Genomic DNA, 141,997 nt, shown 5'->3' with positions numbered 1-141,997 from the left:
GCAGGCTTAAACTGGGTCTGCAATATTCTGTTTTCCCAGGGAAGGCAGAAAAAAACCTATTCATTCTCAGCAACCACCAAGCAGCAATTCCTTTGCTGAGGTGAGGCTGCCACTGCAGCAAAACTGATGCAGATCTGATATATGCTTTTAATGTAGCTAAATGAGAAGCTAGCAGGGAGAAGTTTGGCAAATGCAGCTTCTCCTGTTCCAATACTGTACTCACAGGAAAAAGCTACAATTAAAAAACTAAAGTACTGTACCAGGACTCAAGCCTAGGATATACAGAAGAGGATAAAATTAGTGCTGTTCCAAACATTTTTCCTGCATTTCTTTCTTTTCTTGTTGTCCACTCTCCATCAATTAATGAGAAAAGAAACTGCATTGTATAATTATCACAGGAAAGAGGAAATGTTGAGAAAATTATCATGGGTCTAGTGCAGGGTTTTTGTTGCCCTTAGCTTCCTTTTGAAGTGGCTGAGGGGTTTCTTCCTTCTGCAAATGTCCTGTGGTTCTGCATCCCACAGCCTCGGTGAGGGACGGCACTTTCTGAAAGGCCAGGGCAGCTGTGGCTGGGCTTTCATGTACGTGCAGAAGTCCTGTCTACTGCTTGCCAGACCATGGTTTGTGGGCATTAAAAAAAAAAGCAAAGGCTTTTATTTTTAAATAAATCAGTGTTGAAATCTCTCTCTTTTTTTAGGTAAAAGGAACAACTTCCATTAAAAACAAAATCAGTTTCCAAGAGTCCTTATAAGTCTTCCTCATAACAGCTGTAATTGCTTTCTTGCTCATACAAAAAAAAAGATGAATATAAAAGAAAAGGGTTAGGGTTTCTTTGATAATTACACCAGTAGCACACATTTTAAAATGTTTTCAGTACATTTAAAAATATTTATTTCCGTGGAATCATTATTTTGTATGTGTAAATTGAAGGTGTTTGTCACATTGAAATCATCAGATCTTCATTTCTGGGCTAAGACTGGGCTGCAAAATTATGAAGAGAAATAAACCCTAACCCTTCAAAACCCAAGATGCAGTTTCCTTGTGCAAATACCCCAAATGGATAATACAAAATTAGGAATGGCTTTGGGGCTTTCACATGCAGAGATATTCTAAGTTTCTGGATTAAATCCCAACAGACTTAGGGTTCCCCAGCTCACCTGAATGAAGGAGTGGCACTTTACTTATTTGGCGTCCACAGATGAGCAAGCAAATTCAGGAGAGACTCAGCCAGCACGGCTGTGGGAGTTGCAGGCCAGGCAACTGGGGGCACCAGGCTGGAGACCCAGGTTGGCTCAAGAGGGCTGGAGGTGGGAAAGCTTTATGTATGCTTTTAAATGCTTTTAGCAGCTTTGTTTGAGGGAATCATCTGCTGATAAAAAGGATTTGCCTTTGGAGGAAAAACTATGGGTTAGGCAATCGCACAAAAACTCAGGCAAACAATGCAAAAATAGAAGCAAAAATAGAAGCAATTGGCATAACCCACAATAAATGGGTTAATTTAGCTGCAATGCTCACTGAAAGCATTTCTGGGGTTGCTGACTTGGCTTAATCCATCCCACCCCCCACTTCGTGCCTTCCAGATGCTCTGGACCAGGCATAGGCAAACTCAGCCCTCCAGATGTTTTGAGACTACAGTTCCCATCATCCCTGACCACTGGTCCTGTTAGCTAGGGTTGATGGGAGTTGTAGTTCCAAAACATCTAGAGGGCCAAGTTTGCCTATGCCTGCTCTGGACTATAACTCCCATCAGCCCCTGCTTTCATGGCTGCATTAGCCAATCTTTTCCATGCTCCTTGCCCTATAATTTAATTTAATTTAATTACAGTATCCACCATAGTTTTAAGGCACTCCTTGCAAACGCCTCATGTGGCCTGAAATGTGTTGGGATTGGTTTAAAATTGTCCATTAGGGCCAAACAAGAGGAGTGTGTGTTTGTATATGTTTTTTAAGGATACAACCCTTTCCTCACTGGCCATTCCTCCTCTGCACTCTACATTCCCAGTCACTGGCAAACCACACCTGGAAAGTGCAAGAGAAGACCTACAGGAGAGAAAGGGTTAGGCACAAGCACCTGCCACATCTCCCCTCCCAGTTGCCACCTCTTCCCTCTCACTTTCAACTGAGGTTCCTAATCTGGCTGCACTCCCAATGCTCTAATTTGGGTGTGGGGAACCTTTGGTCCTCTGGGTGCCAAATGAGACAACTCCCATCATCTCCCTGGCCATTGGCCAGGCTTGCTAAGGCTGATGGGAGCCAGAGTCAAGCAACCTCTGGAGTTGGGATCCAGGATACTGGATGCAGGTCAGTTCAGGGAGAGTCAAGGAGCTGATCCTGCCATTTTCTTCTCTGAGGCAGCAAGCAAGTAAGCAGGTGGGGGGAGGGGGGGACACTGGGGCATCCGCAGATGGCTCCAGTATGGCTGCCTGGCTTCCTGCTGCATTGGGGGATCTGGCAAAAGAGGCGGGAATCTCAGAATGAAGATCTCCACATTTTCTATAGCAATCATTATGAATGCTTTTGTATGGTTTTGCATGTTTGAGCTGGAGCAGAACTTCCTTGCCTTCTCGTTGCTGTCTTTTCCTTGCACATGCAGGCCAGCTGGAGAGAACAGAATGCCACTGGGCATATGAAGAGGATCTTTTGCACCACTTTCCTTAGCCAGCACACACACAAACCGGGACTCGAAGCAAAGCTTCCCATTCAAAATTGGGCAAAATTGCATAGAAAGATGTGTATATTGGGATTAATTCGTGTTAAAATGCTGAATAATTTTCACAAGGACTTTTTAGGAAATGAATTTAAGAATGGGGAAATGAAAAATGGAGAGAAATCAATACTGACATATTCACCAATCCCTACTTTGGACAGATTTGACTCTGGTTCTGCTTCTCCCTGCCTTGCAGCTTTGGGCAGCCCAGGAGCATCTTTCACAGTGAGGTGTTGGCAGCCCAAAGGGCGGAGGGAGGCGGGGGGGGGGGGACATTTTGGTGCTCCGTGGAAGGCGGGATGTGCTGTACATACAGGTCATAGGCAACCTGATCAATAAAGGATGTTACCTGGATGTGCTTTAGGTCCAGTTCTTTCTCTGAGATGCAATGGGAAAGATCTCACCAAGGAAATTGTGGGTGGGACGGAGCAGCTTTTTGACTGAAGTCTCAGTCTCTGCCGGGTTTTTGCTGCCAGCATTTTCATATTGGGGCTGGCCTGAAGCCATGAAAAAAGTGCATCCCCTCCACTCCCCACCACCTGCAGAAGCCGGTTGACCAGGGTGTTAATTCTTACTTCAACACTTTTCTCTGCCCCCCTGTTTCAGGCCTATTACCAGAAAAGCAAAAGGCAAGACCAGCTGGTTAGTTGGTTGGTTCAATTCCCACAGCTGTTTTAAAATCTGTACACCTTTAAGGGTGTACACCCAGAATGTGCACCAAAACAAAGACTCTGTGCTCTGTTTCCCCTACTCTCCCATCCGTCTCCCCCCCCCCCCCGCTGATGTCAAGACGGAGGATGTTTCTGCCAGGTTTTGAGGGGCCAAGGAGGGGAGGAAGAGATTTCAGAAGGCAGTGCACGTTCAGAACCATAATCTTTTTTTTAAAAAAAATAATATTTATTAGAATTTCAAAAACATTACAAAGATACAAAAGCAAAAAAGAATAAAAAGAAAAAATAACAAAATACAGAAAAAAATAAAAACAATTAAAAACATTTCCATCTTTCAATGTCTTGTCTTTCATTTACTTGTTTCCCTGACCTCCTCACACCTCCCTTTTTTGTATTCTAGTTCAATTAACAATTTCAGCAAATCCTTTCCATTTTAGTTTTTATCCTAATATTTTATCTTAATATATTATAACTTTACATTCTCACCTATTCATAACCCAATTTTACCTTATTCTGTAACATTACTGCTAAAAATTTGCGTTACTTTGTTTAACCTTATCTTGCCATAAAACACCTTGAAACTTAAAACTTAATGCTTATTTATACATAACTCTTTATATCATTTCTACTAAAGCCAGACAGTTTCATTCCAACATTTTCCCTAATATTCATTAATTTTACACTACTTCCCCAAATTAAAAATTTTTCTTTATAGACTTTCCAATTTTCATCCAACGTCCCTCTTTCCTGGTCTTGGGTTATGTCAGTCCTTACTGTCCATTCCACAGTCCATCAACCTGGTAGTCTTACGTCTGAGGCTCTTAAATCTCTTCCATGCCCCTTCTGCAAATCTTCTTCTTCTTGTTTATACTCATTGAGGAGTAGGTCTCTGGGTGATTTCAGCCCATAGTTATCTCCATCTCCCCTCATCAAACCAACCCATTCCCCACAGTCCCACTCCCCACAGTCATCAATACAATCCAGAAAGTATTTAACAGGATATTTCAAAGTCCCTCCAAGTTTAAAATCCTCCTCAGCTCCAGACTCCCACCGGTGCATTCCAAATTCAATCTTCCAAAACGATGGCTTATGCTCCTGCAGGGCCTCAGGTCTCTCCATTATTATTGCTTGTGGTACCATCACAACCTCTTCCATTATCATCTGCCCTTGCATTTGCACAGTCGAACCAGTTTCCTGAGTTGGTCTCTGTATAATTTCTGCGTCAATATTCCCTATTTGTTCACATTCCCTGACTACAACAGTCATCAAATCCAACTTCTCATTCATCAAATCCATCTTCTCATGCAGCTGCTCCAGCAAAGCGCTCGTCTTGCAGAAAGCAAGCACCAAAACTTCCTCCAAACACATTTTTGTTCAAGGTCACTGTCTGGTTCCACGATGTTAATCTCACAGCTGTGAAGTCCCAAGTAAACTGCAGAGCAACAATTTAACAAGCTCCCTCTAGAGGAGACAGTTTCTATTTGTAACCATCTTTTTAAGCATCTCCAACAAAAGAAAAGTTACTTTCAATTTTCAAATATTTTGTTTCTTTAAAATGCAAAAGGCAACATTGGAATCAATTTGTTTCTCTTTTTAGCTGTCTGTCAAAATGTTCCATTCACAGTCAATGGACGTCTCAATCAATTTCTGTCTCTGACCCCCGTTCCCAGGTTAGAGACGGTGAAAACTTATTTTTCTTTACTCCCTCTCCTGCAGACTTAAACAGTCCAGTTGGGGATTTTAGTGGTTATAAATGAAGAAAATTTCGACCTTTACAACAATTTTCCAGGCTATTAGCTTGCAAAGGTCTTTGCTTCAGTCTATTTACAAAAAGTGGAAGGCGGACTTCCTGTTTTGAACCTTCCCGCTTCAATACCAAATTAGAATATTTCTTGATCCAATTTTCCGTTTCTACTCACGGGTACTTGTTTAGAGTCCAATTGTCAACAGGAAAAAGTCAGCGCTCTCTGACGATGGCAATGCAGCTTCCCTCCGTGAAAGTAGCAATCAGTTCGCAGCACCGCGCTGCTCACCCCACTTCACTCCGGAGCCCCAAAATGGGGTTCCCCGCGAGTAGGGGAGGCGCTCCTGGTGCTCTGCCGAACCCCACGTTCCCAGGCTTCTTCCACCTGGGATTTCTAGCGGGCCCCCGCCTTCGCTGCGGCGGGAAGACCCAGTTTCCACGGAGCCTGTTCCTCCGATCGGAGGAACTCCGCCATTCGCCGATGGCGCTAACCCGGAAGTCCCCAGAACCATAATCTTGCATCTGGTCAAATTAAACTGCGAGGTGTGCTTTTCTCTGCATAATAACCAGAGACTTCAGGGCTTCTGGGGAATTTGGTATGAAATGAGGCTGGGGCGCTGGTGATGGAGACAACATTCCCTCTGCCTTCTGTGGCAATTAGGGTAGTTATGTATCTTCCTTTATAGTGGCCAGTGCTCTGAGGCTCCTCTTTCTGAAAGCATCCTCTCTTTCAAAGGTTGTCCAGTATAACAACAACAACAACAACAACAACAACAACAACAACAACAACAACACTTACACCCTGCCCATCTGGCTGGGTTTCCCCAGCCACTCTGGACAGCTTCCAATAGGAGATTAAAAATACAGTCCAAGTCTAGCTTAAACATCAAGGACTCTGACCAGGGAGCGGAGGAAGGTGACTTGAAGTTGCCCAGGTACAGGGAGCAGCTAGACAGCAAATGGAGCTGCCTGACCACAGCCTTTTCCACAAGGGCAACATGTAGTACATTGTGATTTAAACGGCAGCAATTATTTCTAAATGTGCATTTCAATAAGAATATGTGATTTTTAATGCAAATCACTGTCCCTTTTCATCCTTTGTTCCGCAGTGCATTTTCATTTTTGATTGGCAATGAAAAAATGGCCCCCCTCTGGGCAGCTCAAATGGCCTTTTTAATGGTCTGGCCATCAGCAATGACGGGACTGCTCTTCTGGAAAGATTTCCAGTCAAAACCATCTGCCTGCGTAGTCTCCACTCACAACAGCGGGGGATGCAGGAGAAATTAATGTCCGTTTGTAAAAATTAATGTTTTTAAATGGGTGTAGCTCCAATAATTTGTCAAAGATCAGTGGGCAATAAATAAATTTCTAGCAAATGGACCCTTCAACCTTTCAACTAGCCTGATATTCCCTCCCCTCCCTTCCCTTTGGTCTACCATGCAGTAGGGTTGTGCATCAGCCACAAAATTCGACATGTTTCTGCAGTTTAGGGAAGCAGTCCAGCCTATTTCAGAGCTGCTCTGTGTCTTTCCAATTTGACTTATTTTTTGGGACTGAATTTGATCTGAATTTTCTTGCCGTTCACTATAAAGGAATGGGCAATCTAAAAATGGTTGTTGTTGGGGTTTTTTCTTGTCACAGAATTGGATGGAATTTGGAGGCATAGCAGCCCCTCCAGAGTAAATTAAGCCAAATCATAAGTAGATGCATTAAGGGGTTTTCATGCACAGCATGAAATTAGGTATTTTTAAAAACAAAAGAAAAGCCTATAGCATCTTTTTTCATTTTCTGCCACAATTGACTGAAATTTGCATGCATGGCCACACCTTCCTAGGGGGATGAATTTGTGCACAATTTGAAACACTTTATTGTTCTCAGCTGAATATGTGGACTGACTCCATGGAGAAGAAATTAACATGAGGCGAGGGGGTGTGACAGTTGTGAAAGACCGTTGACACACAAGTTGTTCCTGCAGCAAAAAGAGTGCTTAAACATGCATGTGTGAATGTCCCCAGTGAGGCTCAACTCTGATGCTGGGCATTTGGAACCATACACAAGGTATAGCACAGGGCTGGACTGAACTTTTTCCAACCAGGAGGGAGAGAGCTCCTGGACTGAAATCCTGGAAGACCACAGCCCCTCCATGTGGACAATGCAGAGCTGGGTTGTCTGATGGCCTGACTCAGTAGAAGGCAGCTCCCTAGGTTTCAGAGCCCCTCGGATCCCCCCAGCCTGAGAAGAGGCCATTTCCTTGCCACTGGTTCTGTGCTCCTGTGGTTTGCCTTGCACCTTGCCAGAGCCACCCAAAGAGTCAGTTCAAAAGTTACTCATTAGGCCGCTTACTAGAATGTATGAGCACACAATCAATCTCAATTTATCTTGGGTCGAGGAGGAAAAGCCCATTGAGCTGTCAGGGCTGCAGGATTGATGCGCTGGCAATAGCAGCGGTGTGTTTGCTCCCACTTCTGCCCTGCCTGCGGAGCCGTGTGTCAGCAGTGTGTGCACAACAGATCACGCGCTTGTGCCCAGATAGCCCTGTGCTAATCCCGGCGGCAGAGGTGGGGCAACAGAGGCATCTGCTGGGGGCACAGCAGCCTGGACACCAGAGACCAGGCAGGACATTTTGACATTGGCCAGCATCACCTTTTAAGTTCTCATGTTCATTTTCTCAGAGGGTTAGGAAGGGTGGAGGTCAGGCTGTAAAGCACATTCAGTGTCTAAATACTGCAGGCAGATACTGAGGGAGATGATCCGAGGCATGCTGCTTTCATCATCATCATCATTTTATTTGTATGCCGCCTTTCCACAGTTAAAACAATGCTCAAGGCAGCTTACAATATGAAAAGATTTACATAGTTACAAACATAGCAAAGTAGTCATAAAAATAAACAAAACACATCAAAAACTACATAACCAAACTGAACAATTACTGCATAGAAATAAAGATACAAAAAATTACAGCAAAAACTCCCCACAAAACTTGCCCCAAATAGCCCTTGGTGGGCAGCAGCAGTAGTTCTTATGAAGCCTGGGCCAGGGGGAGAGAGGCAGGAACAGTCTCCCAGCAGGCCAGACTTTCTCCTGCCATTTCTGGGTATGATATTTATTTATATTTCCCAGCACCACGCATAAACGTGGTCATGTGTGAGTAAAATGCATGTGGCTCCATCCCCCAAAGAATCCCTAAATCTTACCGTGACCCATGGCTGGGAGTGGGGTGGCCAGAGCCAAGGACAGGCAGAACCAGGTGAAGCAGCCACCTCATGATGCAGAAGCCCCCAAGCCGGCCCCCCTGGCTGCCCCACCAACCCCACCACCTCCGGTGCTGCTGAAGAGGCAGCACCAGCATTTCAGGGAGATCTCACGGGAAACCAGCACCAGTGCCAGCGCCACCTCTCTGCCAGCCTCAGAGGCCATGGGGCAGGTGGGGCAGAGGCAGAGGGGGCAGAGCAGGGGGGGCACTTCCCATTTAGCATCAAGACAGGGGCTAGCTAAGCCTGCTGAGGCTGCGGAGGTGGCAACTGAGAAGAATGACCACTGAAATGAATGGATTTGGCTGAGATGGCGAAGTTGATGTGTTTCATCAGAGAAAAATCATGGTTGACATTTATCAATGACTGGAAACCCCTTATGGACTTTACAGAAAATGAACTTGTGATATCTGGGTTTGAAGACTGAAAAAAGGTTGGTTCATGGAAAGCATAAGAGTTGCATGCTTTCCTGCAGCAGGTGTTTTGCAGAAAGTCCATATAGCGGATAGATGGGAAATCGAAAGTCTTTACTTCTTCTCTTTCCTTTTCTCTCTTTTAGTATTTATGGTAAAGAAAAAGAAAAAGCTTGGTACTTGATGTTAACTTTTGTATATGGCTTTTTCTTTGTTTTTTCAACCTGAAATATAAACCTTTCATACAATGGAGAGAGGGAGGGGAGGTGGGGGCTGACTGGGCTGGACAAGTAAGAGGGCAGGCGGGGGGCTGGCTGGGGGCAGAATGAGGTTGGCGGGGCAATGCCCCATTTGCCCTCCTGGACCAGTCTCCCCTGTGCGGAGGTGATAGGGTTGGTCCACCACAAAAGGGGCCAACAGTTCCTCCCTTCAGAGACAATTAAATGGCAGGTGGCTGAAAGCAAACAGAGCTGTGAAGTCGTGACCAGGAAAATCAATGGCAGATAAAATGCATTACAGCGCGATTAGCTAAGGGTGTGGGCATGACGGGCGGGGCAGTGGGGGGCTGGCTGCTCTCCACACCCAGACTCCCAGCTGCACCATTTATAGCCTCGCCCTCCCTTCCTGCAGTCGGAGAGAGGCAGGAATGCTTCTGAACAGCAGTTCCAGAAAGCCTAAGAGAGGAGAGCGTGGCTCTGGGGCTCGGGCTCTGCTTGGGGCTTCTCCCGGGCATCTGGTTGGCCACCGTGAGAACAAGATGCTGGGCACGAGATGAGCCTCTGGCTCACTTTTATTTCGTAAAATCTATACACCGCTAGATGGTTTAAAAAAGGGAAAGCCCCCAAAGTGTCTTACAAGGCGCTGGCCCATGTTTTCCCTTCCTGGCAGGCCATCGCCAGGGAAGCCTCCGGGGGGGCCGGTCTGGGCTTCGGGCGCCCGCTTGCCTGCTCAGTCTTCCCGTTCCTAACCCTCCCTGCCTTTTCCCGGTGAAGCAGAAGAGAGGCTCCCTTGTCTGGTTTTTCAGTCTTGGAAAAAGGAAGGGGCGCGGGAAGGCTGCCCTCCAAGCGAGGCTGGAAACGTGCCCGTTTTGTCGCTGTCCGCTGCTTGTTTTGCTGTTAAATCTAAGGAAGGAAATAATGGAATTGCAGAGTTGGTAGGGACCCGGCGAGCCCCCTGAACTAGCCTTCCTTCTATCCTTCCTTCTTTTCCCTTTTTCTCCCCTCCCCTCTGGGGTGGCTGGTAGATGCTCAGCTGGATTTTAACTTAAGTCAGAGGAGAGGAAGAGGGATGCTTAGCAGGCGGGACTTGTGCCTTTGTCGGCATCCCGCCTGGCCAGCTGTTGGCAGGCTGCTCTTCCTGGGAGCTGCGGTGCGCACGCTGCGCCCACCGCGCCCCGGCAAGCCCGGAGCCCGTCCCAGCGGCCCCTTGCTCGGCCCGGCAGCAGCGCCTTGGTCGGGCTCGGGCCGCCTGGCTGCCGCTGGAATATGCTTTTGACATTTTCTAAGCTGTTTGGCGTAGCTGACAATTTTTAATGTACTAACTGCCTGGTCCAGTGAGCTGATTAATTGGTGCTGGGGAGATCAATACAAAACAGAAAATTAAAACAATTTTAAAGTGATTAAGTAGTTTAACACCTGTCTGCCACCCCGTCAGCGCAGGAAGAAAAATACAGCAGGTGGCCAAAGGGCCTCGAGTGGCTGCGGGGGGCGGGGGGGGGGATGACAAATGGCACCGGGAAGCTTCGGGGGCCCGGAGCACCTCTGCCCAGCGAGAAAGATGGCTGGAGCCCCGCGGACCAGGGGCGCCGCCGCGAGGCGATGGCAGGTGCTGAGCCTCGGGCTCTTCCTGCCAGTCTGCCCTCCTGCCCGCTTCGGCTCCCTCCCGGCTCCGTTCTATCCTGGCAAGGTGTGTCTGTAGACAGTTCTAAAAGTATCAAGCAGAACTTTCCACCACCTTGATCTGGATCCCTTTTTAAGATTAATTAGTCGCTGAAACTAAACGAAATGGAAGGGCCGGCGCCCATCGGGACGGATGAGGCCAAAGACACGGAGGCCGAGAGCCCGGGCAGGCAGAGCGCGCTTTTCTCCTGGCACCCTCCTCGCGGTGGGGGTGCCACCCCCTGGGCGGTTGCAGGAAGGCGGGAGGGTGGGGGTGGGAGGGAGCAGTCTCTGGCATGGCATTCGTGTGTGTGTGCGCCGTGTATGAATCTGTTAAAGGTGTGGTGGGTTTATGTTTACATTTTAAAATGTATTGTAAGTCGCTTGGAGACCTTTGAGTAACAAGCGACTAGAAAAATCTATTTCGTATTAGCAATATTCTGGCCCAAGGCAGCCCAATGAGCTTCATAGCTGCGTGGGCATTGGGGTATTGGGCATTGCGAGGGCTGTGGCACCCTGCTGCAGCCCTCCTCAGCTAGTGACATGCCTCCCTCACCTCCTGGCACCTCTAGTGTTGTGCCCCATGTCTCGCTCTTTTGCCCTGGACTCTCCGTCGGGGAGCAGAAGCTCTCAGTTCAAGACATTACACTCCTGATAAAAGCACAACGAAGAAATATCTGCAAAGAAATTTTGTGCATTTGGGAAACCCGCCTTTTCAGGACCAGGCTCATGATATTCCTGAGTGGTCCAGTCCCTGGTTCTGGCCATTATGCTTTGCTGTGAAAAAGTAGAATAGGACATCAATAACTGACCCAAACATCCATTTTTATATGACATTTCTTGAAAAGCCCTTATGATTGGAAACGCATGAGCAACCCTTGGAAAAATGTCTGGAGACAAGAGTGGGGTAGGAAGCTTAAGAAGTTCAAAGATATACTGCCACTGGGAGTGAAGGTTCCATTTGGCTGTCATGGCAGATGACCAGTGAAAGGCCTGTCCTCCTGGATTTCTCCTGGCCATGGAAGAGACCTTCAGTGTCACACATGGTTACGTGGCTCCCCCTACTTGACTAGAGGAAGCTGAGTGAACTGTGCCAAACAAGTAAATAGGCACAGATTTGCAGGATTTACCGTGTTTTTTGCTCTATAAGACGCACTTTTCCCCTCCTAAAAAGTAAGGGGAAATAACTGTGCGTCTTATGGAGCGAATGCAGACAGGAGGCTCTACTCAGTGCTCCCTTTAAAGAGTCGTGCTGCCCTTCTCCCTCCTCGGGGAAAAGCCCCCACACATGCGCCGCACACTCTTTAAAGGGAGCACGGCTCTTGGGGGAGCCTTAGCCATGCGCAGCCTCTCCCTGGCTGTCCTGGCTTCTGGGATTCAGAATCTTTTTCCTCCTTGTTTTCCTCTTCCAAAAACTATGTGCGTCTTATGGTCTGGTGCGTCTTATAGAGCAAAAAATACGGTATGTAGTTTGCCGAGTTCAACTAGCCTAGTGCAGAATATTGTTTATTTTTGAAATGTCATATCTTGGGAATCCCTCGGCCCAACCTAACCATTTTAAAAGGCCCCTAAAGCAGACATGCGTTTAAAAGTATTGAAAAACCTTTTAACTGGCCCAGGGATAGGGCTAGGCCATTACATGGTGTGTGCGAGAGGGGATGGGGGTTTCACTATCACGCTTTCATTCTTTCCTGTTTTCATTTTTGCTCTGCTGTTACTTATACTGGACTTATGTCCAAGGCTGGGTTTCACACATAAATACAGGAAAGCTTCTCCAGAGGGTAGGACCCAAAGAGACAGGTTCAAATTACAAGAAAAGGGAGAAGAAATATTAAGAATAACTTTCTGGCAGTAAGAGCTGTTTGACAGTGGAATGGACTTCTTGGGAAGGTGGGGGGCTCTCCTTCATTAGAGGCTTTTGAGCAGAGGTTGAATAGTCCTCCATGAGGAATTATTTAGCTGAGATTCCTGCATTGCAGGGGTCTGGCCCTTGTGGGGTCCCTTCCAACTCTACAATTCTATGATTCTATAATGTGGTTTCAACCTGTCTGCTGAAGAGCTCTGTGTGACTGCAAAACTTGCATAATAATACCACTGCACCACAACTTTTTGAAGGCAAGTTTTTTTGGGTTATGCAAAATCCTTTGTTAAGCTTTAGCCTATTCTACCTGCAAAGTAACACAAGGTGAAGCTGAGCTGTGCTGTGCCTCTGCTGGAAAGAGGAGTTCAAGATCACTTTATGGGCTGCAAGAGCTGATGAGCAGATGGCAAAAGGCGGGCGGGGGGAGGAAGGTGGCAGCGGGATGGATGGACCCTCCACTTCAATTCTACATCCGTTTTCTCCCAGACAAACCCCGTCGGATTTTCATAAATCAAAGCACCACACTCTTTAATAAAAATTTATTGACTTACAAGTGATTATTTATCAAAAGGCCATTAATAGCGGATCCTGGAATGATGTGCTATTGGGTGGTGCAGGGAGACTAATAGGAAATCAATGTTTGCAGCAGGGCAGAATGCAGATCAGGGGGCCCCCTGTGCCCCCCCAGCAGCCGAGTGGCAGCTCCTGTCGGCCCCTGCCTCACTTGCCGCCCACGGAGCCCCCTATTTATATTTCATTTACAAATGAAATGATCGATACTTTTAATCTAGAGCTAAATTTATTAACTTTCCCATCAGAGAGAGAGAGATGTATTGACTGAGGGGGAGGGGGACATCCTAGCTGAGATGGATGCTTCCAAAGTTACCTGTGTGGCCTGGTAACCTGGACTCTTCTCCCCAAGACTTGCCTGCTCTCTGTTTGCTCCTCAGAGATCATGAGATGCCAGGGCAAGGGCAGGAAGGCATGCCGAGATACCCAGGCTTCCTTGAGGATTGGTTCTTTGCCAGCTGAGAGGGGATGCCACAGACAGAGCAGCAGGCAGCCTCCCCAATGCTCCCCAAAAGTTAGCCTTTTCCTGGGTGCGCTCAACAACAGGCTCTCTGGCCAAACCTTCCACTGGTTGTTGCAGCCTAGATAACATCCATATTCCTCTAAGTCAGAATGGGGAACGTGTGGCCTTTCAGGTGTTGCTGGACTACATCTCCCACCATCCCCGTCGGCTGGCCATGGTGGCAGAGGATGATGGGAGTCCAACAACATCCGTAGGGCCACAGGCCCCCCTACGGTCTTGTGTCTTAAGACTTGGCTTAGTCAAGAACATAAGAAGAGCCTGTTGGATCAGGCACTGGCCCATCTAGTCCAGCATCCTAAAATCCTAGAATTGTAGAGTTGGAAGGGACACCAAGGATCATCTAGCCCACCCCCTGCAATGTGGGAATCACAGCCTGACTGGTGGCCGCCTAACCTTGGCTTAAGAACCTCCAACCTCTTGAGACTGTCCCACTGTTGAACAGCTCCTACTGTCAGAAAGTTCTTCCTGATGTTTAGTTGGAATCTTCTTTCTTGGTTTGAGTCCTACCCTCCAGAGCAGGAGAAAACAAGCTTGCTCCCTCCTCCATGTGACAGCCCTTGAGATATTTGAAGATGGCTCTCATATCTACTCTCGGTTTCCTCTTTTCTGGGCTAAACATGCCCAGCTCCTTCAACTGTTCCTCATAAGTCTCGGTTTCCAGGCCTTTGATCATCTTGGTTGCCCTCCTCTGCACACGTTCCAGCTTGTCAACATCCTTCTTAATTGTGGTGCCCAGAATTGGACGCAGTTTAACAGGTGTGGTCTGACGAAGGCAGAACAGAGTGGTACTATTACTTCCTTTGATCTGAACACTAGACTTCTGTTGATGCAGCCTAGAATAGCATTAGCTTTTTTTGCTGCTGCATCACACGGTTGACTCATGATCAGCTTGTGGTCCACCAAGACCCCTAGATCCTTTTCACAGGTACTGCTAGTAAGCCAGGTGTCCCCCATCCTATATATGGGCATCTGGTTCTTCCTGCCTAGGTGCAGAATCTTACATTTGTCCCTATTGAAATTCATTTTGTTAGCTTGCACCCAGTTCTCCAATCTGTTAAGATCATTTGGAATCCTGATTCTGTCTTCTGTGGCATTGGCTCCCCCTCCCAGTTTGGTGTCTAAGGTTAGGTTTAGGATTAGGATTAGGGTTGGAGAACTGGGCCCAAATGAATTGCAGGTCTGGACTTCTCTCAGCCACAGACTCTCCCTGCTCACAAAACTGGGTTGCCCCTTCCGGTTCCGCCACCTCTTCCTCCCAGTCTTCTCCATCTGACCTCTCATGTCACCTCATCACCACTCCCCAGGCTCTGAGCCTCCTTTCCTTGGCAGTTCCCCAGCTAGTGCCTTCTGCCTCCAACCAGTCCCTGACAGGTAACTGAAGAGGCAGCCCTTTGCAGACTAAAGATTAAAACTGGGCCTTATGCAAAGTCTATAGCACTCAGAAGTACTAGAGCAGAGAAGCAAACAAAGAAGTCCTTTTGGCAAATACAAGCTGACCAGGTAGGTTGTCAATTGCTGGCTAAACTGGACACAGTGCTGGCTCTGGGCTTATGGGGTGTTTGGGCAAAGTGCCTTCGGTTGGGTCCCTTCTTCCTTGCCTTGTCCCCCTGCTTGCTCGTTTGCCCTCTTTGGCTGCCCAGAGGACAAGCAAAGAGGAGGGTTGCCAGAGGACCTCCTGCTGGAGCATGGGCCTTGGCAGATGCATGAGGCTGCCCACCTGGGGCTGAAGACCGTCAAATATAAGGGGAGTTGTGGGGTGAGGGGAGCTGATCTCTCCCCCTCCTCACTGCTTTGGAATCTGCCTCCCCAGGTGATTTTGTTCCTCTCCTAGCCTGACTCTGATGTCAGATTGAGCCAAGAGGAAAATGCCAGAAGCAACAGAACATGGGGAATCATAGACTTGTGCATGCAGTCCAATCCCCTGAAATGCCAGAGAGGAAGGGTTCAGCTCCTCCCCTGCACAACCTTCTCAGCATTAGAAAGAGCCGCACTTCCCTTTGTCCCTGCTTAATACACAACAGGGCTGATACGCACATCAACAGTGGCTTCCTGATCACGGCTTTGTTTGGCCTCCATTGTGGTGGATTTTGTATGGGAGGAGGTGGCAGACGCAGTGGGATCCGCACCTCTGAGCCACAAGATGAAGATGACTGTGGACTTGCTGCTGTCCAACACCACCCCAATCAAAACCTTTTCCTGTATTAGTTCCCCATTTAATCCAGATTTACTGCTTCCATGGAAAAGCCAGTAAGTAGGAAAAACAACAGCAAAAATAGTAAATGTGGGTTACATGGGGGGCGGGGGAGAAGATGGGATGGCATTTTGAGGAGGATGTCATTTGGACCTCCATGCCTGACAAGCTCCCATTTTGCAATAAGCTGCCATGTGAAAGCTGACCTACATTCTCCTATAGGTGCTTTCGACACAGTGCAGAGCACAAAGGTGAATCTATGAGGGCAGGCTCAATATCACATTCACATACCAGCTTTCAAGTGCAATTTGTTTTCCCCATGAACCAATAAGCAAATATTACCTGGGATTCGCCACTGGCCTTTCAGACGCTATTATGATAGGGCAGCCTTCCCCAGTCTGGTGCTCTCCAGATGTTTTGGACAGCACCAAACCTGGTCAGAGGTGAGCCAAAGGTGAGGAGGCTGTGCTATTGTTGGGGGGCCTCCCCTTTCGCAGTTCCCGTGGCAATGAGGAAACTAGTTCCAAGTTTGTGCCAGGATGCAGACCACAGCCCTCCTTGCTGCTGCTGCATATGATGCTGCCTCCAGCTCTGCTTGCTCCGTCCCCAAAGGGATTTGGTAGCTCTGGAAGGAGGTAGTGAAAGTGTTGGGTGCAGAGGTAGAATATCACACAGCGGTGGCTGATGCCCATGGGGACTGGAAGGGCAGAAGTTAGGGAGGCCAACAGGAGGGCCAGTCAGAACCAAGTAATTCCAGGTTTGTTCCCATCTTTCTCCCTGCTTAGTTCTACAACACTGAGACTGAAGAGGAAGCTGGCAGGGGTTGCCACTTCCTGAACAGGTTGCAAGCGGGGGTGGGGCCGTTCCACTTTTTTTGCTAACAGACCCAAAGCTGCTGGATGAGGGTGGTCACATTCCCTCTGTGCTGTGTGAGAAATGGCTGCTGGCAGGTGCAAAATGCTATGCTAGACCAGTGTTTCCCAACCGGTGTTCCGCGGCACACTAGTGTGCCGCAAGACGTTGCCTGGTGTGCCGTGGGAGGGAGGCGGGCGAGTCCGGCGGCGAGAGGCGGGGCGGCGGCGGCGGCGAGCACACGCGGGGCAGCGAGCGAGCTCCCTCCCAAATCCCATCGCCGCTCGCTTCGGCCGGCCGCCCCGTGCCGCCCCAAGCCTCGCGCGCCCAGCGGGAGCTCCTGCCGGGCGCGCAAGGCTTGCAGACACTCGCCCGAAGCACGGGGAGCCCTCCGGAGGGCTCCCCGTGCTTCGGGCAACAGGCTGCCGCCCCAAGCCTTGCGCGCCTGGCGGGAGCTCCTGCCGGGCGCGCAAGGCTTGCAGACACTCGCCCGAAGCACGGGGCACCCTCCGGAGGGCTCCCCGTGCTTCGGGCAACAGGCTGCCGCCCCAAGCCTTGCGCGCCTGGCGGGAGCTCCTGCCGGGCGCGCAAGGCTTGCAGACACTCGCCGAAGCACGGGGCACCCTCCGGAGGGCTCCGCGTGCTTCGGGCAACAGGCTGCCGCCCCAAGCCTCACGCGCCCAGCGAGAGCTCCTGCCGGGCGCGCAAGGCTTGCAGACACTCGCCCGAAGCACGGGGAGCCCTCCGGAGGGCTCCCTGTGCTTCGGGCAACAGGCTGCCGCCTCAAGCCTTGCGCGCCCAGCGGGAGCTCCTGCCGGGCGCGCAAGGCTTGCAAACACTCGCCCGAAGCACGGGGAGCCCTCCGGAGGGCTCCGCGTGCTTCGGGCAACAGGCTGCCGCCCCAAGCCTCGCGCGCCCAGCGGGAGCTCCTGCCGGGCGCGCAAGCCTTGCAGACACTCGCCCGAAGCACGGGGAGCCCTCCGGAGGGCTCCCTGTGCTTCGGGCAACAGGCTGCCACCCCAAGCCTTGCGCGCCTGGCGGGAGCTCCTGCCGGGCGCGCAAGGCTTGCAGACACTCGCCCGAAGCACGGGGAGCCCTCCGGAGGGCTCCCTGTGCTTCGGGCAACAGGCTGCCGCCCCAAGCCTTGCGCGCCTGGCGGGAGCTCCCGCCGGGCGCGCAAGCCTTGCAGACACTCGCCCGAAGCACGGGGAGCCTTCCGGAGGGCTCCACGTGCTTCGGGCAACAGGCTGCCGCCCCAAGCCTTGCGCGCCTGGCGGGAGCTCCTGCCGGGCGCGCAAGGCTTGCAGACACTCGCCTGAAGCACGGGGAGCCCTCCGGAGGGCTCCCTGTGCTTCGGGCAACAGGCTGCCGCCCCAAGCCTTGCGCGCTGGGCGGGAGCTCCTGCCGGGCGCGCAAGGCTTGCGGACAGCTTCCTGAAGCCTGGAGAGCAAGAGGGGTCAGTGCGCACCGATGCCTCTTGCTCTCCAGGCTTCAGCGAAAGCCTGCATTCGCCCCATAGGACGCACACACATTTCCCCTTTATTTTTGGAGGGGAAAAAGTGCGTCCTATGGGGCGAAAAATACGGTACTTTCTTTGTGTTTATTTGATGCCTATTAAAGAGAGTTACTTTATATATAGTCAATATAGGCACAGAGTTAATTTTTTAAACATTTTCTAATGGTGGTGTGCCTCGAGATTTTTTTCATGAAACAAGTGTGCCTTTGCCCAAAAAAGGTTGGGAAACACTGTGCTAGACCCAACTTTGGTCTGATTCAGGCCCAGATTGTGAGGTTTTGCAAAGAATAGCCCAGGCAGAAGCACCTACAACTGCTGGCTCATGCGAACCCAGGTGCTCTCCTCCTTCCAAAGGGTGTGAGGGGCTGGCCTTATCATTGACATCCACAAACCCCCCACCTTGGCCTCTTGAGTCAAACCACAAAAAGGCAGAGTACACTTTGCTTCCCCAAGCCATGGGACGTGCATATTCATTGGCCGAGAGCAGCAGAGGCACCGAGACAGAAGACACCCCCCCCCCTTAAGTGCTTGTTGCAAGAACAAGATCCTCCTTATCAAATGTGGGCAAAGTTCAGGGTTGAGCAAACACAAGAAGGAATGGGCTTTTCCCCAGGGAGGATCACAGCAGTGTTCTTCTCCCCTGCCCAGGAAATGGTGAGCGCTTGGTGGGGGGCAAGGAGAGACACCTCCTGCCCCACTCTTTAGGGCAACATTCCCACAAGACTCAAGAGATCATGACGGAAACCAGAGCAGTTGCAGTTGCTGGAGGAACAAGAGCAGGCTCTCAACTCAAGGAAGAAGCCAAGACACAGACGGGGGCCCTGCAAAAATGGGGCACAAGTGGGGGCAGGTCCTTTTTAGAAGAGGTAAAACGTGTGCATGGATAACTCACTCTACGTGCCTCGATAACATTTTTGCATGCTCCATGGCGCACAGTGAGAACAGTGCTGGGGGTGAATTCTCCCCCCCCCTCCCCTGCTGGTCTGAGGCAACTGGAGCCTGACTTCAAGGGCACCACAGAAGCAAATGGAATCCCTGAATGGGAGCAAAGAGGAACACCAAACAACTCCCCAAAGAATGAGGTAAGTCTATTCCCTTCCTGATCCGAACACATAGGTTGGGCCCTGCAGATGCCTGCTGTTCAGGCTCAGTACAGAGGCACATAGAATCATAGAACTGTAGTTGGAAGAGACCCCCAAGGGTCATCTAGTCCAACCCCCTGCAATGCAGGAATCTTACCTGAAGCATCCATGACAGATGGCTACCCAACCTCTGCTTAAAACCCTCCAAGGAAGGAGAGTCCACCACCTCCCAAGGAAGACTGTCCCACTGACTCTTTCTTCTTGTTAACCTCTTATTTTGGAAATCCCTCCCCCCCCCCCATCAGGTTGGGCATCATGAGGGAGTGAAAGTTAAGGGGGGCCTGATCAGTCTGAAGTGGGCCAGAGAAGATTGTGGGTTCATGGGTCTCCTGAGCAGGTAGACAACTGCACCTCCCACAAATATTTACAGCAAGACCTTAAAACTCCAACAGTAAAGCTGGGCCAACAACTGACCCCCAAACCCACCTGGCTGCAATTACAGAATGGAGCAGTCAGAGCAGAAGCCTGAGGCTGTTTTTTTCAAAGCCAAGTTTCTCCCCAATACTGAAAGCAGGGGAGAGGAAGGTAGGCTCCCATCTCTTTAGGTCTGGGCCCCTTGTATCTCTGCCCACCCCCCTCGCTGCTTCCTTGGTTTACTCTTTTTACTGATCGGTGGCAAAATATTCCAAATGAACTGACAGTGCCAATACCGCACTCTGAATCCTAAATGCACAGAACTCTGTGTCCTGGTATGCTTTTTACTGGTGACTGGATTCCAGGCCAATGTAGGATTGGTCTTGGGTGCTGCTGAACTTCTGCCAGTGAGCCAAGGAGCCACCCAACAGCACAGCCAAGTGTAGAGGGAGGAGAAAGCGGATGACCCCATCAACTCAGCCCGCTCCTGGAAACGGAGGGCCTTTTCACACATTATGCCGTGGCAAATCTCAAACGTGAGCTCCCAAACCCAGAACTTCTTGTTCAGTTTGTCCATTTCCAGGCCCACAGGCCAAATGCCATTGGTGGATGCCCATAACAAAATCAGTCCACAAGTTCCCCGACTGGAGCTGTTCCTGGCTGTTCTGCTGTGAGCTGCCGGAATAAGCAATGTCTGTGAGTGGGCAGGCCACTCATTGCCCGTAGAGGTTCTGAGCACCAAAGCTTATTCAAGAAGTGGGTTGGATTGGATCATTCTGCTCTCTCGCCAGCTTCAGAGGGTTTTGATGTTTCCATTCTATTTATCTCTGAGAAGGTAGGTGGGTTAGGAATGCAAATGCAAACAAGGATCTGGCTTGGGGAAGGGCCAAAAAGCTTCCATGTGAAGAAGATGAAACACGCCCCCAGCCCCAAAGCACCTGTGTGGCTTCCGAGTGCATTGCTCCCTCATCAGCCTGTGAAGGAGGCCATTATGCGTCACCAGGGGCAGGAGGGAAGGTGGAGAGCAGCCCAGCCCACTGTGAGCAGCAAGCGCTGCTTTCAAAGTAGCAGCCCTAGGAGGCAAAGCACAGGGCAGGGATGGAGCTGGAGGCAAGGAGATGGACTTTGACTTTGTCAGCGCAGCACCTCAGAAGTTTTCTCACATGGCAGAGAAGACTGCTTCTGACTCAGGGCCCTTGACTTCAGTATCTTAAACTTGAGTCTGCATTAGCAGATGTTAAAAACCAACTTTCTTCAGAGGCCAGAATTAGCAGGGGTTGATGTGGGTGAAGCTCAGGCCACGGTTATATGTGGCCTCTCCCTGGAATGGGCAAAGCAGAATTCCCCACCCAGGGTCACACCTTTTCCTGCTATAGTGGTGATATTTTCTGTGTCCCAAACTGGCCATCTCACTGCCCTCTAACAGAGTGCAGCCACTTCTGCACCCAGCCACTTGTGTCCAAGTAGGACACACACACACACACACACACACACACACACACACACGATACCAAAGAGGAAGGGGAAAGGCCTTGTACCTTCCTTAACCTGGCACTTCTTTTAAGGAGGCCCCTTCCCAGTTTTGAGAGCCAAAGCGCTGCACCATCTTTGCGGTTCCATTTGAAAAACAGCAGAGGGATTATTCAGCACAAAGCTCCATCTCTATATATTTTAATTAAAAAATGCAAAGGGACCCTATGCAGTCTCAGTCAGTTCTCTTTTTGGGGGGGGGGAGAGAAAGAGTGAAAAGACAGAATGCAAAGAGGACAGAGCCTTTCCCTGGGGCTGCAAAGGGCAGAGGAAGCTGCTGGGGGCACCTACCACAGGCAGCAGGGGCTCAACAAGTCCAGCTGCTCTTGCAACCACAGCAGCTTCCAGTGCAGGCACACATGCGCACGCACACACTCAGGCATTCTCCAGCACCGTCACACAGATACAAAATGTGGGGCAGCCCATCCAGCCACTCCCATTGTGGGAAAAGTTCTCCACTGTGGCTGTCTAAGCAGCGAGCCAAGCCATTGCAGCTGAAATAAGGCCTCTTGCTGATGAGCCTCTGGGCAGCACCACCTTGGCCTGGAGTGGCAGCTCAGCCAAGAATGTGCTCCAGAAGGCTGGGAGGAGGTGGAGGCTGTCAGTCCTGCAGCAGCCCCTGCTCCACGAAGCTCAGGAGCGGCTTCGGTCTTCATGGTTGCCCACAACCATTTTGCTGTAGAGCTTCTGCTGCTCTTCCTTGAAGGTGTCCTTCACCTTTTCCCTCTTCAGGCCTCCGTCCCTAGAAAAAGAGAGAGAGAGAGGGCAGACGGACAAGAAAAGAAAATTACTCCCCTGTTGGCTAAAAGCACCAGCGTGCAAGAGGGAACGTACAGCCCTGGCAAGCAGGAAGGGAAAAACTGCACCTGCAAATTCTACTCACAGCCGCTGTGTGCAGATTTATCATGTGGCAGTGCTAAGGAGGGAGCCTCAGGCGCATGGGCTTACCCCACCACAGCCAGCGCCTTCAAGGCTGCTTGGCCAGCCCCACTCCCATAATCCATCCACTGTAGAAAAGGCTCAGCAGCGGCTGGCTGCAGAGACGCTGCAGGCTACAGGCAGCTAGCTCTTTGGGTTGCTGGAGGCTCAAGCCACAGCTGAGGCCAGTGTCCATGGTTCTCCCCACCACATTGGTCTTTAAACAGAGAACATCCTACGCAGGTTGCTGCCAAACATGGAAACATTGCTGAAGTCTTTACTCTCCCTATTCTTTTCCAGCTTAAAATCAACCTCCCCACATCTTTTAAAGGTGAAGGAGGCTTCTTCTACTGGCATACAGCTGATTTGGAGCTCTTAAAAATGTAGTAGGAAGAACCATGGAATTCTGCATAGAATCATAGACTTGGAAGGGACCCGGAGGATCATCTATTCCAAACTCCTGCAATACAGGAATCTTAACATGTAGACTGAGCCCAAGGAAGCCAGCCATAGATTTAGCCAGGATAGAGTTCCATCCACATCCCAACATGGCTGTGACATAGAAACTTAGGAAGCTGCCTTATACAAATGCAGACCATTGGCTGATCTAACCCAGGAATGTCTACCCTGACAGAGGCTCTCCAGGGTTTTCAGCAAGGGACAACTCCTGCCCTGCCCACACATGCCTTTGGGGACTGAACTAGGGACGTTCTGCAGGTAAGGAAGATGCTACTCTCACAGCCCTTCCCTGAGTGGGCAGAGCTCAGAGGTAGAGCCATTGCTTTCCAAGCAAAATGTGTCCAGAGCACTGGGCCAGGTGGACCAATGGCATGACCCCCAGCTTCTCCCCATCCTCCCGATCCATCAGCTTCAGGACTCACCACAGGAGATCCACAAGACCCCCTTGCCTAGCAATGGCAGACTTCACCCGATTGGCAAACTGCACAGCATCTTCATCAGGCTAAAAAAGAACAAAGGCTGGTTGGAATTTGCAGAAAGGAGCCTGGTGGGGATGGCTGCCATTTCTCTTATAAGAACCCTACTCCAAGTTCAGGTACCCACCTCTCTGGTCATTGGCGGCAGGTACCAGACACTGCAAACTATAGCCCAGCTGGTCATCATCCTGAGCAGATAAGTCACCATGCCGTATTTGCTGCTGTTAAAAAAGGCGTCTCCAAATTGGGGGTCATACTGAAGGACAAAAGGAGGGGAGGGAGGGGAAGATAGAGAACTCAACACCTCCTGAAAGCAAAAGAGGTTTATGCCACATTCAACACACGGCAAGAAATATGCCTGTAGGAACTGCCTTTCAATAAAGGATTTCCATTTATGATATTTGCATCCATAGAATCATAAAGTTGGAAGGGAACTCAAGAGGCATCTAGTCCAACACTCTGCAACTACAGAATCTCTGACAGATGTCCATCGAACCTCTGTCTAAAAACCTCCAGTGAAGGATGGTCCACCACCTTCTGAGGAAGTCTGTTCCACTGTTGAACAGCTCTTATTGTCAGAAAGTTATTCCTGGTGTTTAGTCGGAATCTCCTTTCTTGTAATTTGAATCCACTGGTTTGGGTCCTACCCTCCGGAGCAGGAGAAAACAAGCTTGCTCCCTCTTCCATGTGATAGTCCTTACAATGTTTGAATATGGCTATCACCTCACCTTTCAGTCTTATTCAAGCTAAACATACCAAACTCCATCAACCCCTCTTCCTCATCAGGCTAGTTTCCAGACCCTTGATCACCCTGGTCGCCCTCCTCGGCACACCTTCCAGCTTGTCAACATCCTTCTTAAACAGCAGTGTCCAGCTCTTCATTCAAGGAGCTCAGATCAGTTTACATGAGATTATCCTGTTCCATCCTCACAACAACCCCATGAGAGACAACATGCCCAGTTTTCACTGTGGGGAAGACCAAGTGTGGGGAACCTGCAGATGTTGCTGAAGACCTAGAACTTCCTTCATTCCTGGCCACTGGCTATGCTTGCTGGGACTGATGAGAGCTTAAAGTTCAAGAAGGGCCAAGGTGTAGAGCAATGCAGCTGAAATGCCTGTCTGTGTGCCATCGTGCAGGGGCCTGCTTTACCCAACTCTCTACATGCTCATGCAAGTTTTGAATGTGCCCCAAACAAATTTCATGGATCTGAAATTTAGTCCAAATAGGCATAGGCTAGTGGGGAATTCTCCTATGAAAGTCCCGATGAATAAATGGGGATCACTCCCAATCATTCCAAGGTGGCTCATCTACAGAACTCCCCAGTGGAACGTGTCCAATGTAAAGCCCAAGAGTAAATACTTTCAATGGCATAACAGGCTGAGAGGTTGTGAAAAGTTGCAGGGCCTGTGTTGCATAGTACAAGATTCTGGAACCTCTTGCCAGAAATTCCCAGGGCTTCTCAACTCCCCAGCATTCCTGGCTCCATACAGACCACAGTGGCATTATCCTCCAGTCCCCAAGGCCTACCTAGCAAGCTTCAGGGTGCTTTGCTCAATGGTAACAGCTCTCACCTTGATAGCAACCGGATAAACAGTGGCACCAATCTCAAAGCTCCCTTTCTTGAACATCATCACGGAAGTGTTGTTGATGCAAGTGCCTGTGAAGAGAAATGGCCGTTCCTGTAGGAACAGGGATCACCAATGGTGGGACAGAGGACTTACCCATGGGGGTAGGGTAGGGTGGGGAAGCCTGTGTATTTGTGAGAATGCGGCATAAATCAAGGGCATAGCTTTCAATGAAGTCTGAGTGGCACATCCAATTTCAAACAGAACGTATTTTCAGTGGTGAACCATACCAAGCCAAGAAGTTGTGGGCCATAGAGATGCAGGGATAGAGTGGCCTTCAGTCTCTACCCACCCAAGTGGCTGCTTTCTGTTAGGTACTTGGAATTCAGGACTGTGAGTCCCTCCAGCCTTTACTTGCCTCTACAGTTTATATGTTTAGTAGGATGCTTTCATCCGTCCTGTGGCTGGGGCACTATGACTATAGGGAGCCCTGGGACTTAACCCTTCTTCCTTAATTCTTGCTTACCTTCAGGGAAAATAAGGATGGGCAATTTATTTTTATCATGAGCATGTTCGGACAGCCTGCAGGTAGAAAGGAGAGAGAGAGAGCATGTGTGTGTATCACTGAGAGATACATGCCTGGCTGATCCAGAAGAAGATTCCTGCAGCCCCAGCAACCACCAAGCAAGCTCCTCAACTTCAAATCAGCCAGGTAGCCAAGTCTGTCACCAGTCAGAGCTGCAACTCCCCAGACCATACGCAGCACAACCCACAAGCCTTGCCTGCTGGGCATATGGAGCAGGGACAGATTGTGCACCCACCTTTTAGCCACCAGGTGGCGATCCTTCACCTCCGAGCGTTCAAACCAGACATGGGGACAAGCCTTGACCATGGCCCTCTGGATTACCCCCATGAGCCCCCCATGGACCTGGCCCACCTGAGGAACAGAAAAGAGGTCATAGGTCAGTCAGGGTGTGGGGGGAGACTTTGGTTCAGCAGCCTACCATTAAGACAGCCATGCCAACATCAAGCAGCTCTACTTGCAGAGGAAGATACCTTTGTCTGTATAAAACTCTCCATCCCGCAGGAATGCCAAGCGTTAAGGAAGGTGAGAATGTGGGACCTGACTGCTACCCACCCATCATGGAATGTGGGAGACACCTGTCCTCCCTTTGTCCAAAAGCACAGGGTCCTCAGGGAGGGCTGCAGAGGAACACAGGCCTCTCTTGGCTAAGAAGCTCAGGAGTGTGCAAATACCTGCAGCAGACCACCCAAGCACCTGACATTCTCCAGAGACCACCAAGGGTGCCAAAGGATTCCCCCATCTGCCTGCAGAGGAGCTCCCAAGGTTGAGGGAAAAGGCAGGAGCAGCGAGGATGCTCAAGGAGAGTTCAAACGGCCTCCACACTCCTATCTTATGACTGTTCCTTTGGGTGGTGGGCACATCGTAGCAGCATGAACAGAACATGCTTCCTCCCCATGGCTGTTGGGAGGGGCACATTGACAGATTGGCTTAAAAACAACCCACCAATGCTGCCTGACAGAATTGGGCAATGGCCATGATTTTTCAAAAACGAATCCAGTATTTTCAATAAATGTTATGTTCAAGAACCTTCTGCTGCTACACAGGGATCCTCCTCCCCCCCCCCCCTCTCTCTCTCTCTCTCTCACACACACACACACACACACACATGCACACGGTTCTCCATTCTCACCATAGCATAGTAACCATCACTGGCCAGAATTATGACATCAATCGGGGATGTGTGGTTAGCCACACAGATTCCTCCATTGCGGGGTCTGTTTTCCCTGAAGTTGGGAAAGAAAAAGAGATTAACCAAAGAAAAAAGAAAAAGAAAAAAGAAAAAGGCTGAAGCACAAGCTCAGCCTGTCCTGGAAAAGCATTCAGCAGGGGGCCTCCTTCCATGTGTCCTTCTTCCCCCAATTTCTATCCTTAAGGAACAAGCAACCTCAATGCCCTGCCAGACAGATAATGGCACAGTTCACACACAGTAGATACAATCAGGTTTTTATGTGTTCTGAACTTAAAAAACAAACAAACCAACAATCCTGAAGTTCTGAGTCAAAGAAACCTCAGATCTATGACCCATACAAATTTTATTAATTTGTGTCCCATGTTTGCACAATGTATTCTACATTGCTAAACATGTCATTCTTGGGGACAGTGGCAGATGACACTGATTATCCAGCTCAAATCTGGGTTTAAACCTGACTTTCAGAACTAAATAGGCCTTGGCAGGGGGTTGGACTCGATGGCCCTTGTGGTCTCTTCCAACTATGATTCTATGATTCTGTGGTTGCCCCTGTATCAGGGGAGTACAGCTCTGTTACTATGACTCAATCTCTCACTGGCTTTTGAGACCACTGACCACGGTATTCCCCTGAGACTGACTCTGTGCAATGGGCACAGGGGTTCTATTCCTCCCCATGAGAGGAGCACTTTAAGAGTGTTCATTCCCTGGCACCTGTGCTAGGGGGTTCCACAGAGCACTATTTTGTAGCCAATGCTATTTAACCTCTATGTGAAACCACTGGGAGCGGTCCTTAGGTGTTTCGGAGCACAGTGCCATTAGCACACGGAGGACATGCAGCCCTAGTTCTCCATAGCATCAGAATCAGGAGAAGCTGTGCAAGCTCTAGGCAAGCGTCTTTAAAAGCAGAGCAGGAGGAACCTGGGAAGTGTTGGGACAGCATCTTTGCTTATGAACACAGCTTATGAATGGTTGAACCATGTATCCAGTACTTAGAGCGGATACTGAGGCCGTGAGCCAGGACACAGAGAGTCATCAGGCACCATTGCTTTTGACTTTCACATTTCTCTTGAAGACTTTCTAATGTCAACAGGCCTATGCAGTTGCTTAAAATGTCCCTTGAACAGCCAGTGATTTTAATAATAGCTTTGTTTTGCTTCTGCGTGTTTCAGTGTTGCTGTACAGATGTTTTGCTGATGCTTTATTTAAGAAGACATAAGGAGGAGCTGTAAAGGCACTGATCGTACCCTCTGACTATTGGGATTCTTGTTCAACCACCTTCCTGGCTTCTCACATTATCAGGCATTCTTTTTGCAGCCATAAGATCTAAAAACTTGTTCTCTCCTCTTTCTGTTTTTTTTAAAATGAAAGCCACAGAAATGCAGCCAACACACAGGCCCCAGTCAACATTCCCCCTTTTCTGGGCATGTGTACTACAACTTCCCTCCCATCCCCTCCATACCGGTGGTGGTAGGTGATGATAGCTGTGAGAGCTCGCACACAGATCCGGTAGCACATCAGATGAATGTGCCTGCTCAGGAACTCTTTGCACCTAAAGGGCAAACACCTGATTAAATTGAAAGTTGTTGTTGTGGCTATTCATTCATTCATTCATTCGTTCATTCTCCACCCTTTTCCCTAATAGGTACTCAGAGTAGCTTGCAGATAAAATAGGAACAGCTAGAAAAAAGAAAATAACAACAACTACTGTATAAACCGTAATAGAATGCTTAATATTAAATATTAAAACTATGTGCATATGTTTATTTTAAAAATCTATTAAAACCACACTATCACAACGGCTATAGCATAGAGTAACCATCTATGTCTAGTGCCCCTGCTTTCCTCAAAATAGCACTTACAAACCTAAAGAAAAGAGGAAGACACACATCTCCAAATGGCCACACACCAGGCAACCTTTAGCACCTCCCTCTGGAAGTAGCTGTCTTTCAAAATCACCAACCAGATAGGACTACATGAAGGAACAGGTGGCAGCATGGCTTTAAAAGAGAAAACCGCAGCCATCCTTTTCTTCTGATTATCCCCTGATGAGGAACAACTCCAAATCCAGTGGGTGCAGACAGAAGGATCCTGCCATTTTCCTGGACTGGTGGCTTTGGTCAATGGACCCACTTTTAAGAAAGGGCTGGAGCCTGCCGTGTGAAGCCTGTGCAACAGCAGCCCTGTGATGGGGGTGCTTCCTCACAAGTTGCTTTTTGCACAAGCTGCACACATCCAAAAAGAGGGAGATCTCAGGGAAGCCCCCTTTGGACTGGTGTGACTCAAGAGGGTTGGGGTGAAAGGCAGAAAGGCTAGCCTTCTGGATATACTGATAAGCTCTGACCTTTTAGTGAGAATGGCATCATCTTAACAGAGTTCTATTTTTCCTTTGCTCTGCCTTTTTTTTTAAGATTCTTGCTCAGTTATTCAAATTTTCTTGAGATGCTGAGGGCAATTCCCCCTTCCCACCACCCAAATAGAGAAGAATACAAAAAAAAAGTCTTGCCCACTTTTGTTCCACATTTAATTGCCCGAGGGCAAAATGGTGATATGAAGGTTGAATCAACAGAGCCTGACCAGAGAGACAAGAGCAGAAACAGGGAGTCCACATTTAAATCCATTAGTTTTCCTCTGATGTTTGCTCCTTAATCCCAGTACCCGAAGCAAGTTAAGAGTATTTCAGCACCTGTTGCCAGGTGGTGATCTTTGTAGGGGTCCACTATTGAGAACTCACCTTCCGTTGGGCAAGTAACCCACCATGGTTGTGCCAGTCACCAAGAGGCTAATGCCAGTGAAAGCCAGAGCTACCCTGCGGGGGGGGGGGGAGAGATGAGAACCCTGAGGATGCAGGACCACCAACTGCACTGGTACCCCAGCCACTAACATAGTTCCACCATGGGGCAGGCACAACATGAAACACCCCCCCCCCAGCTTTCATTCTGGAGCAAGTGGGGAGGTTCTTCCAGATGTTGCTCGGCTACACTCCCATCATCCCTAAGAACTACCCCTGCTGGCAGGAGCAGATGGGCATTGATGTCCAACACTGGCTGGAGGGCCACAGGTTCCCCATCCCTGGACCATAGGGAGCCCCGGTTGCGGTGGGGCCATCACCCAGCTCAGTCTTTCCCAGGAGAGGCCCCAGGCCCTACCTGAGTGGCAGGAGGAAGCAGTAGCGGATCAGGACGCCCAGGCCCCAGAGGACTGTGAGGCGCAGGCTGATGTAGTGGAAATTGTAGTTGGTCCTGCTCAGCAAGTTCCAAGACTGCAGCTCTTCGGCCGAGAAGCGCTTGGTCACCTCATCATCCATGATGGTCTCGATGCCCTTGCGGCAGAAGTAGAAGATGTCTGAGAGTTCAAACTCGGGGGCATCCAGGGCCTTGTTGCTACCACTCCGCCGGATCTCTTTGATCTCCTCCTCCAAGGAAGTGGGCTCCTTTGCAATGATTCCTGCAGCAGACACACAGTGAGGGGAACGAAACCCACCACGCACCCCCTCCTCCCCCAGAGAGACGGCAGCAAGGCCTCTTACCATTCACATAGGGCTTATAAAGTGGGTGCTTCTTCTCTTTGGCCCCACGCTCAATCCTCAGCGTTGCCCACTGCAAGACAACAGAGTGGAAAAAGGAGAATCCTACCAATCACACACAACTGACCTGGAACTCACTCCTGTGAAATGTGGCAAGAGACACTCACACAGATGGCCTTCAAAACAGCTGGACAAGTTCAGGGAAGAGGATGGGTGGACCAACCACCAGAGTGAACACAGCGGAGGCTGGTCCATTAGGGTGAATGGGGAACTGTCCCACCAACTTCAGTCTGCTCTTAGCCACCCCTGGACCAGCCTGCCTACAACCAAGTCAGCTTCCTCCTTCTCCATCACCACTGCCTCCATGTTGCCCTTGTGGAACTCGGCAAAGGAGAAGGATGGGGACAAAAGTAGACTGACTTGGCCCTGGCTCCCCCCTACTAGTTGCCTTCCTGCCTTCTGCCCTACCAATGGGCAACAGTCACATCTCCATTTAGTAGTTCACCTCTGAATACCAGATCTTGGAGATAAACAGGGGTGGCCACTGGCTTCATCACTCGCTTTTTGGATGCTTGGTTGTCTGTTGTTGGATGAGGAACAGGACAATGGGCCCTTCGTCTGCTCCAGGAAGCTCTCTCTTAGGTGTGCAGGAAAGCAACCCCCAGCAGCCTAAGCTGGTAAGACTGCGAGTGGCTGGGATAGGACCTCGGAAAGCCACTATGAATCAGGGTGGGCAACACCAGGCTAGGAGGAGCAGCGACTTAGAGGAGAATGAACAGGACACAAGGCTGCTTTGCCTAGTGGGGTTTGTTGAGTTCCCTGCTCCGACAAGGGCAGACCTGGCCCCTCATAATAAACAAAGGCCTGTCTCACAGGCAAACAGGATGCTTTCACTGGTTGCTGGTTTAATCTGGTTGTGGATGCCTTTCTCTGGCTGCAGTGCCTGGTTTGTATTGCCTGTTTTACTGATGGCAATTGAAATGCTAGTGTTGCTTACTGATGCTTGTAATCTTTCTTTCTTTTTGGTAGCCTGCTTCAGATGCTGTCCTCTCAGAAAAATACAGCCCATGAAATGCTTAAAATAAATAAATATATCCGAATCAAATTCTGGGAAGGATGGGACTGGAAAAACAATCTGTGGATCTGGATCATAACAATAGCAGCCTGTGGAGGCTTCCAGCCCACGAAGCGGGAGGCCTGAAAAATAGGAAAGGGCTGGTCCAGTCAAAGCTTTTCCAAAGCACCGTATTGGCCCGAAAATAAGCCGCACCTGAATATAAGCCGCAGCTTTTAAATTGGAGCGGGGGGGGGGATACCTGAATATGTCGTTCCCTTCCTTGCTGCTCCTGGCTGCATCTGGGTGTGGGTGTGGGTGTGGGTGTGGGTGTGGGTGTGGGGGTGGGGGTGGGGGTGGGTGCTGCACTGTCAGCAGCCTTTCCCCTTCCTCGCTCTCTCCCTTCCCGGTCTTGGGGGAGGGGACGGGGGACTACGCGCAGGGTGGGTGCCACTGTTTGCCCCATGCTCCTGGCTGCATACCATAGGGTCACAAATGTAAGCCGCACTTTAACTTTTCACGGTTAGAATTTGGGGGGAAGTGCAGCTTTATTCAGGTCAATATGGTATTTGTTGAAATAAAAAAGCAAATCCTTGGAAGTTCAGGAAAGGGAAAACCATACCTGCACACACATCCTTTCTCCAGCTGACTTCCAAGTTACATGAGGAACAGCAAGAAGCCAGCTTAACCCAGTCAGGGCCAGAGCTCTGCTTGTTTCCTAATGCCCTTGCCAGCTTTTGCCTACTTGACCTCTGGAACTGACATGATGCACGTCAACGTGGCTCATGCAGGGACACCACATCCTCTTTGGCAGATTGATGCAAAACGGGAAGTCCCGCCCTGCCACTGCTCCTGCCCACTCACCACCCCCTGCCCATACCTGCAAACGCAGCCACATGCGCTGCTGGGCACCACCAATTTCAAACAAGATTGGGCTGGTTTTTGGTGAGATCTTGTTCAAAATGGCTGCAGTCTTGCCTGAAATTGGCGTTGTTGGTGGAAGTGCTTCATCATCACTGACGGAGGCAGTGGGGCACCCCTGGGAGTGCCGCCTGGGGGGCTTCTGCCACCTGAGGCAGTGGCCTCACCCTGCCCAATTGCTGGGCCAGTTCTGGGTTCACACAACCTAGCCAGGCAAAGTTCTCCCTGCCCTGCCACCTCCAGTGCTCCTAATTTTCTGCCCCAACCAGCCACAGAACAAGACACAACCCTGGGCAGCTTTTCAAGTGATTGCCTGAAGCCAGCCCCATTTCCCCCTTATGCCCAGGTCAGCCTCTCCCCTCCAAGGCACCATATACCCGCAACTGGACTCCTGGTTGCCTTCTGTTCCTCCTCCCTGCTGCACTGGTACACAGCTAAGGACTAAAATATTCAGGGCACTAAACTTGCACCACAGGCCCACACTCCTCCTCGATCAACAGGCTTATTCTCCACCAAAGTACAGTGGAGGAAGCACACAACCATCTCTCAGGCTGAGAACACTGCAGCATTTCTTGGTATGGTTCTGAAATGAGGATTCTAAAACTGATTAAGTTATGCTTCTCAGAGTTCAGAAGAGTCTGCCCAAAGCTTCCTCACTGAAATGAAGAGAAAGCTGCAATAGTGACCCACATGCACTGAGCCGGTGTAAGCCCACAATTAAGCAGGGTTAAGCAATTCAGAACAGGGTATGCAATTGGACATGTCTTTGAACCCCTCACTTCTAAACATATGTTTAAAAAGACATTTAAGAGCATCTGTTGTGTGTGCCTGTTACCAACTCGGGTGAAATTGAGCTCAAATGGTGATGATGTGGTCTACTGCAGAACACTTTGATTTGAAATCACTTTAGAAATAGTAAATGTAATGCTGAAACCAGCTGACAGAAGGGCTGGAGAGAGACAAGAAGAGAAGGAGAGAGGAGGGTGCGCTGGAACCCTCAGCATGTTTCCTAGATGGAGTTAAGGGTATGCCTGTGCCAGCCCAGCACTTAAGAGCCTGGCAGAATTAATGATCAGAAAGAGAACTGGAGCACAAAGGCCCACGGTGTGCATTTAGGTTCCAGGAGATGTGGACCTCAGGGAAACAAAAAAAATTATGCAGAGCAGAGGCACTTTCATTGACTGCTCTTCTCTCAATTGCTAAACTCAACATGATATATGATTTGCTTACGCGAGCACAGTTGCTCACACAGCTGCCCATCACAAGCAGACTGGGGTGGGGGGGGTGGTCTGCCTCCCAAACCAATCACAGCCCATATAGAAAGTGATCTGGACGGTGTCAGAGGGGAGCTTGTGCCCACTCCTCCTTAGGGAGACCCTTTTGTGCAAGGTGGTCCACAAAGCCCACTCTTAAAACTCTAGAAAAACTGACGGCAGTGCTAACAGGCTCTTTGACCCTGCCCTCTGATCTGGAAACTCTCTCCCCTTGCCGATGCATGGGGAAACTTTGTAGTTACTTGTTTAGTAGCACTTTGCACCTGCTCAGGGTCATCTTCGTTGACTCCAACGTCATACGTTCCAGGGCTAAGTCTTGGCATTGACAACAGCTGCTAGAGCCAGCCCTAGAGCAAATAAAGCCTTGCCTGAACGTTGATTGCTAAGCCTGCTGCTGTCAAAAAGCTCTGAGTCACCCTGACTGCTGACACATCCCATCCAGTGGAGGGTATTAATTCTTGTTGCCTTCCACTCACAGCAACATCAGGAATTTTGACTCACCTGGAATATCTGCAGCAGGGTTCTCATGTAAAGGCGGCGGATGCCAAAGGAAACTCCAAAAATGGCTGGCACAATGATGAAAACCAAGAGCAGAGTGAAGAGTACGGTCAGGGAAATGCCCAGCAGGTTAACCACCAAGCTATCAAAGGGCAGTAGTAGAAACATGGTGAGCAGCAGGCAAAGCGAGTGTCCTGTGGGATCCTGAGGCAGGCAGAGAGAGGATGCCTGGGCAGTCAGCCAGTTCTTGTGTCAACCAGTGGCAACTTTGTGTGTGCAGAAGGTCCCTGGCATTTCACAGGTGCCATTTCAAAGTTCACACCCTTCCTCCAACAGTTGTGGGGTGGTGAGGAACCCCCAAGATCCAGTCCGGAAACAGGCAACAGAGCAAAGAGAAACGGAAAAGGCTTAAGAGCACGAAGGTCACACCAGGAGTGCCACAGCGAAGTGCACCAAGGGCAAGGAGAGATGTGCTTGGGAGCAGCTCCCAGGAAGCTGTGAGGATGAAGCCCCTCTGAGCTGTCAAGGGCATGAAACGTCTCTTTGCCAGGCTGAGGTGAGCTCCTTTTCTTGCCCAGCATTAGGAGGAAAGCCTGGTGGGCTACAGAGCTAGAGCTCTTGCCACTGAGACACAAGGGCCAGCTCCGAATCTCTCATGGAGTCTGTAGCAAGTGTCATTCCAAGGGCGTCTGGGATCAAGTCACAACTGGCAGGTGCTTCCTCTTCTTTGGAAGATGCTCTGTGAGACTGCAGCATTCACAGGTCTCAAACACTAGGGGAGGAAAGAGAAAGGGTCAGGCACACCATGCCACTGAAATATCAGAACAGGAGAGGGGAACGTAATAAGGGGAGCAGAGTTAACCAGTTCCAGGACAGCAGCGAAGGGGAAGCTCGAGTACCTGGGAAGGATCAACTCATCCTGCCAGTCAGATCTGTGTATTGTTGACAAAGTCCACTAAAGTTACTACAGTGGTACCTCTGCTTGCAAATGGGATCCATTCCAGAGGCCTGTTCGCAACATGAAAAGAGTGCAACCCGCAGCGGCGCATCTGCGCACGTGCGGGTTGTGATCCGCTGCTTCTGCACATGTGTGTGACGTCATTTTGTGGCGAAACCCAGAAGTAACCTTTCTAGTACTTCCGGGTCGCTGCGGGACGTAACCTGAAAGAACATAACATGAAGTGGACATAGCATGAGGTATGACTGTAGTCCACAAACATTGCTCCCAGCTTGTCTGATTTGTGGTCATAAAAAGGAAATGAATAAGACCTAACTATTGGACAACTTCCCTGCCTAGTTGGCTACAGGTGATTCTGACTGGCGGGGGTAACCAAGCAAGAAGCGATTTACAAGCCTAGCGCATTAACATGCAACTATTTTCAAAATGAAAGCAGTAACCTGTGAAGAGGGACAGAATGTGTTCTGAAATTGAACATGTTCTACTTCTTTATTTTCCCATGGGTGTGGGTGTGTGAGTGAGTGAGAGAGAGTATTTCCTTTTTCTAAAATTGAACTGTTTCACAAAATAAGTAAGTAACTTAATGAATGGAGACAACGTTTATTTAAAAAAAGACTGCTGTAGCAATTTATTTGTACATTAATGACACACACAGAGATGTTCTAAATACAGGAGTCCAAAGTGTCTAAAATTGTAAAACCTATCTATAAAGGCAATAAAACAATACTATATCATTTGTAACACTAGAGAGGTCAGCCATCAGCCTTTCCCAAAGAGCCAGGTTTTAATTAGCTGGCAAAATGAATATAATAATAATTATTATTATTATTATTATTATTATTTATACCCCGCCCTCCCCAGCCAAGACCGGGCTCAGGGCGGCTAACAACAAATAATAAAAACAAGTTGATTAAAATACAATTTAAAAGATTAAGATACAACATTAAAACAATTAGGGAGCAATCTCTTCATAGGAGGAGAAAGGAAAAAGAAAGAGGGGGAGGGAATCAAACTGATTCTGAGCCAAAGGCCAAGTGGAACAACTCTGTCTTACAGGCCCTGCAGAAAGAGATCAGATCCCACAGGGCCCTGGTCTCAAGAGACAGAGCATTCCACCACAGGAGCCAGTGTTGAAAAGGCCCTGGCTCTGGTTGAAGCTAATCTAACTTCCTTAGGGCCCGGGACCTCTAGGGTGTTGCTATATATGGACCTTAAGGTCCTCCGTGGGGCATACCAGGAGAGGGGGTCCCGTAGGTACGAGGGTCCTAGGCCATGAAGGGCTTTAAAGGTCAAAAGCAGCACCTTAAATCTGACCCTGTACTCCACCGGGAGCCAGTGTAGCTGGAAAAGCACTGCGTGAATATGCTCCCATGGCAGAGACCCCGTGAGGAGCCTCGCTGCAGCATTCTGCACCCGCTGGAGTTTCAGGGACAGCTTCAAGGGCAGCCCCGCGTAGAGCGAATTACAGTAGTCAAGCCTGGAGGTGACCATCGCATGGATCACTGTGGCCAGGTCAGGGTGGGAAAAGTAAGGGACCAACTGCTTGATGCAGCGAAGGTGGAAAAATGTCGCCTTGGCTGTTGTTGTAATCTGCGCCTCCATGGAATGGGAGGCGTCAAGGATTACACCCAAACTCTTTAACGGAAGGCAATGGCACTAATTGGGCCCCCGCAAGAGAAGGGAGTTGGTCCCTCATCCCCATACCATCCCGACCCAGCCAGATGACCTCTGTCTTTGAAGGATTTAGTTTCAATCGGCTCCCACGAAACCATCCAGCCACAGCTTCCAAACATCTGGTCAGTGTGTCAGGGATCGAGTCGGTGTGGCCATCCATCAGCAGATAGAGCTGAGTGTCATCAGTATATTGGTGACAACCCAGCCCAAAGCTCCAGATAATCTGGGCAAGGGGGCGCATAAAGATGTTAAAAAGCATTGGGGAGAGGATTGAGCCCTGCGGCATTCCACACACCAAGGGGTGGCGCGACGACATCTCCCTCCTTCCCATATAGCATGGGAAGCCCCATGGACTTCATTGGAAAGGGCTTTCCAAAGCATTGGTACCATAACGCAAAAGGATCTGCTTCCCAAACTCACCCCCTGCCTGTACTTCAGTGGTGGCAGATGAGCAGGACTTCAGGAGCTGATCCTTGTCAGGGCAGATGAGCCAATGTCCCTTAAGGTACCTGAGTCCTCAGTCATTTAAGTGGAGTCCTAGCACTTGAACTGGGCCAACAATGTCACAAATTGATCATTTTCAAAGCTGTAATCAAGATTTTTCAGGTTACTGTCCTTCGGGTTAGGATGCAATTAGGAAGGCACAGACCTGCCTCTTGGAATCAGGCAGCCACCTTCGCTGTCTTCCTTTTGGAGCCTGCTGAAGTCATTCATATTTAGACAAGCCTCCCAGGTGTCTAGAAAGCTTGTATGAGTTTTAATTTGTTTAGTCTATTTTACTCTGGCTTTAATTTTCTGTTTGTCTTAAATTATGGTGTAATTTTTTTAGTGATAATTTTATTGTTTTATCTTTCTGTAAACCACTTTGGAGTTTTTTCTATAATCAAAGAGTAAAATTTATGAAATAAATGAATAAATACAGAGGCAGGCAGATAGACAAATACCACATGCATACATATATATAACCCCAACATGCTAAATCAGATGCTAGCTGAATTAGGGCATCATAAAATTTCCAAGTCAGACTCTTCCAGAATACCTGGAATGTATTGTAATGGAAGTAGCATGCATCTGAAAGGCTTGGCCATTCTGAATCTAAGGGAGCACTTGATTGTGTTATACTGCTGAAGCAAAGAGGTAGCAGGGGTCAGCAAACTTTTTCAGCAGGGGGCCGGTCCACTGTCCCTCAGACCTTGTGGGGTGCTGGCCTATATTTTTTGGGGGGGAAATGAACAAATTCCTATGCCCCACAAATAACCCAGAGATGCATTTTAAATAAAAGGACACATGTAAAAACACACTGGTTGCGATTTAGAAGAGACCCAGGAAAGCCTCTTTAACCTCTCTGAAAAAGCAGAGTGTAACAAACACTAATTAAAAACACTATTACTCTAGCCCAGGTATCTGCCCATCAGCACTTGCAACATCAACTAAGCCTAGAGGCATGATGGAGATGCTACAACTCTCTCTCTCTTTATGTGAATCACTGTATTTTAATATTTTGCTTGAAGCCGCCCAGAGTGGCTGGGAAAACCCATCCAGATGGGCAGGGTATAAATAAATAAATAAAGTGGTGCCTCTAGTTATGAACTTAATTCGTTCTGGAGGTCTGTTCTTAACCTGAAACTGTCCTGCTGTATGCGGACGATGCCGCCCTATTAGCTACGTCCCCCATCGGATTAAGGAGGATGCTTCGAGCTCTTCATGAATATGTGACCCAACATGAGCTCCAACTAAATTATGCCAAGACCAAAATAATGGTCTTTGCCGCTCGACCGAAACCTAATTTATGGTCAATTAATGGTATTCCTTTAGAGCAGGTCAGTTGCTTCAAATACCTGGGTCAGGTTGTTAGATCAAACAGATCCTTCTTGGCGCACAGAGAATATATAGCCTCGAACGCATCGAAAGCAGCCTTGGTGATTAGAACCCTGTACTCTAAGAAACAGGCACAAACTGTCAAAGTTGCCTTGCGACTCTTTAAAATGAAAGTCCTCCCTCTTCTACTGGTGGGCATTGCCTTGGGCTCACATAGGGACTTTGAAAAATTGGAATCTATCCAAACCCAATTCCTCAGGGCCATACTCAGGATCCCCCCCTCCGTGGCAGGTGCGATCATGAGATTGGAAACCGGTTGCCAAGTCTTTAGGTATGTGGCCCTGAAAGCGAAGTTATGGCTTTGGCTTAAGCTTTGTTTCATACCGGTGGGTTTGGCCCCCTTGATTCTGAGGGATAACTTTAAATCTCCATGGGAAGGGGAGATAGTGGAGGAAGTGCAGAAGTGCGGGTTGTCCTCCCTTTATATAGAGTCCATGATGTATAGCCACGCAAAGGCGGTGATCGCCCAAAGATTAAGGGATATTGCGAGACAGGAGGACATAGCCCGTGTGAAACCTGGGCTGTTTCTGGGGGAGCAGATGTACCGAGCTGCTCCAGCTCGCTACCTGGCGGATATCCACTACGTGGAATACCGCAGACTATTTACCGCGGCTAGGCTGAATGTTCTTGACTCGGCGGTTCTGAAGGGAAGATATGAAGGAGTCCCATATGACCAGAGATTATGCCATTGTGCGTTGGGTGAGGTAGAATCCACAGAGCACATTTTACTGAGCTGTCCCTTCTACAACGATTTAAGACAGTATCTTATAACCCCATACTTACCCCAGCTTAGTCCCTGACAAAGAGGAAAGCAGACAGCATATCTGCTAAATAAGTCTTCTAGGAAAACAACTTTGTCAGTGGCTAAATTCCTTTTCCTGGCACTCAAGCGTCGGAAACGTACAATTGAATGCCTTGATGTGGGTTATCTGTGAGAGGTTGAGTGCTGTGGCCCTACCTTATTCATGTACCCCTATGATGTTTTAGTTTATAATTCTGTATTGTGTTTTATTTCTGTGTTTTATTTCTGACTATCGGTCGAATAAAGATTGATTGATTGACCTGAAACTGTTCTTAACTAGAGGCATGCTTTCGCTAATGGGACCTCTTGCTGCCGCTGGCACACCATTTCCGTTCTCATCCTGGGGCAAAGTTCTCAACTCGAGGTAACTCTTCCAGGTTAGCGGCGTTTGTAACCTGAAGCGTTTGTAACTTGAGGTACCACTGTATATAAAACCCCTGACCAACTCTCCCATTTGCCCAGGATCCCACCCTGGCGGAAGCTAAGGACACAGAAGATCCCTGTCCCAGTCAGTTTGAACTGACTGAGTGGCTATTTACACCGAATCCAAAGCCCTGCCAAGGCCACAGACTCTTTTTCCAAAATTTGGAAACAGTCAAACAGTACTTTGCTGCTCACTCAGAATTTTACTCACAGAAGCTGAATAGAAGTCACAGAGGGAGGTGGTGAAGAACCGGAGCTTTAGCCCAGGAGACTGTTTATTAAGCAACATCCAAGGGGTGGTTGCTTTTTTTCTGGTGGGGGCGGAGAAACAGAAACAAGAGGCTCCAGAGAGAAACTCACCACTGGCTGCCCTCAACTGGAACAGTGTATGATCTTGCATCACCAATGGAATGGAACTGCAGTCAAGAGCATGTACACCCAGCTGGGGTGTGTAATCTTTGGAAAATGTTCCAAGAGATTCCATGGTTCACGCTGGGAATGACGAAATGGCTTCCTCCATGTGGGAAGCAACATATCAGAGTCAAGAGAAATCACTGCCTGAGGCCATCAGCCTGATTCTAAGTAATTGGCAGTGGTATAAAGCCATTTGTATGTTTCCCAAACTGATTGACTAGAAATGTGCACCTGATACAAATAAGCAGGAAAGCTGACTCAAAATTATTTTGACTGAAATATGTTAATCACAACATCATCAGAACGTTGTGGTCCCCAAGACAGAAAGAATCAAGAGTGGGTAAACTTCCAGAGACATCAAGTTTCACTGTCCCAGAAAATCTGCATAGCAGATTTTCTTTTTAAAAATAATAATAAAAAAATATTATTAACCGGCCAATCAAATCAAATCACATCACATAAATTCCGAATTACAAAGCCGAATTTTAAATTTTGTTGAGGGAACCCATATTTCAAGATCCGAAGGGGGATTCTGATCATCTTCTTGCCACTGCGTTAATGTCCAAATCAGTCCAAATAAAGTTCATAATTCTATCCAGTCTTATCTTGCTGTTTCCACATCACATCATGTTCATATATTTTCTCTTTTTTCTTTATGATCTCTTCTGATAGTCTCCTTAAGCCGAGAAACACCAATAATCCTCCTGTGTGAATTTTTCCGTTCTTCCAATCCTCAAATCGAGATGGTTTCCATATATCATCGCCTTCATAGATAACAGCGCTCTTTCCATCATTTATTACAGAACTGTCGTTCTTAAGTCCCACTGAGGAGTTTCACCCACAATATAAAAACAGCTCTATTTCTCCTCTCAGACTTAAGTCCTCCGACAGAACTTCCCAATATGGCGACGAAATTTTTAACTGCGTCATTCCAAAGCCCTTATACATTCCACGGTCTTCTTAAAACATGCTTTGGTTCGAAAGTTTATCTCCACACAGCCTTAAATCCACAGCTTAAGTCCTTAAAACGACATTTCTGACTTGTAAGGGGGGGATTCTTGTTTAATCACATAAGGGAAAGAAAGGAAAGTTTTTCCCCCCTCCCCCATCAGTCCCTTTGCCATACCGAGTCTTGGCGTATCTTCTCATGATTTATACTTGTTCTTCCAACTCCTCTTGTTTTATCAGAGATCTCTTCTGTTAGCAGTCTTTACTCCCCCTTCTTCCTTGAAATATGTGCATTCGCTTCATCCAAACTGTTTCTTTTGAAGTTCTTGCAGCTAGTGGCGCGGATCAGAGACGACGTCCAGGAGCGCAGAAATCCCACAGGAGGGCATTGTGCCTAGTGCCCCCATCCCCACAAATTCGGGGGTGGTATAGGGCACAGCAGGCAAGGGCAGTCCCCCACCACAATCCTGGGGGGGGGGTAGGGAGGCTATTTACTCCCATCACAGCCTCCAATTTACCTTGTGTGGGTCGGAGAGATGTTATTGTCAGCCATCTTCTGATGCGCCCCTAGTGGTCCCCCGCTGCATAGCAGATTTTCAAGAACAGAACTCTTAGCAGCATTCTGTGCAATTCAAAAACTCTGCCATATACAAACAGGGGAAGGAAGCAAAGCAAGAGCAGACAAGAGCAGGATGTGACAATGATTAAACTCAGACATATTCACTTCCATCACAATTTTGGCTTGCAGAGCTGGAAACATTTTCTCACTGGTAATTGTAGACTTAAACAGCAATGCTTGCTACCTAGGTTCCTGTTGTTGTTTTACATCACTATCTGAAATATGCACTGGTATCAGAATAGGTTCTGTTTCAAGTAATCTTCCTTCCAGATTGCATTGCTCAGGGCTCAATAAAATAATTCCATTTATCATCAAATAACCACAAATACATATCATTGTTGTACTACACAACTGTGGCAGATAAGAGATAGCCTACAAAGTTCTCCCCATCATGCTCATTAAGAGAAGCAAGGGAAGTGGACAATGAAATTGAAACCTCAACGGATCACATTAGCGGTCCCTAATGAGTGAGGCAGCAGTGATATTATATCAATATGCTCACTTTTGTGACAATTAACCTATGGAGTTCAGTACTGTCAAATGGGACGACATGCACTTTATTATTCATTTATTTTAGGTATCTAACATTTTCACAGAGTGGTTTACATAAACATTTCCCCACAATAAGAACCAGCAACTATTTAAATAATAAAACAGAAAAGACAACTGTTTCTTTTGTGTGTGTTTTTTGAATAATATTTATTGAATTTTCCAGTAAAACATACCAATACAAAACAATTACAATAAAGACAAACACAAACAAAAAACAACAAGTATAATTCCAAAAATTATTTTCTCAACCTAATTTCCCCGACAACTGTTTCTTTTGGAGAAGCTGCTGCAACTTCTTCTCGGCTTCCCTGAGAGCAAGATGCTTGAAGAGCCTCTGTGATGGCAGGTGTGGGATGGCTACCACTGGACTGCTCCCAAGCTCTTATTTGCTTATTATGCTCAAAGGGGGACTTCCGGGTTAGCGCCAACGTCTAATGGCGGATTCCCTCCAAGCTCCGGAGGGAATCGGCTCAGTAGGGACCGGGTTCTGCCGTGCCGGCGACACGGGGACCCTTAGAAACCACAGGCACAGAAGCCTGTGGACTTGGTGACTCGGCGGGCACCATTTGCGCCCCCCCGACCTGTGAAGGAGCCTTTTTAAAGGCTTCGGAACGGGGGACGGGGAGCGGCGCGGTGCTGAGAGTCCTCCGCTTTCCCTGCTGAGTGAAGCCGCATGCCATGGACGGAGAACGCTGACTTTTTCCTGAGAACATTCGGACCGAAAAGCAACAACCCGTGAGTAATACAGAAATTGGACTTAAAAAGGAAATTTTTTCTTTGAATTTGGTACGACCGGGGAAGATACAAAAAGGAAGTCCGTCTCCCCGCCTTGTAGGCAACTTAAAGCAAGGATTAAATAACTAAGGTCGAGAGAATACTTTTTATTGCAACTGAACAAAGTTATTAATTTCACGATTGGACAGTATAAGTAATTTTGCTGGAGGATAAGAGTGGATTTTGAGAGCTGCGCAACCCCCCGGGACCCGGGAGTGATCAGCGAGAGAGCCTGTTGGAAAGATACAGAAGACTTTGACAGCTGTCAAACTAGCTGTCAAAGTTGGGGAATACAAAGTAACATTGTGTTTGCTGCCTTTGCCAGTTGGATTTGTTACATTTTGGTTATAAACTGTCGAAAAATAAGCTATTTTGTTTTTGGGACTGGAACTAAAAGGATAGTAAATATCCATAATCCCTCTAGAGGGGGATTTGGGACACTGCAAGAATGGCTGGAAGTGGAAAAATACTCACTGAGTTGAACATCCACGACCTGATTGTGGATGGAGGACTTGACCTGGCATGTGTGACAGAGACCTGGTTGGAGGAAGCAGATGGGCCTGTCCTTGCCGCTGCTTGCCCACCAGGTTTCTCTTACGCACAGCAACCCAGGTCATGTGGGCGGGGAGGGGGGGTTGCAGTGATTTTTAGGAAGTCACTAGCTTGCACCAGGCGTCCTACTGGGAAGATCCAGTTTTCTGAGTGCATGTTCTGGAAGTTGGGCAATAGGGGCAGTACAGGATTCCTTTTGGTGTACCGACCTCCCCGCTGCACCAAGGATTCCCTGTCTGAGCTGCTTCAGGTCGTGGCGGATTTTCTCCTGGAGACACCTAGTTTGGTTGTCCTAGGGGATTTTAACATCCATGCCGACACAACCTTACAAGGGGCTGCTCGGGACTTCGTGGAAAGCATGGCCTCCATGGGGCTGTCCCTGAATAAGTTTGGCCCAACTCATAGTCATGGACATGCCTTAGACCTGGTGTTCACCTCTAGTGACGTGGGTGATCTGACACTAAGTAAAAGTGAAACAAAAGAAGTGCCATGGTCAGATCACTTCCTGGTGCAACTGGACTTCTCCGCGACCCTTCCCCTCTGCAGGGAGGTGGGACCAATTCGGATGGTCCGCCCTCGCCACTTAATGGATCCAAATGGTTTCCAGAGAGTGGTAGGGGATGCCTTATCCCATGTTGATGGCCTTTCAGCTGATTCCCTGGTGGCCCGCTGGAATGCGGAGTTAACCAGGGCTATCGACTGTCTGGCTCCGAAGCGCCCTCTCCGATTGCATGGAGCCCGGACAGCTCCGTGGTTTTCTTCGGAGCTGAGGGCGATGAAACAATCGCTGAGACGGCTAGAGCGTCGGTGGCAAAAAACTCACTCCGAATCTGACCGGACACAGGTTAGAGCTCAACGTCGAGCCTACCAAGTGGCGATAGCGACGGCGAAGAAGACTTTCTTCACCGCCTCTATTGCATCTGCAGAAAATAGTAGCAGGAGACTTTTTCAGGTGGTTCGTAATTTAACGGAACCACCTTTACCACCGGGGCTTTGTAAAGACCCCAAGATCTCCTGCAACGATTTTGCAAAGTTTTTTGCAGATAAAATCACTCATATTCGGAAGGAGCTAGACACCACCGTGGGAGCAGGGCTGGGGCGGGAGAGTGCTAGAGCTCTGTCTGGTCAAGTTGCATGGAATCGATTTCAATCCATTACCCCCGAGGATGTGGACAGGCTGCTTGGACGCGTGAAACCAACCACCTGTCTCCTGGATCCTTGCCCATCCTGGCTAATAAAAGCAAGCCGGGAAGGGCTGGGCGATGGGCTCTGCGGGGTGGTGAATGCTTCCCTCTGTGAGGGAGCATTCCCAGATCCGCTGAAAGAGGCGGTCATCAAACCGCTTCTTAAAAAACCATCTTTAGACCCGGCCAGTATGGCCAACTATCGCCCAGTCTCAAATCTTCCATTCTTGGGCAAGGTGATTGAGCGCGTGGTTGCTGAACAACTCCAGGCACGCCTGGAGGATGCGGACCATTTGGATCCCTTCCAATCGGGATTCAGGCCTCATCATGGGACTGAAACTGCCTTGGTCGCGCTGGTTGATGATCTCCGGCGAGCTAGGGACAAAGGTGAGAGCTGTTTCCTAGTTCTGCTGGATCTCTCAGCGGCCTTTGATACAATCGACCATAACATCCTTCTGGACCGTCTAGAGGGGCTGGGAGCTGGGGGCACTGTTATACAGTGGTTTCGCTCCTTCCTCCTGGGCCGTGTTCAGAAAGTGGTGGTGGGGGATGAGTGTTCAGACCCCTGGGCCCTCACTTGTGGGGTGCCTCAGGGTTCCGTCCTCTCCCCCATGCTTTTTAACATCTATATGAAGCCGCTGGGAGAGATCATCAGGGGGTTTGGACTGGGTGTCCATCAATATGCAGATGATACCCAGCTCTACCTCTCTTTCAAATCAGAACCAGTGAAGGCGGTGAAGGTCCTGTGTGAGTGCCTGGAGGCGGTTGGAGGATGGATGGCGGCTAATGGATTGAGGTTGAATCCTGACAAGACAGAAGTACTGTTTTTGGGGGACAGGGGGCGGGCTGGTGTGGAGGACTCCCTGGTCCTGAATGGGGTAACTGTGCCCCTGAAGGACCAGGTGCGCAGCCTGGGAGTCATTTTGGACTCACAGCTGTCCATGGAGGCGCAGGTCAATTCTGTATCCAGGGCAGCTGTCTACCAACTCCACCTGGTACGCAGGCTGAGACCCTACCTGCCCGCGGACTGTCTCGCCAGAGTGGTGCATGCTCTAGTTATCTCCCGCTTGGACTACTGCAATGCGCTCTACGTGGGGCTACCTTTGAAGGTGACTCGGAAACTACAACTAATCCAGAATGCGGCAGCTAGACTGGTGACTGGGGGCAGCCGCCGAGACCACATAACACCGGTCTTGAAAGACCTACATTGGCTCCCAGTACATTTCCGAGCACAATTCAAAGTGCTGGTGTTGACCTTTAAAGCCCTAAACGGCCTCGGCCCAGTATACCTGAAGGAGCGTCTCCACCCCCATCGTTCTGCCCGGACGCTGAGGTCCAGCGCCGAGGGCCTTCTGGCGGTTCCCTCATTACGAGAAGCAAAGCTACAGGGAACCAGGCAGAGGGCCTTCTCGGTAGTGGCACCCGCCTTGTGGAACGCCCTCCCATCAGATGTCAAAGCGATAAATAACTACCTGACATTCAGAAGACATCTTAAGGCAGCCCTGTTCAGGGAAGTTTTTAATCTGTGATATTTTAGTGTATTTCTGGTTTTTATGGAAGCCGCCCAGAGTGGCTGGGGAAGCCCAGCCAGATGGGCGGGGTACAAATAATAAATTATTATTATTATTATTATATAACAAGACTTTTTATCTTTTGGAAAAGCTTCAAGAACAAAGTAATATTTTGGCTACAGGGGTCATGGGGCTGAATGAAACAGTAAATAACCTTACTGAAAATGGAAAGGACTTGACTCAAGTCTTTGTCTTTGAACCAAAAGCCCCTGTAGCGGAAACAAAAGACTTTGCAGCTGAGCAGGAAAAGAAATCTGACCAATTTGAGAAAGTGGAACAAGTGGAAGAGAAACATGAGGATCTAGAGGGAAAGGAAGGAGGAGTCATAATGTTGCAGAAGGCTAAGGAAGGCCAGAGGCCTGGCAGGAAGGTTATAAAGGAAAATAAGAATTGGATGATCAAGATTTGTCTTGAATTGGAGAATGAAGAATGGAGTGACCTACCTAGATGGAGACCTGAAGATTTATGGATTACAAATTTGATTAAGATGGAAGTTCGAGCGTTTGGGACATTTAAATTCATGAACTCTTTTAAACATGGAGGTCTGGCCGGAAGAAATATGGACTTTTTTGGGATTGTGCTCCTCCGAGATTCGGGGTTTAATATAAAGGACTATCCAAAGAACTGGCAAAGAGGAACTGAGAGAGACTTAAAAGCCTCTGATGTGAGATCGCCAGGCTGATAGCAGATGGACTGATGGACATTGGTTTGGGGATCGAAACCGGGAAAGGGAGGGTGGGGTTTGATGAATCCAAAGGTTGTATAAATATTTTTTCTGATACTTTTTATTTTGTGTTTTTGGTTTGGTATTAATATAAAATTGGGAAATTCGTGGAAGGGAATTTGGGCCGACCTTGGAAAAAGGGTTTAAGTAGAAGGACTGAGGTAAATAATACACAATGTTAGACGTGTATGCCATAAATGCCAACAGTGTCCTTCAGCTCTCTATATTGGACAAACAGGCCAGACCTTACGCCAAAGAATAAACGGACATAAATCGGACATCAGGAATCACAAGACAGAGAAACCAGTAGGAGAACACTTCAATCTCCCAGGACATTCTATACAAGATCTCAAAGTAGCTGTTTTACTACAAAGGAATTTCAGAAATAGACTGGAAAGAGAAGCTGCTGAATTACAACTTATCACCAAACTTAAAACCATGGAGAAACCTGGTCTGAACAAAGACCTTGGATTCTTATCTCATTATACATAACAAAGCCATTTTTCACCTTTTCACCCCTTGCTTTTTCCTGTAAGACCTATTGCAGTCGTTAAGAGTCGTCAACAGGCTCATCACAGCTATCTGCCAATCACCCATTCCCACCACCCTCCTGAGTAATACCCCTCCCCACCTTCTCACTATATAGAAGGGTCTGGAAACTTCTGTTTCAGTGTATCTGAAGAAGTGTGCATGCACACGAAAGCTCATACCAAGAACTGACTTAGTTGGTCTTTAAGGTGCTACTGGAAGGAATTTGTTTTGTTTTGTAAGTATACTTGTTTTGTATGTTTTTTTCTGTCTTTTTGTTTATTTGTTTTGTCTTATTTGAAACTTCAATAAATATTATGTTAAAAAAAATAGAAAAAAAATATTATGCTCAAAGGGATTAGATTAGCCTCCAGAGAGTGAGCAATTATAACCAAATAGAAGGGATAATAAATAACAAGATGAAAGATGAAAAAATATTTTTTAATAATTCCAGTGGCACCTTTAAAGATCAACTAAATATAAGCTTTTAAGGTATGAGCTTTCGTGTGTAAACAGAAGGGGAACCTCTGGCCCTGCAGATGCTGCTGAACTACAACTCCCATCATCCCTGGCCATTGCCCATGCTTGCCGGGGCTAATGGGAATTGTAGTTTAACAACAACTGGAGTGCCCGGCCATACAAACAGGAAAAGGGCATCAGGTGTCTGTCCTGCTTGTGAGCATTCAGAACATCTGTCAGACCACAGTTGTAAACAGATTGGTAGACTAGGGGCACCATAGATCTGATCTAGCAAGACAATTCGTATATACAACAAACTGCCCATCATTTGGAGCAAGAGACATTCAAACAGGAAAACCACTCCCTTATTTTAAGTTTTCCCACCTGTCCATAAGCTTTTTTTCTAATAGGTCCCTTAAGAACACTGTATAACATTTAGATAGTGCTTTTTGCAATGCTCCCCATGGACATGCTAATGCTCTACTGCCAGGGGAACCAGAAGCAGAACCTCAGGAGCCAGAGGGAAATGAAGGACACCTATGGGAGAATATAGTCCTTCAAGTAAAGGTAAAGGGACCCCTGACCGTTTAGGTCCAGTCGGGGACGGCTCTGGAGTTGCAGCACTCATCTCGCTTTACTGGCTGAGGTACAGATTCCAGGTCACATGGCCAGCATGACTAAGCCGCTTCTGGTGAACCAGAGCAGCGCACGGAAATGCCGTTTACCTTCCTGTCAGAGTGGTAACCATTCATCTACTTGCACTGCATGCTTTCGAACTGCTATGTTGGCAGGAGCAGGGTCTGAGCAATGGGATCTCACCCCGCTGCAGGGATTCGAACCGCCAACCTTCTGATCGGCAAACCCTAGGCTCTGTGGTTTAACCCACAGCACCACCCGTGTCCCAGTCCTTCAAGTACCCAGGTCCAAATTAAAAGGGAGGACTCAATGGCACTATTGCCCGGGGGGGGTGGCATACTTGCTTTCTGCCCCTAGTGACCAAGCAATTAAGAATCAAGCTTGTTCTTTCTGCAGAGGCCCATCCTGGATCCTGGTTAAGCTCTGGTGCAAGGCAGCATAGAGAACTGACTTTAAATATACATATTTTATATGTGTCAAAAATCTGCATGGGTTTTTCTTTAGAAAAAAAACCCCTGCAAGAGCTGCCAAGAAAGGAATTGAAAATACGTGAGGCATTTCACTGAAAAACTAGATGGATAAGGCAGCACCTAAAATTTCAGCCCCGCCCCCAACAGCTCTGGGCAGCACTAAGCAGGATGAGCTCCAAAAAAATCTTATATGGCACATATCAACACCTCCTTCACTGCTTATCTGTTCCATTTGGACTCCATATGCCTTTTGTCTTCCTTTTAAAAATAAAATAAATAAAATCCACGTATTACTGTCAAAAACCAAGGTGTTAACCTGGGAAGCTCCCTCTTTCCTCTCTTCCAGCATGATGGTGAGGGCTTGTCCAGAAAACTCCAGAATGAGAAAACTAAGGAGTTATCCTTATGCTATAATCCTTACCCCACTTACCTGGGAGTAAGCCCAATAAGTTCAATAGGACTTACTTCTGAACAGATATGGCAAGGATTGCAGTCTTTAGTTTTCTAACTCTGGGGTTTTGTGGACAAGCCACCAGTCAGATGCAGCAGAATAGACTTCAGCAGAACTATAACCATGAGTGCCAACTTGCCCCTGGGGCCGCGGGTGGCATGCAGCGTGCATGGCCCTGGCACTAACATTTGTGGGTGCCTGGCCCTTTCATGGGGAATTTTGTGGGTGCTCAGGCACCCAGGGGCCCAGGGAGTTGGCACCTATGACTATCACAACATTATCTTCTAAAAAGACCACCTTCAAGGCCGCCTCAATTGAATTCCTTAGAATTTTGGAGTTTATGAGGAGAGGCAGATATGCTTTGGGGAAACTCCATACAGTGGTACCTCAGGTTAAGTACTTAATTTGTCCCGGAGGTCTGTTCTTAACCTGAAATTGTTCTTAACCTGAAGCACCACTTTAGCTAATGGGGCCTCCCGCCGCTGCTGCGCCGCCGCTGCGTGATTTCTGTTCTCAACCTGAAGCAGAGTTCTTAACCCGAGGTACTATTTCTGGGTTAGCGGAGTCTGTAACCTGAAGCGTATGTAACCTGAAGCATATGTAACCCAAGGTACCACTGTATTCTGGGCTACACTTCAGTGGGATTCAGGGAACCTGGTGAACAGCACAGTCCTATGCAGAGGTCCCACAAAGCTCAGTGGATTTATTTCCTTGTAGAGTTTAGGACTGCAGCCTTAAAAGCCTAAAATAATTTCCTTCACCTCTAGCATTCCTTGGAATCCAATTTTGGACATCTGCACCTGCCATTTCCCATGTTGCTTTCTGTGGGCTCTTAATGTTCAGCTACTGCAATGACCTAACTTTAACCAAAGGAAGTCCTTGTTTGAGCAGCTGTCTGATTTATTACATTGCAAAGTCTAGTTTTTATTCTTCTGGTAAAAGCAAAGTCAGATCCTCCTTGTTTCTGTGACCTCCAAGGTACAATCCTGGTATGCAGTCACATTAAATCAAGTAAAAGCCAACTTTCGTTAATATAAACAAACCACAAACAGTAACCAAGACTTGTTCTTGGCTGACCTCTCATGGTTTGCTTAGAGGACAACAAACATCAGGGATATTATGGCAAGGCAGACTATGGCCTGTTCCCCAGCAGCATGGCAGCAGGGGAGGAGCAGAGCAAGAACTTTTCAGCAGAGGCACAAGCACATGGTTCACTTGCATCCATTCAGTTTACTCTTAGCTATGGCTTCAAGTGATATATGAACTGGGTCAGTATGTGAGGCAGGATGCTGGATAGGTCTTTGGGTCTGATCCAGCAAGGCCCGTCTTATGTTCCTGTTTAGAAGAGTCAACTGACTGGTTTGGGACCAAGGGTCAATTTAAGCAAGAGGCTTCCCGACTATCTACTTTAACAGAGACCTTTCCAGCCTAACTGGTTTGCTAATGGACACTCATACATCTGCCATGGAACTTGCATGTATTGCAGGATGTCTGGGGTGCCCTACTTCATGCAGGTGGCTGCCTGAGCCTTGCCAAGAGGCCATGTGAACTGCCAGGGGGCCTATCCATGCACTGCAACTGCCCAAAGCAGCAGATTGGTAGGAATGGAAAGCTATCTTCCAAGGAAGCTTTTCGCTGGTGATAGGACTTCCCTGTGTTTTGATCATGGGCTACTTCTGGACTTTGTCTCACATTGTATCTGTATTTTGCCATGGGACTGTGACCAGACCTTCCATTTTGGATTGCTGCTGTAAGTGGATGTGGAGCCGCTAGGTTTGGTTTCATCCTGACAGTAAGAGCTGTTCGACAGTGGAATTTGCTGCCAAGGAGTGTGGTGGAGTCTCCTTCTTTGGAGGTCTTTAAGCAGAGGCTTGACAACCATGTCAGGAGTGCTCTGATGGTGTTTCCTGCTTGGCAGGGGGTTGGACTCGATGGCCCTTGTGGTCTCTTCCAACTCTATGATTCTATGAAGCAGGAGAGCAACCAATTGCACTGAAAACCTAAGGACACTTATTGGGGAATACTGAACACAGTGGAATGCTACTTCCACATAATTATTCATATGTTTTAGCTGTCAAGTTACTTGTCTGACTCGATATTCCTTTAGGAAAAGCTTACCAAGCCCCCAATGGTCTTCTACCATGACTTACAGACATGTACTTCAGCCTTTCAGGGAAGGGAGGGTTGTTGTTGGTTTTTTTTAAAAAATGCTCTCAACTATGGATTGAAATCTAGGGCCACTGGGATACTATAACCCCTGCCTCCTTGGAAGAACATATTATTATTAATTATTATTATTATTATAATGCAGGGCGTTGTTTAAGATTGGCCCAAGACCTGAAGATGTTGAGAACTTCATAGGGTGGTGTGTCCATTTGCACACATGCAAATGGAGTATCTTCAATAAATCTCCAAACATCATCTTCATTCCCACAGTTTGTAGGTAAAGAACATCTACCATGGTGCACATGCAAATGTAAGTGCGCAAATCATTAAAAAATGTGGATTCCCTGACCATGCTTGCTACCTAGGCCTCATGCAACTTAAAAATGTATCATCATTTTCCTGCAATCAACAAGTTCCTGGCATTTACTTTAACACATTTTTTACATAAGCACACCTATATAATGAGGCTGTCACCTGATTAAACAGTTGTTCAGAAAAAGTATGATTGTTTTATCCAGTTTTTACGTGACGCACACATGTCACAGCAGGCATCACCTTAGAAGAAGCATTATCTGCTAAGTGTGAGAGAATCCTCCTTGCTGCTAGTAGATTTTGGAAATGCTTGTTTCTTTAAAAGCACCACAACCAACCTGCTCCCCAGTGACTTGCAGGCATCTCACACTCTCACAATCCACTTAAATTAAGCCACTGTGAAGCCATAGCTCAGCAACAGAGCATCTGCCTTGAAAGCAGAAGGTCCTGGGTTCAATCCCAGGCATCTCAGGGTAGGGCTGGGAGAGACTCGTGCCTGAAATCCTAGAGAGCTGCTGTCAGTCAGTGAATATTGTCTGAGAATACTGAGCTAGATGGACCAATGGTCGACCCACTGATTTTACTGAGAGGAAAGTATGAGCTACAATTGTCCTCAAAATAAGCCACACTGAACTCAGTGGAGCTTCCTTCTGAGTTGATATGCACAAAATTGTGTTGTAGAGCCACATTCATACACACACTTCCCTGGGAGTAAGTTCACTAAAAATGGTGAGAATTACTTATCAGTAAACAACATATTCATTCCTTAGAAAGACTTGTGTCCTGCCTTTCTGGTCCAAACTTTGAACTGCTAGAAATGGTTAACAAAATATATTTTAAAATGCAACTCTAAAATATAAAAGCTGTGTACAATTAGGCTGCAAATATTTCCCACACTAATTAAGTAGACTCTGAAGCACTTAACTCTGATTGTGGTGTACCTGTAATTATTTGTGTATATTGTAACAAGTACAGCCTGCAACAAAAAGGTGTAACAACAGTGGTGTTTTTCAGTTCCTTGTTTGAGTCAGACATCCCCTATATATAATAATAATAATAATAATAATTTATTATTTATACCCCACCCATCTGGCTGAGTTTCCCCAGCCACTCTGGGCGGCTTCCAATCAAGTGTTAAAAACAATACAAAATTAAATATTAAAAATAAAAAATATATTTAAAAAACTGTTCTCAGTTCCATTCTTCTCCTCGCCTAATTTTCTATTTCCCCCTTCAACTGTCAATCAACATTCCACACCCATTGTGTATGCTCAGTCCTCACTGGCCTGTTTTGGGAATTCATCCCCTATTCCTCAGTATTTCCCCCATTATTATCAGTAGTAGTAGTAGAAGTAGTATTTCTGCAAATCTTGGCCTTTCACCCAAGCCTGCCAATAACGGCATCGCATGTGTGTTTGGCCAAATAAGGACTCACAGCCTGAAAGCAAAAAAGATAGGGAATTACTCTAATACATATTCTAATGTATAATACAGGCCAACACACACAAGTATACAAGCACTCGGTTCAGCACCTGAAATCCTCCTGCCAGCTGAGTTTCCATGGCTGGATGAAAGGAACAAGGCCTTTATGGCACTGACGCTCTGGATTGTCCTCACTAGAGCAACTCGCATGTCTCTACCACATGGACAGCTGATATAATACTGATACATATATATATACACACACACACACACACATACACACACACACACACACACACACACACACTATGCAAAGCCTACGCATGGCTAGCCTTGGGAGAATTTGAAAGACTGCTGCTCAATCCTACACACCTAGCAGTAAGTCATACTGAACTCAAGGAGATTTACATCTGAGTACACACGTATAATGTATAAAAATAAGAAATTATCCAAGCAGTGAATAGAAAGCATATTATGAAGCATAATAAGAACAATTACAAAACATTTTAAGCAATCCTTTATTATACTCCAGCCTGCATTTGGGTGCTTTTAACTGAAGTTTTATCTGCTGAGGCTATCTTATTTTAATAATTTGTGAACTGAACATTGCTCATTGTTTACATGGTTCGATTATATGCTGTGTTTTAAGTGTGCTGTAATTCACCTTGCAAGTGGCTTTCAACCCTGAAAACGGGCTAGAAATCCATTAATTACTGTAATTAGAATCTTTTTTTCCCCTTTAACAAACTAGCACCACCCCCGTACATGGTACTAAATCACCTACACGCACATTGTATTTCATACACAGGGTGACTGACATCAATCATCATGCAAGTCAAGAGCATTTGGCATCAGTTCTGGGAGGGTGTGGAGGGGAAGAGGGAAGGGGCAAGCTGGTAGGCAGTAATTAATAATGTAGCAATTATGATTAACAGCAAGAGAAACTAATGATTAATGTCGTAGGCAGTGGTTTGATTCGATTCCTGTTAATAACCACAGCAGACCAGAGCTACGTTGGCTCATAAGGGGAAACCGTCCCGCAGCCACAGCTGGGCAGCACCAAGGCTCCCGCTTCCCAGGAAGGCAGGCGCAGGAGGCAGGCGTCGAGGGGCCAGGCGCTGCCCTGGAGGCCCCCGGCCCAGGCAGAGGCTGCCCCTGCGGGGAGACAGGCGCCACGAACAGATCGGAGGTGCGGGGGTTGGAGCCGGGTTCAAATCCCGCCCGCTGACCTACCTCGCAGGGCTGTTCTGAGAGACACGCCCGCCCGCCTTCAGCAGAGGAAGAGCGGTGTACACGTGTCAACGTCACGCAAGCCTGGCGCCGTCACGTGTGAACGGCCGCCCCGCTCTTCTCCACGCGCTCGTCCAGCCGCCCCGTCCTAGGCGGCCCGTCAGTCGGCCAGGCCCGACGGAGGCGGCCGGGGAGGGAGCCGGTGGGGGGTCCTCCAGGGAGGGGGCGTGGTCTGGCGGAATGGGCGGGGCACTCACCTGCCTTGGCTCGCTCGCGCTCTGCCCCTCCCCCAACTGGTCCGGCTGAGGTGAAGGCGGCGCCGCCGCCGCCGCCGCCGCCGGAGCCAGGAATCGCGAGCTGGTGCGCCTGCGCGCACAAACCGCCGCTAATACGTCACAGCGTCACCAGCCGGGGAGACTCGCCGGCGCCGATCGCTCCGCCCACCAGGGGCGCCCTCGAGCTCCGCCTTTTCGCGAGGCAGCCAATCGGCGGCAGCTTTTCCAGAAGTGCCGCGAGCGTCCAATGAGAACGGCGCTAGGGTTGAGGGAGAACTGACGGAAAGGGGCGTCTTATTGTGCGCGCGCAGCGCGTCGAATAGTGTTCCTAAGCCAACCCCGCCCCTCCGGAGGACACGTCGTTCTCCCGCCGCGACGCAAAAAGGTGGGCGGGGCGGAGAGACGCAGCGCGAGGTTTGCGCAGGCGTCGCAGCACGCGCCCTCTCAGGCCCGCCTGTGGTTGGAGCGCGACTCCGCTCGGCCCTTGGGGGGGGGGTCAGGGATGGGGGGAGTTGTAGAGGCGGAGGGGACCCTGAGGGTCATCTAGTCCAACCCCCTCACGACCCCGAGATGAAGAGTCTCCTCGCTAAGCTGGGAAGCCAAGTTTGAGAAACATTGGACGTGTTTGCCCATTAAGGAGGACACTGCACTCTTAACGTGCTCAGAGGTGCTGTTGCTCCTTCCCGTAGGGAGCCTCGAAATTAACGCCGAAGCCTTCCAAGTCAAGTGACATCACTGCCTCTGGCAAAAGCTGCATGACATCCCAGAGTCCTTGGGATACTTTCCTCCCAGAACTTGCAACAACTCTGACCATGGGTGATACTGCCTGTGGCTGAGGGGAGCTGGAGTCCAACAAAATTGGAGAGGACATAGTTTCTCTACCCCTGAGTTAAAGGGATACTACATATCAAGCAAACCAAAATGCTTGTTTACAAAGCTATTGTACTACCAACATTACTGTACGCTTGTGAAACATGGACCACTGATAAACGCCATCTCCAGCTCCTCGAAAGATTCCATCAACGGAGTCTATGAAAATTTGATACATCACTTGGGAAGACAAGCGAACTGATACCAGTGTACTGGAATTAGCAAAGATCACCCGTGTTGAAGCGATGATTCTTCAACATCAGCTTCGTTGGACTGGTCATGTTGTGCGGATGCCTAGCGATTGTCTTCCAAAGCAACTACTCTATTCCCAACTTAAAAACGGAAAGTGTAATGCTGGTGGTCAACAAAATATGTTTAAAGACTGTCTCAAGTGAAATCTAGAAAAATGTACTGTAGTATAAACACTGACAACTGGGAAACACTGGCCTGCAAGTGCTGCAGTTGGAGAACAGCCTTGACCAAAGGTGTCATTGGCACTCAAACTCAGGATGCAAGGGAGAAAGGTGCTAAGAGGAAGGCACGCTTAAAAAATCCACACCGTGATCAGTTCCCACCTGGAAACCAATGTCCCCACTGTGGAAGGACGTGTGGATCCAGAATTAGCCTCCACAGTCACTTACGGGCTCATTGTTAAAACCGTGTTTATGGAAGACAATCTTACTCGGCTACGAGTGATCGCCAAAGAAGAAGAAGAAGGAAGACATATCAAGGACAATCTGGGGCGAGGATGAGAGCACTATTAAAGGATTAGAAATGGTGCAAAACCAATTTCTCAAGAGACTGTTTTCCGCACCCAAGGGAACAGCATCCGAACTCTTACACATGGAATGTGGATGGCCAACATTAACTGCAAGAGCTATTTGCACCTGGTTTAATTAGCTGAAAAGACTTGTTATGCGGAATTGGTGAACAGCCGGTAGTGGAAATCTAACACACAATATTATTTGAACTCTTTATTATTTCCCTAAGATAGAGGAGATTATATCTATAAACAAATGCCAACTAAGGGATTGGTGCCACTGGACAGAATCACTACATGATCTGCAAGTGATTAAATTCTCTAAATCATAGAATCATAGAGTTGGAAGAGACCACAAGGGCCATCGAGTCCAACCCCCTGCCAAGCAGGAAACGCTCTCCTTGGTGCCCTCTTCTAAAAACAGTCCATTTTAGAGCCAGTTACCTGTCAAATCTCTGGCCAGCCTCACTTAGATTTGCTTTTGCTTAGCTGCATTTTCAAGTTATGCCCTCCACTGTCCTGGACAGATAATATAACAGGGTACCGTATGAAGATAAGACTCTGAATATGTGGGCATCTGCAGGTGGAAGACATCTTGTACTATTTACTATATTACTATTTACTATACTTGGACCCAGGAGGCAATTTCTCACCTTACAGGAAATTTGTCTTCCCCCCAACAGAGAAGGTCCTATTGCTTCTTGGTGATGCAAATGCTTCAGTGACTCAACAAGTCACCCTTTTTGCTTTGGAGGCCAGAAAAGATCAGAAAGAAGACCCTGGACAATATAGCACTGAACTGTAAGGGAGACGCAGAGATCTAAAGAGAGACCATTATTTGTGGCACGACACCCCTTTTGCTTGTATTTATTTTTTATTCAGATTTGCCATGGCCAATGGCTAGTACAACAACATTTGGACAGGACATATCGAGGACAAAAATGCCTATTGTTTCCCATCCTTGGATGATGTGGCGTGTCAGGTGAGGTAGGAAAAGGCCTGCCCATTGGTCTCTCTAGCAACCTCTTAGGGCATGCAAATAGCAACCCAGGCCAGTACCATAAGCAAGGGACTGGTTTGACTGGTTTAGCAGGTTTCCTCTCATGAAATCTAACCCCACATACACAGGATCTCAGGTTTGGAAGGGACCCACAGGTGCAATCCAGACTGACACCCACAAACCTGTAACAATATGCTACTCTGATTAGCAAAACAAGTTGCTGTTGTTTTATTCAAAAAAACTGAAACATTTTCCACACACAAAAATAAATCTTTATTAATCACAGTTGTATGTGTGTGTCTTTCCTTGAGCCAAGCTGATCAGAATGTTTCTGGTATAGAATTTTTGCATGCTTTTCAGGGCATTACAGTGGTGCCCCGCAAGACGAATGCCTCGCAAGACGGAAAACTCACTAGATGAAAGAGTCTTCCGTTTTGGAGGTGCTTCGCAAAACGAATTTCGTATGGGCTTGCTTCGCAAGACGAAAATGTCTTGCGAGTTCCTGCGGGGTTTTTTTCCTCCCCCCCCCCTTTTTCTAAGCTGCTAAGCCGCTTATCCGATAAGCCGCTAAAAGCCGCTAAACCGTTAATAGCGCTAATCCGCTAAGCCATCAATGGGCTTGCTTCGCAAGATGAAAAAACCGCTAGGCGAAGAGACTCGCGGAACGGATTCTTTTCGTCTTGCGAGGCACCACTGTAGAGTGGAAGAGGATGGGCAGATCTGAGCTACGGCAAACATCCCCCATGCAGGTCCCACTGAAATGAGTGGCAGCTGTGCAAGAGCATGGTCAAGCTTTGACCCAGATCCTGTTCATTTCCATAAGGCTTGCTCTGGGTTGTGATCCACTTGAATTAGTTGGAGGTGTCTGGATTTTCCAGCACCAATATTTGTCTCTGCTCTGGGTGCAAGCAAACCTCGGAGGATCAGGCTGTGACATTTGTGCAGCCTGAGCCTATGTATGTTTCGTTGCAAGTCACGCTGAAGTTAACAGGCATTACTTCCATGGGCACCAGACTGCAGCAGGAATGGGGAACCTGTGGCTCTCCCAATGCTGGACTCCAACCCCCATGAGCTCTAGCCAGAGAGACTAATGCTCACAGAATGATGGGAGCTGGAGTCCAGCAAACTCAGGAAGGTAGTCACAAGGCCATAGAACTGTAGAGTTGGAAGGACCCTGAGGGTCATCTAGCCCAACGCCAATCCTGGGGCTCCAGTGTCGTTCACACAGGCCCATTACATTTCATCCAGTAAAACCCATGCTTAGCAAATCATCACCATGGAGAAACCACAAGCGTAAGAAAATGGGCCCCTTGGTATAATAGTTTAAGGCAGGGCCCAAGCAGGACACTCCACCCCCCCCCCCATTCTGTGGCTGTTGTGCATGCCCAGACTTCGGTGGGATGTTTCTGGGAGGCATTTATTTTTTGCCATCTTAGGCTTCTGCTAACCTTAGGTAAAGGTAAAGGGACCCCTGACCATTAGGTCCAGGCGTGACCGACTCTGGGGTTGCGGTGCTCATCTCACTTTATTGGCCGAGGGAGCCAGCATACAGCTTCCGGGTCATGTGGCCAGCACGGAAACGCCATTTACTGTCCCGCCGGAGCAGTACCTATTTATCTACTTGCACTTTGATGTGCTTTCGAACTGCTAGGTTGGCAGGAGCAGGGACCGAGCAATGGGAGCTCACCCCGTTGCGGGGATTCAAACTGCCAACATTCTGATCGGCAAGTCCTAGGCCTTAGGATGGCCCAAATATACAAATACTCCTCTCTTGTTCTTCAGCAGCCTCATTGTCAGCAATAATCACTACATGAGGTCACAAGTCGAGGGAGACATGATGTCACAGAATCCAAAAGGTAGCCCTGCACATTGGCATCTGTGTGCAGGAAAATGTGCTTTTATTCAGGATTGTATCCAGTGCTGGTCCTACTCAGAGTAGACCCATTGAAGTTAATGAACACTGTTGGACAAATTTGCCCCAGGGATCTTCCCCAGAGGTAGTCAATTGCTCTGTGAGAGGGAGGAGTCTGACACCACAATCAGGCAAAACCACAAGTTGTTTATTCTCGAGACAGCGCTGCACGGACAACTCTCCGCTCATGCTGCAAAGAGGGAGGGCACTGTCCTATTTACATCACAACTACTTTATACCCTAAAGCCTGTCCAAATTTCTCTTCTACAATCTCCTATTGGTTAAGAAATTGAAGTTTACAGACTTCCCGGTCCGCCTATTACATATTTTCTCCTTGATATGTACCCCCCTGTTACATACATCACATGTTCATGTTAATTAGCTATAGCTCCACCAGGGGCGGTTTGACTAATATTCATAGCCCTTTTAATCATGTGCAATGCCTTTCTAACTGTTCTCTTGCATTTTTCCTCATGATTTTGAGTCACCCACAGACTGTCTAGTACAGGGGTCAGCAAACTTTTTCAGCAGGGGACTGGGCCACTGTCCCTCAGACCTTGTGGGGGGCCGGACTATATTTTTTTTGGAGGGGGGGGAATGAACGAATTCTTATGCCCCACAAATAACCCAGAGATGCATTTTAAATAAAAGGACGCATTCTACTCATGTAAAAACATGCTGATTCCCGGACCATCCACGGGCCAGATTTAGAAGGCGATTGGGCCGGATCCAGCCCCCGGGCCTTAGGTTGCCTACCCATGCTCTAATACCTTTTGGCTACTCTCAGCAATTTCTATACTTAATGTATTACATATTATCACGAGTTTCCTCTGTCTTTGCAATGCAAACAGTTACAACAGCAAGGTGAGGCATGGTTGCTTCTGCTAAGCCTTTTCTTATCCATTTATCCCACAGACATGAATAACTTTGTGGGTCTACTCTGAGTAGAACTTAGATACTGACTATAGTGGTCTTAAAAGAAAAAGAAAAAACCTCATTACCTGAGATATGTCATAATGTGCTTCAGTGCTTTTTTTCTGGGGGGACTCAGGGGTACGCATAACGCCCAAACATTTCGTGAATCTTTGTACTTTTGTCCATTTACTGTATTTATTTTTCCTGATTTGAACTATAAAATGGTGATTTTCTTGAGTCAAAATGTTGTTGTTTTTGTTGTTTAGTCATACAGTCCCTGTCCGACTCTTCGTGACCCCCTGGACCAGAGCACGCCAGGCACTCCTGTCTTCCACTGCCTCCCGCAGTTTGGTCAAACTAATGCTAGTAGCTTTGAGTCAAAATGAGAGTAACCCTAAACATTTTTTTAAAGAAAAAAAGCACAAATTGCATACATTCAATGACGCCAAATTAAAAGGTGTCAATTTTTTCTCCTAAATCTGTTTAAACTGTCTTTCTATTTCTTTGGCAGACTTTCTGTTAAAGAATCCACCTCAGCTTGGGCCAGACCTTTTACTCTGTGGTTATTGCCAAGTTAAAATTGTACTATGTATTCATCTGGTACAAAATTCCTTGCATGTAGAAAAATAGCACATCAAGAAGTGGCTTATATTATGTGCGCTCTCTCTCTCTCTCTCTCTCTCTCTCTCTCTCTGATGTACTACTTTACTAATTGCAGGGAGGCCTGATTTGTTTTGTCTTTAAAGAGGGAAAGTTTAAGAAACACATTGAACTGACTCTGCTTAGTCTGCCAGCTCATTCTGCAGCATGTGCAGATGGGACTTTCCTCTGTTGTAGAGCCCCTGCTTCCAAGGCATGAAATGCCTGTATGTTCTTCTAAACTAGGGGCATGGCTCAGTGGTACAGGACCTGCTTTTCATGCAGAAGGTAAGCTCCCAAGTCGATTCACCAGCATCTCTGGCATGGAGGCAGCAGATGCTGCTGTTTGTAGATGCCCACTGCAGTGGTCCCAACTCCACCTGCTGTGGAAAGGACCACGCTTGCTTCCAGGAGCAGCTGCAGAGACAAAATCTCCTCTGCAAGAAAGGCTTTCCTTCTAAACGGCCTCTCTTGGCTTAGGGGAATGCAGATGTCAGTTCTGGTTTGCCACTTTCCCCATCATGTCACCTGCTAATCACAGCGGCAGAGGACACAGGAATGAAAAGGATTTGAGTTCCATGACGCAGGCACAGGAAATCCAGGTTTCTTGAACCAGATTAATGGCCAGCTTAAGATGAAAGAGCTAAGAAGGGCATACAAAATCTGGAAAGAGACTCTGGTCACTGCCAACCTGTTTATTGAGCATTCATCCTGATTTGCTTCCACAAATGTGTGGGGAGGTTGTACAATGTATGCTGTTTAGGGAGCAATCATTCTGATTTGTTTGTGGGGAGATGTCACATCTACACCTTCCAGTGCATGTCCCCAACACTTTTCTTAGCACAAAAATCTTTGGCTGCAGGGAGTGGGTTTGCTGCGCAAGAACTCCAACTCAACTGCAGTTGCACAACCTGAACTTGTTGGTGCGCAAGAGAAGCCCACCCACAAAAGAGCAAGAGTCTGAAACAGCTTCATCATTTTGGAAAGTTCCTTTTGCCAGCATTCACCAACTTGCCTTATGCAGAGAACATGTTTAGCACAGAGCCTGCCTGGATGATCCCAGGTTCTAGTAAAGCGAGAGTGGGGTGGACGACTTCTTTCTAAGCACCATGAATAAATGCCAAATCACAGAGGGATGGCTTATTCAGACTTCCTCTTGTGCTGTGTTTCTAGGCACAGGTCTGTGCTTTAAAGCTCCCTGTCAGAGTGCTTTGTTGTTGTTTTTTGCCCCTGTGCTTTCCCTGTGAAAACCCACTCTTTGCAATTCTATGAAATGACAATCCTTGAGCCACTCTGGGAACTTTTGGGCTGGAAAAGTGGAATATGAAAGATTTAAATCTCTCTCTCTCTCTATGTCCCCCCCTTGCTTGCCTTGTTTCTCAACTAAACAGCCACAAATGTACCCTTTCCTCACAGACAAGTCAGAACCCTGGAATTGTAGAGTTGGAAGGGACCCCGGCAATGCAAGAATCTCAACACATGGCCCCCCATCCAATGCAAAACCATACTGGACCTTGCTTAGCTAGCAGCTTTATTGCTGCACCACTAGGGAGGTCATGATAGTGGCACCATAAGGTAAGGAGAGTAGTTCAGCAGAGGTGACAGGATCATAGCAGGTACAGAGGATTTTGCCTTCTGCCTTGCTCGAGGGCTTCCTTGCAGAAGGGGCATAGATAACTCAGTGGTCCATCTAGCTTTTTGGGGGGATTTCTAGTGGCATTTATTTTTTTTATTTTTTTTTCAATGCAGAATCATAACAAAAATTACAAACATTGAATCCAAAATAATACTATACAAAAAAAAAAATTTTTTTTGAGGTCTTAGAACAAAGGAAGGAAGTCAATATGTGTTTATGTACATAATGATATGGTTTTTTTCTGTAGATGTGTGCTTTTTCGTTTTTGTTTAGTTTAGTTTTGTTTCCTTTGTTTTCTTTCCCTTTTTCTTTTCTGATTTTTTTTTTTTTTGTATGTTCGGTTTTGGTCCATCTAGCTTGTTATTGTCTACATACAGTGTTTCCCAAACTTGGGTCACCAGCTGCTTTTGGACAATTCCCATCATCCCTGACCAATGGTCTTCTAGCTAGGGATGATGGGAGTTGAAGTCCAAAAACAGGCTGGAGACCCACGTTTGGGAAGCACTGGTCTACAATGACTGGTAGCAGCTTCCCAGGGTTGCAGGCAGGAGCCACTTCCCAGCTGCACCAGGGTATGGCAGGGGTTTAACCTGGAGCAGATGCTGTTATCACTGAGCTGGGATCCTTCCCTCTGGATCCAGTCAGCTTCACCTCTCAGAGAGGAGGAGAAAGGCAAAGCCACACAGATGTTTCCCATGCTTTCTCCTCCCCTCTGCCATAGCTGCTCACTCCCTGGGTTAAGGTAGGTAAAGAGGCACCAAAAGTAAGGAGGAGAAGCAAGGGAGGAGGCTTCTGAGATTGGCAGTGTGGCCCCTGCTTGGTACGGACCGCTGGCACCAGTGCTTGCAGCAAGCAGGGGAAGGGCTCAGCACCCCTTTCTCGGCTACTGCTCCTTTGCCTACACCACTTTCCTGCCCCCCACTTTCTCAGAAGAGAGACCTGCTGCCATCACACCTGGTTACCCCCCCCCCCAGTTTGTGGGCTTTCAGCTGCACTTCCAGCCACTGGGGCTCAAATCCAGCCAGGGTCACATGGAGAGCAAGGCACACCTTCCCAGGACGGCTTAGAAGCACCTCCTAAACCATTGCTCACTTCAAGGGAAAAGGAGATGGGTCGCAGTCGCCAGAGCAGCAGCATCACTCAGGGTCTACACAGGAACAATATTTAATGAACAATTTGACATTTACATCAGCATTGTGCAGCACAAGATCCTATGCACCTTTACTCCTGATGTCAGTCCTGCCAAAGGGACTTACTCTCCGGTAGGTGCATGTAGGGTTGGAGATATTAGACGTGCAAAGCTCTTCACGTGCATAATCCTTAAAACCACCTGGTCAGGTAGGTCAGTACCTTTATTGCAATATGGGGAGTCAGGGTTGTCTGTGTGTGTGAGAGAGAGGCAGACAGAAGTCAGGGGCAAAGAATCTCTGGGCCAGGGCCAAAACATGGCCTTCCCAGCCTCTCATTCTGACCTTCAGGATTCTCTGCAGGTCAGAACCCCTCTCCCCACCCACTATTGGCCGTCTTTGAGGGTTATTGCCTGGCTGGAATGTGTCCTTGAACTTGCTTGATATTATTAATAATAATTTATTAAATTTACATTCCGCCCTTGCTCCCAAAGGAGCCCAGGGCAGCAATGACAATGGATGGACAACAGAGGGGGTTGTATGAGGGTATGTAGAAATTGGGACATTTTGTTGCACTTCTGGCCCCAGACACCAATGGCATGTAGACCCTGGAAAGTTCCCTGGAAGGGAACGAGGCCCTTGTGCAGGAAAAAGCTCCCCCACCCCTGATCTAAGAATGGCCTGCAGGGCGAAGAACCAATATGGCGCTATGACGGTCCTAGGCAGTTTTTCTAATCCATGCTGATGAAACCAGGCAAGCCTCCTCCCAGATAACCGTCCATTTCCCATCTACAGTGGAATAATTGGGAGAGCCTGCTTTCTCCTTGACCTGCACCTCCGATTTGGCCAGCTTCTGGCCGTCAAAGTCTCTCTGGTGCAGCCAACCCCAATTCTGCCATGAACCTCAAGAGCTTATGGCTTGGTTGCAAATGAAGATCAAATTGCACACTGCCAAAGTATAGACTCGGCATGTGGCATCGGCCACAGAACAGTCTTTGCAAGAGCCGCCAGCAGAGCAACGGGTCAGAGTCATGATCTGGAGCTCAGCCGAGAGAGCTCAGTCCAAAGCATCCCTACCAGTAGGCTTGGTCATCAGAGCCCCTCCAGGTGTGCAAGCGAGAGAGGACCAGAGCGGCAGCACGAGAGGTGCCCAGGGGCTCGCCAGCCGTGAAGGTGCCCTTTGCCAGACGGGAGAGTGCATTGGGAGGAGAAGGACCCATTAGGGGGCGGATTCTGTAATTCTTCCCGTGGTTGTTGTCCCAATAGACTTTCTGGCCACAGTGGAAGGAAGCACAGAACTCAATATTCCCGCAAGGAGCTAGTGCCTTTGGTAGGGCCACCTCAAAGGAGAAGACATCCGTGTCGGTGAGGCTGTATGTGTTGGGCATGTACTGGCAACAGACATCGCGGAAGCTCCTCCATGAATCAAAGGTGATGCGGATGTACACTTTCTTCTCAAAGCTGATGTTTCTGACTTTGATGGTCCCTGAAAGGGACTTCTCCTGGATCACACAGTTCTCCAGAGACACACAGCTGCTTTGCAAGCGGTTGCGAAAGGCTAAATAATCAGCAGAAGGTTGGGGAAAATCCAGCATGTATTTTTTCGTCTCAGGACGGGAGCCACGTAGCTTGTTCCGGAAGTTGGTCAGGTGAGACAGAGCTTGGTGCAAATCACACAGGTCCTCCTCAATCTTGGAGAAGATCCGGACAGCCGTGAGTGAAAAGCCCTTCATGTCGGCAAAGACCACCTTCTTCTTTTTCTTGCCACGGCAACCCTTGATGGCGTCTCGCCTCTCGCCTTCCAGGCACTTGTTCAGGCAAGGGCGCAAAGGCTGGTGCCCAAGACCCTCCCGCAGCTCCTCGTAGGAATCCAGCAGCTTGCGAATGGGAGGGGTGTGGCTCAGGCACAGCCTCATGGCCCCATCGACGGAGGTGGCTCGGGGCACCATTGCCCGCGTGCTGAACACCTGGAAAAGGCTGGAAGCCGGAGAGGGAGTTAGGGACTCACGTGGAAGCACCTAGCCAGGATCAGAGACAGCACAAGTCTTGGCGTGACTTATTCCCCCTCAATATAGAGATTATGAATATACATATTTGGGATTATTAATATTATTATTAATATACATATTAATATACATATTCGCAGTGTTATCACATTCTAGTTGTCTGGAAGGGCACTCTTGTACTACAGCAGAACAAAAGAAGGACAACAAACAACAACAACCCTCTGGATATTTGTGGTATGTAAAGTTACAGGTTTTCAGTAGGAAGTTACCCATGTTAGATTTTTTTAGGTGGAGATGTCAAGGATTGAACCTGGAATCTTTGGCATGTCAAGCTGGCACTCAACCACTCAGATACTTTCCTATTTTGGCTATATCCCTGTGTTTCGTCCCAGAAGATCAGGGCTGCCTCACGCTGTTTTATCTATGTGATAGATGCCAGCCCAAGGCCAACCAGGGAGCGGGGATTTGAACCTGGGTTTTGCCAGCAGGGATCACACCAAGGCACCAGTGTGACTGCAGCTGATAAAGTTAAGCCTACCTGCACCATGGCTAAAGATCACAACAAAATCAGTGGTCAGTCTCTAAGGCTGCACACACAACACCTGTTTAAAGCACACCCACACCCAAATCCTGATAACTGCAGTTTACTTTCCACAGAGCTATAATTCCCAGCACCCTCAACAAATACAGTTCCCATGATTGTTTGGGGTGGGTGCTTTAACTTTATGGTGTGCATGCAGCCAAATAAGGGAAACCCAGTGCTATCTGTCTTCAAAGGGCTACTTCTCTTGTGCCTTTAGCAGATTCTTGATGCCCAGAACTCAGAAGAGGCTCTTTGCAGCACAGAGATAAGCTTGACTCCCTGCTAAAATCTACACTGCAAGTCCCCTTAAAAGACACAGGGTGCAATGTTCCATGGAGAAGTTGGTGACTCCATCACCAGTCCTACCACCTCCTCCCCTTATAAGGAGCAAATGCTTTTTTATTGAATTCAGCTCCCGACCTGGATGGTCAGACCGGCAACATTTCCACCTCCGAAAGCAACAGGGCTCTTCCTAAGAGTGGCTTTACCAAGAAAACCTGGAGGGGGTCCCTCCAACACGCCCCCAGCATTTGAGCGTTGCCCATTCTCCCCTCTTGCCGGCTCAACCCCCAATTTACACTGAAGTAGAAAGACAGTCCCGTGACCCAGAGGAAGCTGCCTTATACTGAGATGATTACTTAATTTATTCAGTTAATTCGATTTATACCACAAAGTGCTATTAATATCGGTGTAGCCAATCTGGCTCAGCAGCCTCAGTTCCAGCCTTCACCAACCTGGCGCCCTCCAGATGTTTCAGACTGTTATTAGGATAGTTAGTAGTACTACATTTATTTATATCCCACCCCCCTGGGTCAGCCCAGAGGCGTCTCCCAGAAAGGCTTCCCTCTCCACTCCAGGGCTCGGTTCCAGACCTAACGGGAGCTGCCAGGATCTGAACTGGAGCTTTTCCGCCTGCTGCCAAGCAGGCATCCCCCTCGAAGCGCATCCCTGGGCGCCGCAGCGTTAGGAAGGGAAAGGTTGCCTCAATGGGAACCCAGTTATGGGCAGAGCTCAAGGGCAGAGGCTGCAGCGCCTGAAAAAGCGGCGCACCCCAGACTGCTCCCCTTTCCCCCGTTCCCACGACACTCACTCTCCGCAGCTCATCGCGCCGCCTGCAGCCACGGTCCCGGGTCGTGGGCTCGAGGCGCTGCCGAAATGAAGGAAGGAAGAAATGAAGGAAGACGCGGGAAAGGGAGGAGGAGCCGATGCCTGCGTGACCACGCCCCCACCGCTCTGGCCACGCCCCTCCGCCTGACCCAACTCTGCCACGTGCGCCTGGCTGGGCGGGGAGGAGCAGCAGCAGCGGAGGCCCCTTGTGAGCATTGCCCAGCGCAACCCAAAGCGGCTTACAACCAACCAGACAGGTAACAGACAACCCACAACGTGGTTTGCATGCAAAAGCAAACCCCAGAGCACGTGTAGAGTGCATTTCCATAAGAAGCGAGGAACTTGCAGCTAAGGCTCCAAATCGTGGGCTGGGGAGGGAGAGCGCCTGCTCCCGAAGGTCATGGTTCTCACTCACCAATACATTTCCAAAGGGGCAGGCTGGTTTCGCAGCAAAAAAAAAACAGACGGACAGCTAGCCAAGGAGTAGTGCCACAAATACAAGCAAGTTTATTATGGCAAAAGCGTCCGCGGGCCAGAATCTGCAGGGGATGCCAGTTGGATTAGAGTAGAGCGTCAGAGTAGGACCTGGGAGATCAGGGCTCAGACACCCACTCTTGGCCACAAAGGTCACCGTGTGGCCTCTGGCCAGTCACTGCCTCTCAGTCTAACCTGCCTCATTGGATTGCAGTGGGGATTAAACAAAGAGAACAGGGTATGCCACCCTGGAGAAAAAGCTGGGGTGTAAATGTGATAAACACAACAAACAGCTCCCTTTCCACCTAAGTTTCCCCTAGCTGTAAAATGGGAGACAGTGCAAAAACAGGGCATGACCTTTTGTGTGCTTTATATTTTCATATGAAATTAAGTAGCAGGAGGCAGCCCATGGCCAGCAGTTTGCTTTGCTGTGATAAGTGTAGGAAGTTGTGGGCCAGATGGAGGCTGAGCTGTTTAAAAGATCTGGAGTGGGGGGGGGGTGAACTTTAAGGCAACGGCTGCAAAGAGCCACAGAGGGGTGCAAGCTCAGAATTCACCTGCAAAGTTTTCCTCCACCCTTTGCCTCGCATGCAAAAAAGTGGCAACCTTATTTGGAAACTGAGTCACAGGGTCAGGGAACCTTTATCAGGCCAGGGAGTCCATAGGCAACCTCCTGCGGCCCCATGCCAACAGGTGTAAGCTCCCACCTTGCTGCAGCAGACATACCAGCTGTGCAAAAATGAGGTTTGTGGCACCAATGCCCATTTCTCCATCCTGGCAGGAAAGTGGCAGTTCAAGGACACTTATCAGCTGGGCAAAGGCCTTTGAGGGTGTGGAGCAGGGCTAGGGTGAGGCATGGCCTGGGGACTGTCCTGAGGGCCAGGCAGACCCCCTGGAGGGCTGCATTTGGGGCCCAGGCCCCTACCCCCTTAGTATGAAGCATTGCATTGCCAAAGCCTGGAAAAGAGGGGGACACCTTTGTTTAGGAAATTTTATATACTGCTTGGGATGTACAGGGTGTTAGCAGAGGGGTAGTATTTCTGGTGGGGGACACATCCTGCTACTTCAGCAGTAGTTTGCCCACCTTTGGTTCCCACCCTGCACTTAGCTCTCACCTGTGGCTCCTAGAAGGTGTCGTGTCAGAAGGGGACAGCAGCCACAGCTGGGTACGGCTTGGACTGCCTGGCTAAACCAGGTGAGGGGGATCTGATGGGATTGAGCAGATGAGACCAAGGACTCAGCTATACAGCTGCAAACAAAACGTTTTAAGTGCAATATAGTATGAGACACTAGATGGCGATAGTGAGCCTTACGGAAAATTCCATGTATTTTCAAAAATGCTTTTAAAAAAAGCATTTTCATAATGTTTTTATATGTGCAGATTCCACCCACGAGTGGGTCCAACAGGCAAGAAGGCAGTTTTTGCAAGTGCTGCAGAGGGAAGTGAAGGGCAGATGGAGCTCATCCCATCGCCCAGCTGTGAGTGGTGAAGGCTGCTCCCTGCAAGGCCCTTTCCACCTGGCCTGGGGGTGGGGCCCAGACTCACCAGCCCCACTGAAGAGGCTCCTCATGAGGCTGGAGGAACATCACTATGCCTGGCAACAAATCCCACTTATTGGATTCTTCTGCCCCATCTTTTTGTGCCTGCCAAACAGCCGTGTCATGCTTATAATATTTTATTCTCTTGTTAACTATGCTGTTTTAAATGTGCATTTTATATTTGACTTCACTTAGCAATGTTTTCTTTTGAAATGGTTAAAGTTTTGTTTTTTGTTAACTTTGTGTTAAATATGTATTCTGTAGTTGACCTGCTTTGTAATGTTTTATTTTGAAATCTTTGAGATGGTTTCCTGTTAATTGTGTTGCTTTGACTGTGTACTTTATATTTGACTTTCTTCAGAAATATTTGATTATGCATTGTTTTATTGATGTTTAATATGCTGTAAACCACTTTGAGATTTTTCTTAAAAACATAAAGTGGTATAGAAATGAAATAATAATAATCTAGAAGGAAAACTCTGGGCCGAAACCTCTGCTGCTTTGTGGGACATTTTTGGGAGCAGAGTCCCTCAGATGGGGACATTTGATGGCACCTTCTACGCCTCCTTACAGCAACTCCTACTTAATATATGTAATATTATACAGTCATACCTCATGTTGCATCTGCTTCAGGTTACGTCTTTTCAAGTTGCATCCCAGAAATACCGGAACAGTTACTTCTGGGTTTTGCTGCTTGTGCATGCGCAGAAACGCTAAATCGCGCAGCACTTCTGGATGCAAAGGCTTTGAGTTGCGGACGTGCCTCCGGGACGGATTATGTCCGCAACTCAAGGTTCCACTGTATTTAATATATATAATATTAAAATCAACGATAAGCTAAAAACTCAAAAAACAAAAAAACCTAGTGGCATTTTGCATACCTGGGTAGGCTTGTCTGAACAAAGTTGTTACTTGCAGGTGCCAAAACGTTTTAGACAGACGGTGCTGTCCTGGTGTCAATAGGCAGGGCATTCTGGAGTGCGGGTGCTGCCACACAAAAAGAGATCTTTCTTACAAATGCAAGAGGGGTATTTGGGCTGCTGTAACAGTGTCAGGGCTGCAGATCCAAGTGGTCCAGGGGGTGTTCTGTGGGGTAAGGAGATCATGCAGGTGAACCAGTGCCAACTTGTTAAGGGCCGCATATACTAATAGTGGCACCTTGAACGTGCAACAGCAAATCAGCTGTTTTTCGAGAAAGGGCCCTACTTCTGTGGTACAGCTCATGTCCTGGATGCAGGTCCTGGGCTCCATTCGTAGCCACTTCAAGCAGAGCTGGGAGGCCCACATTCAAAATGCCAGACAGTGCAAACAATATTGATCTAGATGAGCCAGTGCCCCGACTCTGTGGAAGGTCACTTGCTATGCTCAAGGGACTTTGCTGGCCTCCAGCAGACCTTGGACTGGAAGAGCAAGGCCCCCCCACTTCCTCTAATTAGCCTCGTGCTGCTGGCTAATCCTCCAGGCAAGCAGCCTTGACGTGAGCACAGGAGACAAAGCTGCTAAAAACAGCGGCTGGCCATGCGCCGCCCTCTCCCAAGTGTCCACCTGGACAGTGACCGGCAAACACTGGGTCAGAGGGATTCCCAATGCCCCGTGAAAGTCCAGGGGAAACCACTCCGCAGAATTCCCTGTGCTGTCCCCTTTGCAACGGCCATTCCTTCCCCACACGCTAACCAAGCCGACCACCAAGGAAGCCAATTGCCCAAAGGCTTCCGCTGCCTCGAACTTCTTGCTGCGTCCTCACTTGACCCCACGGCAACATCAGAAGCAAGGGCACCCGAAGGTGTTTTGTGGGAAGGACCCACAGCTGAGCAGTGTGGCACCTACTTTGCCACAGTTTAAGTTCTGAAACCCAAGAAAGCTGCTGCCAGTCAGTGTAGACAATACTGAGGTAGATGGACTGAGTAAGGCACCTTCCTATGTTCCTACAATCAGGTGAGTATTATTATCATTAATTAAATTTGTATATATACCATCCCTTATCCAAAGATCACAGGACACTTCACAAGATAAAAATACAAAATGAGAACACAAAAAGACCGTTGATCTAGCTCAGTATTGCCTCCACTGACTGGAACCAAGTGGCTTAGAAAGAGGGCAGGCACTGAACGGAGGGCAAGAACAACGCCCCTGCGGACACCTCCCCAACCAGGAATCTGCTTCCAGGACGTCTGTGCGCCAAGCAACTGCTCTGCCCCTGACCTATGGCCCTTCCCAACACCCAGTGCGAGGGCAGCGCTGATGCATGGTTAGGGATGGATGGAGAACACCCTTGAAAGAGGTGGAAACAATGGACCCTCCTGGAACAAGCTGCTCTGCTTTAATGTCCTCAGAAGTTGTTTCTGGCCCTGCAAGAAGCGACTAGTGTTTTCTGACGCCACCCAGGGAGCTACTGCAGAAGTCAAGCTGAAAAGGAAGGGATGCTGGGCCCAGTCTTCGCCTTGGAGGAGGCACACCTTCCTTCCAGGCACACTTGGCAGGCAGTTCTCTCAGCTTCTGCAGGAACTGGGCAGCAATGCCCAGAACAGATCCAGTGAAACATTGCCATCTTCTGGAGATGCAACAGAACAGCAGCTGTGCCTCTTTTTTAAGCCAGACCGCCTAGGAAGTCAAGCTTCCCCACCTCCAAAATCCTCTTTCCAGGGATAACAGCCCTTCTTTCCTGTCTGCTGGGGACATTCCCCCTGACATGATCTCAAGTTGCTATTTTAGCTTTATCAAGAGTCGTCCAGATGCCAGCAAGCCAAGGGAGGTGAATTACCAGGAACTAGACAGAGATGGTCACCAGGCAGTCCTTTTGATGTGGGATAAATATTCACTTCAGCATTTGCAAGGATGTCCAAGCATCTGCATGCTGCTTAGATGAGCTGAACTGCCCCAGAAGCCACCAGGGGAGCAATGGTTTGGTATCTGATCAGATGCTGAGAGTCTTCATCCAGGTCAATCACATATTCTCTGAAAGAGACAGACCATAATAAGGTTAGGTAAGGTTGCAATCCTATGTACACTTACTTTTGAGCATAGTAGGAATTTCTTCCTAATTAGAGATATGTTGGATTGATTTGCATGCTAGTTACTAGGAATTTATTAAACTCAACTAGGGCACTAATTTCCATCTCCCCTCTCTCTGAGGTCACTGTGAAAATATATTTTCAAATGTCAGAGATCTGCAAATATTTACACACACTTACAACAGGATGGAGAACCCATGTCGCTCTGTGTATTGTTGGCCTCCAACTGCCATCCTGTAAGCCTGGCCAGGGATAAGGTGGGAACTGTAGGCCAAGATCTAGAGAGCCACAGGTTCCCCAGCCTCTCTCAAAAACCGTCAAGCCTTTCCAAGCAGAAGGACTGGAAGCCTCACAAATCAGGCTTAACACCCACGACATATTTAAAGAAATCCATTTCCATTGGCATTCAGATACATACTGCCCCTGGCAGTGGAGGAAAAACAGAGACAGCCGCTGTGGCCAGAAGCCCTTGAGAGATGGGTGAATACAGAATAAGGCTCATTCATTTTCAAAGCCATCCAGGTTTGTGGCCCTTGCTTCATATTGCAGCAGCAAGTTCCACATTTTCACTATTTGCTGTGTAACGAAGGAAGCAGGGGAGCAACGGCCAAACCCTACTGGGCTGCTCCTGAGAAAGCTGACGATCTGTTGTTTTTACCCTGCTTTTCTGTCCATGTGACATACAAAGCAGTTTGCAATTCTCAAATCAACTATAACAAAACCCTGAAACATAAACAGCCATCCTTGTTTAGAAAATAACATTTAAGACAGCAGCTGATGGAAGCCAACCAAGCACATTTAGTGGTTTAGCTCAGCCTCAGTGCACAAAGCCCAAGAAGTCGCTACAATCCTGCCTGTTGTGTAAGCCGCTAGAGGTTTCAAAAAGGCAAAGGGACATGCCGAATATCAGCCGCAAGGAAGCAAAGAGACACACCCAGCAAGCAGGTGCAAAGGCTTCTCTTTTTCAGAAGTCGTGCACCTTGTTGGAGGCTCCTTGGGAACAACGGCTTGAACAGGAGTTTGTCCTGCTGGGGTGGACAGGAGTAGCTGCCTTAAACATCTGGAAAGCACCAGGCTGGGAAAGGCTGGTGGAGGGAACTTCTCTGGGGAGATCGTTTGGATGCTTGCGTTTGGGCTCATCCCTTCCTTTTTGGGGTACTGATAAGCTCAGCAAGCTCCATTCTTGGGAGTCTCTTTCCTACCTCTGCTCATCAGTCTCTGGTTCCACCAGGATATTCTCCTGTCTCTCTTTCACCCGCAGGAATACGAAGGAATCCAGATTCGGTTTGGGTACTGCAAGGAAACACACAGAGAGGGAAAGGCTTCTCCATCAAAATTGTCTGCAAAGCACTCCTCCAAGGGGAGACTGTCACTCCATCATCTGGGAGTGAGACAGATTGACTTCTCTGGAGACTTCAAGGAGTGTGACTAACAAGTACAGCACCATCCAGAGCGGGGACTGGGAAACGGAGTATCAGAATGACGGAATATTGGGGCAGATCTTGATGAATTGCTTTACAGTGCAACCAAAAAGCCTTATATCCAAAAGCCTTATAAATTCCTGACAGATGCTTTGAAAAGTAATCACATCCCAAATAGATGGGAATTCCCGGAAGGGGTATCTTTTACGTATAAAGGTAAGAAACAAAGGTGCAGAGATACATCGGAAGTGGAGAAATGCTGGAGAAAGTCTAAAAAACAACTAGGATAAGCGGAGCCCTTGACAGGAGAAGGGGAGGAAACTCCCTAGGATACAGGTGAAAAATAAGAAGAGATACAAAAGCAACAAGATTCATAATTCAATAATTAGAAATAATAAAATTATAACATAAATCAGAATGGCAGATTCAAAAGTATAAATATGACGTTGATATGAGAACAGAACAATAAGAATATGATTTAAAGATACCAAAAAGTTGAGAAAAGAGTAGAAGAAGCAGGAGAAGATATTACATTAAAATAAACCAGAAGAGGAAGTTGAGGGAAGTCGTATGGGGGGAGGGGGAAACTGGGGAATGATATTATTGTTATATAATGTGACATTTTGATGTTTAAAAATGTATAACCCAATAAATTTTTTAAAGGAATTTTAACTTTCTTTAAAATAGTGGATAACTTTAATTTGATTGGTATTTGGAGATTTAAACACCCACTGGAGAGAGAATTTACATTTTTCTCAGAACTGTATTGGTCTAGCGGAAGAATTGACTCAGTATGGCTCTCTAGAGAATTATCAATACAAACCCAAAAAAATAGAGATACAACCAAGAACACTTTCAGACCATAATTCAATAATACTCGAATTAATTCAATAATACTCGAATTAAAAGGAGAAAAAGATTGCCTGTTTAGATGGAGATTAAATGAAGGACTTTTAAATAATCAAAATGTTTTACAAAAAGCAGAAAAAGTCCTGAGGGATTATTCTGAATTAAATTTAAATCAAGAAGCAGATATAAAGATGGTCTGGGATGCCAATAAAGCTGTAATGAGAGGCTATTTTATCCAACAAAATCCCTACCAGAAAAAGATTAGAGAAGGGAAATACTGGAAGAATTGATTAAAAATAAGAAACGGTTAAAAAAACTGGGAAAGAATCAATAAAACAAATAATAAAAATGTTACAATATTCAATGATAATAAATCAGGAGATAGAGTAGAAAATAAAAAGGATGAAACAGAAAATTTTTGAATATGGCAACAAGCCAGGTAAGTTACTGGCATGGCAGTTAAGGGGAAAACAGGGCGCAATTTTAATAAACAAATTAAATATAGAGGGGAAAGTAACAGACAATCTGAAAGATAAGATTGCAATTTATAAGGTATTATACAGATCTACAGTGGTGCCCCGCAAGACGAACGCCTCGCAAGACGGAAAACCCGCTAGACGAAAGGGTTTTCCCTTTTGGAGGCGCTTCGCAAAACGAATTTCCCTATGGGCTTGCTTCGCTAGACGAAAATGTTTTGCGAGTTCCTGCGGGTTTTTTCCCCTCCCCCCCTTTTTCTAAGCCGCTAAGCCGCTAAAAGCTGCTAATAGCGCTAATAGCACTAATCCGCTAAGCCGTCAATGGGCTTGCTTCGCAAGACGAAAAACCGCTAGATGAAGAGAATCGCGGAACGGATTCTTTTCGTCTTGCGAGGCACCACTGTATACAGAACAGGTACTGAAAATAAAGAGAAAATTGAAGAATATTTAAGCAAAATAAATTACCAAAAATTGCAAAAGAAAAAATGATTTTTTAAAAATGCGCCAGTAATGGTGCTGGAGGTGCAAGATGCAGTTAAATAAGCTAAAATAGGTAAAATGCTAGGACCAGATGGATTGTCAGCAAAGTATTATAAAAAAATTACAAGACTTTCTGGTACAACTGCTTGCAGATGTAATGAATGAGATTTTAAATATTGGGAAAGTACCAGAGTCTTGGAAAGAGGCCTATACAGTGGTACCTCGGGTTACAGACACTTCAGGTTACAGACTCTGCTAATCCAGAAATAGTACCTCGGGTTAAGAACTTTGCTTCAGGATGAGAACAGAAATTGCGCGGCAACGGGCTGCCCCATTAGCTAAAGTGGTACCTCAGGTTAAGAACAGTTTCAGGTTAAAAATGGACCTCCGGAACGAATTAAGTTCTTAACCCGAGATAGGTATTGCAGTCGTTAAGAGTCGTCAACAGGCTCATCACAGCTATCTGCCAATCACCCATTCCCACCACCCTTCTGAGTAATACCCCTCCCCACCTTCTCACTATATAGAAGGGTCTGGAAACTTCTGTTTCAGTGTATCTGAAGAAGTGTGCATGCACACGAAAGCTCATACCAAGAACTGACTTAGTTGGTCTTTAAGGTGCTACTGGAAGGAATTTGTTTTGTTTTGTCTGTATCTGTTGGTTCAGGAATGGATAATTTTGAAAAATGCAGGTATTTTAGACTTAGGGCAAGGTAACAGATTTGGATGGCATGTATATTTATGGTATGAAAAAGCAAAGGTACATAAAGTACCGCATGGAGACCATGTGGTAACTTCCAGACATTGCTCTGATCCCCAACTCCCCACCCACCCAGTCCAGCTTGGCCAGTGGTCAGTGATGGTGGGACCTGGAGCCCCACAACAGCTGGAGCGCATCACGTTGCCAACCCTGTAAGCCCCTCGGAACAAGGACCTGCCTCTTAACTTCTGCAAAGCCACGTGGTGGGGAGTATTTGGATGGCCCACTGCCAAGTCCAGCCTTGCTTACCAGACTTCAGGAGATCCACCTTCTGCAGGTTGGGAGGCATGTGCTTCAAGGCCACATTTCTGAGATGAGCCTCGATGTTTGCCATGTACCTGCAAGAAAGTCACAGTCGTGGGCTTTTCCTGGGAAAGGGAGAAGCGTGAGAGCGGCACAAGCATGCAGCCATCCCAAGAACAAGGAGCAGCCAAGAAGCAGGGGGTCTCCTCCTTCTGCCCCTCCCAAACTCTGTGAGGGGAGGGAATCTCCAAACAACTCTCATCTCCCTTAACCTATGGCTTGGGGGAAGCCATGACTGTTTAAAGCGGCATTGCAGCAGCTTAAAGGTGTGGTGCAAAGGGGGAGTGGAGCCTCTTGTGCCCGTGTAGAACTCAGCAGGGAGGAGTCTGGGGACCAAGTGAGAATTAGCTGGCCCCATCCGCCGTCGGCCCAGTCCCAACTCTTACCAGCCACCATGGCATCCTCAGATGCTTTGACCTGGCTGGATCTGCGGCAATGCGTACCTGGACTGAGAGACATGGGTATGGGGTGTGTAGAAAGCTTTGGCTTTTGTACGGTTGGATTCTGCCAATGGTATTCACATGAGCTGTGGGCTGTACCAGCAACATTTGTTGCTGGTACAGCCCACCACTGGAAGGTCATCCATGAGGGAATGTGGCCCCCTCCCCCTGCCACTATAGAGCATGCTGTTGTTAAAGGCACAGGAGCCGGCCAGCCTTTCTTTCTGATCAGTTGGCAACCCTAGTTTTGTGTCTGTATGTTAAATTTTTGGCAGCTAGTCCAGGCCACCTGGAAGATGCACAATGCAACTGAAATTAAGAACACAGAAATGAGGGGCGAGAGCCACCCGTTGCTTTCACCTTCCTGCCTCCCCATGGCCCACTCACTCACTCTTTGGCAAAGGCAAACTCTTCCGGTGATAGGAGGGCTGGCTCCCCCTCTGCCCGAGTCTTCTCCTTCTCCAGGACATGGGGAAAGTATTTCTCAATCTGCAAGCGGAAATAAATGGCGTAAGAACTGCTAAGTGGGCTACACGCTGCAACAGACTTGGACATGGCAATAATAGAGAAGGAACCTGGGACCTCTTGCAAGCAAGGCCTACTCTCTGCCCATGAGCTCTGCCCCTCATTTTATTGCTACTGCTGTACACACACACGATTCCTCTTCTGAGGACCAGCAAAGGTTTCCAAATATGCTTCAAAGGCTATCTCGTGCATAACATATTGCAGCAGTTGATCAGAGGTTACCAAGGCTAGCCCTCCACGGCCCTTTAGCCTCCCTGCACACTCCCTCTGTCTGTCTCTCTCTAGAGAGAAGGGAGGCTGGAAGCACTTGCCAATTCTGGCTGAAAATATGGGAGATCATTCTCTACCTTACTAAGCTGTACAACAGGTAGCAGAAGACACACAAAGAAAGTTGATGTGACATGTGACCTCTGCATGGAAATCACACTCACAGCGACTCACCTGTTTAGAGCAGAGAGCAGCACCTCTAAACAAAACGCAGCTGGCCCTTACCTTCCGTAGGCGGCAGCGCAGGTAGCTGCTGAGGATGTAACGGATCCTCTCGACCTCCATGCGGTGAATGCTGACCTTGAGATCACCTCTCTCGGCCCGTTTCAGATTCGCCTCCTGTCACACACACAAAATCAGAAGTTCTGCACCGAGGAAGAAGGCACAGTCGGCCAAACCCTTTCGTCTGCGCAGCTGAGACATTTGCTCACATGGAAGGACACAGGGGGAGAAATTGATGCCCAGCCTCCAGCTGTTCCCTGTGCAAAGGTCAGAGGGGGCAGGGTTTCTGTTGAGGCAGGTGATTAGCTGTGGGAGGAGCTTATCAGAGCTTGCAGGGCAGCGGCTGAAGAAGGAGCAAAAAGGATTTTCTTGTGTGTGTGTGTAGTAAAAGCACAACTTCAGGCAATACCAATGAGACGGAAACATGGAAGGTGCCTAAAGAAGCCAGGGTGGCTATCTAAAGAACTTTTAACTGAGTTAAGATTAAAAAAGGATGTGTACAAAAATGGAAAAGGGGGGAAACGACCAAAGAGGAATTCAAACAAATAGCCAGCACGTGTAGACACAAAGTCAGAAAAGCTAAAGCACAGAATGAACTCAGGCTTGCTAGAGAGGTTAACAGCAACAAAAAAGGCTTTTATGGGTATGTTCGTAGCAAAAGGAAGAACAAAGAAACAGTGGGGTCACTCAGAGGAGAAGATGGTGAAATGCAAACAGGGGACACAGAAAGGGCTGAACTCCTCAATGCCTTCTTTGCCTCAGTCTTCTCCGATAAAGAAAACAATGCCCGACCTGAAGAATTTGGAGCAAATGATTCAGCAGAGGTAACACGGCCCAGAATAACTAAGGAGATAGTACAAGAATACTTGGCTAGTTTAGATGTATTCAAGTCTCCAGGGCCAGATGAACTGCATCCAAGAGTATTAAAAGAACTGGCAGATGTGATCTCAGAACCACTGGCAGTCATCTTTGAGAATTCCTGGAGAACAGGCGAAGTCCCGGCAGACTGGAGGAGGGCAAATGTTGTCCCTATTTTCAAAAAGGGGAAAAGAGAGGACCCAAATAATTACCGCCCAGTCAGTCTGACATCAATACCAGGGAAGATTCTGGAGCAGATCATTAAGCAAACAGTCTGTGAGCACCTAGAAAGGAATGTTGTGATCACCAATAGTCAGCATGGATTTCTGAAAAATAAGTCATGTCAGACTAACCTGATCTCGTTTTTTGACAGAATTACAAGCCTGGTAGATGAAGGGAACGCAGTGGATGTAGCCTACCTTGATTTCAGCAAGGCATTTGACAAGGTGCCCCATGATATTCTTGTAAAGAAGCTGGTAAAATGCGGTCTTGACTATGCTACCACTCAGTGGATTTGTAACTGGCTGACTGACCGAACCCAAAGGGTGCTCATCAATGGTTCCTCTTCATCCTGGAGAAGAGTGACTAGTGGGGTGCCACAGGGTTCTGTCTTGGGCCCGGTCTTATTCAACATCTTTATCAACGACTTGGATGATGGACTCAAGGGCATCCTGATCAAATTTGCAGATGACACCAAACTGGGAGGGGTGGCTAACACCCCAGAGGACAGGATCACACTTCAAAACGACCTTGACAGATTAGAGAACTGGGCCAAAACAAACAAGATGAATTTTAACAGGGAGAAATGTAAAGTATTGCACTTGGGCAAAAAAAATGAGAGGCACAAATACAAGATGGGTGACACCTGGCTTGAGAGCAGTACATGTGAAAAGGATCTAGGAGTCTTGGTTGACCACAAACTTGACATGAGCCAACAGTGTGACGCGGCAGCTAAAAAAGCCAATGCAATTCTGGGCTGCATCAATAGGAGTATAGCATCTAGATCAAGGGAAGTAATAGTGCCACTGTATTCTGCTCTGGTCAGACCTCACCTGGAGTACTGTGTCCAGTTCTGGGCACCACAGTTTAAGAAGGACACTGACAAACTGGAACGTGTCCAGAGGAGGGCAACCAAAATGGTCAAAGGCCTGGAAACGATGCCTTATGAGGAACGGCTAAGGGAGCTGGGCATGTTTAGCCTGGAGAAGAGGAGGTTAAGGGGTGATATGATAGCCATGTTCAAATATATAAAAGGATGTCACATAGAGGAGGGAGAAATGTTGTTTTCTGCTGCTCCAGAGAAGCGGACACGGAGCAATGGTTCCAAACTACAAGAAAAAAGATTCCACCTAAACATTAGGAAGAACTTCCTGACAGTAAGAGCTGTTTGACAGTGGAATTTGCTGCCAAGGAGTGTGGTGGAGTCTCCTTCTTTGGAGGTCTTTAAGCAGAGGCTTGACAACCATATGTCAGGAGTGCTCTGATGGTGTTTCCTGCTTGGCAGGGGGTTGGACTCAATGGCCCTTGTGGTCTCTTCCAACTCTAGGATTCTATGATTCTATGTTCCCATTCCTTGGTCACACCACAGTGTGATGCAGTGTGCCTCCTTCAAAGTAAGACACAGACTCCCTAACATGGGGATAGTGAATCAAGACACACACCCTTAAGGAAGGGCAGCTAACCCATAGCCTGAAGGTTATGTACAGTCCCTCTAAGGTTATGTACTGGCCCCCATGATACCTCCTGTAATGCGTCAATTACAAAAAGATTTTTTAAAAATAGCTCTTATGGGCATTCCCACTATGAGGCCATAGAAATTTTGTGCTGACCCCGTGCAATTTTTTTAAAAAAGTAATACAGGCGGCCACCGTTTCTGGCCCCCTGTGCGTCGGCGGAGTATGCAATTGGCCACTCACCTTGCCCCTGTTCTGCCCTCTTCTACCCACATGCTGGCAGTTGTGTGCCAACTGGATGCATGCAAAATTGTCGCTGCCTGCAATTACTTTTTTAAAAGACAAACAAACCCAATTGCTTCCATAGGTTCCTCATTATGATGAGAACTGTTTCTGGTGCTGTACACCTACCCACCCACCCACCCACCCAACTTTCCCATTTGAAAAACTTATGCAAGCATGAGACATACATCTCTCTCTATGCATAAAGTAAATTATTTCTTTATACAGGAACCTGATGCCCACCAAAAGGTCATTGTAGCCCCCCAATATCTGTCCATTTTAAACGGCCTTTTTTTTTTTTTGCTGACCATTCCCATGCCTCCTGCTCTGATTCTGCAATGCCAAAGGAATTTACCGGCCTTATACAGACTCAAACCATTGATGCATACTGCCTTGTTCTGTATTGTGTCCGGTGACTGACAATGGCTCTCCAGGGTTTCAGACAGGGAATATCTCCAGTCCTACCTGTGATGCCTTTGAGGACTGAACCTGGGACCAGACTCTGCATGCAAAGAAGATGCTCTGCCTTAGGGCTACAGCCTTTCCCCACAATGTAATGGGGATGTCTTTTAGATTGACCAAAGTCAATTTTACATGTGGCCCCCAGAAGGCTGGCTGCCTGCCTGCGGGTCCATGTGGCCTCGGCCCTCAAAGGGTTAGTCACGCCTGCCTTAAGCGTTCATCTGGGCATGGCTTTTTCCAAACAAACAGAGTTAAGGTCCCTCCCATCGGCCCCACATATTACCATGTGCTCCAGTTGCTCGACCACACAGTCCACCACTTCTGACTTGCTCTCCAGCAGCTCAGGGGAAAACTTCTCATTCATCCAGGCCTGGAGAGCAGAAACAGCCAATGGGCATTGCGGTGGTGGTACCAGTTTTCCCAGCCTCCTTTATAACACCCTGAATTCAAGGTCCTTACAAGACTGCGGCGCAGATTTGCATATGGTTATCTATGCACACAGATGCAAATTTAAGTCATGCTTTTCAATGGATTTGTGGGAGAGGCTGGGGATGTCATTGGTTTCCTCTGCTTTTGTTCTTGTTTCTCCTTCTGTCTTTTGGGGTTTTATCTTGTGTTTTTGAGCTGTGAACCACCCTGAGGTCTCTGGATATAGAACTTTAGCAAATAACAAGTAACATATAATATATAAGCTCACGGACATGGTTTTATCTAAACCCCTTTGTGGGTTTGGTGGCTTTAGTAGCATGCAAGCCATGAGCGTTTCGGGAGCATCACCACGGGGCGCCCCGCTGACCCCGCGCTCAGCGGCTCCGGCCCGAGCACATCTCGCGAAGGACGGGGCTCCCGCAGAGGCGCCCGCTTGGCCGCGGAGACCCAGGCCGCCCTTGGCAGGGGCTCCCCGGGCGGGTCGCCAGCCCCCGCCTCCTCGGCCGGGACTCCCGCTCGGCCCCGCCGCCCCGCCGGGAAAGCGGCCTCGCGGGCAAAGCCGCCCCCCCCCCCGGGACCCAGGCGCCCTTGCCTCTCCCACCTGCTCCAGGCTCCGGAGCAGCTCCGCCGGGGTCAGCAGCACCTCCTCGCCCGAGTCCGCCATGGCGCCGCGCGGGAAAAGCCGGAGCGCCCCGCCCCGGACGAAGAAGAGGCCTCTTCCCGGCGCCGCCGCCGCCGCCCGGCCTCTCCTCCCGGCAGCGGGGCCCCGAGCCTGCCGGGCGAGCGCCAAGAAACGTTGACACATATATTATGAATTACTCAATGAATTAATTCACCCGCAGATAAGAAGATGAGAGCCTGGACAGAGGATGGCTTGCTTCATGGGATCAGGAAGAAATGAAGCAGCCGCGTTGGGCCTTGAGCCTGTTCTAAAGTACTGTAGTTGCTTCTGCCTTAGAAATGACAGCTGGGAGTGGTGTCTTTTTGTTTTCCTGGGTATTGTTTATCAATTAAAACAAAAAGGTGAACAAATGTGTATCCTGAAAGTGTGGCACAGAGAAATAAGAGTCACTGCCCTAGGGCGGGATGGGGAGAGAACACCCAGCAGCACCTTTTAACTTAGGTTCAGTTACAGATAGGTAGCCGTGTTGGTCTGCCATAGTCAAAACAAAACAAATTCCTTCCAGTAGCACCTTAAAGACCAACTAAGTCAGTTCTTGGTATGAGCTTTCGTGTGCATGCACAAAAGAAGTGTGCTTCTTTCTTCAGGTATCTGAAGAAGTGTGCATGCACACGAAAGCTCATACCAAGAACTGACTTAGTTGGTCTTTAAGGTGCTACTGGAAGGAATTTGTTTTGTTTTAACTTAGGGTTACTAGATGTCCCAGTTTCCCGGGGACAGTCCCCGGATTTGCAAATAAGTCCCCAGACAAATTCCATCCCCAGAATGTCCCCAGATTTCATCAAACGTCCCCGGGAAACGCAGTCTCAGCAGCCCGGAGCAGTTGTCTCTGGCTGGCTTCAGGGGCTGCTCGGAGGTCCCCATATGATGGTGGTGCAGGGGCTCAAAGATGCACCTTCCGGGCTGCCTCCACCTTCCCTGACCCCAGCAACTCAGCTGGGAAGGGAGGCTTCACGCTGCCCATCAGAGCTTGCGTGCAAGCAGGAATGGGATTGGGGCTGCTCCGATGGGAAGAGGCATCGCGCTGCCCAAGCCTTCGGCCCTCCTTTGCCTTTCACATTCCATTCCCCACCACCACCGAAGAACCAACAACTCAGGGGCTGCCCAGGCCCATGGAGAAAGGAGATAGAAGCCTCAGAGGAAGGGGAAACGTGGCAGTTGAGGTCAAGGTGGCGGCCGCCCCTCTGCCACCGCCATTGCTGCAGCATCAATGTCCCAAACATTGTATTTATTTATTTTATTTAAAGTGTCCCCGGATTCATTGAAAAAAATCTGGTAACCTTATCTTAACTCCCATCTCATGCTGTGTTGTCAGAACTAGAAAATCTGCTGTACAATAGGACAGGTTGGGGCACAGAAAATAGCTTGGGATCTACCGGGAGATCTCTGGCTGATTTGCAGGAAAGCAGAAACCAATTCCAACTCATTGTGCATAAGCAAAACAACTTTTTCCATCTGAAATAGCTAGCTGAAATGAAAAAAACTAAGTAGGGGCAAACTTTTGTGTGACAAGGCTGTGAGATCAGTTCAATAATGGTTTCCTCTCAAAAGATTCCAACTTCACACATGCAGGATCACAAGTTTGGAAGGGACCCATAGGTACAATCCAGAGTGAGTGAGTTGTCCTAAACACCTTGAAGGTACTAAGTTATGAGGGAAGCCGGTTTCCTCTTTACCATAGTAAAAAAGGGAAGTGTAAGCTATTGGCCCAATCAATATGGGGTTAGGTATTTTCTTGCAATCATTAGCCATGTTTCTATCCTCTAATGCTGCAATCCAGAGCTTCAAGAAGCAAAGGCGTTTTACTCACTGCACACCATTCTGGCTGCAAATAAATAAAAATATTTTATTTGAATGGACATTGGGATTCTGTCTTTTGTTAATTCCTCCAAATAACTGAGGATGTATAAGTGCAGTGCAATGATTTCCTTGGTGTGCAATAATATTCACATTAAAGATCCTCCAAAAATGTGTCTCCACAAATATACCTGTAACACGCAAGTTAATGTATACATACAAATAAGGCCATGGGCAGGCTGAGTAGCAGAGGGGATCTTCAATTCCCCCCAAATGTCATTGGTTTAACTTTCGTGGAAGAAAATAAACCCAAATTCAGATCAGTGCTAGCAAATGACAAAATTTATTTAAGAAAAAAAGTTACCAATCCATTAATATTTCTCAAAACTGATTGTAACGGGTGCAAAAGGCAGAACACTGTTACAGTTTAGAAAAACAACAACAGGTGTTTTGTACACTTAAATATTAAACAGACTTCTAGAGGAAAGGATAAAGAAACCAGCAAATAGGTATTGAAGAATAATCCACCTAAAGACCCTGATTCACTACTGGCTTTTTGAATCGCTCAAGAAGTGAAATATTTTATCCGTTTTTGTAGGTGGTCTCTTTTGGCAAAGCCTTGAATTCCTGGACATGGGAGGCGACAGCAACTGTCAAGCGGCTGCGCGACTCTTGCTGGCCTCTACTCAAGGGCCCACTTGGATGAATGGAGAAAAACACTTGATCCATAAGAAGGTATCAACTCAGAAGACTAAAATCTTCTATATATTCTGTAAGTGTTGCTAGAGGAATGTTGAATGCAAGTGGAAGCACTACAGGCTGCTGAGTTGCACACTGTGTGAGAGAGATCTAAAACAAAGCGCTATCATAACACCATTTCTAGTCAAGTTACCAGCTTGCCCTAAAACTTTTTAACTGCTAACAAAACTGAAAAAGCCATTTATTACCTAGCTCACATATTCAACACTTGAAAAGGGGTGGAGAGAGCAGGGGGCGGTTACACTGACTGGCACAGCATACATTTGGGCTGCCGCACTTCCGCGCATTGAACGAAACAAACCATTGACCTTCTCCTCTCTTGAAAGACACAGTGAAAGCAGAGGACTTCGTGTCCCGAAGACTGCACTAGCTCTTGGTGAAGTGTTAAAAATGAAAGCCTTTTTGAATTGTTGCTGTTACCACCACAGGAGGCTTCAACTCAAGATGGTATTTGTTCCAAGTCTCCTCTGAACAAGCAGAGAAACACCCTGCTGCCACTTCACAAACATGGGCCTCATTTCTGGAGATTCAGCTGCCTATGCCGCACTGCTGCTTTCTTCCAGAAAAGCTGACAAAATCCGAGCGCTTGCAAAAGGAGCCACTCAGCCCTTAGCCGACTCCAGTCTGGTCTTGTGCCCACTGACTCGTATGGCTGCTCAACTGGTCCTTGGAAGCTAAAGCTACCAGGCAGACGCCATTGCTTTTGGCTTACCCATATGACACAAAATGGATGCTATCCTGTCCATGGGATTTTGCTGTGAAGGAGTAGGATTTTGAGAAGTTAAGTCTTTGTGGTAGATGGCACCATGGGGTTGGCGGCAGAAGAAAGGAATGATGTTATGATGGAGGAGGTAGGGGAACTTTCTGGAACAAAAGCTGGAACCTAGGAAGAAAGAGAGCTGAGTTAAACAGATTAAAACAAAACATTGATGACTTTCCTCTCAGATATGTTTGTGTTTTGAAGGTAAAATTTTCAGTGACTTTAAAGGTTTGAAGCCTTGTACTGTTACCAGTGTTGCAAACCTGTGGAGCAGTGGTTCTGACAGAGGAGAGGGGCAATTGCTTTAAGGTTTTATTACATGTGGCCTGCATCAGGTGAAGTCCATCTGACTGGCCTGGGTGACAGCAGACTCTGATTGGCTGGAGGTTATTTATAAAAGAATAATAATAATAATAATAATAATAATAATTTTTATTTATACCCCGCCCTCCCCAGCCAAGGCCAGGCTCAGAGCGGCTTACAAGCAATAATAAAAACAAGATGAATGATTACAACTTAAAAACAAAAAATACAACATTAAAATAATGGAACATTAAAATATTAAAATGTAGCCTCATCGCAGGAGGAGAAGGAAAAGAAAAAAAGAAAGAGAGGGAGGGAGGGACTCAAATTGGCTCCAAGCCAAAGGCCAGGCGGAACAACTCAAATTGGCTCCAAGCCAAAGGGCAGGCGGAACAACTCTGTCTTACAGGCCCTGCGGAAAGAAATCAGATCCTGCAGGGCCCTGGTCTTGTGAGGCAGAGCGTTCCACCAGGCCGGAGCCAGTGTTGAGAAGGCCCTGGCTCTGGTCGAAGCCAATCTAACTTCCTTAGGGCCCGGGACCACAAGGGTGTTGCTATTTATGGACCTTGAGGCTCTCTGTGGGGCATACCGGGAGAGGCGGTCCCGTAGGTACGAGGGTCCTAGGCCGTGAAGGGCTTTAAAGGTCAAAAGCAGCACCTTAAATCTGACCCCGTACTCCACAGGGAGCCAGTGCAGCTTGAAAAGCACTGGGTGAATATGCTCCCATGGCAGAGACCCCGTGAGGAGCCTCGCTGCACTAAATAAATAAAGTACCAGCTCTGTGTCATTCTGATGAGCATCAGGCACTCAAACGCCAATTTCCAAAGGGGCGTTTGAGTGCCTATGTCATGAGGGTCCCCATGGCATCCTTCCTGTGTATGTTCAACAGCTGTGGACCATTCTGGACGAATGCCGTGGACAGGAAGCCAACCTCAGGTGGCTGGAAGAGGAAGGTGACCAAAGGACAATTTTGGCAGCCAGAGAATCTACAAAGCTCCTCTTCTACCTCAACATTACTGGAGAGCTTCAAATCATCATGCTAAATAAAACACACTTGCAGTTAATGAAGCTATTCAGAAATGTACTATCAGTCTATGCGCCTTAGGTTTAGAAATTTCACAGTGGCTTGAACACCAATAACATAGGTCCTTTGTGTATGTAATTGCTCAAAATCCCTACAACTATTCTGGAAAGCACTAGCAACTGTCAAATGAGCCATATCTAATGGATGTTGCCAAACAGATGTGGCAGTAAACGCAGCTGGCGTGGAGGGAAGAGGGTGTATTACAGCCACAGAAAACAAGAGCCTAACATGACAGCTTCCTCTCAAGAGTTCAGGGATTAGCAGGACCTTCCAATGGACTAGCTGCACTATTCTGAAGCTCACCAGCAACAGTCATACTGCAGCCAAAGGGTGTCAGGGGCCAACATTTTCCTCCAGGGAAGCCAACAACAGACTGGACAGAAATTGCTTTCGAAACAAGAGCAGCAGCAGCAATAAGCAGGACTACACTTTGTTAATCATTTGAACAATGACTTCTGGTTAAACTTTTTATATTTATAGGGAAAATCAATTGTAATTTCAACTAATTACTTCCATCAGCACTACAGTGGTACCTCGGGTTAAGAAATTAATTCATTCTGGAGGTCTGTTCTCAACCTGAAGCATCACTTTAGCTAATGGGGCCTCCTGCTGCAGCCGCACAATTTCTGTTCTCATCCTGAAGCAAAGTTCTTAACCTGAGGTAGTATTTCTGGGTTAGCGGAGTCTGTAACCTGAAGCGTATGTAACCTGAAGCGTATGTAACCCGAGGTACCACTGTACACTCCTTCTTGTGACAGGATAAAAGATCTAGAATTTCACGTTCAATAATGCTGCTGCCTACACAAGAGGGTAGATTTCAACTCCCAAATTTGGTTTTCATCCCACTTTTGTGAGGATGCACAACTTAAGGCAAGATAGATCAAACTAGAATACTCTTAATTGCACATGCTTATGAGTGAAACTTCTTTCTGATCAGCATAGGAGCTGATAGAGGACACTGACCAATCAACTAAAAATTGATCCTTGCATTATAAATCACCTATCTGGCAAGAAAGATTGAAGGGTGTTCTCTTTAATGACATATTTGGCCTGATAATGGCATTTTTATTGCCAGTTGGTGAATTCACATGTTGCCTGCTATTCAACAATGGTCCTAAAGCCAGCTTAAATATCTCTTAACATCTTTCTTTGTACCAGGTGGGTGTGCCACATCTACAACATGTAGATTGGTTGATTTCTTGGAAGTATTATTCAATCTCAGACTTATCATCAGTCCATTTCTGAGCCACTGAAACTCAGGCTGCTAATCCTAACCCCTGGGCAGAAACAGAGGGGCCCCTTGCAGTCTCAGGCTGGTGGTGGGGTCCACCTATCAGACACCTTCTTGGGGGGCGGGGGGGGGGTTGCTGACTGGATCCTGTCCGTGGCAGCTTCCACTCGCTCAAACTTCCCCACAACTGGCAATGGAGTCTTCAAGGGCAAGGTGGAAGGACCTCTCTGCTCCATGCAGACCCTCCAGCAAAGCGGACTGGGGGGGCTGAGCTGCAAGGCAACATGCAATTTCTGACAAAGTGTCCAAAAGGAAATCCTCCTCATGCCAAGCGGCTGAGGATTTCTGTTTGTCCTTCAGTGCTTGGTTACATTCTGGTTTCCCACTAGGTTGTTGGGAAAATTCACTCTCCATTCAAAACTGATGACTAGGTGACAGAACCCAAGAACCAGCATCCTGAAAACAAGCAACATGCATACAAAGAAAAACCTTAATATGCACTCTATCTTCTTAGTGACTACAACAGTATTATTCCAAACCAGCTATCACTGTTTTGTGAGTCTCCCTGTTCTCCTTTTCTTTCCTCCACATCCTCCCGATCTTGATTCCTTCTTTTCAATGTGATAGGTAGAAAATAATACTCAATCAGATTAAATAAAAAGTCTAATTATTCTATAATTCCAGAAGAATCATTAGAAGAAGAAGAAGAAGAAGAGTTTGGGTTTGATATCCCACCTTTCACTCCCTTTAAGGAGTCTCAAAGCGGCTAACATTCTCCTTTCCCTTCCTCCCCCACAACAAACACTCTGTGAGGTGAGTGGGGCTGAGAGACTTCAGAGAAGGTGTGAGTGTATGGGGGCCCTGCTCCTTCCTGCCACTCACCATCTGGCCCAGGGCGGGGCCTGAAGCCTCACAGGGACTGCTGCGCTCTGCTGCCCAGGAGGACTCTCCTGTGTGAGTGTCTGAGGGCCCTGCTCCTTCCTGCCACTCACCATCTGGCCCAGGGCGGGGCCTGAAGCCTCACAGGGACTGCTGCGCTCTGCTGCCCAGGAGGACTCTCCTGTGTGAGTGTCTGAGGGCCCTGCTCCTTCCTGCCACTTATCACCTGGCCCAGGGCAGGGCCTGAAGCCTCACAGGGACTGCTGCGCTCTGCTGCCCAGGAGGACTCTCCTGTGTGAGTGCCTGAGGGCCCTGCTCTTGCCGCTTACCACCTACCTGGCCCAGGGTGGGGCCTGAAGCCTCACAGGGACTGCTGCGCTCTGCTGCCCAGGAGGACTCTCCTGTGTGAGTGCCTGAGGGCCCAGCTCTTGCTGCTTACCATCTACCTGGCCCAGGGCGGGGCCTGAAGCCTCACAGGAACAGCTGTGCTCTGCTGCCCAGGAGGACACTCCTGTGTGAGTGTCTGGGGGCCCTGCTTCTTCCTGCCACTTACCACCTGGTGCAGGGCCTGACGGGCCGCACTAGGACAGTTGCTGTTACTGCTGGAGGGGTGCAGAGTGCTTTTAAAATGTTTTTAAAATTTTCTTTTGAATTTTTTGTATGTGGGGTGGGTGGGGGTGGGATGGATGTTTATTGGGCCTGGGAATTTGTTTGGGGACAACCGATCTCAGTGATCACGGGTAGGAGGAGGAGTTACGCTAAGACCAGACCATGTCATTACAGAGGAGGCAGGTTTAGTCGTCTGAGGACTATCCCTGCCTCCGGGTCTGGTCCTGACTGGACGGATACTAGAATCAGCAAGGGATACCCACATGACCTGAAGGTGCTGCTGTGCAATGCCAGGTCAATGATTCATAAGACCACTGCCACCCATGACTTGATCATGGATGGAGGACTTGACCTGGCATGTGTAACAGAGACTTGGTTGGATGAAGCAGATGGGCCTGTCCTTGCCGCCACTTGTCCACCAGGTTTCTCTTACGCACAGCAACCCAGGTCATGTGGACGGGGAGGGGGGATTGCAGTGATTTTTAGGAAGTCGTTAGTTTGCACCAGGCGTCTTATGGGGAAGACTCAGTTTTCCGAGTGCATGTTCTGGAAGTTGGGCAATAGGGGCAGTACAGGATTCCTTTTGGTGTACCGACCTCCCCGCTGCACCAAGGATTCCCTGCCCGAGCTGCTTCAGGTTGTGGCGAATGTTCTCCTGGAGACACCTAGCTTGGTCGTCCTAAGGGATTTTAACATCCATGCTGACACAACCTTACAAGGGGCCGCTCGGGACTTCGTGGAAAGCATGGCCTCCATGGGACTGTCCCTGAATAAGTCTGGCCCAACCCATAGCCGCGGACATGCCTTGGACCTGGTGTTTACCTCTACGGATGTTGGTGATCTGACACTAAGTAAAAGTGAAATGAAAGAAGTGCCATGGTCAGATCACTTCCTGGTGCAACTGGACTTCTCTGCGACCCATCCCCTCTGCAGGGAGGTGGGACCGATTCGGATGGTCTGCCCCCGCCACTTAATGGATCCAAATGGTTTCCAGAGAGTGGTAGGGGATGCTTTATCCCATATTGATGGCCTTTCAGCCGATTCCCTGGTGGCCCGCTGGAATGTGGAGTTAACCAGGGCTATTGACTGTTTGGCTCCGAAGCGCCCTCTCCGATTGCATGGAGCCCGGGCAGCCCCGTGGTTTTCCATGGATCTGAGGGCAATGAAACAATTGTTGAGACGGCTAGAGCGCCGGTGGCGGATAACTCATTCCGAATCTTACCGGACACAGATTAGAGCTCAACGTCAAGCCTACCAAGTGGCGATAGCGACGGCGAAGAAGACTTTCTTCGCCGCCTCTATTGCATCTGCAGAAAACAGCAGCAGGAGACTTTTTCAGGTGGTTCACAATTTAGCAGAACCACCTGCAACATCGGGCCCCAGTACGGGCCACATGATCTCCTGCAATGATTTTGCAAAGTTTTTTGAAGATAAAATCGCTCAGATTCGGGAAGAAGTAGACTCCACCGTGGGAGCAGGGCCAGGGCGGGAGAGTGCTAGAGTCCTGTCTAGTCAAGTTGAGTGGGATCAATTCCAATCTGTTACCTCTGAGGATGTGGACAGGCTGCTTGGACGAGTGAAGCCAACCACCTGTCTCCTTGATCTTTGCCCATCCTGGCTTATAAAAGCTAGCCGGGAAGGACTGGGCTATGGGCTTCGTGGGGTGGTGAATGCTTCCCTCCGTGAGGGAGCCTTCCCAGACCCGCTGAAAGAGGCGGTTATTAAACCGCTTCTTAAAAAACCATCTTTAGATGCGGCCACGATGGCCAATTATTGCCCAGTCTCAAATCTTCCATTCTTGGGCAAGGTGATTGAGAGAGTGGTTGCTGAACAACTCCAGGCACGCCTGGAAGAAGCGGACCATTTGGATCCCTTCCAGTCGGGATTCAGGCCTCATCATGGGACTGAAACTGCCTTGGTCGCACTGGTTGATGATCTCCGGCGGGCTAGGGACAAAGGTGAGAGCTGTTTCCTAGTTCTGCTGGATCTCTCAGCAGCGTTTGATACCATCGACCATAACATCCTTCTGGACCGTCTTGAGGGGCTGGGAGCTGGGGGCACTGTCATACAGTGGTTCCGCTCCTTCCTCCTGGGTCGTGTTCAGAAAGTGGTGGTGGGGGATGAGTGTTCAGACCCCTGGGCTCTCACTTGTGGGGTGCCTCAGGGTTCTGTCCTCTCCCCCATGTTTTTCAACATTTACATGCAGCCACTGGGAGAGATCATCAGGTTTGGGCTGGGTGTTCATCAGTATGCGGATGATACCCAGCTCTACCTCTCTTTTAAATCAGAACCAGTGAAGGCAGTGAAGGTCCTGGAAGGTCTGGAGGCGGTTGGAGGATGGATGGCGGCTAACAGATTGAGGTTGAATCCTGACAAGACAGAAGTACTGTTTTTGGGGGACAGGAGGCGGGCAAGTGTGGAGGATTCCCTGGTCCTGAATGGGGTAACTGTGTCCCTGAAGGACCAGGTGCGCAGCCTGGGAGTCATTTTGGACTCACAGCTGTCCATGGAGGCACAGGTCAAATCTGTATCCAGGGCAGCTGTTTACCAGCTCCATCTGGTACGTAGGCTGAGACCCTATCTGCCTGCAGACTGTCTCGCCAGAGTGGTGCATGCTCTGGTTATCTCCCGCTTGGACTACTGCAATGCGCTCTACGTGGGGCTACCTTTGAAGGTGACCTGGAAACTACAACTAATCCAGAATGCAGCAGCTAGACTGGTGACTGGGAGCGGCCGCCGAGACCATATAACACCGGTCTTGAAAGACCTACATTGGCTCCCAGTGCGTTTCCGAGCAAAATTCAAAGTGTTGGTGCTGACCTTTAAAGCCCTAAACGGCCTCGGTCCAGTATATCTGAAGGAGCGTCTCCTCCCCCATCGCTCTGCCCGGACACTGAGGTCCAGCTCTGAGGGCCTTCTGGCGGTTCCCTCACTGCGAGAGGCCAAGTTACAGGGAACGAGGCAGAGGACCTTCTCGGTAGTGGCGCCCGCCCTGTGGAACGCCCTCCCATCAGATGTCAAAGCGATAAACAACTACCTGACATTCAGAAGACACCTGAAGTTTTTAATATGTGACATTTTAGTGTATTTTTCATCTTTGTTGGAAGCCGCCCAGAGTGGCTGGGGAAACCCAACCAGATGGGCGGGGTACAAATAATAAATTATTTTTATTATATTATTATAAAGAAGTGTGACTGGCCTAAGGTCACCCAGCAGCTGCATGTGAAGGAGCGGAGACACGAACCCGGTTCCCCAGATTATGAGACTACCGCTCTTAACCACTACACCACACTGGCTCTCAATTCTGTTCCTTCATTTGCTGCTAGAACAGCTCTCCAGGGGTTTAACATTATTTTAAAATTTTCACTTATTTAGGGCTACGTGAAACAATCATAATGCAATAGTATAGGGTTGTTTTTCCCATGAACTTTAAATGCAGAAACCATTTTCTTTGGTGGGAGCAGTGGGAATAAACTATTTTGGTGGGGTTTTCTTTTGTAGAGAAGCAGATCACAAAGCAGCATCTACAGTTAACACTTACCTTGGACCTCAGGATTTATCTCCCACTATTCACACCTCTGTCTTCATAAATGGTAATTTCAATCTGCACAGCAGGGCTGTTAAAAAAAATACACTGCAGAAGAGGCATGTGGGTAAAAACATCAAGATAGCGAAGTACTGAATCTTATATTGCCCCACCCCCACTTAAGGGGCGAGAAGAACCTCAGCTCAGTGCTTTGCCTGCAGAAGACACCCGGCTCAGTCCTCAAAGGTCTCCATGGGAATGTCCCCTGCCTCAAAGCCTGGAGAGCTGCTGCCAGCCAGTGCAGACAATGCTGTGCTAGATGGGCCAATGAGTCTGACTCAGCCAAATTCTTTCTTTCTAAATGTTATACTATTAATGAACTAGCATAAACCCTTCCCCACCCCCACTTTGAATTCTGGAGGAGAAATGCCAACCGCTGCTCCTTACAGGCAAAGGCGGCTGCAAAGCACTTTACTGCCCTCCCAATGAGAGCCCGTGTTGCCTATGCCCTTGTCAGAAGCAAAATCTACAGAATGGGGGGAAAGACTTCTTGGAAGGCTCTTTTTGCTATAGCTGATAAGCAACACTCAGAAGGAAGCTTGTTCCCTACCTCCAAGGATCCCCAACCAGTACTCTTTGATACCTGTTAAGAAGAGTCCAGGCAAACCGGCCTGTACACCTGAAGCTGTGAAGAACACCCCCATCACTTCCTGGTGTGTCAACATAACAGGCCTCACATAGCAAACTACAATTCTGCAGAAACTGAAGCAAGAGATGCTTCTCTTCTGCTTGGAGCAGCCTCCCTAACCAGCACTGATGGTAAGGTTCTATCTGCCAGCTTCACCCCATGTGCTATCAAGCGAAAACTCAACAGAAGTAGCAATCATTACATATGAAGTGATTTCCACACCTAAGAAAGGGATTTCTTCCATTCATATCCCACCCTTTCATCCAAGGTTCCTTCCCCACTCCCCCACAACAACTCTGTTAAGACCAAGACTGAGTGACTGGCACAAGGTTACCTAGTGAGCTTTTTGGCTGAGTGAGGAGCACGAATCTCTCAAGTCCTAGGCCAACACTAATTGTGAAGATAGTTAAGGGGCTGTGCTTACACAACAAAGGCTAAAACAAGATTTGCTCAAAAGCTGGAGTAAAATACTAATTTCATCCCAGCAGGATTTGTTTGTTTAATGGCCACAGGCTGTTTTATTGGTTCACAAAGGCACAAACAGATATGAGAGCTACCAGAGCACAAAAGGTTAGGAAGCCACAGAAAAAGATACAACTCTAAGCCCTCTCTCAATGGGGTCCGTCAGGAGGATGCCCTGTGGGGCATAGATCTTCTCATTCTGTTCCTGAATGTACTTGGCAATCTTCTTCAGAACCTTGGGGAAAGAAGAGACAAACGTTCTTGTAGCATTTGCATCCAATCTGCTTCTCAAAACTATGTTTGCAAAACCATGTTTAAAGTAGTAAAGTCCTTTTACAAGCACCTGTAGGAAATGTTATTTCGGGGGGGGGGGGGACTAGGGACGCATCAGAAGATGGCTGACAATAACATCTCTCCGACCCACACGAGGTAATTAAGAGGCTGTGATGGGAGTAAACAGCCTCCCGGCCCCCCAAGTGTGTGTATGGGACTGCCCTTGCCTGCTGTGCCCTATATCACCCCCGAATTTGAGGGGGTGGGGGCACTAGGCAGAAAGCCCTTGTGCGGATCTCGGCGCTCCTGGACGTTGCCTCTAGCTGCAGCAACTTCAAAAGAAACAATTAGGAGGAAGCTAATGCACATATTTCAAGGAAGAATGGGGAGTAAAGACTGCTAACCAAAGAGATCTCTGAGAAACAAGACGGGTCGGAGAAACAAGAATAAATCATGAGAAGACACAACAAGGCTCGGTATGTTCGGCAACGGGACTGGATGGGGGAGGGGGGGAAACTTTCCTTTCTTTTCTCTATGTGATTAACCAAGAATCCCCCCCCCCCCCAAGTCAGAAATGCCGTTTAAATGACTTAAGCTGTGGATTTAAGACTGTGTGGAGATAATTTTCTAACCAAAGCATGTTTCAAGAAGATCGTGGAAAGCATAAGAGCTTTGGAATGATGCAGCAAAAAATAGCGTCCCCATTTTGGCAAGTTCTGTCGAAAGACTTATGTCTGGGAGGAGGAGTAGATTTGTTTTCATATTGTGGGTAAGCATCCTCAGAGGACTAAAGAGCGACAGATTTGAGAGATTAATGATGGAAAGAGTGCTGTTATTTATGAAAGTGATGATATATGGAAACCATCTTGATATGATGATTGGACGAACGGAAAAATTCACACAGGATTATAATTGGTTTTTACCTGCTTAAGGAGATTATCAGAAGAGATCATAAAGAAAAAAAGAAAAATATACGAACAAGATGAGATGTGGAAACAGCAAGATAAGACTGGATAGAGTTATGAACATTATTTGGACAGATTTCTGGATATTAACGCAGCAGCAAGAAGATGATCGGAATCCCCCCTTGGAACTTGAAATATGGGTCCCCCCAACAAAAATTTAAAATTCGGAATTTATGTGATGTGATTTGATTGGTCGGTTAATAAAAATTATTTTTTTTTAAAAAAGGAAATGTTCTTTCTGTTTCAATCAATCCCAGTGATAAGCAATGTGAGCTGCTTCAAAGAGTGGCAGAAGGATATTTCAAAGGTATTTATCTGGTGAGGAAAGAAGCCAAGGATAAAATATAAATTATTAACAGATCTTAAGGAAAGAGGTACCTTCTCCTTACCAGATTTAAAATTATATTATGAAGCTTCTTGCATATGCTGGATCCAGAATTGGATAATATTAAAAAATGCAGATTTATTAGTTTTAGAAGGACATGATACTAAATTTGGATGGCATGTGTACTTGTGGTATCAGAAGGCAAAAGTACATAAAAACTTCCAGAATCATATAATAAAAATTGTGATTTTAAAGTTTGGGAAAAATATAAAGATTTGCTAGAACAAAAACACCATGGTGGCTTTCCCCACTGGAAGCAATATCCGTGAAAAAATTAAATATGAAACCTAATTGGGCAACATAGAGAGCTGTTAACAGAAATGAATAACCAATTAAAATTGAAGGAATTTCAAGAAGAGGAAAGGTAACAGACTGGTAACAATATTTTCAGTTAAATGAAGTATTCAAAAATGATAAAAAGAAAGGATTCACCAATGAAATCTCAAATTTCCAGAGAGAAATAATAGAAAGTGGTACTAAATTATTATCAAAAATGTGTAACTTGTTGGAATGGGAAACTAAGGATGAAGAGGTCAAGTGTGTTACGATAAAGTGGGTAAAAGACGTGGGACATAATATTCAGATGACAGATTGGGAAAGACTATGGAAGAATGATATAAAATTCACAGCCTGTACCTTACTTAAAGAGAATTACATGATCTATAGGTGGTACAGTGGTGCCTCGCAAGACGAAAAGAATCCGTTCCGCGAGTCTCTTCGTCTAGCGGTTTTTTCGTCTTGCGAAGCAAGCCCATTGACGGCTTAGCGGCTTAGCACTATTAGCGGCTTAGAAAAAGGGGGGGAAAGGGAAAAAAACCCCGCAGGAACTCACAAGACATTTTCGTCTTGCGAAGCAAGCCCATAGGAAATTCGTTTAGCGAAGCACCTCCAAAACGGAAAACTCTTTCATCTAGCGAGTTTTCCGTCTTGCTAGGCATTCTTCTTGCGGGGCACCACTGTATTTAACACCGGTTAAATTGGCCAAAATGTACAAAGCAAGAGAAAGTAAGTGTTGGAAATGTAAAGAAGTAGAAGGTACGTTTTTTCATATGTGGTGACAATGTAAAGTTATTTTAAAAATTGGGAAACGATATATAATGAATTGGAAAAAAATAAAAATAACCTTTGTTAAAAAACCAGAAACTTTCCTATTAGGTATTACAGGAATGGATTTACGTAAAGAATACAAGAATTTGTTCATGTATGCAGCAATGGCTGCCCGGATACTGCTAGCCCAACACTGGAAAGAAGAAGTCCCCACCAAGGAAGATTGGCAAACTACCGTAAGTCAATGGAGTATGCGGAAATGGATAAATTAACTGGGAAACTTAGCGATCAAGATGACAACAAATATAAAAAAGAATGGGAAATGTTTATTGCATATTTACAAAAGCAATGTATGCAAGTTAATACGTTAGCAGGATTTTTAAAAACACTTACAATGTTATAGACAATGTTTAAAGTTGGAGTTAATTAGAGATAAAGATTTTTTTTTTTTTGACATGCATGAATGAAGATAATACAAAGGAACCAAGGGAAGGAGTGGAGGGAAGTCGGGGGATTCAAGTAATCCCATAATGTGGATTTAATATTGATTGTGTATAGTTGTTTTAAATGTCTCATTTTTTCCCCCTTTAATGTAATGATTTAGTTTTTGTGTGTGAAAATTAATAAAAATATTAAACCAAAAGAAAGAAAGAAAGAAAGATAACAAAGGTGGTGCTGGCCTGTTTGCAGAGTCTCATGATCAAGGAAGTACCTTGCCTCAGTCCCAGCAGTAATGGCTGACCCTACAGATTGTTGGGCAGATTATCAGGATAATGAAAGTAAAGTGCTTTGAATATCAGGGCGAGTACTGCATAAATAGCCAGCTGCATAGGCAACCACGTCTTGCTCTGCTGTTTAGTTAGCTGGTACATTTTATACTGCTTATAGATGGCATATAGAAACACAAAATATTGTTTTGTGTTTCAAATTTGCCTCCTAACTTATCTGTAACATGTTAAGCAGCTTGATCCAACTATGCAGTTTTATTAAATAACTGAACAGCTTCAATGCACCCTGAAGGCCAGGACCAGTGGAAAAATCTGAAAATTTAAAGAAACATAGGCCAAGGTTATCCAGATAATAACTAACTGCCAACAATATTTATTACTCTTTTGAAGCATTAGTAAATTATTCATTTACAGAAAAAAGCATTTAACTCAAGTATGGTCTTTGGAAAGTGTGCTTTTATTCTACGTCTAGAAGGTCGGCAGTTTGAATCCCCACGACGGGGTGAGCTCCCGTTGCTCGGTCCCAGCTTCTGCCAACCTAGCAGTTTGAAAGCACATCAAAGTGCAAGTAGATAAATAGGTACCGCTCCGGCGGGAAGGTAAACAGCGTTTCCGTGCGCTGCTCTGGTTCGCCAGAAGCGGCTTAGTCATGCTGGCCACATGACCCGGAAGCTGTACGCCAGCTCCCTTGGCCAATAAAGCGAGATGAGCTCCACAACCCCCAGAGTCGGTCATGACTAGAACTAACGGTCAGGGGTCCCTTTACCTTTTATGGTCTTTGGAAAGGGTGCTTTTATTCTAAGTCAAGCACAGCAAACTTTAAAAGTCAACTTGGATATTTACTGTGGTTGGATCTAAATACCTTGAGTGTCCTTTCTTGAAAGCCAATATATTATAAATGCATTCTGAGTAACCTCAAAAAGCAAGTAACAAAGGCACCAAATCCAGATTACATAATCTCAGAAACAGAAGCACCATGGTGAGAGGAAATGGACTCTGGAGAACTAAATAAATATGTCATGCTGGCTTAGGAGAGAAAGCAAAGCACCTCTTATTCAGAACTGTGTGGCCAAGAGACAGTTGGATAGCCTTTATAATGTCAAGAAAGTGATTGATGGGAGGGAAATGCATCCACCCATTTATGAAAACTATCCTGAAAATTCATCTGGGGCCAGAAAGCCAACTAGCAGAGGGAACTGCTGCTGTTTCCCAGTGCTTTCCTTTGTTAAAGGCAGGCAGGCAAGCACCAGAAAGCTCTCACTCTTACCAGAAAGTGAGAGCAAAGTTTATTCCTGGGGACAGAATGGTGCCACTGGCCTTCATTGCTGCAAGAGACTAACGTGCCTGTTTTTGTGGAATTACTTTCTGCCATTGACAACTCCAGTTTGCCCATGTTGCACCCTGCCCTTTCCAGAGGTCACAGTAACTCAATGTACCTTTTCATAATGTGTTTCCATGCACAAGAATATAGTGTAGGCAGTCAAGCAGGCCAGGCACCCTTCAAGGTAAGATTGGCTCCCAAGCTTCTCTGCTTCTGCATAAAGATTGTTTAGAGTTCGCACTGTTTCTTCAAACTGCTGCCTGTCGACCTGAAAAAGGCATCACATTTAGCAGAAGGCATTCAACCTGGTTCACGTAGCAAACTCCAATGCATATATGGTTTTGTGTGCAGTGATAGCTAAGTACAGTGGTGCCCCGCAAGACGAATGCCTCGCAAGACGAAAAACTCGCTAGACGAAAGAGTTTTCCGTTTTTTGAGGTGCTTCGCAAGACGAATTTCCCTATGGGCTTGCTTCGCAAGACGAAACGTCTTGCGAGTTTGTTTCCTTTTTCTTAAAGCCGCTAAGCCGTTAATAGCCGCTAAGCCGTTAATAGCCGCTAAGCCGCTAATAGCCGTGCTTCGCAAGACGAAAAAGCCGCAAGACAAAGAGACTCGCAGAACGGTTTAATTTCATCTTGCGAGGCACCACTGTAACAGGTAAACCTTTGTTTCTAGAGGTGAATGTTTTCCAGTGGAGACGTCAGCTTATATACAGGCCCAAACAGCATTCTTTAAAAAGTATTTGCATGCAGTATACAGTGGTACCTCAGGTTAAGTACTTAATTCGTTCCGGAGGTCTGGTCTTAACCTGAAACTGTTCTTAACCTGAAGCACCACTTTAGCTAATGGGGCCTCCTGCTGCTGCTGTGCCGCCAGAGCACGATTTCTGTTCTTATCCTGAAGCAAAGTTCTTAACCTGAAGCACTATTTCTGGGTTAGCGGAGTGTGTAACCTGAAGCGTATGTAACCCGAGGTATCACTGTACTAATTGGCAGGCCTGTGCAGTGGGGAGGGGCAGCCAGCTATACTTGCTCTGGCGACTGGAGGGCTAAGCTGACCTGGGGCCCCCACCATGAGCCTGCCAGACTTACACTGTCATGTGAAGAACACCCCATGTCTCCCAGCCGACTGGAGACTCCCACAACAGGCCTCAGACAATCTCTGCACAGGTCCACTAAAAGGCTTGGAAAATGAATTTCTTTCAAATCCATTTTGGATACAAACCAACTAACAAAACAAAATTAAAGAAGCACTGAATTCAAATGGCAGTAGGGGCAGTGATCTCACTGTGGAAGACAATGGCTTCATTATTATCACCACCCTTAAGGATGACAGCATCAAAACTGTACTAAGTCGCTGTCTCCTTTTGTTTAACTTCTGAGCTGGTACCATTTCGCGTTTAGCTGCAGGAAGCCAAGGCTCAGGCTGCAATCTGTCACACGCTTATATTTGAACTCAGCCAAACTTTCAAGGAAATGTGCAGAGGACTAAGCTATTGGGCAAGATGCTCTTGCAGTTTAAGACGACCCCTTGGATTCTTGTGAGGTTAAAACACTGCTGTAAGTTTCTGGAGGAAAGACAGTACAGTAGTACCTTGGTTTTTGAACAGCTTAGTTCCCAAACGTTCTGGCTCCAGAACACAGCAAACCCGGAAACGACTGTTTTGATTTGCGAACTATTTTTGGAAGCCAAACGTCTGACAGGGTTTCCATGGCTTCCTAATCAGAAGCCGCACTTTGGTTTTCAAACGTTTTGGAAGTTGAACGGACTTCCAGAACAGATTCCGTTTGACTTCTGAGGTACAACTGTATACATGTAGTAAGTTAAGAGCCCCTGTTCAAGTCTCACCTAACTAAGCTCATTGAAGGTGGTGCCCTTGCCGTGTCACTGCTCTATGAACACACCCTCAACTCTTCAAGATCAGGACAATACAGTGGTACCTCTGGATGCGAACGGGATCCATTCCGGAGCCCCGTTCACATCCTGAAGCGAATGCAACCCGCGTCTGCACGTGCACGGGTTGCGATTCGCCGCTTCCGCACATGACGTCATTTAGAGAGTCTGTGCATGCGGCGAAACCCAGAAGTAACACACTTCGTTACTTCCGGGTCGCCGCAGAGCGTAACCTGAAAATGCTCAACCTGAAGCACATTTAACTCGAGGTATGACTGTACTGTGCTGAGAAGAAAAAGCCACTTTGAGGTTAATGTGATGGGGGCCGGGGACGACCATTGGGTGGTCTTCCAGAGTTGCGCCTTCACCCTTTCACTTTCCCCTGCTTGCTTGCTTCAGTTTGGAACATGTAATGGGTGATCATCTAAACCAGGCATAGGCAAACTCGGCCCTCCAGATGTTTTGGGACTACAAATCCCATCATCCCTAGCTAACAGGACCAGTGGTCAGGGATGATGGGAGTTGTAGTCCCAAAACATCTGGTCTAGCAGGGAGTTGTATTCTTTATTTTCCATTGCTGAAACATCCCCATGCACTATTTTGCTAAGTTAACCTTAAGCATGCAAGCTTTTAGGCAACTCTCCAAATGCAGAATGTGAACCAACAATCAAGAATACAAACAGAATCCAATGAGAAGATACGACGTCACTGTTGCATTAGGCACACTAAGTAACCTAGAGAACTTCCACATACATAACGTGACTCAAGAACAACTCAGCTGCTTTTAACTGCCTGGGCTTGAGTGTGCAGCTGGATCTACAAGTTCAGCAAAACTTATACACAGGAAGTGACAATCAATAGAGAAAACACAAAGATGTTCATGATCTTGGGTTTTCACTAGATAGCCCAAGTTTATTTTGATACTAGAAACTTACAACCCATGAAAGGTTGGTCTCTAGTAATTGCAAATAAAAGGCAAATACAGTGGACACTCGGGTTGCGAACGTGATCCGTGCGGGAATCACGTTCGCAACCTGCAGCGCTGCATCTGCGCATGCGCAGGTCACGATTCGGCACTTCTGCGCATGCGCGAAGCGCAATTTAGCATGTGCCGAAACCCGGAAGTAACCTGTTCCGGTACTTCCAGGTTCGGCGCGGTGCACAACTCAAAATCACACAACCCGAAGTATCTATAACCCGAGGTATGACTGTATAATGACACTTAGTTATTGAGCAAAGGAATTGGCAATTGAAAGCCAGCGGCAAAACTGGACTACAAGGGTTTTTCACAGAGCACTTCACTATAGCGCTTATTTCCAAGGATATAACCCTTTATCACACACTTCAGGCACCTCCTTCTATACTGAGCCACAGCCTTTTTAATACCTTCCCCACCCAGTAACAGAAATGTAAACTGTCACCAGGATAAGGACATAAGGAGTTTATGCCCTCAGCCATGCACAATCACTTGGACTTTGCACACATCTGTAGCTGACGTGCATTGAGGGATAACATAAATAAAAGAAATGTTGATTTCACACTAGTACTTATTTACATATGGTTACAATTCTCTCTCTCTCTCTCTCCTGCCATTCAAGATACAATCGTTCCAAACTAGTTTACAAGTAAAATTAAAACAAAAATTTAAAAATCAAAAGAAAAAAGGGACTAGGATCCTCTCCACAGGAAAGCCGATGGTAGATCACACTGGTCCTGAGATAAGACTTTGCCTGTCTGACTCCCTCTCTCTCTTGGAATCCTTCCAAAAAGAGCAGAAAAAGATTCAGGAGGAGCAAATCTGGGCACAGGCAGCAGCGCTGACCCTTTCACCCACACTTAATTTAAAATCTGGTCCCTGTTTGCCAGCCAGAACTTTAGAAAGCAAACAAAAAACAGTAAGGCAGATTGCCACCCCTCCAAAGACCATACACAGCTGATATCTAGACTCTGACCGGGAATTGGTGGGTCCAATTTGAGGCATTTTTTTAAAAAAATGAAGTGTGTAGTTAACGGGTGTGTAAAAATACTTCTGTGTTCCAAACAAGAATAAGAATGCTTTTTAGGACTCCCAAAGGAAGGGAAAATTAGTTTTCCTAGCTTTTAATATTGCTGCTTTTTCTTTGTATATTTTCATCAAAACTTCAAAACCTAAGTTTTATTGATTGCTTTTAGCTGCTGTGCACCTTTAATTTTATAAATTTGAATGTTCCAGTTTTTATATTATTACTTAAACTGGAATCATGAACATTACTGTGGAAAAGTCACCCTTTCTATCAACTTTGGATATGTCAACTTGGGTGTAACCCAACTCTCTCCCACTTGTGTCAGACTGCAAGGGATGACGAAAGCATGGAGCCCTTACTCGATTCTCCAATTCTGGAGGAAACTTGGTCTGGAACTGGCATTTGGTGCCACTGCTGTAGTCCCGCTGGACAAAGACCTTGCTGGCAACAGGCGGCTGCTGCGGCCTCATCTCGCAACTCGAACTGGCCAGTCTAGAGGTGGGAGGAAAGAGAACATACACAGGGCTGGTGAGGGGGCTCCTCATCAAGACAGGCACCCACTTTCCTTCCACAGCCTCTCAGCCTCCATCAAATTCCAGCCAGATCAGTCATTCCTTCCCTTCACCCCCCTCTTAACCTTTGCCTCTGCTGGTCTCCCACTCCAAACTGCCACCCAGGGGTGCTCTTTAGGGAGTGAAGTCTCACCGACTGTGTTTCACAGGATCTGCCCCTTATTCATCAGGAGCACTTGCATGTGACCACCTCACTGGCTCCGTACACAGGGTGACCATTGTGATGAACAATGGGCCCATGTACTTGTCCTACATACCGGAGGTACCAATCCCTTAGTTTAAAAAAGGACAGACACTTGATCTGTGTGGCAACAAGGTTAAAGTTACTGTGACTTCAAGCAGCCGTGGTAATTATCTTCATGCAGATTGCTGTTTTGCAATCTAATACACAGAAGGACAGGCCTTTAAGCCTCTCTGGGACCTACACCAATTCTCCAAGGCCCTTTTCCTCTGAAAACTAACTCAAGTTACACCCCAACGCCCTCATTTCATGCTATCCGGGAGGGCAACCCATCACACCTCCCTCTCTAAAAAACCATGTCTTTTGAAAGAACACCCCCCCCCGGACATGGAAGGGGTGTTTTCTGTTCGCCACACGGTTTTTGTAGCACTGTTTCCCCTTCCTTTTTCAAAACTAATGCCACCCCAGTTTATCCTTTGGGCTTGCACCCGCCGAGCCTCGGACTGGGGGGGGCTCTGGCCAGGGCCGCCGAGTCCACCCCCGCCCGAAGCGGCCCTGGCCAGAGCCCCTCCCGAGGCCCAGGGCGCCGCGCCTCGGAGGCGTCTCCCCGGGCGGGCGGGGGCGGGCTAGATGACCCCTGGGGTCTCCGCCGCCAATTCCAGCCCCCATCCCCTCCCGCTCCTCTCTCACGGGCAGAGCCGGAGCCCCTCCGCCGCCACGGCCAGCTTCCGTCGCGCGCCCAACGCCCTCACTTACGGCTGCCGTAAAGCCATCTCCCCGCGGTCACGACGGAGCCCGAGAGCGGCGGGCCGGAAAGCGGCGCCATAGAGAGACGCAAAGGCGAGACGGGCCCGTCCGGCTGGCGGGAAGAGGCGCTTGCGGGTTCGCTCCGGGAGGAGGCGCGCCTACTCGCGAGCAAGTCCCATCGCGCGGCACGCGCTGCTTCCCCTTCGCTCTTCTTCTTGCAACCGTGTGAACATCTGCTTGTGGGTTGCGCTGGTCTAAGGATTAAATATATGAAACCGTTTAATTGCATCTCTGAATTGTGTGTATTAAAAGACTATTGAGCAGACTCTGCTCCTTCCTTGGAGCAGAGCTTGGAGGGCCACCTGACTCGGGGGTCGGGCTGGATGACCCCTGGCCGCCGCAGCCCCGCCACATCTGGCGGGCACCAGGTTGGCGGAGGCAGGAGGGACCTGGGCTGCCTTTCCTGCAGGAGACGGACAGCGCGAGCCGAAGCGGGTCTACTCGGAAGTAAGCCCTGTAGACTTACTGCTGGGTCCTCTAACTTACCTGGCAAACTGAACGCAGCTGGGCGCCCTTCCGAGTCTGGAGCGTGGCTACGATCCCTCTGCAACAGAGCTGTCGTTTGGGAAAGAAATGCAAAATGTAACAAGACAGCATAAAACAAGAATGTTACATGTGTGGAGGTAAGCGAAGGCGGGAAACTATGTTCCTGATCATAGCTGTCAACGTTTCCCTTTTTTAAAAGAGAAATTCCCTTATCCCGAATGGGATTCCTTGCAAGAAAAGGGAAAGTTGACAGCTATGTTCCTGATGCAAGTGCTAAAATAAAAAAAACTTATGACAAGCTAATACTGTAATGACGACTAATAATTTAATAATTAGCAATTCAATAATGACAAATAAGATTAATAATAAGAGGAGCAGTTGCTAATGATTAATACTGATGACAATGTGCCTGCCCTTCTAAAACGTTTCCCTTGAGATACAGTGTCGGGTAACAGCAAACTACTCCAAGAACCGCCATCTCACGATTCAGTCAAAATCAATTCTGATCAAAGTAATAGGAACTTAATAAATTACATAGCAGCTAGTATTGAATTTGCCTTTTCAAGTAACTAGTAAGCTGAGTGCTAATGGTTCTTCTAGAAATGGTAATTATTTTTGTCATTTAGTCGTGTCCAACTCTTCGTGACCCCATGGATTTGTTTGCACAAAGTCTGTGGGGAAGTTAGATTCCATGAGAATTCCTTCCAATTTCTTTTCAGGGAATGTTATATGATATTGCACCAAGCAATCTTTACCCCACACTTTCCAGTGCATTTCTATGTCAGTTTCCTTACTGTAAACAGACAAAGGGGTTGTTGTTGTTGTTGTTGACAACAACAACTTTAATGGTGCAACCTGAATTTGCAGGAATGTGACTGAATTATACCCCAAAACAGCCCCCTTGTGGAAGCTCCAATAGACACAAATCATAGGTATAGTCTGTCCGCGTGATCCTTCTCCAAAGCTGTGCTTTGTGCCAGGGTCTGGCTTCAGTCAAGCACCTTGACCGCAGCTGAACTCAAGTTGCTCACAGTCTTGAGATAAAATGAGTGCACACAAAGCATGCAGTTCACAGCCCTGCAACCACACAGGGTTTTTATTGCAAAACCACAAGCAGATTCCAGCTTGCAAACAGTTGGTTAAACGAGGAAGTCTGTTGCATGGCAGGTGCAAAACCACCTGAGGGGAATTAAAAGTTTTAAAACCTCAAGTTCCTCCCCATGCTTGAAAACAAACAAGTGTTTCAAGCATGTGATCACTGGCTCTGGAACACTTAGCAATCCGAATCCGAGCAGCCACAGACATCAAAGGAGTGGAAATAAAAGGCAGAACCTATAAATGAGGGCTCTTTGCAGACGACCTAATGGTCACAACACCAGACCCCATAAGCACAGCAACCTCCCTAATCAGAGAACGCAACACATTTGCAATGGTGTCGGGCCTACAGGTAAATTTTACAAAGTCAGAAGCTATGTGCTTCAACACCCCTCCTCACACCCAAAAAGAACTCACTAAGGTCACCAAAATAAAACTTTGCCACACCAAGTTCAGATACCTAGGGGTACAAATAACCAGAAACCTCAATAAATTGTACCTCCACAACTACAAGCCCCTGTGGCGACAAATTAACAAAGACCTTAAGAGATGGAAAAACATGAATTTCACTCTCTCAGACAAAATAGCCATGTTCAAAATGACCCCCCCCCCAAAAAAAACTAACCTACCTATTCCAAACCCTCCCAGTCTGGATTCCCCCAACCCAACTCTGCAGTTGGCAGAGAAAACTACACTCTTTTATCTTCTCACATAAAAAAACAAGAATAAGCCCCAAATACCTGCACCTCCCCACCTCAGAAGGAGGATGGGGAATCCCCAACATAGAAGCATATTACATTGCCAACCAAATACGCCATATAATCCCATATATACTCGAAGATGAGAGAAAACAATGGGTACACCTAGAGAGGGACACAATTGGAAATACCTGCACCACAGCATACCCACTCCTCCCAAACAAACTAAAGAAAATTCCCACAACACTTAACAGGTACACACAGACCACGCTCAAAGCATGGAAAACACAAATAGGCAAACTATCCCCAACCCCATCCCCACTAATTCCCCTGGCGTACCACCCATTATTCCACCATGCAGCACGAAACCTCCAGATAAAAACCTCACAAACCAAAGGCTTATATCGCCTAATACACTTTTATAAAAATAACAAACCTTTGTCAACAGAAGAAATACAAGACAAACTAGAAGACACCCAAATGCCCTGGTTAACACAACACCAATTACATGCCCTGTTAAACAACCCAACAGTAAAATAAGCAGCAACTAAGCCCCTGACAACCTTCGAAAACCTCCTCCTAACAACAGGGATGGTATCCGCAATATACAAAATAATACTCCAAAATCCCACAAACCCCCTAGACGCTATCAAAAAACAATGGGGGAATGACATAGGCTATGAGATTAACCCCACTCAATGGACCAGAATATGGTCTAAACCCCCCTTTAAATCCATATCAACAAAAAGAAAAGAACTCACTCTGAAACTCACCTGCAGGTGGTACTAACACCAAGAAAACTAGCGCTAATATGCCCAGGAACCTCACCAAAATGCTGGGGAGGGTGCACCTCCACAGGCACATACCTCCACATGTGGTGGGAGTGCCCCAAAATCCAACTATTCTGGACAACAGCCATACGAGAAATATGTAAAACAACTAAGCAAGTATTAGAAATCACCCCAGAATTGGGCCTACTATACATCTTCCAACACAACAATGCCCATTTACACCACAAAGAACTCATAACCCCCCTACTTTCAGCAGCCAGAAACACCATAACCAGACACTGGAGAGACCTGTCAGGAGTAAGCATGGACCGATGGTACCAAATAGTATGAGAAACAGCCCTACTAGAAAAATTAACCAATAAACTGAAACTGACACAGGGACAAACAGAAGAAGACGCCTTTACCCCGGTATGGCTCCCCTTTATCACATACACAGCCCAACAAGACAATGACAATAATCCACCAACAGCATACAAATCAATATGGCTAACCTGATCCAAAACACCCACCAACCCCACTCTCACACGAAAACAAAGATCACCACAGCCAATCACAAACAAACAACCACACCCTCGGCCAACCCCAACCTCTCTCACCACCAAAGGAACACAAGTGAACAGCAGAGAACCTGCACAAGCAATGCTGACACCAAACTCTACATACATTAAGCAAAATAGAAACCACCTGACCCCACCCCACCCATCTTCCCTCCCTCCACCCCTCTCCCCCTTTTCTTCCTAATGTCTCAACAAACGAAACTGATTTGTAAAAATGTTACATGGAAAAAATACAAGAGAGAGACATTACACATACTTCTGTAAATCAAGAAAATCTTTAATAAAAATACAAAAGAAGAAGAAGCATGTGGTCACAGCCCTTCAAAAGCCAGAACCCGCCAGGGTGCAAAAGACTTCCCCAATCTGGAACTGGGGTTGGAGCTTGAACCTGGCCTTCCTGGAGCCAAGCAACACCCATTTTGCCTACCAGCCTCTTTGCAGCCGCCACCAGCCAGATGCCTCTGGAAGCTTACAAGAAAGGCATGATCTTTCCCCACTGTTTGCTGCATTGGGGGTTCAGAGGTATATTTCCTTTGACTGTGGAGGCTCCACATGGGTAGATGTGGGGTCCTCTCCTCCAGATGATGCTGAACTGCATCATGCCTGCTATGTCTGCCATCTCCAATTAGGTTCTACCACAGAGAGAAATCTACATTACTATTTCTGCACAGTTTGGCTCCTGGGATGAGGTCCTTCCTGTTAAGCCTTTTGCTTTGAGAGGGGTTGGGGATTATACATGTTTTCTCATATTGTAGCAAAATGGCCCCCAAACAGCTTAAACAAGAGTGCGGAGCTCAGTAGTTGGACTCCCAGCTCCCCCCACCCCCAGGCAGCATGACCAGTTGTCAGGAATGATGGGAATTGTAATCCAGCAACATCTGGTGGCAGAAGTGGACTTTGGTCTTTCAGATTGCAGCAGCACCCTGTGCACAACCAAAACTCAGTGTCCCCCCGCCTCTCGCCTTCTGTTCTGCTCAGTTCACTATGTCAGAGTTGCCAGGCCCTGTGGTACCCCCAGGCTCAGCGCCCAGTGTTGGGGATGCGCTCCTGCTGCCCTGAATGTGCCTCTGCTGGGCATTGTGTGTGTGTGTGTGTGTGTGTGTGTACATGTTCTCCATCCCTGCCTAGCCCTTGGTAAGTGAAGACCCCTGACTTCAGTGTCCAGCTAAAAGGGGTTTTTGGGAGCAAACATAACAAAATGTGCAGTTGTCAAGCATTTCCCAAGCAAATGCACTGAAGCAAATTTTTCCAGAGAGGAAGGGGGAAATGCAGTGGGGCTGTATCATGCCTCCACAATGCACCATTGAGCATTCCTGTCAGAAGGGCATGCACGTCGGTCACATCTGTACCATGCAATTCACACACATGCAAAGAGAACGCTATGTGCGTTCTCCCAGATAATCCTGGGAACACCTCTGCTGGCTCTCTGTGTTCTCGCTAGGCCCTGTGCAACTCTCTGACTCTCTGACTCCAACTCTCTGGCAAAGCCCAAACTCTCTCCCAGGGCAAGTGCAATGGGCGATGGGATTGCCAGCTGCTGTTGCCCGCTCTCCCTCCTCCTCCTGATGTTTTTCTACCTCGTATTTTGATTTCCTCCTTCTTTTCCCAATTCTTTCTTTATTCTTCCATCACCTGCATAAGGTTGCCATCACATAAGGAAAAAGAGCACAAGTTGTGCGTTGACTGTCTACCCATTTGGGCCCTTTCTCAATCAGAGAAACTTCAGACTGTGACATTTAGAAGTGATACTTGCATTTAGGTGAGGAATGGGGGTTTCCTTAATGACCTCAGTCGCTACAGCACGAGACTCTTCTTCTCAGGGTTGTGGGTTAGAGCTCCGCATTGGACAAATGATTCCTGCATTGTAGGGGCTTGACCTGGATGTCCCTTAGGGCCCCTTCCATGATTCTGTGAAACCCACAAGCTCCAGACCCCCTGAGGAAACCCAGCCAATGGGCAGGGTATAAATAATAAATAATTTTTTATTATAGTGGTACCTCGGTTTACGAACTTAATCCATTCTGGAAGTCCATTCTTAAACCAAAACTGTTCTTAAACTGAGGCGCACTTTCCCTCATGAGGCCTTGGCCTCCTGCCGCCAGTGCCCTTCCATCATTCAGCTTCCGTTTGTAGCAGGAACCCCCCCACCCCAATCATTCTGTTTGTATAAACTTCACACTCACACACTACATACGCCACATTTCTGTTATAAATTCATAGAAAATCAACCATACATTGGATTTGCACTGTTCCATTCTTATTTTACTCCATATGACAAGAACTAACAAAGGGGGGTGACTTAGTCTTGGTCTCAGCACATACACAGGAGCCCTGCCCATACCAACCCTGATGATCCCAGACAGAAGACAATCAAGATCACAAAGAACCTGCAATATGGGAGTGGATTCAAACAAAGGACACTGATCAGATCTTCCCTCAGGGGGCAGGAAACTGCAAACTGCCCTTTGTCCTCTGGAAAGCACTCATGGGGAGGGGGAAAGGAGGAACCAGCCAGGTGACAAGACACTCAGGTTACCACCAACTCCTCCCTCAGCCCCTCCTTTCTGTAATGTATGCATGATGTTTCTGGGGGTGGGCTTGACCTAGAGGAGGGGAATTTCAAAAGTTTTTATAAGACCTTGCACACTATTCTTGGGGGTCTTTCCTCTCTCCTGCACGTGAGGGGAATACCCTGTTGCAACAGTTCAATAAAGGCCAAGCCTACAGGCTGCTGTTTTGCTCCAAGTTATCCTGGTTGGTGTCTTTGTTTTGTCCAAGGGAGCCCTCGGATTTTTCCTGCAACACGTTCTTAGACCAAGGTAAAATTCGCAAACCGGGACACTGCTGCTGGTTTTGTGGAGTTCGTAAAGAGAATAGTTTGTAAACAGGGCTGTTCTTAAACTGAGGTACCACTGTATTCTTATTCTGTTCCCATCCAGTCAATCTGTGCCTCAGCCCAGCTGTCCTCTGAAAGCAGCAGCTGCAGCACTGTCACACCTGCTCTTCCTGTCGTGTGAGCACAGGTTAGAACAGCCTCCCAAGCATCTGGAGAACCCTGAATTGGCAAAGGCTGTGTTAGAAGGAATATTTTTATTTCTCTCTGAATTTACGGTGACCTTCTTATGTAATGAATTGCAGTCCCTGCAGAACACTTAAAACATTTCCTTTTTTCCCTTTTAATGTGTTGTAAAATAGATTTTTCCACCCTCCGACCATCTCTAGGTGGTGCTCTTTCTCTGTCAGTCTTGAAGTGAAGTTCCATCCGAAAAGACTCCTGGCAAACTTTATCCTTTGCAATCCACATCCATTTAGAAACTGTACTTTTAAAGCCTACCTAAAATTCCTGGGTTATTTATGTGATTACCCCCACCCCCACCCACTGAATGCAATTTCCTTTCCCCATTGCCTTCTGGTTTTTACAGGCTTGGTATAAATATGCTGAAAATAAGAGAAATAAAACGTGCCGCTTTCACTGGTTACTACTATTACTATTCGTATCTGTACTCAAATTTTCCTATTCAAGGGTACATAGAAGGAAAATTATTGACATCACACAACCCTATAAGGCAGGTTAGACAAAAAGCAGCCTGACCCAGGGAGCTTCATGGCAAAGCAGCCATTTGAACCCAGTTCTTTGTTGTCTACCATGATCTGTATCCGCCTCACCTCTGTGAGGGTTCTCTAAGGTCACGGTCAGCCCACATGCTTGGCTGCATGCAGTGCTTTTTTGTCCTAGGAAAAAAGGGTGCCAGGAGTCGCCATGAAGTTACAGTAAGTACAAACAGAAAAAAGCACTGGGTATAAGTAATAAATTGTTGTTGTTGTTGTTGTTGTTGTTGTGCACAGCCCATAATAATAAAAGAATGCATAAAACATCTCCTTTTACAGTAGGAAGGAACAAATCTGAAGCAAAGTGTTCAAAGATATCTGGATTTTTGCTATGGGGGATGGCATTTCTGTCCCAAATGTTCTTTACCCTAAACACAACCAACACACTCAAACACAGCATCTCAGGGACAACTGTAAGTCATAGGCCTATTTTACTATTCTCTCTTAAGGTCCAAACCACCATACAAACTTTATACATGCAACCCAAAGCAGGGAGCATCAAACTAGTCAAATATAAACTTTTAGCAGTTTCTTCCAGCTCTGCTGCTTCTGCTGGCACTGGTGGTTCCCTCTCTGCAAGGTGCTCTGTCAAGTGCCTGGCCTTTCATGCTCAAGAGACTGTTGAATGTCCCTTGGCCTTCAGCAGGGAAAGGAATCTCTGGCCAAGGGGGGCAAATGAGATCGGCCAGACTAGCAAATTTGGCCCATGCTGCTGTTTTGGGCAGGCAACACACACCTGTCACTCAATTATGTCAAATGTGATAGGTAAAACTGCAGCACTGGCTGCCATGGAATAATCCTGAGTGCATGAGTGGAGTCCCAGTTGTTTGTTTGTAGTGAGGCTTACATTTGGCACTGTTTAAATTCAGCATGTGCTTGATGTTAAGTGAGCTAACCCAGAACTGAAGAGAGAGGGAGGGAGGGAGGAAGGAAGGGAGGGGAAGAAGACCCCAGAGCCGCCTACAACTGGACTTTTCCCTTCCCCACATGAGCTGCGGAGTAGTAGTTGCCTACCACTAAGAAAGTCAGAGAATTCCAATGATGATGATGAAGAAGAAGAAGAAAAAGAGTTTGGGTTTGATATCCCACCTTTCACTCCCTTTAAGGAAGGGAGATAGTAGTAATGGGGGACTTCAGTTACCCGGATATTTGCTGGATGTCAAACTCAGCCAAGAGCATAAGGTCAAACAGATTCCTCACTGGCCTTGCAGACAACTTCGTTGTCCAGAAAGTGGGAGAAGCAACAAGAGGAACAGCCATTTTAGATCTGGTCCTAACCAATGTTGATGACCTGGTTAGTGGGGTAGAAGTGGAAGGATCATTAGGCGCGAGTCATCATGCTCTTCTGAAGTTTACTATACAGCGGAAAGGAGCAGCCAAGCATACTAGGACTCAATTTCTTGACTTTAAGAAAGCCGATTTCATAAAACTTAGGGAAGTGCTGAGTGAGATCCCATGGACAGTAATACTAAAGGGAAAGGGAGTTCATGATGGCTGGGAGTTTGTTAAGAGGGAGATAGTAAAAGCACAACTTCAGGCAATACCAATGAGACGGAAACATGGAAGGTGCCTAAAGAAGCCAGGGTGGCTATCTAAAGAACTTTTAACTGAGTTAAGATTAAAAAAGGATGTGTACAAAAAATGGAAAAGGGGGGAAACCACCAAAGGGGAATTCAAACAAATAGCCAGCACGTGTAGACACAAAGTCAGAAAAGCTAAAGCACAGAATGGGCTCAGGCTTGCTAGAGAGGTTAAAAGCAACAAAAAAGGCTTTTATGGGTATGTTCGTAGCAAAAGGAAGAACAAAGAAACAGTGGGGTCACTCAGAGGAGAAGCTGGTGAAATGCAAACAGGGGACACAGAAAGGGCTGAACTCCTCAATGCCTTCTTTGCCTCAGTCTTCTCCGATAAAGAAAACAATGCCCAACCTGAAGAATTTGGAGCAAATGATTCAGCAGAGGAAATACAGCCCAGAATAACTAAGGAGATAGTACAAGAATACTTGGCTAGTTTAGATGTATTCAAGTCTCTAGGGCCAGATGAACTGCATCCAAGAGTATTAAAAGAACTGGCAGATGTGATCTCAGAACCACTGGCAGTCATCTTTGAGAATTCCTGGAGAACAGGCGAAGTCCCGGCAGACTGGAGGAGGGCAAATGTTGTCCCTATTTTCAAAAGGGGAAAAGAGAGGACCCAAATAATTACCGCCCAGTCAGTCTGACATCAATACCAGGGAAGATTCTGGAGCAGATCATTAAGCAAACAGTCTGTGAGCACCTAGAAAGGAATGCTGTGATCACCAATAGTCAGCATGGATTTCTGAAAAATAAGTCATGTCAGACTAACCTGATCTCGTTTTTTGACAGAATTACAAGCCTGGTGGATGAAGGGAACGCAGTGGATGTAGCCTACCTTGATTTCAGCAAGGCATTTGACAAGGTGCCCCATGATATTCTTGTAAAGAAGCTGGTAAAATGCGGACTTGACTATGCTACCACTCAGTGGATTTGTAACTGGCTGACTGACCGAACCCAAAGGGTGCTCATCAATGGTTCCTCTTCATCCTGGAGAAGAGTGACTAGTGGGGTGCCACAGGGTTCTGTCTTGGGCCCGGTCTTATTCAACATCTTTATCAACGACTTGGATGATGGACTCAAGGGCATCCTGATCAAATTTGCAGATGACACCAAACTGGGAGGGGTGGCTAACACCCCAGAGGACAGGATCACACTTCAAAACGACCTTGACAGATTAGAGAACTGGGCCAAAACAAACAAGATGAATTTTAACAGGGAGAAATGTAAAGTATTGCACTTGGGCAAAAAAAAATGAGAGGCACAAATACAAGATGGGTGACACCTGGCTTGAGAGCAGTACATGTGAAAAGGATCTAGGAGTCTTGGTTGACCACAAACTTGACATGAGCCAACAGTGTGACGCGGCAGCTAAAAAAGCCAATGCAATTCTGGGCTGCATCAATAGGAGTATAGCATCTAGATCAAGGGAAGTAATAGTGCCACTATATTCTGTTCTGGTCAGACCTCACCTGGAGTACTGTGTCCAGTTCTGGGCACCACAGTTCAAGAAGGACACTGACAAACTGGAACGTGTCCAGAGGAGGGCAACCAAAATGGTCAAAGGCCTGGAAACGATGCCTTATGAGGAACGGCAAAGGGAGCTGGGCATGTTTAGCCTGGAGAAGAGGAGGTTAAGGGGTGATATGATAGCCATGTTCAAATATATAAAAGGATGTCACATAGAGGAGGGAGAAAGGTTGTTTTCTGCTGCTCCAGAGAAGCGGACACGGAGCAATGGCTCCAAACTACAAGAAAGAAGATTCCACCTAAACATTAGGAAGAACTTCCTGACAGTAAGAGCTGTTCGACAGTGGAATTTGCTGCCAAGGAGTGTGGTGGAGTCTCCTTCTTTGGAGGTCTTTAAGCAGAGGCTTGACAACCATGTCAGGAGTGCTCTGATGGTGTTTCCTGCTTGGCAGGGGGTTGGACTCGATGGCTCTTGTGGTCTCTTCCAACTCTATGATTCTATGAATAATTTATTTATACCCCATCCATCTGGCTGGGTTTCCCCAGCCACTCTGGGCAGCTTCCAACCGAATATTAAAACACAATACAGCATTAAACATTAAAAACTTCCCTAAACAGGGCTATCTTCAGATGTCTTTTAAAAGTTGCTTATTTTCTTGACATCTGATGGAAAGGCGTTACACAGGGCATGTGCCACTACCGAGAAAGCCCTCTACCTGGTTCCCTGTAACCTTACAGTGTGGGAACTGCCAGAAGGCCCTCGGCGCTGGACCTCTGTGAACAATGGGAGTGGAAACGCTCCTTCAGGTATACTGGGCTGAGGCCATTTAGGGCTTTAAAGGTCAGCACCAACACTTTGAATTGTGCTTGGAAAGGTACTAGGAGCCAATGTACAGTGAGGGGAAAAAGTATTTGACCACTTGCTAAATTTGCCCCTTTGCTCCCTGACGAAGAAATGACCAGTCTATAATTTTAATGGTAGGTTTATTGTAGCTGTGAGAGACAGAATAACAACAGGAAAACCCCCAGAAACCTAGAAGACAAAAGTCAGAGATTGATGTGCATTATAATGAGTGAAATAAGTATTTGATCCCCTATCAACCAGTCAGATGTCAGGTTACCTGGTATCTTCACTGTATGTAACGAGCTGAAAGGCCATCAGCATGGGATAAAACATCTCCTACCACTCTCTGGAAACCTTTTGGATCCATAAAGTGGCAGGGGCCACTTAATTTGTATCCTGAAAGGCAGGATATAGATAACTGTAATAAATAAAATAAGAGTAAGCATGTTGGATGATGGCTTTTCTCAGCTGAGGTGGCAGCCCAACGGTGCCTGATCTGTGGGAAAAAAGGAAAAGGAATCTGTTCAAGAAAGAGTTCAGTCTGAAGGCTGTTTATAAAAGTAAGAAAATGCACATGGCTACAGCTGAATGGGGTCTGGGTTTAATGACATTGACTTGGAAACATTTTACCTAAACAAAGGAGAGAGAGAGAGAGAGAGAGAGAGAGAGAGAGAGAGAGAGAGAAAGGCACAAGGTGAGTGAGTTGTGGGATGTAAAACTGCAGTCAAGTACAACATCCCTACAGTAGACATGTTAAGGGATGTTTTGTCCCACTCGGGAGAAGACTTCCTGTTTCCTCCTGAACTGGGAAAGACTTGAAGAGGGTGCAGTCTGTTGTACTAGCAAGAAGGAGCACACGGCCTCCGTGTTCTGATCAGTGTGTCTTCTTCATTTTGGGTATTGTTGTGTGTTTGGAGAAGTGACTGTTTAGTCGCCGTCACTTGGGACTAACTTCTTTATGGAATGGTTCCAGTTGTTATGTAACCTAAGTCTGCCTTCAGGGATATGTCTGTGAACCTGAATGAATCTGTTGAGTAAACTACTTTTATATTAACGTTAATCAGATTCTTGTGTTTATTCTTTTTAAGAGGGATTAGAGGGGATTTTACCAGGAAGGAATCTTTAATAGTAAGACTCAGATGAGTCAGCAACAAGCTGATCGCTGCGTAATTTAAAAAGGGGGATGTTTGGAACTCTGCTAGAATATGGAATTTGCTAGCACAAGTTAGGAAGGATACCATTAAATAATATATCCTCTCCTGCCTCCCTAATCATCCCCACATGAGTCTTATTGGGAAACTCTGCTTCTGCTTAGTATAGAAAGTTTCTGAGGCAGGATGGAGAACCTTTTCCAGGCAAGGGCCACATTCCCTCATGGGCGACCTTTCAGGGGCCACATACCAGTGTGAGCAGGACCAGAGGGGAAAGTGGGCAAGACAAACAATGCTACTCTTACCCTGCATTCCAAAAACCATTCATACACAATTTAGAGACTTTGACACCCACACCCACATGCACACACCTTGCAGTTAAGCAAGAAGCAACATCCAAGGACATATTCCAGCCTGGCAGAAAGACCTGAGGGAGGCCTGTTGCTGGGCTGGTGAGGGGGCAGGCCTGGAGAGAGTGCCAAAGGCCTGAAGGGCCAAAGTGCCACACGTTGTTTTTGCTTCCAATTCCACTGCCTCCCTGTGGCAGCTGCTGGGTAACCTTGGGCTAGTCACACTTCTCTGAAGTCTCTCAGCCTCACTCACCTCACAGAGTGTTTGTTGTGGGAGAGGAAAGGAAAGGAGATTGAGACTCCTTCGGATAGTGATAAAGCAGGATATCAAATCCAAACTCTTCTTCTTCTCCTCCTCTACTTTTGCAGCCCCAGACCTCCAATCTGCAGGGACCTCAACTGTTCTCCAGGAATTCTCAAAGATTATTGACAGAGACTCTGCGATTATATCTGCAAGCTTGGGTGCAGCTCATCAGGCCCTGGAGATTTGAATTCATTTAAAGTAGCTCGTTGTTCCCTTACCCTCTCTTTTCCTATCTTGGGCTGCAGCTCCCTCCTTACATCATTCCTTCTGTTATCACCAGGTTGAGCAGTCCAGCCTTCTCTCTGTCACCCAATACCATTTCACGCGTCTTCACGCAGAGGACCTACCCCTTGTTTGTTCTTCTTCTGGCTTTGAATATAGTTAAATAAACCTTTTAAAATTGTTTTTATCCTCTCTTGCATGCCTGAGCTCATTCTGAGCTTTAGCCTGCCTGACTTTCCCCCTGCAACTGTTGGCTACTCATGCATGCTCCTCCTTTGTGATTTCCCCTTTCTTCCATTTCTCATACATGCCCTTCTTAACCCTCAGCTCATCTGCAAACTGTTGCCAGACATCCCCGTTTCCTGGAGACAGTCCCCGGATTTGCGAATAAGTCCCCAGACAAATTCCATCCCTGGAATGTCCCTGGATTTCATCTAACATCCCCGGGAAACACAATCTCAGCAGCCCGGAGCAGTTGGCTCTGGCTGGCTTCAGGAGCTGCTCGGAGGTCCCCATATGATGGTGGTGCAGGGGCTCTAAGATGCAGCTTCCGGGCTGCCTCCACCTTCCCTGACCCCAGCAACTCAGCTGGGAAGGGAGGCTTCATGCTGCCTATTGGAGCAGCCTCCCAACTCCTACTTGTGTGCAAGCAGGAGCGGGGCAGGGATCTCTCAGTTAGGCAACGGGAAGCCTCCCTTCCCAGCTGAGGGATCCCAGCTCCCTCCTGCTTGCACGCAAGTAGGAATGGGATTGGGGCTGCTCCAATAGGCAGTGGAAGTTCTGTGGGTGTTGAGGCCCCCAGGGCTCCCAGAGATGGTGCCTATGTTGGGCTGACTCTGCTGGGGGATTTAGGTCCACCCATCTAGGCTCTCCAAATCATCCTGGGTCAAATCAGATGATATTGCTACAAGAGTTGGGCACCACCCCCACTCTCTGCCGAGTGTAGGTGAGATCCCAGGGGGTTCCAGGCACTCACCCAAGGTTTGTGCTCTTTTGGAGAACTGAAGACACGGCAGACACTGTTGTAGCTTTAAGAACTATGGCTTATTCACCTATTTACACCTTCAGTCTGTCTGGAGGGAGTCCAGATCTTACAGCATGACCATTTCAAGAGGGGTTTATTCAGGGGTGTATGAAGGGGGGCGGGGGGTGCAACCCAGGGGAGGTGACAAGATGGCCCTCTGCTCCCCCCCCCCCAGCTGCAGAGCGGCCAAGATCACATGTGGAGCATCCGTACAAGCTACCGCTTGAGCGCTGTCCGTATGGGCGCCACGCATGTGCACTCCATACGGGTGCTACACATGTGCTGTCAGCTGTTTGCCCCGCCCCTCGGCGCCCCTCCCCAGGTGCTGGAGAGGCTTCCTTTGCCCCTGGGTTTTTTCCCCACAGCAGTGCAGCCCAGCCCTGGAGTCTGCCAATTGTTGGCCAAGCTCCAGGGGGATCGACACTTGAGGGTTCAGTTCTGGCGGATCAATGCCAACATCAGGCTGAATTACTGTAACGTACTGTCTGTGGGGCTGCCCTTGTATCTGGTCCAGAAGCTGCAACTAGGGAAGAATGCAGTAGCCAGATTACCTCTTGGCAGGGCAAGGTCAGGCAAGGTGAGGCAACTACTTCAGGTGGCAGAATCCACTGGGACAGCATATCCCATGATTGACTTTTCTTCTACCCCTTTTTCCTGATGTCAATCTTTCCTCTGCCCTTCATCCTTGGTGCGCAGGGGGGGCATGATTTTGCGGTAAACCTCAGGTGCCAAAATCTTTTGGGCTGGCAACAGGAGCCAATTACTGGCAACGTGTTCCTCTGCTGTTGAGAGAGCGACACTGGCTGTTGATTTGCTGTCAAAACAGGCGCAAAGTTTTTGTGCTAATTTACAAAGGCCTGAACAACTTGAGTCCCAAATACCTTAAGGACAATCGGATTCTTTACACTCTGAGTTCCTCTGATGGGGCACTTCTGGCGGTCCTCCAGGCACCTGAGGGTTGCTTGGCCTTTATGAGGGAGCAAGCCCTGCTCTGTGGAACTCTCTGCCTGTAGACATTTGGCACAAACTGTCCCTGCCACCTTTTAGACATCTCTTTAAAATTGTACTTTTAAGACAGGTCTTCACAATATTTTTATTGTTAACTAACCAATATTTATTGCTGTTCTATTGTGACATCAAACAGAGCCAAAGAGCCTCCAGGCTTCCTCTCCCTTGTAGACAAACAAACCATTCTGTAGAAAACCCGTTTGGTTTTGGCAGCAAACCCAATGATGTCTGACCAGTGAGACTGTGCTGTGATTCATCAAGAAAATGACATGTCTTTATTTCTGCCTTTCTTGTTTAAGGTTAAGCCTGAAGAAGAGTTCTGTGAAGCTCAGAAGCTGCCTGTGTTCCTATCTGGTCTGGGGCCATTGGCCCTGTATCACACGAAAGGTTGTGCAGCAGGAGCTGTGTTGGGTTGGATCTCACCCTTTATCTCCTTGACAAAGTAGCCCAGCTCATCCTTGACAGTCTTTATCTGAAAACTGTCTAGACTATGGAGCAAGCTGGGTATGAGCACATGTTTGCGGCTAGATTAAATTCCTCTTGCTATGACCTCTGGAATTTCAGCAGCTGTGGGAGGACTTGGGCACCCAGCAAGTGGGAGGTTACTCTGCTGCCCCAGGAGGAGGATCAGGAATTCGTGGAAATGTCAGGGTTAAATAAAGGTGACCGGAGTGGTGTGTGAGAGAAATATAAATGGAATTTTGAAAAAGTAAAATAACAAGAATGGAATTGTGAGTTCTTTGCAAATGCCTCTGTTATTTCTGAAGTCTTCATCGGGCCTTTTCCACACTTGGCATCTCCCTGCCACTCGCCACTTATTCCTTTGGAAACCCTTGAGGGCTGCTCCAACCAGAGGCAGGGATTTGGGTGGGTTGGGTTTGTGGCTTCCCCGTAATGTCCGTTCAAGAAGACTTGGAAAATGAATCTCCAGGGTTCGTCAACATTGAGCCGACCCAGACAGCAGACAGCCGGGGGAGAGATGCCTGTTTCCTTGCTCCCTTGCTTGCTGAGATGGGTCCTGAATCTCAGCCCTGCCTGCAAGGCAAGGAAGCCACCCTTTCCCAGGAAGTAGCAGAGGTTGCTATGCATTGCTCCCATTTGACACAGGCCCAATAATGGTTTTTAAAAAAATAAAAAACATTTTAATTCTTGTTTTCATTATTACAATTCATTGGCTGCCTTGAGTTCCTTTGGATAAATTTAGGAAAAACCAACAATTTCCAGTGCTTGGCCCAGGACCAAGAAAGGACAGCAAATGGTCAGCTGCCTGAAGATATCTTGAGCCGTCTCCAGTATGGACTGAACAAGGGAAGGGTTAATAATGTTGCATTTCATCTCAGCTCTACACCTTCACAAACCTGGATGATGATGATGATGATGATGATGATGATGATGATGATTACATTTATTCAAAAGTTACAACACAGCTATGCCCACTACCATACCATAATAAAGCCTCCTGGTGTATTCTGGGCTCTAGGAGACTTAGTTTGATCAGGATTGAGTCTACACTTCTAGAGTTAACACTAAATACATTACTTCTGTTAAAGGAGCCACCCAAGACTGGAGGGCTGAGAAAATTTGTGTCCCGGGCTTCTTTGACTCATCTACCCATGTACTATCTGAATCCAAGGGGGACATTGGTTGCCAGATGTGAGCTCTATTGGCATTATTTTCAACTCTCCTACCCCACTATCTGAATCTACACATTTTTCTTTTTCCATTTTGCCTAACAGACACATTTTCTCAAACCAATTTTCCCATATGTAGTGCATTTTTATACAATATTTTCACAGATGTATGATTTTTTTTGTACACCTTACCTCATCTATGTGTTTTGTATATTACTTGGCTGGAGAAGTGCGTCTCAAAATTCAGAGAACTGCAAATTCAGAAGGATGGCTGTGTTTTGGTTTGTGTAATGTTTGGAAAGCATGAATTTTGTGGACTTGCCTTTAAATTCAAATTGAATTGAATTTCTTATGCTGCCATGAATGTGCTCTGCACATGCACAGAGAGAGAAGGAAGGAGAGAGTGTGCTAGAGAGAGAGAGCCCTCCATCTTTCCATTGAGTCAATGCTCCTTTCATTGGCTGGTGGAAGCATCATTTCACAGAAAACACTCACAATTTCTCCCTCCCTCAGATATTTTTCATTCTTGCCCAGGAGCAGATTATGAAATAGTACAGAGAAGTAATAAACTGTTTTAAAATAATATTAAATAAAAGAAGTTTCTGTAACAACAAGAGGGCAACTCAATCCAGATGTTATCTATTCCAAGGGCTTTTGAAATTCCAGATGGGGGTAGTAAAAATGTGATCTCTAACTCATGTAGCTGAAGATGGAAATTGCTCTTGGGTGGGTTAACTTGTTTGGAGAGCACCTACATGTTATTGCATGGCCTGCCCACTGCAGGCACGCCAAGAAACTACTGAAGTATACGGAAAAGCATTTGACTGCATGGACCACAGCAAACTATGGCAAGTTCCTAAAGAAATGGGAGTGCCTGATACCTTATCTGTCTCCTGAGAAATCTCTACGTGGGACGAGAAGCTACAGTTAGAACGGGATATGGAACAACTGATTGGTTCAAAATTGGGAAAGGAGTACGACAGGGCTGTATATTGTCTCCCTGCTTATTTAACTTATATGCAGAATACATCATGCAAAAGGCTGGACTGATGAATCCCAAACCGGAATTAAGATTGCTGGAAGAAATATCAACAACCTCAGATATGCAGATGACACAACCTTGATGGCAGAAAGTGAGGAGTAATTAAAGAACCTCTTAATGAGGGTGAAAGAGGAGAGCATAAAATATGGTCTGAAGCTCAACATCAAAAAAACTAAGATCATGGCCACAGGTCCCATCACCTCCTGGCAAACAGAAGGGGAAGAAATGGAAGCAGTGACATATTTTATCTTCTTGGGCTCCATGATCACGGCAGGTGGTGACAGCAGTCACAAAATTAAAAGATGCCTGCTTCTTGGGAGAAAAGCGATGATAAACCTAGACAGCAACTCAAAAAGCAGAGACATTACCTTGTCGGCAAAGATCCGTATAGTTAAAGCTATGGTTTTCCCAGTAGTGATGTATGGAAGTGAGAGCTGGACCATAAAGAAGGCTGACAGCCAAAGAACTGATGCTTTTGAATTATGGTGCTGGAGGAGACTCTTGAGAGTCCCATGGACTGCAAGAAGATCAAACCTATCCATTCTGAAGGAAATCAGCCCTGAGTGCTTACTGGAAGGACAGATCCTGAAGCTGAGGCTCCAATACTTTGGCCACCTCATGAGAAGAGAAGACTCCCTGGAAGAAACTCTGATGTTGGTAAAAGACTTAATATGGAGTCCAAATGGCCAAAATATTGGGAAATTTTGGAACAAGAGGGAGATAAATTGAAATTACAGAGTTTTGAGAAACTAAAAAACAAAGTGCGAGACTGGCTTCATTATTATCAGATAATGGAGGCTTACAAATTGGACAAGAAAATTGGATTCCATGTGGAAAAATCGAAATTAGAAACAGAATTGTTAGAACCCAAAACTAAGGTTTTGTCAAAGATGTATAACTTGCTGCTGAAATGGAACACTCAGGATGAAACGGTGAAGTCTGTTATGATTAAATGGGCACAGGATGTTGGACATAATATTATGTTTGCTGATTGGGAACAGTTATGGACCACCGGTATGAAATTTACGGCATGTAATGCCTTAAGTTTGCCCGATAATAAATGCTGGAAATGTAAAGAGACTGAAGGTACATTCTTTCACCTTTGGTGGACGTGCCCAAGGATTAAGGCTTTCTGGGAAATGATTTATAATGAAATGAAAAAGGTATTTAAATATACCTTCTTGAAGAAACCAGAGGCCTTTCTCGTAGGCATGGTTGGCCAATTGGTGTTAAAGAAGGACAGAACTTTTTTTATGTATGCGACAACAGCAGCAAGAATACTTATTGCAAAATATTGGAAGACACAAGATCTACCCACGCTGGAAGAATGGCAGATGAAGATGATAGACTATATGGGATTGGCAGAAATGACCGGCAGAATCCGAGACCAGGGAAGAGAGTCGGCGGAAGACTGGAAGAAGTTTAAAGATTATTTGCAGAAATATTGTAAAATCAATGAATGTTAGAATGATGTTGGACAGAAATTAAGTGGTTTCCAGCTGTAATGCCTTAAGAGATATGGAAAATAAGGTTTTGAAATAAGCAAAAACTAATGGTGAGGATTTGCTGAATTAATAATCTGAATTGGAATATAAGAAAGGGAGGTATGAGGAGGTCTGGAAAATAAGTTAAAAGAAAATAAGGAAAGGGAAATTCTATGTGTGTGTTTTTTTTAGTTATCTTTATTTTTCTGTTTTTTGTATTTTTGTATTTTTGTTGTTTCTTTTCTTTTTGTTTTACAATGTATTATTCTGGAAAATTTCAATAAATATCTTATATATAAAAAAGAAACTCTGATGTTGGGAAAGATTGAGGGCAAAAGGAGAAGGGGACGACAGAGGACGAGATGGCTGGATAGTGTTCTTGAAGCATGAGTTTGACCAAACTGTGGGAGGCAGTGGAAGACAGAAGTGCCTGGCATGCTCTGGTCCATGGGGTCACGAAGAGTCGGACACGACTGAATGACTAAACAACAACCAATATTTTTATTTCTTTCCTGAACATCACTTTTGCAAAATTATAGGTGCCCAGGGCCAGCCTTGTGCCTGCTGCATGAAGGTGACATTGTGCCATCGCCTCAAAGGGGGCTGATAGGGCAGCTGGGAAATGAAGCTACAAATCATCAGCCAGAGCTGGGAATTCCATTTCAATTTGTCTCGCTCAACTTGTTCGGATTTTATTTTCTGTGCAGTTTTATCAATGCAGTTCGAAAGCTGGATGGAGAACCTTTTTCCTGCTGAGGGACACCTCCTGGCCACAGACTATGTGGAGATACCGGTACATTGCATTTCTATTGAAATGAGAGTAACAGGGTTGAATCCAACTAAGTTCTGTTCAAAGTAGACCCACAGAAATGATTGAACTTAAGTTATGTCATGCCTATTAACTTCAATGGGTCTACTCTGAGGAGGACCAATGTTGGCTACAACCCATGATTGTTATGGCTTGTCTCCAGCGCTAGTCCTACACAGAGTAGACCTATTGAAAACAATGAACATGACTAACATCCATGAATTTTAGTGGGTCGACACTGAATAGACCCCAATATTTGTACCACACATAAATTAGTAAATGCAGTTTTGATGCAACTCGGCATTCTCCTTTGTCCTTTTGTCCAGTGATGGATTTCCTCGTGGGTTTTTTGGCAATGCCTAAGTGGCGACCCAGAGGCAGACGGTGGGTTGCCGGCACCCAGGACGGGGCAAGTGTTGTGCCCCCTTGGTGGATGGGGCGGCTGGGGTGGAGGCCTTGGAGGCTGCCCTGCTTCTTTCTCCCTTTCTCTCACTTTGTCCCAATCCACCCTGGAGGTGCCTTGTGGCCAAGGAATGGCACTGCTGGTGGGACAAGGAGGCAGCTGGAGCACCTGGCGGGAGAGGAAGGGAAGTGAGCAGGAAGGCTCAAGTTGCACCCTCCTGCTTCTATTCATGCTGTGGGACCTAGTGACACCCGTCACGCAGCATGGCTGACTGCTGGGAGAAGCACCCCATCAGCTCCCACCACTGGCCTCTTTTGTTTATCCAAGCTCTCGCCCTGCAAGAACTGGCTGGGTGCCAGGCGGCCTCCTATCCTCCCCTATTTCCTTTTTTTTTTTTTAAATAATTTTTATTGATTTTACAACATAAACAAAAAACAAATAAACATAACACGACTTCCCCAAACCTCCCCTTCCCTGCATCCAAATTTTAAAAATTTTTAGCAATTCTTCATCCCATTTTTATATTTAATTCTCTTTAAAAAAATTCTATTTTATAAATTTCAATTTATAGCTGTAATTCTTTGTATCCAATCCCTTGACATCTTAACATTCCGAAATTTTACAACAATTTTTAAGATAGATTTTAAATTTTTTCCAGTCCTCCTCCACTGTCTCTTTCTTCTGGTCACGGATTCTGCCGGTCATCTCTGCCAATCCCATAAATTCAGTCACCTTGGTCTGCCATTCTTCCAGAGTAGGTAATTCTTTAGTCTTCCAATACTTCGCCAAAAGGATTCTTGCTGCTGTTGTTGCATACATAAAAAAGGTCCTATCTTTCTTTGGTACCAATTGGCCGACCATGCCCAGGAGAAAAGCCTCCGGTTTCTTTACAAATGTCCACTTAAGGATTTTTTTAATTTCATTATAGATCATTTCCCAGTAGGCCTTAATCTTTGGGCAGGTCCACCAAAGGTGATAAAAAGTTCCTTCACATTCATTGCACTTCCAACAATTGTTATTGGGCAAATGATATATCTTTGCAAGCTTGACTGGAGTCATGTACCACCTATAGATCATTTTCATTATGTTCTCTTTCAGGGCACTGCATGCCGTAAATTTAATACCTGTGGTCCATAACTGCTCCCAGTCAGCAAACATAATATCATGACCAATATCCTGTGCCCACTTAATCATAGCTGATTTAACCGTTTCATCCTGTGTATTCCATTTTAGCAGCAGATTATACATTCTAGACAGATTCTTGGTATTGGGTTCTAGCAATTCTGTTTCTAACTTTGACCTCTCCTTCTGAAATCCTAGTTTTCTGTCCTGCTTAAAAGTTTCATTGATCTGGAAATAATGTAACCAATCTCGAACTTTGGGTTTCAATTTCTCAAAACTCTATAGTTTCAACTTTTCACCATCATATTCTATAATTTCACAATATTTTGGCCACTCTGTATCCATGTTCAGTCTTTTTACCGCCTTAGCTTCCATTGGTGACAACCACCTGGGGGTTTTACTTTCAAGCAAATCTTTATATCGGTTCCATACATTATACAATGCTTTCCTAACAATATGGTTTTTAAAATTTCTATGTACCTTTACCTTGTCATACCATAAATATGCATGCCAACCAAAACTATTATCATAACCTTCCAGGTCCAGAATGTCTGTATTCTCAAGAAGTAGCCATGGTTTCAGCCAGCAAAAAGCCGCTGCTTCATAATAAAGTTTTAAGTCCGGCAGGGCAAAGCCCCCTCTATCCTTTGCATCAGTCAAAATCTTAAATTTTATTCTGGGTTTTTTGCCCTGCCAGACAAATTTAGATATATCTTTCTGCCACTTCTTGAAACAGTCCATCTTATCTAAAATTTGCAATGTCTGGAACAGAAACAACAATCTCGGCAATACATTCATCTTGATAACAGCAATTCGGCCTAACAAGGAAAGTCTCAATCTTGACCATATATCAAGATCTTTCTTCACTTCGGCCCAGCATTTCTCATAATTGTCTTTAAATAGGTTCACATTCTTAGATGTTAAATTCACCCCCAGATATTTTACCTTTTTAGTAATTTCCAAACCAGTTTCTCTTTGAAAACTATCTTTTTCCCCCACCGTGAGATTTTTTTCCAACACCTTTGTCTTATGTTTATTTAATTTAAAACCTGCTACCTGACCAAATATTTCAATAAGTTCCAAAACTCTTTTTGTACTGGTTTCTGGCTGTTGTAATGTCAAGACTAGATCATCTGCAAATGCTCTTAACTTATAATGTTTAGTTCCGACCTGTATACCTTTAACCAGCTGGTCTCTTCTAATCATATTTAGGAAAACCTCCAGTACCGATATAAACAATAGAGGGGAAATTGGGCATCCCTGTCGTGTCCCTTTCTCTATTGGAATTTCGTCCATAACCATACCATTTACAATTAATTTGGCCTTTTGCTCAGAGTAAATTGCACTTATACCATTTTCAAAGTTTTTGCCTACCCCCATCCCTTGGAGATTCCTCTTCATAAAACTCCAACAAATATTGTCAAAGGCTTTCTCTGCATCCACAAAAATCAAAACAGCTTTTCTATTTATGTCAGTTTCCAGAAGTTCTAAAATGTCTATAATATTCCTCACATTGTCTGACAATTGCCTGCCTGGTAGAAAGCCAGTTTGGTCCCTGTGAATCTCCTCTAACAAAACTTTTTTAAATCTTTTTGCTAAAATGTCTGCAAAAATTTTATAATCCACATTCAAGAGTGATATAGGGCGGTAATTCTTAACTTGATGTTTCTCAGTTTCTGTCTTCGGTATAAGTGAGATGAATGCTTCTTTCCACGATTCGGGAGCCTTTTTCCCTTCCAAAATTTGATTGCAAACTTCTTTCAATGGTTGTATTAACCAATCCTTCAGTGCTTTATAGTATCTCGCAGTTAATCCATCTGGTCCTGGTGATTTTCCCAGCTGCATATCCTGAATGGCGCTCTCTATTTCTTGATCTGTAATTTTCTCATTTAAACTCCTTCTATTATTTTCAGAGATTTTTGATAGGCCGTATTTTCCAATAAATTCTTCTATCTCCTGTTCGTTTTTTGGCCCTTGTCTGTATAATTTCTTGAAGAAACTTTGAAAACAATTACTTATCTCATTTGGTTTATTAATAGACTTCCCATCTACTTCGAGTGATGTCACTGTATTCAATTTTTGCCTCTTTTTCAATTGCCAAGACAGTAGCTTCCCACATTTATCTGCGGACTCAAAAGTCTTTTGTCTCATTTGTTTAATTTTCCATTCTATTTCCTGATTCATCAATTCCATGTATTGTGTTTGATAGAATTTTATTTCTCTTAGTATCTCTTGAGATTTAGGCTTAGATCTCAATTTCTTCTCCCCTTCTTTTATTAGATTCCAAATTTTCTCTTTCTTCTCATTCTGTTTTTTCCTCTTTATTGAATTCTGTTGTATTAGGAAGCCACGCATCACGGCTTTACTTGCATCCCAGATAACTCTTTTTTCAGTGTCTGATCTCAGGTTAATCTCGAAGTAGTCTTTAAGTGTCTTTTGAGCCTTTTTACAAATTTCTTCATCTCCAAAGAGAGTGTCATTCATTCTCCATCTAAAGGTTCCAGCTGTTGTCAGTTTCATTTCCATCTTGACAGCATTGTGGTCAGAACAGGTCTTTGGGCAGATTTCTACTTTTTTAACTTTTGATGCCAGATTACTAGAAGTCCATATTTGATCAATTCTAGTCCATGTCATTTTTGCTTCAGAGAAGAAGGTCCCCTCCCTTTCCAGAGGGTTCCTAGTTCTCCAAATGTCAATCAGGTCCATAGTGTCAGTCAGTTCAAAGAATGTCTTTGGTAGTCTTCCATCATTAGATATTATTTGTCTTTGGGCCTTGTCCATGTTTGTGGAGACAACTCCATTCATATCACCCATCATTATAATTTTAAAGTCCAAAAAGTCCATTAAAGTCTCATGCAACTTCTTGAAGAATTCAGCCTTCCCCTCATTTGGTGCATATACTCCAACAATCAAAATCTTTTCTCCATGAATTTGAATTTCCACTGCCAGGTATCTTCCTTGGTCATCCTTAAAGATCAGTTTTGGTTCAAATTTTTCCTTGACATAGATCACAACTCCTCTTTTCTTAACTCTATCTGATGAAATAAATTCTTGTCCTAATCTCTTATTTGTTAAAAGTTTTCTATGTGTCCTGGCAATGTGAGTTTCTTGTAGACAGATTACATCTAGATGTTCCTTCTTTAATAGATGGAATACTTGACCCCTTTTTCGAGGGTGGTTCAAGCCATTACAATTCCAGCTGAAGAGTTGCAGAGACATTTTTGTTACTGGGTAGCTCTTCCACCGACTGCACCAAGTTGTTGTTCCTCCTCGGTCGGTGCTCGGTTCAGTCCAAATGATAGATTTGAAATGTCCGGTACTTCCCCCTCACTAACAGTTCCTTTCTGAAGATCCTCTTGATTTCTTTCCAAAAAGAGTTCTTTATCCTGGTTTGTTTTTATTTTAATTTTCTTCCCTTTAAAGTTAAAGGACAACCCTTGTGGAAATTCCCACCTGAATGGGATATTATTCTGTTTAAGTAGATCAACTAATTCTTTAAATTGAGATCTAACCTCCAAAAAGTATTTAGGAATATCCTTGAAAATCTGGATCTGAGAATTTTTAATGACCAAGGCCTTCTGGAAATGTAGGTTCAGTATTTTGTCTCTTTGTTCCTTTGATCCCAAGGTAATTAAACAGTCTCTTGGCTTCTTCCCTTGCTTCCTGCCAATCCGAAAGGCTGAGGTTATCACAAATTCATCTTCTTCTCCATCTAACTCATCATTCCAAAAATCTTGAAATTTATCTGTGAGGAATTCCCCAAGCTTGTCCTCTTCCTCTTCTGGAACCAGTCTTAATTTCAGGTTCTTGCTTTTCCTTTCCAGTTCTAGTAGGGCTAATGCTGTATCATGTTCATGTACTTTTTTTGCAATAGGCGCAAACTTTCCTTTGGTTTCTTCGGCAGTAGACTTAGCACTCTCAGCTATTCTCCTTGTTTCCGTAGACTCTTGAACCAAACGGTTTATAGAATCTGTATTAGATGAGATTGTTGTTGTGTTCAGGTCTAGTCTTGTTGTCAGCTCCGTCAGTTTCTTAGAGTTCTCTGTAGACTGTTTAGTAAGTTCTGCAGATTGCTTGGTGAGTACTTCTAATGACTGATTTATTTTGAGCAGAGCCTGTGTCATTGACTCCATTGATGCTGCTGTTATTTTTTCTTGTGCAGCTGCTGCTCCTGATAAAGAGCCTCTTTTTTGAGCTTGTTTTTGAGCCTGCTTTGTTTTACTTCTTGTTGAAATTTCTTCTGGCGGGTTGCTCATAACTCAAGGTCATTCACACAGGAAAGTTGCAAGTGGAAAATCCCCTGGATACACCGTAATAAAACTGAAGCCCTCTAGAGGAGGCAATTGTAACCATCCAAAGGCACCCACAACAAAGAAACAGAAAGTCCAAAGGCAAAAGTCCCACTAAGAGTCTTTAATTTGTAGCACTTTACTGTTAAAATTGTAATCCACCAAAGTCCCGTTAATATGTTTCAAATAAGTCTTATTTTGTAACCACTGTCTTTTGACAGCTCACTTGACAGTTCCTTTTTCAGGCGATCGCTGCTCCGGCAGCCTGACCAGAAGTGTCAGCAGCAGAGGTTTTTTATTCCTTATCCCTTTCTTTTGCAGGTTAAATTAATTCTGTTTCCTCCCCCCCTTCTCCTGCACAACAGGGGGGAGATCCTTTCGATGTCTGGTTTAATAAGAGTTAAAAGGAAAGTCCGTTTAAGCACAGCTCAGTCTTTCATTGCTCCGTTAATCATGCAGATCCGGGAGGCTGACTTCCTTAATTTTTGCCTTCCCGTTTTCAGCCAAATCTTCTAGATTTTTAAGTCCCGTTTTTAATTTTGCGTTCTTACTCACGGGTATTGTTGTTGCCAGTCTTTAGTTTCAGAAAGGAATCGGCGCTCTCCGTTAATGGCGACGCGGCTTCACTCCGTAAGCTGGGTAGCGATCCTCAGCACCGCGCTCACCCCGATGCCGCTCCGGAGCCTTTAAAAAGGCTCTTTCACGATGCCGGGGGGGCGCAAAGGTGCCCACCGAATCTCCTTGCTCACAGGCTTCAGCGCCTGTGATTTTAGGGGTCCCCCGCTTGCCGTAGCGGGTAAGACCCGAACTTACGGAGCAGTCCTGCCTCGGAGCTCGAGGCTAGGACCGCCATCAAACGCTGGCGCCGACCGGAAGTCTGTCCTCCCCTATTTCCATGGGCTTCCGGCCTGCTCTCTCCCTGGGAAAAACTTCTCTTGGGGCCCCTCCCACCCCCATGACCGACTCTTCCTTTTAAAAATAATAATAATAATATTTATTACTTTTCCAACAATTTAAACACTACAAAAAAAAGAACAATACACAAACACTACATAACACTAACACATTAAACTAACAAAACAAAACAAAAACAATTTAAAGCACATCAAATAATTTCAATATCTTATTTCCACGACCTCCTCACACCTCCCTTTTTGTATTCCACTTCTGTTAATTGTTTCAGCAATTCCTTTACATCTTCCTCTGTTTTCTATCCTATAATTATCTTAGCACATTCTAACCTTATTTTCCCTTTGATACTCTATTAATCTGTTTATACTTAATTCCTTATAACATTTCTACTAAAGCCGTATAACTTCATTCCAACATTTTTCTAACATTCATTAAATTTACAGTATTTCCGTAAATAATCTTTAAACTTTTTCTAGTCTTCTTCCACCGACTCTTCTCCCTGGTCTTGGAATCTGCCAGTCATTTCCGCCAGTTCCGTATAGTCCGTATAGTCCATCAACTTCATCCTGGTGATCTTCTATCCGATGCTCTTGGCTCTTTTCCAAGTCCCTTCTGCAGATCTTCTTCATATTTATACAAAAACTTTACTTTATCTTCTACTGATCTTATTTTTATTTTCCTTCCTTTGAAACTGAAGGATAGACCTTGGGGAAACTCCCACCTAAAGATGATTTTGTTCCTTCTCAGCAGGGCAACAATATCTCCGTAGTTAGGCCTAAAATCCAAAAGATATTTCGGGACGTCTTTAAAAATGTCCACTCTTGACTGTTGTACTTCTAGGTTCTTCTGGTAATGCCAACCCAAGATTCTATCTCTCTCTTCTTTAATTCGAAGGGTGATCAAGCAGTCTCTTAATCTATTCTTCTCTTTTTTCCCTCCTCTTCCAAGTCTGAAGGCCCTCACAATTCTAAACCCTTCTTGGCCCAAGTCCAAGTCCCAAAAGTCAGCAGATTCCTGTATGAGAAAATCTGTCAAGCTTTCCTTCTCCAATTCAGGTAGAGCTCTGGTCCTCAAATTTGTCTGTTTTTCTTTAAGTTCAATCATAACAAGCGTCAACTTATGTTCATCAAGTTGCCTCTGTAGAGCTGGGACTCTCTCTCTCTCAAGTTGTGTTACTTTACATTCAGCAGCAACGGCTTTCTCCCTGGCTTCCTCCGCAGTCTGCCATATCAAAGTAGATTCCTGTATCAATTTCTGGATAGTTTCTGTATTGGTATTCACCTTTTGTCCCAGATTATTTATACTTTCTGTATTTAAGTCAATTTTAGTAGTTACAGCATCCACTTTCACATTTATCACGTCTGTTTTCTTGTTAAGCTGTTCCAGTGAATCATTTATCTTATTTAATGCAGCCGCCAAGGCTTCTTCTGTCGACATTCCTCTTGATTTTGAGTGTACTGATGCAAAAGCAGCAGCCGAAGAGGCAGAGGGGCCTGATGTTGAGCCTCTCCTGGATTGCTGCCAAGTCCTCCCAGACCTTAATGTTTTTTCAGCAATTGACTGGTCTGTTTTTTCCTTTCCATTTGCCATGACACTTAAAAAATTCAAGGTCAGTCCCAGAGTCTCACAGTTCTTTATCTTGCAGCTGGAAATTCCCCTAGCCCAGCTCTTGTAAAGCAACCAGTTTCAAAGGCTTCCACTAGGGGGAAACAGTTTCTATTTATATTAATCAGTAATGTCCTCTTTTAAACACAGTTTCCAACAATCCAAAGTTAGTTTCAATTTTCAGTTACTTTTACTCCTTTTTAAAAGCAGCTGGAGACAATAGAAACAATGTATTTCTCCTTTTTAGCTAGCTGTCAATGAACATTCTAAACACTGTCAATAAGCATTCCATAAGACGTCAGTCCTGCTAGCAGCCCGTTTCCAGAGTCAGAGCGGCAGTATTTTAGCTCTCTTCGCTCTCTCCTGCAGGCATACTCAATCCACAACTTTCCCCCCTCTTCTCCTGCCTCCAAGGGGGGGGGTTAATGTTCTTTACCAGTGGAAATTTAGTCCTTTACAGTAGGCTTTCCAAGACTTCAGCTTGCAGCCTCATTGCTTCAGTCTATTTACAAAAGGGGAAGGCGGACTTCCTGTATTGAACCTCCCCGTTACGATGCCAAATTAAACTTTTTTAAAAATCCAATTCTCCCGCTTCAGCTCTACTCACGGGTAATTACTTTAAAATCAAATTGTCCACAGGAAAAAGTCAGCGCTCTCCGGCAACAGCTATGCGGCTTCGCTCCGTGGAAGAAGCAGTCGATTCGAAGCACCGCGCCGCTCACCCCATGTCGCTCCGGACCCCTGAAACCGGGTTTCCCCGCGAGTAGGGGAGGCGCAAAAGGTGCCCGCTGAATCCCACGCTCACAGGCTTCTCCCGCCTGTGATTTTTTACGGGTCTCCACCTTTGCCGTGGCGGCCAGACCCAGATTCCCACGGGGCAAATTCCTCCTGATCAGAGGAATTCCGCCATTACCGGAGGCACCAACCCGGAAGTCCCCATGACCGACTCTTCCTCTCCCTCTCTCTCTTTTCTGTGGCTCCATGTTGTGGTTCTAAAGACAACAAAGTACATATGCTGCCATCTTCCTCCAGTATCTTAAAACATGTACACCCGTTAGAGAGCTCTTTGATCCAGCAGTTCATGCATTTTCTAAATAGATAAATAAAAGCAACAAAAGCATTTTTTCTTTCTTTATTAATAAAAATAAAGTATTTTTTGTTTGTTTGTTTAAATAATTTTGACCCCACTTTTCCAGTTCAAAGGTATTATAAAAAAACAGATATACTAAAATTATAATGTATAGCATTAAGTATGCAAATATTTGCAAACCACTAAAACCTGAGAAACAACAATAAATCTCATACACATGGTTGCATTCCCATAAGTATGTATGTCTAACCATCTTGCTGGTATGTCAATGTGATAATTATAGTTTGGGGTTGCTTTGCAAATCTGTCCAGCCCATAGACCTGATGATTGGTGCAGCCGGACTTGGAGACTGGACATTTCTTGATGCTAATAGAGGTTCACCTTCCTCCCTTCCCCCAAGTTTCTGTAGCAACAGCATGAACTAATTAGCCCTCTGGCACTTGGTAATGAAAGTTAATAAACACCTCATGGGGCTTCAGGAGCAAACAGGCCCTGAACAATTGGGGGGGGGGGGAGAGCCAAAGGAAGTCAAGAGCCGCAGAAGCAGAGAGGAGGAGAAGCCACAGGCAAAGTTCTCAGGCCTTTGGGGGCCACACCGTCAGAACTGGCCTGCGGCTTCTGCTGGAGGGGCAGTGCCAGCACCCTGCAATGCACCCTGGAGGCTGCTCCATTAGGGCAAATGAGGGACTGATCCACTAGTCCCTGGTCATGGAGGGGAACGTGTTGGGAGGCTGGTGCAGAGACCTGCTCGGCTGCTGCCTTGCCCCATGCCTTGATGCTGCTCCTGCTGGTACAGACACCACATGGCTAAACCATAATAGGTGAACAAGAGCCAACTGTAAACACAGATTGTTGTCATATTTATTTCTGATAGCTATGTCATTCCTGTTTTGGCTAATATTCCCAACTTTGTGTCCTACAATGAGGACATATCTTAACCCCTAAGGAAATGTACATACAGATACACAATAATCAAATTTTTAATTCTTTGGTAGCAGATGGGCTGCATTTTCCTAACCTTTACCTCTTTCCAATGTGCAAATGGTTAAGATCATGTTTAACATTTTCTCTTGAAGTTTTATGTGCATATAAAACATTCTGCAGGAATGTACTTTTGAATACAAAATTTGATCCAATTACAATTTTACTAGGACTTAAAAACCATAGCCAGGAGTCTGTTTTTAGGGAGTTTTAGAATGTTGTGGCCTTTCCAGTAAATTCTAAAGCCCTTGTGGTTAAATTGCCTTTGACTTTCTTCTGAGATTAATCTCTTGAATTCGCATGCAAATGTGCCAATATTTCAGTCCAAAATTCTGTTAGCTTTCAGAATGCGCTAATGAACACAGGAAAAACAAACGGGTACGATATTTTCTCCAGCTGTAAGCAATTGCTTATGGAGTCATCTCAACGGGCCTGACAACAAGAAAAATCTCTAGTGGCTGAATTGGAAGTGAAATGCTTCATTGAAGAACTAGCAGCGTTGCCTCTCTTGAAAAAGTTAGAAACCTGCTTTGAAGAAACCTGTCTCTCTCATTGCATGCAGAGCTTGCTTTTACATGCCGCCTTTTGGGCAGAGCTGTTGAAGAAGGTCTGCAGAATGTTGCAGAAGAACTGCAGTTGCCGTGCAAACCAACCTCATGGACCTGGAATCTGCTGGAAGGAGCAGCCCCTTGCTGGCCCTGTCTTAGGCAGAAATAGCTGTGCCCCAAAGGAAAGTGCAGGCTGTGTGCTGCTTGTTGGATCACACACACTCCAACACTCTTCAGATGAAAATAGGGACATTTCTCACTCCCCTCAACCCCCCAGAGCATTTCCTGTCAGAAGAAGGGCGAGTGCCGCCATGGGACACAGCGCACACGGCCTCCACTGTCCTGAGAAAACCCCTTAATCCTGATTTTATTTTATTCTTTGTTAGATTCACAAAAAGAAAAAGACACACCAGTAAATACATTTTAGAAAGGGGCAATATTAGATGCACAATATATATATACATGGGACACGGGTGGCGCTGTGGGTAAAAGCCTCAGCACCTAGGGCTTGCCGATCTAAAGGTCGGCGGTTCGAATCCCCGCAGCGGGTTGCGCTCCCGCTGCTCGGTCCCAGCGCCTGCCAACCTAGCAGTTCGAAAGCACCTCCGGGTGCAAGTAGATAAATAGGGACCGCTTACCAGCGGGAAGGTAAACGGCGTTCCGTGTGCTGCGCTGGCTCGCCAGATGCAGCTTTGTCACGCTGGCCACGTGACCCGGAAATGTCTCCGGACAGCGCTGGCCCCCGGCCTCTTGAGTGAGATGGGCGCACCAACCCCAGAGTCTGTCAAGACTGGCCCGTATGGGCAGGGGTACCTTTACCTTTACCTTTATATATATACATACATATACATATACATATACATATACATATACATATACACAGAATCAAGACTCCTTTCTTCCGTCCCAGGGTCTCCCTGCCCTCTGCCTGCCCCTCGGAGCCAGTGTGTCCTGCAGGGCTGGACCTCAGTGGCAGCAGCCTCTGCTCCTTGCCCCCTCTCCTGCAGCCCCTAGGAGCTGCCCAAGGGAGAAGGCCTTTAGTTAAGTTAAAAATGGTTTACTTACAAACTCTACAGTCGTCAGATTCATGTGCTTTTCCACACAGCATTCAGAAAAGTTGTACAGGCAATAAAACCTGGCTTAGTTACAGTGGTGAAAATTTGTAAATTACCGGTATTAGTATAGGAACACAAGAATGGCTTGCAAGAGCCATGTGGTCTGAGCTGCAGCAACCAGTTCAAAGTCTCTTCACAGGTTGAGCTTCTTTGGTAGACTGGAGGAGAATAATAGGCCTGATTACCTAGTTCTTCCCAAGGGGAGCTAAGCCTGGCAGGACAGCCTGCTCTATGGCAGGAGCCCTGACTTGGGCCACAAGTTATAGGGGCCCAATGGCATAATGACATATGACACAATGTGACGTCCTGACACCCTGATGTCACGTTACATTGGTGGCACAGCAGCGCTTTCAAGGCCTCGCGAGAACTTCAATGCAACTTCCAGTTTCTACTGGAAGTTGTGTTCCGAGGCTTTGTAGGGCCTCGGACATCATCTGGGAGGTTGCGTTGGGGCTCTGATGTGACTTGCAGTAGAAACTGGAAGTCACATCGGAGCCCCATGTTGTGGGTGCCCTGCAACCCCAGGCCCCCTAGAGCTGGCACTTATGCTCTATGGTCTTAACCCCTTCATGTATCAATTAGACTAAAACATGTGGGTTATATGAGGCTAGTTATCCCACAAAAATAACAGAAAAATGCATTAGATTGGGGAAATGTTATTTGCAAAAAATTGTATATTAGGGGAAATCCACACTAAAATGTGAACTTGTATGTAGACTTTTACCCAAAAATTCTGCAAACTGATGTGGAAATGTAGAGAAATGAAGATTGGAAAAATTACAGAAACATTGAATGGTAGGAGCTGGAAGGGACTATGAGGGTCGTCTAGGCCAACCCCCCTCAATGGGACTCAAACCCATGATCCTGAGATTAAGAGCTTAATGCTATGCCAGCCCATTTAAGTGAAAAACTGAAAGACACCCAAATCGACAGATACAACCATCCCCACCTGTGGCCAATCAGATGTTGCTGGTTCACAACTCTCCCTGGCCCTGAGTATTAGGATGGGCTGGTGGGACGTATAGACAAGACTGAGCTTGATGCTCCCGTGACTTGGCAGAAGAGAGCTTCCTAGGGTCCTAAAAAGGCTGATGACTCTAGTAATGACCAGATCTCCTTCCTCCTGCTGCTCTCAGCCTCCTTCTTTGAATCCATCCTTGTGTTTTTATCTGCAGCTCAGCCATGAGGAGTCCAAGAGTCCTCTGCTCTCCCTCCCGCAGTGTGATTTGAACCTGTGTAGGTGGGAAGCCCACTAAAAAAGTTTGCATTTGTTATTGGTAAGTCGAACCAGCTGGGATCTGAAGGCTGCAGATCCAGCCTCTGAGACATGCCAAATGTTGCTTTTTGGAGCCAAGTTTTTTCACAGCGGAATGGGGTTTGCTAGTTTTAACCACTTGCACACATGCATGCACGCACGCACACACGCACACACGCACCCCCCGGGCATCCATTGGCTGTGCTGAGCCTGTCCAGCTGGGCAGCAGGGCCGTCTTTACCCGGGAGTGCAAGTGGTGCGGGGCACCCAGGCGCCAAATTCTGGGGGGTGCCAGGTGCTCATCGCTGAAGCTGCCTAAGCTAACTATCTACCTGTTATGGAAAATAAATAATTTTGATCGAGCTAGAAAAACAAAATACATATATACCTAGGTATTACCGAAATGTATATCTACTGTTTCACTAAAGGACTTTTGACTTTGTGCGCTCATTTAGCAAAGATGCTCTGCGCCAGCGGCGGCACGTGTCATTCACAACAGCGCTGTGCACGCGAAAGGAACTTTTACATCAAAATATCATGTTATGTATTGCATTGAGCTGCGCTGCTATGTGGCAGCAGGGTCAGCAGCACCTTTGACACGACTGATGTTTCTCCTAAGTAGGTGCCTAAACAATACTTAAAAGTTTAAGTGTGGTGGTTGAGCAAATAAAAAAGTTTCTTTCTTTTTCCTCCCTTCTTTTGTAAACAAGAGATAAGGCGTAAGCGTGGTGTCTGACATAAGCATAATAAAAGTTAATTTGAGGGCTAAACTAAATTTGGGGGCGCTGGGCGGATCTTTGCCCCCCCCCTCCGGCGGTGCATGTGCTAAAGACTGCGCTGCTGGGGAGAAACTCCAAAGGAAGGACCTGGGAGTGGCTTCATGTAAACTCAGAAACAGCAACCTCCGCGTGGGTAGGTGGAGCCTGGCTTGAAGGGCAACTTGGATGGTTTTGAGGAGAAATCATGGAAATGATTCCAGGTGGTTGACCAGACTGGTCACCTCCAGACTGCCAGCATTTTGTGGGAAGGTTTTAAGTGCATATCAGACATTTAAGGGCTCCCCCACACCTTTTGCCCTATGCTTTCTAGGGACAGGTCCCTGCTTTCCCAGTCCATCTCTGAGCACTTTTTTTTTTTGCCCATTGCTCTCCCCAGAAAACTCTGCTCTTTCATGCTAAATCGAATAAATGCTCTGATTCAGCAGGCAGGAAAGAGCAAGTTATCAGAGGGAAAGTTTGAGGCAAAAAACCCACAAAAGCACTAAGACACGTTGCTTTAAAATGTGGACCTGTGACTTGAAACACAGCACAAAAGGAAGCCAGGAATCATAGAATCATAGAATCCTAGAGTTGGAAGAGACCACAAGGGCCATCGAGTCCAACCCCCTGCCAAGCAGGAAACACCATCAGAACACTCCTGACATATGGTTGTCAAGCCTCTGCTTAAAGACCTCCAAAGAAGGAGACTCCACCACACTCCTTGGCAGCAAATTCCACTGTCAAACAGCTCTTACTGTCAGGAAGTTCTTCCTAATGTTTAGGTGGAATCTTCTTTCTTGTAGTTTGGAACCATTGCTCCGTGTCCGCTTCTCTGGAGCAGCAGAAAACAACCTTTCTCCCTCCTCTATGTGACATCCTTTTATATATTTGAACATGGCTATCATATCACCCCTTAACCTCCTCTTCTCCAGGCTAAACATGCCCAGCTCCCTTAGCCGTTCCTCATAAGGCATCGTTTCCAGGCCTTTGACCATTTTGGTTGCCCTCCTCTGGACACGTTCCAGATTGTCAGTGTCCTTCTTGAACTGTGGTGCCCAGAACTGGACATAGTACTCCAGGTGAGGTCTGACCAGAGCAGAATACAGTGGCACTATTACTTCCCTTGATCTAGATGCTATACTCCTATTGATGCAGCCCAGAATTGCATTGGCTTTTTTAGCTGCTGCGTCACACTGTTGGCTCATGTCAAGTTTGTGGTCAACCAAGACTCCTAGATCCTTTTCACATGTACTGCTCTCAAGCCAGGTGTCACCCATCTTGTATTTGTGCCTCTCGTTTTTTTTGCCCAAGTGCAATACTTTACATTTCTCCCTATTAAAATTCATCTTGTTTGTTTTGGCCCAGTTCTCTAATCTGTCAAGGTCGTTTTGAAGTGTGATCCTGTCCTCTGGTGTGTTAGCCACCCCTTCCAGTTTGGTGTCATCTGCAAATTTGATCAGGATGCCCTTGAGTCCATCATCCAAGTCGTTGATAAAGATGTTGAATAAGACCGGACCCAAGACAGAACCCTGTGGCACCCCACTAGTCACTCTTCTCCAGGATGAAGAGGAACCATTGATAAGCACCCTTTGGGTTCGGTCAGTCAGCCAGTTACAAATCCACTGAGTGGTAGCATAGTCAAGACCACATTTTACCAGCTTCTTTACAAGAATATCATGGGGCACCTTGTCAAATGCCTTGCTGAAATCAAGGTAGGCTACATCCACTGCGTTCCCTTCATCTACCAGGCTTGTAATTCTGTCAAAAAACGAGATCAGGTTAGTCTGACATGACTTATTTTTCAGAAATCCATGCTGACTATTGGTGATCACAGGATAAGAGAGCCAGTGTGGTGTAGTGGTTAAGAGCGGTAGTCTCGTAATCTGGGGAACCGGGTTCGCGTCTCCGCTCCTCCACCTGCAGCTGCTGGGTGACCTTGGGCCAGTCACACTTCTTTGAAGTCTCTACACTTGGGCCAGTCACACTGAGGCACCTAACCATAAGCCTGCATTTTTATCAAAGCTTCTATATATTTCAATCAAGGCTTGTATTTAAAAATGAGCTTAAAAAGGATTTTCAAATGTTTCATGCCAGGCAGAGAAAACCTTGGCCATTCTCCTAAGACAAGAGGGCCCCATTGATTTATAGTAGAAAAACAATTCTCAAAGTCATAAAAAGGGAGAATTACATATGCTGCCCCAAGGCTGAAAAAACACCATTAGGAATGGGGTAAGATAATACTAATGTGCCTCCCAGTAAAATGAGCCAGATCTTCTTTCTAAGGTTGAAAGGCCAGGAGCAAATGGAAAAAAAAAACATTTAGCTAGAAGAAAGAGAGCATTTTTGGGGAAGTCTTTTTCTAAAGCCATTCTTTCTTAAACTGAAGAGGCTTCTTTTAAAAGCTGTGTTTTACTGAGTTTCTTCCTTTTTACTTTGAAAAGCTTTATTCTTTTAAGAGGCTACCTATGATAAATGTATGAAATATATTAGCTTAAATATATTGGCTTAAATGTAATTATGCAAAGGATTTAAGGAATGCTAGATTCTTATTTCATATGGTTGTAAGAGTTGTATTTATCCTGAAATTAAGTCAGCCACCAGCCCCCCCCCCCTGCCAGACAGAAGACGCCATCCAAGCAGTCTTGATATATAGTTGTCAGGCATTTTGTTTAGAAACATTAAATGAAGGAAATCTTTCAATGTTGATGTGAAACTCAAGATCCTTGACATCTGTTGAACATAAAAATGTAAGATTAAACATTTGTTTTAGAAGGCAATAGGGCAAGGAGGGCAAGAGGTGAGCTGGTAATTAAGATTCCATGTAAGATATATTATTACTTATATGTCATATATATAGCTCTTTGTCTCCCTTATAAGGGCAAGGAAGTGGGTGTATCTTTTGTGGGTGTATCTTTTGTGATTGGTTCTAGCAAACAGCCAATAGGAATTTCAACCAGGCTGATTGGACAGAGGCAGCCACAGGAGGAGCAAAGGGGGCTGGATTAAGGGAATATAAGTGCTGGCCAGAATGGCAGGAGGCCAGGCCAGAGCTTGGTAACCACATACCACTGAGCCTCTTATTTATTTGTCTGACAAATAAAT

General features: G+C 46.7%; 4 protein-coding genes and 2 long non-coding RNA genes across 13 annotated transcripts; 2 read left to right on the top strand and 4 right to left on the bottom strand.

The window, feature by feature from the left end:
• Positions 1–21,327: 21,327 nt before the first annotated feature.
• GPAT4 (glycerol-3-phosphate acyltransferase 4) lies at positions 21,328–54,814 on the bottom strand. Of its 4 annotated transcripts, none has more exons than XM_081870033.1 (13): positions 54,671–54,814; positions 33,670–34,438; positions 29,923–29,992; positions 29,543–29,840; positions 29,128–29,202; positions 27,856–27,945; positions 26,337–26,430; positions 25,443–25,558; positions 25,148–25,203; positions 24,628–24,713; positions 23,183–23,311; positions 23,002–23,081; positions 21,328–21,944 (listed from the first exon to the last, which is right to left on the bottom strand). In XM_081870033.1, the coding sequence occupies exons 2-13, from the start codon at positions 33,832–33,834 to the stop codon at positions 21,836–21,838; spliced, it is 1,368 nt and encodes a 455-aa protein (XP_081726159.1). In that variant the 5' UTR covers positions 33,835–34,438; positions 54,671–54,814; the 3' UTR covers positions 21,328–21,835. The 4 variants fall into 4 exon arrangements, with proteins under 4 accessions (XP_081726159.1, XP_081726162.1, XP_081726160.1 ...); XM_081870036.1 differs by having other exon boundaries at positions 54,675–54,789; XM_081870034.1 differs by lacking the exon at positions 54,671–54,814 and adding an exon at positions 54,417–54,580.
• Positions 54,815–63,568: 8,754 nt separating this feature from the next.
• Positions 63,569–67,459, bottom strand: LOC309346369 (protein phosphatase 1 regulatory subunit 3C-B-like; the record flags this gene model as incomplete). The annotated part of the gene is made up of 2 exons (XM_081870053.1): positions 63,569–65,524; positions 67,227–67,459. The coding sequence occupies 2 exons, from the start codon at positions 67,457–67,459 to the stop codon at positions 64,621–64,623; spliced, it is 1,137 nt and encodes a 378-aa protein (XP_081726179.1). The 3' UTR covers positions 63,569–64,620.
• A 4,095-nt stretch (positions 67,460–71,554) lies between these two features.
• GINS4 (GINS complex subunit 4) lies at positions 71,555–82,466 on the bottom strand. Its single transcript, XM_081870089.1, has 7 exons — positions 82,316–82,466; positions 81,569–81,655; positions 78,014–78,127; positions 77,388–77,485; positions 76,503–76,591; positions 73,470–73,560; positions 71,555–72,211 (listed from the first exon to the last, which is right to left on the bottom strand). The coding sequence occupies exons 1-7, from the start codon at positions 82,376–82,378 to the stop codon at positions 72,115–72,117; spliced, it is 639 nt and encodes a 212-aa protein (XP_081726215.1). The 5' UTR covers positions 82,379–82,466; the 3' UTR covers positions 71,555–72,114.
• Positions 82,467–82,506: 40 nt separating this feature from the next.
• LOC309346411 lies at positions 82,507–84,255 on the top strand. The gene is made up of 2 exons (XR_014158624.1): positions 82,507–82,837; positions 83,085–84,255. It is a non-coding gene; the product is annotated as an uncharacterized lncRNA (long non-coding RNA).
• A 262-nt stretch (positions 84,256–84,517) lies between these two features.
• On the bottom strand, positions 84,518–104,661 carry GOLGA7 (golgin A7). 5 transcript variants are annotated; one of them, XM_081870098.1, is made up of 6 exons: positions 104,619–104,661; positions 103,469–103,601; positions 99,329–99,481; positions 94,628–94,729; positions 93,360–93,422; positions 84,518–85,835 (listed from the first exon to the last, which is right to left on the bottom strand). In XM_081870098.1, the coding sequence occupies exons 1-5, from the start codon at positions 104,633–104,635 to the stop codon at positions 93,375–93,377; spliced, it is 453 nt and encodes a 150-aa protein (XP_081726224.1). In that variant the 5' UTR covers positions 104,636–104,661; the 3' UTR covers positions 84,518–85,835; positions 93,360–93,374. The 5 variants fall into 5 exon arrangements, with proteins under 5 accessions (XP_081726224.1, XP_081726225.1, XP_081726228.1 ...); XM_081870099.1 differs by having other exon boundaries at positions 104,553–104,625; XM_081870102.1 differs by lacking the exon at positions 104,619–104,661 and adding an exon at positions 104,553–104,596 and having other exon boundaries at positions 103,469–103,592.
• Positions 104,662–104,670: 9 nt separating this feature from the next.
• On the top strand, positions 104,671–120,587 carry LOC309346412. Its single transcript, XR_014158625.1, has 2 exons — positions 104,671–105,292; positions 120,152–120,587. It is a non-coding gene; the product is annotated as an uncharacterized lncRNA (long non-coding RNA).
• The last annotated feature ends 21,410 nt before the right edge of the window (positions 120,588–141,997 follow it).

The sequence above is a fragment of the Podarcis erhardii genome, assembly GCF_964252035.2.
Source record: "Podarcis erhardii genome assembly, chromosome: 7".
NCBI classification, from domain to species: Eukaryota; Metazoa; Chordata; class Lepidosauria; order Squamata; family Lacertidae; genus Podarcis; species Podarcis erhardii.
This window is presented reverse-complemented; position numbering and strand designations above follow the sequence as displayed.

What these genes read in the sequence shown, in the direction of transcription:
- GOLGA7 (XM_081870098.1), bottom strand. An exon ending in CTCCAGAATTGGAGAATCGA is followed by an intron (nt 99,482 to 103,468) that starts GTAAGGGCTCCA and finishes TGCCTTTTTCAG; the next exon opens with GTCGACAGGCAGCAGTTTGA. An exon ending in TGGAAACACATTATGAAAAG is followed by an intron (nt 94,730 to 99,328) that starts GTACATTGAGTT and finishes TCTTTCCCCAAG; the next exon opens with GTTCTGAAGAAGATTGCCAA.
- GPAT4 (XM_081870033.1), bottom strand. Translation starts at nt 33,834, where the DNA reads ATGTTTCTACTACTGCCCTTTGATAGCTTGGTGGTTAACCTGCTGGGC. An exon ending in ATCATCACCTACCACCACCG is followed by an intron (nt 26,431 to 27,855) that starts GTATGGAGGGGA and finishes TCCCAACTTCAG; the next exon opens with GGAAAACAGACCCCGCAATG. An exon ending in GTGATGGTTACTATGCTATG is followed by an intron (nt 25,559 to 26,336) that starts GTGAGAATGGAG and finishes TCTGTTCCTCAG; the next exon opens with GTGGGCCAGGTCCATGGGGG.
- GINS4 (XM_081870089.1), bottom strand. Translation starts at nt 82,378, where the DNA reads ATGGCGGACTCGGGCGAGGAGGTGCTGCTGACCCCGGCGGAGCTGCTC. An exon ending in TGCTCCGGAGCCTGGAGCAG is followed by an intron (nt 81,656 to 82,315) that starts GTGGGAGAGGCA and finishes TCTGCTCTCCAG; the next exon opens with GCCTGGATGAATGAGAAGTT. An exon ending in TGCGCTGCCGCCTACGGAAG is followed by an intron (nt 77,486 to 78,013) that starts GTAAGGGCCAGC and finishes TTCCGCTTGCAG; the next exon opens with ATTGAGAAATACTTTCCCCA.